A 144179-nucleotide genomic window follows, 5' to 3' on the forward strand; every position below is an offset into this window, starting at 1 on the left:
TAAAAAAAAAACTGTTATTTCAGTGCTCAACCCAGAAATTTTTTTAAGCTGGGTGGGAAGAAATTATAGGCAGGTGTCAGCCCCTGTATTGTGACCCAACTCCGCAGTAACCACCCATAGTCAGCCGGGTGATTGCTGAAAAGTGCCGGGTGGTGCACCCAGCTAAAAGGGGCTGGGGAGAACTCTGTATTTACATACTGACAGGCCCAGTATGATATGATGACAGTTCAGCTTCAAAATGGTTCTTAGAGAGACCTTGCTATCAACTTGCAGGTCTAAGCACTGGAAAATCAAGTAAGTTCAATCTTTATTTGCAGTGTTTCTGTCTTAAATAAATGTCAAATTTCTATCTGTGATGATCCAGCATCTCCACCTATCACCTCCCTACATACCCTTCTATATAGCTTACTGGGAAGAAGCGAAGGAGAATACTATAGACTGTGAATTGAGTGACTGCTCATTATCTGTTGGGACTGCTCATATCACATTCAAGATGGTGGCACCCAGAAGCAATTTATGGATTTTAGATAGATATAATATTGATATAATCATATAGAAATTTTTTTTGGTGTTGAGTTGAATAGTCTGCTGACAGGGTCTCTTTAAAGCAAACCTGTTTTACACATTATTTATATAGTGCCATCATATTACGCAGAGCTGTACAAAGTCCATAGTTGTGTCAATCACTGTCGCTGAAAGGAGCTCACAATCTAATGTCCCTACCATAGTGATATGTCAGTCTTGTCTAAGGTCAATTTTTTGGGGAGGGGGGAGAAGCATGTAACCTCATTGCATGTTTTTGGGATGTGGGAGGAAACCCACGCAGACACGGGGAGAACCTGCAAACTCCATGTGTCCTGGCCAGATAGTGTCTTGGCCGAGATTTGAACCCCGTTGCAAAGGCCAGAGTGCTAACCCCTGAGCCACCATGCTGCCCATGCTTTGTCTATGTTTATTAGTAGTAGCCCCACCAGCAGCACGGTAGTGCTCCATTTGTCTGATTGGAGGGATGAAAAATATTTCATATATTCATATATAAAATATTTCACCTTCAGCATGTAACTTACTCCTTTTGCTTTCACATGACATTGGAAGTGCACTGGTTCAACAGGAACCCATCATTGTAGCATAGGGTGCTGAAAGAATCCCCATTAATGTGTAAGTTCCATGTTGTGCATAGAATATAGAGAATTCTCAGTACTGTGCAAGCTCTATTTTGTGCATATGGAGAGTCCTCAGTACTGTGTAAGCCGCATGTTATACATATAATATAGAGAATCCTCAGTACTGTGCAAGCTCTATTCTGTGGATAGAGAGAACCCTCAGTACTGTGTAAGCTCCATTTTGTGTATAGAATATAGAGAATCCTGAGGCTCCATGTTGTGTATAGAATATACAGAATCCTGAGTAATGTGCAAGTTCCAAGTTGTCCATGGAATATAGAGAAACATCAGTACTGTGTATAGCGGTTGGGTCGCTAATAAAGGGAATCTGTTGCTTTAGATGATCTAATCTGTCTGAGTTGCTTTGTAATCAATTTAGATTATACTAACAGGTGCATTTGAGCTGCAGTTAAATTCCTGCTTTTCTGAACTGGATTTTGCGTTCCTATAGATTTTTTAGAAATACAAAACCCCTATTAAACAAAAGTCCATTGACAAAGACAGTTCACTTTACCATGACCATTGGCAAAGGTAACAGACATTTTAGGTTTGTGTTACACTTTAAAGCTGTACACACAATTACAGTTCCACCATGAAAAATTGCAAACATGCAGGATGTCTCTTCTGCAATAAAACAATATCTGCAATAACAATAAGTCTGCAGTTCAGCGTAGGATATGAGGAACGTGCCGGATATCCCAGCATTTCCTTGGGCTGCTGAAAGTGTACAAACTCACATGCCTAGCCAACCATTATGGTCAAATATCTGACACTTGGTGGACTGGATGAAGATGACAGCACCTAAGGACAGGTGAATGTAAATATAAAAATTGCAATCAGACAGGTAAGTTATTTTTATTTCAGAAGGGACATCGCCTGTTCCTTCTACAATAGAGGACCTGCCTGCTACAGTTGATTTTTCCTGCTTTTAAATAAACTCATCTACTGCATATATTATATTCAGCACTGTGTATTATGTTGGAGCTATAAAAATCTTGTTTATTATTATTAATAATACCATATATACTCGAGTATAAGCAGACTTTTTCAGAACCCAAAATGTGCTGAAAAAGACACCCTCGGCTTATACTTCAGTTATGTGAATGGGTCTCTCCAGAAAAGCAAACTCTGCCAGCTGATTCCTGCTTGTGCCCCCGCAAACCCCCGCTTACCTGATCCACTGGCGTCCTCCATCATCCTTCTCGCTGTCTTCCTTACTCCGGCCGGGAGTTCCCTGTGACGTCGGTGTGCGGAAGTTCTGTTCAGAGGAAGGGGGGGGGGGCACAAATCTATTTGTATTGCATTCAATAAAAATTGAATGCAATACAGTGGATTTATATGCGTAATTAAAAGAGGTACATTTTACTCATAACAGCTTTTTTGTATTGAATCCAATACAAAACTATTTTCCCGCCGCTATGTCCCAGCCACACTGGCATATGCACCGGAGATAAGAGGAGGCAGACATGTCCCCAGGACCTGCGGGGACCAGCCAGATGCTGAGGAACAGCGACGGAACAAGGTAAGTGGGTTTTTATTCTGCTTTTAGGTACCCCAAGTCAGACTCGAGAATACGGCTAGGGGGTTAATGGTCGATCTGGCTTAATCCTGGCCGGCAGGGGTCAGCAACCTGCAGCTCTAAAACCACATGCGGCTCTTGAGCCTCCTTTTTGTTGCCCCCTTCCCTATTTACCGCAGGCGGCGTTAACACTTCCGCCACCGGGGTAAATAGGGAACATTCCCTGTCCTCCGTATGCATTGCGGAGGAGAGGGATTTCCTTTCAGGGGCGTTCCTGGTGGGGGAAGCCATCAGCGCAGAATTCGAGAGAGACCTGTGTCCCACATGTTCCTGGGTGCTTACACATGAGACACAGGACTGGATGCAAAAGCAGTAACAGGGAGCCAGGAAAAAAAGAAGAAAAGAAAGTTTAAAAGTAAGTTATATCAACAAATGATGCATAATTTATCAGATAATTATTATATGATTAGTAACTAATCATATATTGTTGATTAGTATCTAATCATGTATTATTCATCTGATAAATTACTACACAGTATTTATATAGCGCCATCATATTACTCAGCGCTGTACAAAGGCGCTAGTCATGTCACTAACTGTCCCTCAAAGAGGCTCACAATCCCTACCATAGTCATATGTCCTTAATGCTGTCTGTGGTGAATTTTTTGGGGGAAGCCAAATTACCTAACTTAAAACTAAAACTAAACTTAAAATAAAGAAGTAAAACTTGCCAGTAGCTGCAGCATTTCCTATCCTCGGCTTATACTCAAGTCAATCAATTTTTCCTGTTTTCCAAGGTAAAAATAGGCACCTCGGCTTATACTCGGAATGACTTATACTTGAGTATATATGCTAACAATTTTCATATCTCCCACCATGTTAAAGGGTAGAAGATGTTTCTAGCCCCCCTGGCGATCTAATTCTGTCCGTATTTTCATGAAAAAAGCGGTACATTGCTTTGAATTAAAATTTATTTTACATTGTAGGCTTTATAGTCCTTAGGCATAACTCACTGAAATATGTTCAATATTCAATAATAAACTTTAAGTAAAAAACACAAAAATCTGTTAAAAAAGGGTCCATAAAAATAGTGAAACCTGTAATATAACTGTTCAGTAGCATGTATTATATATATATATATATATATATATATATATATATATATATATATATAAAGGATTTCTTTGTATTAGATTCAATACAGTTATTTTGTATTGAATCCAATACAAAATTATTTGAATTTCCCACTGACGCATACACCAATGTCACCGGGAAACGTCACTGCATTTGCTGGCTGAAGGTCGGAGGAAGAGGACGCTGCCCGAGGACCTGCACGGACGAGCAGGATGCTGATGGGACCCGGTAAGGGTTTTTTTTATTGTTTTCAGCAACTCCCGAGTGAGGCTCGGGATTACTGCTTTCGCATGTATTTTTTAACACACTTTTTTAGCCACACTCGGGAATACTGCTAGGGGGGCTAGGCAAGGTTTGGATTTTTTCAAGAAACCTTCATGGCCACCAGTTCCAACACAAGTGTCTACAAGCTGTTGCCTGCAGACTGGCCGCTGCCATAATCCCTAAAACGTTAAAGTTCCTCAGCACGTGAATGGTTAAGGCCGCAAGAGCACGAGGGGAACACACCCAGGAATATCCGATTTTTCATCTTCTATATTCCTAATTACCAAGTGTGCTGTCAGCTGTAACTGTGTTTATCTGCTGTTGCTCTGTATCCCGGATTAAGTTTAGTGATTATAGACAAAGTCTGAATAAGACTCAGATTTGATTACCTTAGCACTCCAGATAACAGGCGCAGAGTATCTTATTGCTCTGAAGGAGAACGGGCAGCTTACAGGTGCTTCCAGAGCTGACTGACTCCAGATAAAAGATAACAAGACTGACCTATACATGAGCCGCCAACACAATAATCCACTGCATCTGCTGCGTGCCTGTCATATTGTGCTGCCACGGCATGAATAAAATGGCATGTGCTTTATCGCCGTGCACATACATGGCTGCTGGTTTTCGTGCGGAATTGAATTAATGTTTCACATTAAAAAATGTGATCGGTCACAGGTCGCTGTTTAACCTCCTTGCAGTTAAGCCCGACCTTCGCTCGGGCAAAAAAAAATTGCAAGGATGGTTAAGCCCGAGATTTTTCACATCCTTACTTCAGGTCTACAATTTAAAAAAAAATTTCATGAAAAACAGTGGATCACTTTTGGTACAGAAATCTAGACCTCAGTGTAACGCTTAGGTGGTTAAGGACTTCAATGTGCAATGATCGGCATCTGCTTATAGTCATGTGAATAAATAAGTACACTCCATGTTTTCCCAACATATTTAAATGGGCAAGCATTAGATCTCCATCCAAACCGTGTCAATAAGTAAAGGTGACATAAAACTCACATGGTGTATTCATTCTCATAATCTAAATACATGAAGATGAAGCTTTGACACAATGAAAAAGTAAGTACACCCCTAGATTCCACAACCCTCATGAAATTAGAATCAGGTGTTCTAGACTGGGTGCCAATAATAAGACCTTCAAGGAGTATGTGAAATTCGACTTATATATGCCTCAGATATGGAAGATCTGATGTTTGCTTTGCTATTTTTGTGTGTGTTGTCATCATATTATTATTAATAATACTAATAAACAGGATTTATATAGTGCCAACATATTACGCAGCACTGTACATTAAATAGGGGTTGCAAATGACAGACAGTGACACAGGAGGAGGAGTAGACCCTGCCCCGAAGAGCTTACAATCTAGGATATTATGATCAAAAGAGCCTATTAAGGCTTTCGGGAAAAAAAGGTGTGGATATCTAGGGGCTCTATTTCGGAAACATTCCCTGAAACATAAAGCGTTACAGGAACAGGATGATAAGTAATACCACATACCTGTTAAAAACCGCATTGAGCCAGCCCCAAAATTGTCTGCATCCAGAGAGGGGTGGAAGACGTTGCTTAGTCAAGAGAGATGGGCGCAAAAGGTGAGTGAATATCATAGCTTGTGATCTAGAAGAAACAAGACAGCAAAGCTGCTTTATATAAAAGGCCTTTATAATACATTTACAAATCAGTATATACATTAAAATATATTGCAGACGGAAAGGCACATGACCTATTGCTTATAAAAAACATACAAATTTGTCACAAGCAAAATAAAACACATAGCCCATGCTGCAATACTTACCTTACTTCCAGGACTGGGCCTGATTTAGTAAAGCTCTCCAGGGCTGGAGAAGATATACTTTCATCAGTGAGGCTGGGTGATCCAGCAAACATGAAATGGATCTGCTCCAGCAATGAAAACATTTGTTAACAAATAGCAAATTACTTTTACGAAATCCTTTCCAGGTTTGCTGGATCACCCAGCTTCACCAATGAAAGTGTATTTTCTCCAGCCTTGGAGAGCTTTAATAAATCTTTAATAATATTCTGTGGTCCAGTACTGGTGAGATTTCAGTACCTGAAGGGTTAAGGTTAGGTAAAAATATTTGTATAAGTGAGTTTCTGGTTAATGTTAGGCACTGGGCAGGGAGGTCCAGGGTTAGGATTTGGCAACAGTATTAGATTTTTAAATTGAAGGTAGCAAAATGATGGAATCCCGATCCTCTTCCTGATTGAATAACATTAAGTGTCATTTAACCAACATCCCATGAGCCCAACCCATCGCAGACAGATTCCTAAAGAGGTGCAACATCAGGCAGAAGAATGGTCCAGACAGTGGTGAACACATCATTTATTTTTCATAGAAGAAAAAGAATCCCTCACGGGTTTTTGCTGGGCTTCATTAGTGGGATTTCCCATTACTTTCTTAGTGACAATGATTACACTACATAAAAAGCGAGGCAAACCTGCAACAATGACACTTTCTATCTGAAAAATATAAAAAAATATTGTCACCAAAACAGTACAAAAGGGAAAATCTCTCTACAGAGGACACAGACTGCAGCTAAATAAAATTCTAATTCCTGACATACCGCCTAAAACATATCAAAACATAAAAAAGTAATTTCTTGAAGCGAAATCCTTAGATAACTGAATTTTTTTACATTTTTCATGCTTTTTCCCTATTTTATTTTGTACATGTAATCCTTGTAAAGGACAGTTACACATTTCCCATCCCAGGGTAACAACATTCGTTGTACTGAATGTATTAATAATATTATTGTTATTATTAATAAACAGGATTGTTATAGCGCCAACATATTATGCAGTGCTGTACAATAAACAGGACTTGCAAACGACAGACAGATACAGACAGTGACAAAGGAAGAGGTGAGGACCCTGCCCCGAGGAGCTAACAATCTAGTAGGGGGTGGAATTAACACACAATAGGATGGGAGATATGTAGTGGTGGGAAGTAGTGACGGTTTCAAAAGACAGAAAAAAAGGGGGGGGCGTTTGAAAAAAAAATGTGTTTTGAGCGCTCTTTTAAATGACCAGAAAGTAGGAGCAAGCCGAATAGGATGAGAAAGACGATTCCAGAGAGTTGGGGCAGCTCTAGAAAAGTCTTGCAGCCGTGCGTGTGATGAGGTTATGTGTGAGGAAGTCAGTTGTAGGTCACTGTCACCATGAGCCAGCCTTTCTCAAACTTTTTAACATGAGAGAACCCTTAAAATAACTTTCAGAACTTTTTTAAAATAACTTCAGGAACCCTCTTCTATAATTACTATATCCACAGCTCACGGTATATTAGTTTGGGGGTCATTGGGATAAATTCATCTTACATTGCTGGCCAATGGGAAGAATGTCACCCTTACAGATAGCCGAAAAGATCATTGGTGTCACTTACACTGACCCAAAAAGCACAAATTGCTCAAGGAACCCCTAGCAATCCCTGGAGGAACACTGGAGTTCCATGGAACCTTAGTTAAAAACCCTTCCAGGCTGTTCTCCTAATCTAGGTTACAAACACCCCCTATTCTGCTCATCCCCATTACACGGGCAATATGAACATATGGTTTACTGAACATAGATTGGAAATTTGATTATTTGACTCACAGGAAGCAATCAGGACCCCTGATTTCTGCAAGAGCAACAGATCAATATTAATATTACACAGTATTTATATAGCGCCATCATATTACACAGCGCTGTACAAAGTCCATAGTTGTGACACTAATTGTCCCTCAAAGGGGCTCATAATCTAATGTCCCTACCTCAGTCATAGGTCATTAATTCTAACTTCATGTTTTTGAAATGTGGGAGGAGACCCACCCAGGCACATAGAAAACCTGCAAACTCCATGCAGATAGTGCCCTGGCCGAGATTCGAACCTGAAATCTAGTGCTGCAAAGGCAAGAGTGCCAACCACTGAGTCACCGTGCTGCCCAGATAGATATCTTCTGTACTTGCAGAAAATATTCTTATCCACAACAAAATAATGCAGCCACCACATCAAGTGTTCAGCAGAGGACAATTCAAAGTAAGAATCCTCAGTCTGCTTATATATGGTCTCAATATATAGTCAGACATCGCCACCTTGTGGACATCTCAATAACTGCACACCTGGCTAGCCAAAAAACATATGTAGCAATTACAAATTTTAGCAAAGCTAGCTACAAAGTTTTTAGATAAAACCAGTGATGATAAAGGTGTATTTGCTGAAATATGGCCCAGGCTATAAAATAGCAGAGCTGCTGGCTCAGTCCTGGATGCCTTACCATTAGAGTCATATGGTTAAAGAATGAGCAAACTTTTCTGCAAACATCTAAAGAAACTAATTTGTGTGTTTTCTGCCACCCTAGCAATTTTGCAGCAGAGTTCTGTAACAGCTGGACATGTAATATGTGCTGATTTAAAGCAGATATACCTGTTTACAATATTGGTCCATGCAGCTACAAATCACAAGTGTGCATTGTTATTTGTAGCAGTCTTTGATAAAGGCTGGGGATACTGAAGCTGCCAATTCAAAAGCTATAAAAGTTAAATCACTCATCAGCTGAGCTGCAGCACTGTTACCACTTCAACACAGACTTTTTATGGATTGTCAATTAGTATTTCCATCATCAGCAGCAACACAATCAATGTATGGTAATGAGTAATAAGCAAAGATCAGACTAGCAGTTAAAAAAAGAAAGCCTATTGGCAATCTCTAAGCACCTGGGAGGTGGTAATGGCTAAAACGGTTTTTAAACTTTTCTAGTGCAGGCATTTGCAAGCCCTAGGGTAACAATGAACTGAATCTATAGAGAAGCAGCATTGTCACCATGGGCCAGCCTTTCTGAAACTTTTTAACATGAGAGAATCCTTGAAATAAGTTCCAGGTCTTCAGGGAACTCCTTCTATAATGACTATATTCACATATCACAGTATTTTATCATTAGTGCCCTCCAATGGACCTGTGGCTTTGTTGCTATCCATACCTTCCTCATCATCACCTCCCTGGATGGTGATCAGTTGCAATTCCATCCACAATCAAATTTTCTGACCTATTGTTCAGTGACTCGCATATGTGGGGCAGGCAAAAAAAGTGGGGCAGGCAAGTCCTTTCTCTGTGAGGACTCATTGGATGGTGTGGGAGGTGAGATAGGTTGTAATGTACACTTACCTCACATCCGACCAACCTGCCTATGAGGCTTGTGTACATGAAAGCTACCTGCTTGCAGCCAGCCAACTGATGGGAGACAATGCTGAGCCCACCTACCACCCATCCTATATGCTGTGTACCTATGATCCCCGTGTGGCCAAGCCTTCCTTGGAGACAATGCAGCCTCCAATAGAATTTTTGCTGAAGCAGTTGGAAGTCTACGGAAGCAGTTTAGGCAGAAGACGCCCTCAGGTGCTGCAAGAAAAAACACATCGCTTCTATAAAAAAGGAATTTTAACCGTTCCCATTTATTTCAATGATAATCAGGGCGGTGACAGCAGCAAATGATTCCGCTATCAAAATTCAGACCTAAAAACATTGCCTTGGACTTTCCTATACTGTAATCTTTGGATATGTGATTCTTCACCCTGGATGAATCAGCCCCAACATTCATTCACCCTGGATGAATCATCCCCAACATTCCCCCAGTTCCCTGACATGTAAACACCAGCAGCACACATAACACGCTCACCTCCAGCAGCCACTGGCAACATTCTACACAACGCCCCGCCCAGTTGCCTTCAACCTCCCTCACAGCACACCCATTGGTTGAAAAAGTTAAACAGCTTCCATGTAATTGGCTGGAGATTGCTTTCATATCATCCTATTGGACACACAGTCTAACCCTTGGTGTAGGTCCTGGGTCGACTGTGGATGACAGTGTGGCCTGGGCGGCAAAGGAGGGTGCGTGTGATTGGCTGTAAAAGGGAATGTTATGATTGGCTGCGGAGAAAAGTATTGTGATTGGCTGGTGCTGGCTACAGTACAAGCTGAGACCTTTGTGGTGCCCTGGCAAAGCGGGGAATGTCTGGTTTCCGCTATGCGAGGGTCGGCGGCGCCCTTCCGCTAGGGAACGGGCGTTCTGTGGTGAGCGGTCGCACGGTGCTGACTTTGACGTAAAGTGGACCGGTCAGCCGGGGGCTTACGCTGTTACTACAGGTCACTCATAGGCCTGCAGTACCGGTAACATGCGCAAGGGGTCAGCATAGCGCTCCAAGGTTTTTATTACAAGGAACACGTGACTGCAGTTACCCATGACAACCGGGGAGATTCGCTTTGAGTGCGTTATTCTGGGCTGCTCCAATCTAAACTTTAAATGTCAACATTACATATATATTATTTTATCTTTGTTTTATTCTTTGGGGATTATTATTTTCCTGAAGAACCAAGGCAACAAAGGAGTGGCTCAAAAAGAAGCACATGAAGGTCCTGGAGTGGCCTAGCCAGTCTTCAGACCGGTTAATAGTGGACTGTAGGTTTTTTCTGAAGTTGAATTTGTATGTAAGTCACAACAGGTACAATTATTTTAATAAATGCAATTAGGACGATTGTCTCAACATATTATAGGGACGGTGGTGTCAGTTACTGTAACAAATTCTCACTGTGAGGTAATCGCAAACAAAAAAAAACTTTATGGAGCCTAGACATTAATTAACTTCTGGAGCAAGCTGTGCTTTGATATGCAAAAAGAAACAACTGCAGAGTGTGTCTTGGTCATTAAAGAGTTCCAGGAGGCTGGAGAAGAGCTCAGTCCTTAAGATCACCTACAACCTCAGGTGTGTTTTGCAAAAACTTTCTTCTGCAAGTCATGCAAACCTCCCCCTCCTATCAAGCCTCCATTCTGAACACAGCGAGCAGGGAAGCCCGTTCGTTCGTATCTAGGAGACATCGTATGTCAGATGTCCTTAACCCGAGCTCTACTTGTAATACAATGCACTTATCCTTTATTTTTTTCTTTTCATGGATCAGTATTGAGACTATGGTCTCAATATGTGTAGATTCTACCTATATGTCGATAATTGTTTTTTTTTTTCTTCAGCAACTCACCAAACTGGACATAACAGTGGCACTATTATACACAGTGGGATATATTACACCCCAGGGTCTGAAAGCCAGGCTGTGCATCAGAGGGGCGTCTCTTCTCTACGGCAACTGCAACAGCAAGGAAATCCTATACAAACAATGTGGGAAGGGATAGTAACACTTGGCAGAGGTGTAGTGATAAATGCAAACAGGTGAGATACTTCTAACACGACATTACTATTATTTTCATGCAGAACACCTATAAATATGAGGCTATGATGTACTCCTTATTGGTAAATCCATCCCCAGTCATTGCCCATGGTATCACTGGAGCCAGTGTTAGCTGTGAATGACTAGAAGTAAACATAACAGGTCCAGAAGCAAGGGGCTGTAGGGTAGGCAGGCTGCCAGCTGCGTCACCCCTTTCAATGTATTTCTTTTCCTTTATCAGTATTCTCCCCGGCCCCTTTTAGCCGGGTGCACCACCTGGCACTTTTCAATAACCACCCAGTTGTGTTTGGGTAGTTACTGATGAGTTGGGTCACAATTAACGCACTCCAGGACGGGAGAAGATAGACCATAATGGGAAAACCTGGGAGAACCTGCAAACCTGAAATGGATTTTTTTAATCATTTGCAAATAGCTGATAAATATTTCCAATCCTGGGCCAAATCACCCATGGTCATCAACGATAGTCTATCATCTCTTTCTATTGGCATCCGAGTGGTCAAAAAAGTGGGTGTGGCAAATCTAGTGTTGTATTATTCCTTATTGTTTGTGCTTTATGTGTCCATCAACCCCCCTCCTATTGTGTGATACTTCCCCACCTCTTAAGCTGGGTACACACATGCAATTATTGTCCTTGGAAAGAATCTTTCACGAGCCTTTCCAAAGACATAGACTGCACAAAGCATGAACGAGTTCTGTACGTACAGCACCCTTCTGCTCTATGGAGAGGGGAGGGGGAGAATGACGGAGCGTCAACCTGCTGCTCGCTCTCCCCCTTCCCTTGCATTAGGTTCATTTGACGTCCATCGTCTGTGGATCCGCCAAGACGGTCATTCGGACGATGAGCGCTGTACACGCGCCAGATTCTCGTCCGATATCGGCCCTGAGCCGATTAACGTGCGGGAACCATTGGACGTGTGTACGTAGCTTTAGATTGTAAGCTCTTCGGGGCAGGGTCCTCTCCTTCCGTATTCATCTGTCATTGGTAACCCCTATTTATTGTACAGCGCCGAGTAATATGTTGGTGCTATATAAATCCTGTTTAATAATAATAATCCAATAGAATTTTTGCTGAAGCAGTTGGAAGTCTACGGACGCAGTTTAGGCAGAAGACGCCCTCAGGTGCTGCAAGAAAAAACACATCGCTTCTATAAAAAAGGAATTTTAACCGTTCCCATTTATTTCAATGATAATCAGGGCATTGACAGCAGCAAATGATTCCGCTATCAAAATACAGGCTTATAATTATATTATTATAATATAATTATATACAGACAGTCCTGTACTTCATATACTGTAATCTCAGGATATGCGATTTATGTGTACATTCACCCTGGATGAATCAGCCCCAACATTCATTCCCCCAGTTCCCTGACATGTAAACACCAGCAGCACACATGACATGCTCACCTCCAGCAGCCACTGGCAATATTCTGCACAACGCCCCGCCCACTTACCTTCAACCTCCTTCACAGCACACCCATTGGTTGAAAAAATTACACAGCTTCCATGTAATGGGCTGGAGATTGCGTTCCTATCATCCCATTGGTCAACCAGTCTAACAATTCGTGTAGTGTCGGAATCCACGCTGGGTGGCAGTGTGGGCTGGGCATTGAGGGTGCTAGCGATTGGCTCCAAAAGGGAATGTTATGATTGGCTGCGGAGAAAAGTTTTGTGATTGGCTGGTGCTGGCTCCGATACAATCTGAGAACTGATTAGTTTTGTGGTTACCCGGTAAAGCGGGGAATGTCCGGTTTCCGCTGTGCAAGGGCTGGGGAAGCCCTTCTGCTACGGAAGGGGCGTTCTGTGCTGAGCGGCCGCAAGGTGCGGACTTTGAGGTAAAGTGTACGGGTCAGTGGGGGGCTTATACTGTTACTACAGGTCATAGGGCTGCAGTAAGAGTGACATGCGCGAGGGGGCAGCATAGCATACCATGGCTGTTGTCAAGGTTTGTATAACAAGGGACACGTGACTGAAGTAACCTATGACAAAAGGGGAGATTGGCTTTGAATGTGGTCATTCACGCTGCTTCCAATCTAAACTTAAAATGTCAACATTGCTTATATAATATTTCTCTTTTTAATTTGTTTTTTGATGGGAGGGGGATTATTATTTTCCTGAAGAGAATTCTCCCTTATAAAGGCCAAAGAGAGCAGTTAAAAATACAATACAATTCAAAATATTTCCAACTTTAACATGGGGTTCTTGTGTATTTTGTGATGCATTTGCATCATGGAACTTGTTTTTACAATCACACCACGTATCAAATGTGTCGCAGCTCCTGTGACTTTATACTTCCTTTATTCCTGTGTGTAACTTTAAGATTTGCAAGTGAAAAATGGATTTTGACCCCAATTTGTTTCTAATTAGTCATCGGGTGCAGAAGGCCGTTCCCCTAAACAACCAATCAAATCACTTCTAAGACCTTTGTCAATAATTTATATTTTGCCATTAGCAGAAGAAGGAGGAGAAAGGAAAGTCAACAATACCCGGGGACAAGAAAAAGGAAAATGTTAAATGTTAAAGAAAAAAACAAAATGGTGCCAGGATGCTTCTATTTAAGACATTTCTGACCCTGCACCCATTGGAGGAATGTTTGCCCTGGTGCAGAGCTATGCCACCCGAAGGATCTTTATATGCAGTACACATGTGGAAGTGTCCGATGCCTGCGCCCCCCACTGAGCTCAGCATCCCCCCTATATCACTACATGACCCTGCAGCACTGATAGATGGTCCAGTTTTCACAATTTATCCTAAACTAAACATAAAGGTTTGGTTTGCATAGCGGGGTGCCTATTCTATCGTCTGTCACTGAAAATAATCACAAAAGTTTCTTTCCAGTGACAACTTGAACTGTTCAAAAAGTTCTGGGCTGAAAAGAAAATAAACTGAAAAAAGTTTTTGCCAGCAGTTTTAAATGTAGTCTATGTAGATACAGTAAATCTAAATCCCATCACTGCAGCCTTATAAAAGCTGTATGATTGTAAAGGGGACCTCTTACTACAAAGTGGAAGGGTTGTTATCACTGTCTGGGCCTTTTAGGCTGCCATTTCTCTTTTTGATCTTATCACTATGATCTCTTTTTGATCAATATGAGCCATACTGATTGGCCAGGCCAAAATGGCTGTTAACATGCTGCAGGAGGTGACCAGGGACTGCGGACATGCTGCGGGAGGTGACTGCCAAAGGTTTCACTTTATGTTGTTTTTAATCTTTAGAAAGCAACTCTGTAGCCAAAAGTATCCTTTTAGCCTTTTTCTTGGTAAGAATAATATTTTCCTGCCTGTATTCCAATATTGTCATATGATTCTGTATGAACATTTATGGAATGGTGACACCTGTTTAGTAATACATTGCTTTCATTTCAGTACCTATGATGTTGTCATCGTTGGCGGTGGAATTGTGGGTCTTGCGTCAGCACGGCAGCTCATCCTTCGACACCCAACCCTGCGTTTTGCCCTCCTGGAGAAAGAGAATGAAATTGGTAAGATAGGAGGGAAATTTTTCCTGTACCAGGTGGAATGTTTTCTCTCCCATGCATGCACGCATATTCACTTGGTGTGGACATGTCTGCATTTGTTTATATATAAAGAAGGATTTAGCCCCATGTGCCAAAGCCACTAAGATAATCATTAATCTATGTTTTTTAAAAACTGGGAAAGGGGGTTTGAGGCATCAGGTAAAAAAAAGCAAGTTATTGTAGGCAGTCTACATAGGTATAGTGATAACACTTCAAGTCACAAAACAGTTGTAAGTACACATAATATGATATATCAAGGGATAATCAGTTCTACATGTCTATGCACCATGTCGGCCCAGCGCGTTTCTCAGAAAGTAGCTTTTTCAGGGGAGTGTGTTCACATACACTTACTATTGTTATCCAGAAAATAGAAAGCAGTTGGTGCTATATGCAGTACTGTTTAATATTATTATGAATATTATTAACAATAAAAATAATAATAGTGTGAGCGCTGACTTGCAAAAATGACAGGGAAAGTGATAAATCACAATCCTTCAAAGAGAACTTTGTACAGAAGTTTCAATGCTCAGTAAAGAGATTTAAGGAATGGCAGTGGTATGGAAAACGCACTTCCCTATGTGAAACGCGAGAGAACTACATGGTGCATAGACACGTGGAATTGATGATCCCATGATATATCCCTTTATATGTACTCACAACTGAATTGCTTTGTGACTTGTATGAAGTGTTAGAACTGCCTACAATAAATTTTTTCTCCTTCTTGACCTGTTGCCCCATCTGCTCCTGTTTTGAAAACGTGAATATGCATTTGTTTATATTCGCCTGCCTGTGCAGTAAAGTGCCATTGACCTCTATATGAAATGTCTTGCTCCTTGGAAAAACAGGCCATAGAAGTGTAAACCTCTGTACCGTGGGGGCAGGTGAGGCTTGCAGCAGGGAAATGTATACAAACCGATAATTGTGGCCCTTGGGATCCCTATAGGTTGGCAACTGTGGAGGTGGAGGGTGGGTTAACTTGGGTTAGTGTAAGGTGGGAGGGGAGTGCATGTTGTACAGGTAGTCACCGGGTTACATACAAGATAGGGACTGTAGGTTTGTTTTTAAGTTGAATTTGTATGTAAGTCGGAACAGGTACATTCTTTTAATAAATGCAGTTAGGACAAATGTTTGTCTCAACATAATATTAGGCAGCATGTTGTCTGTTACTATATAAAATCCTCACTGTGAGTTATTAACAAACAAAGCAAAAAAAAAAAATATTATGGAGCCTAGACATTTATTAACTTCTGGAGCAAGCTGTGCTTTGATATGCAAAAAGAAACAACTGCAGAGTTTGTCTTGGTCATTAAAGAGTTACAAGAGGCTGCAGAAGGAGCTCCCCCCCCTAAGATCTCCCACAACCTCAGCTGTGTTTAGCAAAAGTTTTCTTCTGCAAGTCATGCAAACTGCCCCCTACCCCCTTCAAGCCTCTGTTCTGCACACAGCAAGCAGAGAAGCCCCATCCTGTTCTGTTCCTATCTAGGAGGCGTCCGTATGTCAGATGTCCTTAACCCGGGGACTATGTCCTGTATTAAAATGCACTTATCCATTATTTTTTTATTTTTATGGATTACTATGGTCTCAATATATGTAGATTCTACCCATATGTAGAGTATTGTGTTTTTTTTCCCCTCAGCAACTCACCAAAGTGGACATAACAGTGGCGTTATACACAGTGGGATATACTACACCCCAGGGTCTTTGAAAGCCAGGCTGTGCGTCAGAGGGGCCTCTCTTCTCTACGACTACTGCAACAGCAAGGGAATCCCATACAAACAATGTGGGAAGGTATAGTAACACTTAGTAGGGGTATAGTGATAAATGCATGCAGGTGAGATACTTCCATTATTTTCATGCAGAACACCTATAAATATGAAGTTAAGTTGTAACTACTCATTGCTAATTCCATCCCCAGTCATTGCCCATGGTATCACTGGAGCCAGTGTTAGCTGTGAATGTCTAGAAGTAAACATAACAGGTCCAGAAGCAAGGGGCTGTAGGGTAGGCAGGCTGCCAGTTGTGTCACCATTTTCAATGTACTTCTTTTCCTTTATCAGTATTCTCCTTGGCCCCTTTTAGCCGGGCGCACCACCTGGCACTTTTCAATAACCACCCAGTTGTGTTTGGGTAGTTACTGATTAGTTGGGTCACAATACAGAGGATGCCACCTGCCTAAAATTTCTGAGCACTATATAATACAGCCACTGTAGATTAGAGATAGTACCATAATTTTCAGATGCAGAAAATGGTGATTTATCCTCCTTTAACAATAACCTTCCTAATAAATCCTTGATTTTTGGAAGTCACAGTCGATTATTAATAATGGACGGTACTTAGGCATTCAAAGCTGATATCTTGGCACACTTTCAGTGATGTGATGTAAGATCAGCTGTCTTAGATTGCTTCTGTTTATTGAAGAGACGCTTATACCAGTTTGTAAGCTGTATTCTTAAAAACCCGGTGACCTCTCTATAGTGCAGAGCTGATTTATTAAGCTCTCCAAGACTAGAGAAGACTGACTATCATGGGAGAAACTGAGTAATCCAGTAAACCTGGATTGGATATGGTCCAGCCTTGAAAACGTTTGCAAATGATTTTTTCGAAATCCATTCCAGGTTTGTTGGATCGCCTGTGATAGTCTATCTACTCTAGTCTTGGAGAGCTTTCAAAAATCAGGACTAAGGCTGGTGGATAGAAGTAAAAACCATAAAAGTTTGCACTTGCCTATTCTATAGTAAGCCTTAAAGATAACAGTGCAGCTTTCAGAGGAAATCTAGAGAAATGATAATGGGTTTTTAAGTATCTAGCGTCAACACTTGTTTACTACAAATAGGGAAATACACCTGTGGCTGCAGATAGAGCAAACTATTTTATTATGAGATGGAAGTGTACTTTAAAAAGATAAAATAAAAATATGTGCTGTTTTCTTTAGCTTATAGTGGCTGTACAACACCAGGAAATCCCAAGACTACAAGCTTTGTATGAAAGAGGACTGCAGAACAATGTGCCGGGACTGCAAATCATCAATGCAAAGCAGATCTGGGGGAAAGAACCCAACTGCCGGGTAAGTGAACCCATATACCTGCTATGTGTGTGAAGAAGCTGGAGCACATGTGGGAAATTTATTGAAAAGTAAAAAAAAACAATGATAAAAAAGCCAGGGTTATTATTAATTAAGGGACAGTTTCTGTAAGTTATCCTTTTTTTTAAATTTCCAGAGGAAGATCTATAGATCCAGGGTACAAGAATAATGTAATGAGATGGTATAACTGGTAAAATAAAAAATAATAATAAATATAAAAATATATAATAACGGGATTAAAAAAAAGGAGTTGTGCTTGCTTCCTTTTGTCGTTAAGTTGTGTACAGAATAGGGAGGAATGAGAGCCTCTCATTTTTTAATGTTCTTTTTTTCTCCATCATTACAACTTCAGATCACTTCAGGTTCCTGATACACAATAGGAAACAAGTAGCAATCGTTTCAAAGATCAAGGAGTCCCCGTTGAAGAATTTGCCCCTTTTTTCCTGTTGTGATGAGCACAATATATGTTAGATTTCCCATTAGTAATCAGCATAACAATAGCAAAAATAAAATGAAATTGAATAACTTTGTCACTCCTGCAATGATGTTTGTTTAGTAAAAACAGACTTTCCCTTTAGGAAAGTAAAGAAAGACATATGTTATTCATTGGAGCCTTCCTGGGAAGAGGAATAGAATATTTCTGCAGTGACACATCCTAATCCCAAAAATCTTCCATTGACTTTTAGGGGGTGAAGGCGCTGGACTCTCCACGTACCGGTATTGTGGATTATAGACAGGTGTGTCAGGCATACACAGATGATTTCCGTGATGCCGGAGGTAACGTGCTGACCAGTTTCGAAGTATCTGATATAAAAATGGTCACTTAAAGTTCAGCAGGTTCAGAAGAAGGTGAGCTGCAAAATGCTGTTAAAGGGGTGCCTATTTCTTGTGAGTCAATGTGTGGAAACCAAACAAATATTAAAGACGTTACTAAGAACCAATCGGAACTCACCTTTCAAATTTTTAGTGCAACTTTTAAAAAATGTTCTATTATTTTTCTATGGTGTGTGCTTTCTGCTTCTTCCCTTCAGTTCTGTGCATACGATTTATGATAACACTTTTCTTTCCTTTATTAAATGCACTGGGTTTTTTTTTTGCATTCTCCAGGTTTAGATGGAGGGAGAAGCGGCACCACTCACCTTATAATACCCCACACAGATGATTGCAGACACTCTTGTACTTTCACATAAAGTGACCCATGACTCCTACCTCTATTACATTACAACACTGCCATCTCCTTTACTCTCTATGACTTAGCAATGACTTCTTGCCATGGCTCCTTTTACAACCCCTACAACACTACCTATAGCAACAAACCAGAACACACCAGGGGACACAGACTAGATGTTGCAGCTCTGGAACTGGGATAAGATAGGAGTCGCAGGCCACTCGAGAAAGGAGTATACTCCAACTTCCAGCCATGAAACCGCCATTTTCATTCTAAAAACTTGCCATTATAAAGGCTACAGTTTTAGTATGTTTGTTCCAGGTTTTCTAGATCACCCAGCTTCACTGATGAAAGCTCCAGAGCTTTAATAAATCAGGCCTATAGTTTTCAAGATATCACTGTATTGCCTATAAAACTAAAATAAGCGTTTTTTATTACCTTTCTTCTTTAGGTATGGAGTACCCGGTTGTGCTTAGAAAGACAAAGGTAACGTAAAACGTTTGACCTTTTTTTTATCAAACTGTTGTATTTAACAGATTTATACATCTCTTTAAAACTCAACAAAGCACAATTTACATATTGACTCTCAACATAAATTAAAACAAATATAATTTTAGGAAAAACAACTTTGCTGTGAAATCTATTTGTTTTGTCCATGCATATGGCAGTCATACACATAAGGAAGAAATCAAAGTACAAGACTGTTAAAGTATGTTATTCTGACGCAGTCATTTAGCCAAGCCGTTGCCAACCTTTTCAGACCTACGGACCACTTAATTCACATACTCCGGACTGTGCATGAGCAGGGAGCTGTATGTCACTCAAACGGGAAGAAAGTTCATATTGCCAGAACCTGCCCACTCTTCCATCGCAGGTCTGAGCCTTTTCAACCATCAAAATTTTCTCACGGACCACAGTTTGGCAACTGCTGATTTAGCCTGTCCAGGCATTTTCTGATTTAATCCAAATCCTGAATTAAAATTAAACTCTTCATACAAGAAATACATACACAACTTGATATTACCAGCTATTACTTGCTATTGTTTCTTATGCTGACACACCAAATTTTAATGCAGTCTGAGTTTCAGACATGACAACAAATATCAAATGAGAAAAGTTAAAGTAAAATAAAAAAGAAATTTCTATGACAGCTTTGATGACGGTCAGAATGGCTTTTTAAGAGGAGAGGGCAACAATGGCATCCTCTATTTTTTTTCTGTAATGGAATTTCCAACGTGAGCAACCAAAAAAATGTAGGTGTCGGGTTTAGGAAAATGAGAATTTGCAAATGTACAACTCTTCCAGTTTTAGAAACACATTCATAGGACACTAAGCAGCTTTCCCATTGGAATCTACTTTAGATTAAAACAAACATGAGGATGTGTAAATACGTCTAATAAAAAAGGGGGAATAGACTTAATTACACATACGCTTATTTGTTATATCATGGAGTTGGTTCCCTAACAATTTCCCAGGTGACCCTATCGGTGATCTAATAAAATGTACTTTGGATTAAATTTCATCCTCATACGTTCTCTTGAATTGTGTCAGTATTATCAGTCACCCCTTGCATAGAGCAAGGACCCCTCAATATCACTAAGGCTTTGCCAGTCAGAAACGCGTTCAACAGCTTTTGAATCTGTATTGCCATAACAATCAGAAAGGTTTTTGTTTTTTTTACATGAGATTCTTTCTTTTATTACAGGGAGAAGAAGTTTATTGTAAATATGTGTTGACATGCGGAGGCTTGTTTTCGGACCGTCTGTCTCAGATCAGCGGGTGCAGCCCAGAACCACGCATTGTCCCCTTCCGTGGGGATTACTTGGTCCTAAAGCCAGAAAAATGCTATCTTGTGAAGGGCAACATTTACCCAGTAAGTATCCATTTTACTCTCTGCATAAATGAGGAAAAAATGCTCTCAGCATAAATGAGAAAAAAAATGCTTCTATTCCAGCAGCAGTAGTAGTAGGCGGGATCTTAGCAGGAGTTAGGCAAATATAAAAAAAAAATGCCTTAGTGGGTGAATGTCTGTCTGGTAGAGTGCCCAACGCAACTCCCACTTCACCCATTATGATTTTTTTTCATATTTGTGCAGGGGGCAGTGTGGTTGAATCCTCCATGGTCAGTAGTGAATGGAGGCTTTAAAGTAGGTGAATGTATAAAGATCACTGCAAGTTAGTGTAGTAGTACACAAAACTTTCTGCCCATTGCTCTGGTGGGGAGCTCCCAGATCAGGCAGCCCTGATATTAGCATTGCCTGCATAGAACGACTTGGAAGTGGTAAGGTAGCATCTAGGCAGCCCGCTGGAATGGATGATCTCTTTAGCAGGATCTGCCCTGCTGTTTGCATTTTCTGTCCCTGTTTTTAATTCTGATTACATTGGACAATATATACATACATTCACTTAACATACCGTATTTTTCGGACCATTAGACGCTCCGGACTATAAGACGCACCAGGTTTTCCCACAAGGGAAAACAAGAAAAAAAAATTGATTTGATTTCCCCTGAGATCCAGCGTGCGGCACTTGTGCCCGCCCATGAAGGCGGCGCCGATCGGCATTCATCAAATCAATCGGCGGCGCCTTCATGGGCGGGCACAAGTGCCACACGCTGGGACACAGGGGAACACAGAGGAGGAACACAGACACTGGCTGCTGTCAGCCTCTGTCTGTTTTCCTCCTGTGTTCCCCTGAGATCCAGCGTGCGGCACTTGTGCCCGCCCACGAAGGCGGCGCCGATCGGCATTCATCAAATCAATCGGCGCCGCCTTCGTGGGCGGGCACAAGTGCCGCACGCTGGATCACTGAACAGGCAGAGATCGGCGCAGCCGGGGACCGGCGGGGACACAGGTAAGTAAAAAAATATGCCCCTGTACCTCTGCATTCGGACCATAAGACGCACCCTGATTTTCCCCCCACTTTAGGAGGAAAAAAAGTGTGTCTTATGGTCCGAAAAATACGGTATATACATTTCTATGCCTCAGATTTAGTTTTCAACATCAAATGTACCAAGTCTTTTCTACTGTATACAGTATGTAACTCATGTAAGGTATTCATGCGTCTCTTGCTATGTACACTATATACAGCATGTAATACATATAAGGTATTCATTTGTCTCTCCCTATTGGGCTGTAGGTTCCTGATCCTCGGTTTCCCTTCCTTGGTGTTCATTTTACTCCCCGAATGGATGGAAGCGTTTGGCTTGGCCCCAATGCCGTGTTGGCTTTTAAAAGAGAAGGCTACAAGCTGTGTGACTTCAATGCTAGGGATTTCACTGAAGCGGTGACTTACAGGTAAGCAGAAGATTCATAAAGCAGGCGGAGGATCATTATCATGTTAAATTTGAGTCTGCTTTTGTCATCCTTTTTGAAATATTAAATATTAGTAAAAATCCTTCTATGTAAAACCACCCAAATAATGAGCTTATGATTGCTCATAAAGTGGAGCAATCGTGAATCTTAATAGCTGCAAAGTTTACATAGCTTTTAAAACTTATCTTGCCAACCTGTTCTAAAATCTCCAATGTTCTCAATTGTAATAAATATTAATTGTTCTCAATCTGGTTGTATTTAATGGCAAGCTGGAAATGTCTCATGCTTTTTTATATATATATATATATATTTTTTTTTTTATACATTCCAGTGGGCTTCGTAAGTTGGTGCTGAAGAATCTGGTGTATGGAATGGGAGAGATGTATCGAGCTTCCTTTTTAAGTGCACAACTAAAGGAACTTCAGAAATTCATCCCGGAGCTGTCTGTTAGTGATATTGTCAGGTAAGTATAATGACATTCTGTTACTTCAATTCAAATCTTCAATAAGGTAAACTGTACTGTAATGGAACCAGTAAATAGGCTGCCAAGGTGGATTGCCAGTGAAAGCAGACATTCATATTTTCAGACTTTTCAAATTTTATGCTTGTGCTGGGATCTTTAGGAAGGGGTGGACCTTGGAATTATTTTAGCACAGTTTTCCATTACAATTCAGTGCCTGCAACTTTTACATCACTTGACCTGTAACTATAAAGGGACCACACATCTCACAGTGGCTGGCCTGAGCAATAGAATTTAGATATCTAAGGGAAAGCAAAATCTATAGTCCCTGGTAGTAATAATCAGTAACACAAGAGGGCGCTCTGTCCCAGGCAGAGGATAAAAGTACTGTAAGAATGTTACAAGTGTAACTTTGCTGCCTTGCATAGGTACAGTTCACACAGGCTGAAAAAAGAAGCTCGTTCCCAGCCCCCTTCTAGTCTGTGAATATTTTAAAACCTTTATAAGCATGTTAGGGCAGTTGGTGATAGGTAAAGAATAACTGACAGAGTTTATATCTTTTTAAAGAATGATGTTCTCATTATTTTGTCATATATGCTTTAACATATGTAAAGTTCAACCAAAATAAGTTGCCGTGTGATGTTCAAGCCCCATAGATAGTGAAGCATTGTTACCACATCATCACAGTAGGATTCATTGGAGGGCATTCACTTACAGGATCAACAGTCATTTGTAGGTCTTTGCAAGATAAAATTGTAAGTGCAGATGTGCTTTTATTAAGAGCTGCATCACAGTAGAACCTTTTTTTTTTTTTAATAGTCTGCCATAGTTCTATAGTAAATTGTATCTAGTGTCTAGAACAAAGATGTAAATCATTGCAGCTTACCAGGAAGCAGTTTATGATTATTGCACATCTTCCTCTTTTCCTTTTGGCTTAACATTACATATACGTTACATTACTTTCTCTTTCATACACAGAGGCCCATCAGGTGTCCGAGCGCAGGCCCTAGACAGAGACGGGAACCTAGTGGACGATTTTGTGTTTGACGGCGGTTCTGGCGACATTGCAAGTCGTATTCTACACGTAAGGAACGCCCCGTCCCCAGCAGCCACCTCCTCCCTTGCTATAGCAGAGATGATCACTTTTGAAGCAGAAGAACGGTTTGGACTGTGAACGAGACCTGGGGACTGTTCATACCATGGTGGGTGGTGGTGGTGGTGACCCATGTGCTGCAACACATTTTATTGAGTGTTACTGCAGCCTTTTCATCTTTTATTTTTTTTAAATGCTCCTCTTTGTCTTCTTTTACTATTCTAGTGACCTACAGTGCTCTATTCTAAAATGAATTGTGTCTTGCAGTGTGCATTGCAGTAACATGCACATTATACCGAAATGCCATTGCAGTAAAATGTCCGAATCATCAATCCCTTACTACATGGCCATCCACGTTATGGTTCTATCAAGATTGGAAACAACCGATTTTATTCATGAATAAAAATCCAAACTCCAAAGACTTGGTATTGTTATGTTCATGTGATCAATATGTGAAAATATTAAGTGATCAAAAACAAAACTCTCCCACCGCGGACTGATGCAGTTGATTGGAAATCAAAGAGTCAAAGTATGGGTCTGCGATTCCGGTTCTATTTGATCAGTTTAGTCTCATTGTATAATCAATTGACCTATAGTATTGATACGTGTGTGTAGCTACCATGAAACTGGCACTTTATAATTCATTGTAACATCAGTCTTTATGTGAGATTCCAGCAGACAGGAATCGATTCTCGGGGATTGTTGCTACAATCTTGCACATTTTCAACTACTGTATGAAATGTACTAAATAAAGATTACTGATTGTAACTTTAACCCTGGTTTGTATTTACCTGTTGTGAGATGCTGAGATTGCTGCCCTCACCCTAATACATTAGTTTTACATGACAATTTTATGTAAAGCAACGTTACTTCCTGGTGCTCATTTTTCTAGAGACCGCAGTTTTCTGCAAAGGTTATTTGTGCATTCAACATATTTTTGGTATTTAATTCACCTGTCAAAACGCTTCCTTTGCGGTCATATTTAAAAGACTGGTTCTGGGTGGTGCCATCTTGGAATGGATGTTTGCAGGTTGTGAAAAAGTTTTGTAGGGATGGGAGGGGCAGAAGAGCTGGGCTAGCACATAAGGTAATAAGATCCCAGAATATGAAAAAGAAATTTGAGGGTGGGGGTTCGGAAATGTATCTTCCTGAAGAACTTTAAAGAGACCTTCTATTTGGCTATCTGTCAGGATGTCTAAGAGACATTCTTCCCACTGATCACAAAACTAATATATCGTGAGCTATGCATATATAGTAATTTTAGCAGAGGTTCCCTGAAGACCTAGAAATTATTTCAAGGGTTTCCTTATGGTAAAAAGATCGATAGTTCATAGTGTTAGTAAACCCAAATGACAAAAGTCGATATATTAACCATTACCTGCCCATGTCCACAAACCTATATATGATTTTTCTATATCTTTCTATTCCAAGAACAATAAATCGTTATCCTCCTGTTACTCTTCCTGTATTGGGATGGCTATGCTCCTAATCCATGATCTTCTTGTAGAAATATTGTCCTTAACACATAAAAAAAATCTGAATTGTCGGCTTGATTGATGACCCTGCCGGCTCATTGGGCCTGATTTATTAAAGCTCCCCAAAGCCGGAGAGGATACACCTTCATCAGTGAACTTGTGTGATTCAACAAGCCTGGAATGGATTCCTTCAAAGTCATTTTCTATTTGCTAGCAAATTTTTTGAATCCTGGACCAGATCAATTACAGATTTTCTGAATCGCCCAGCTTCAATGATAAAAGTATATCTTCTCCAGCTCTGGAGAGCTTTAATAAATCAGGCCCATGGTGTTGAACAGGGTGATGGTCATCTTGCAACCTGCAATTAGCAGCAGGGAAACCAACCATTCTTCCTTGCTGCCATCTAACTTTAAAAATGAGGAGTAACCCATCCATTGCCATTTAATACTGCTACCAGCCCACAACTGAAGGATGACACGGATATACTCTGGGGAGTGGGGAATCCCTTTATTACAAGCTGCAATTAAATCTAGGGGCCCCTTGATGCATGACTTAAACCTTGTACAGATCTTTTGTGATTGTTTCCAATGACAGATGGTTGAATGAGCACTGTACACACAGCAATGTTATACTCTAAAGAGAGGGGAGGCAGGAGGACAAGTGTTTCCTCTATAGCTGTGCACAGCAGTCATGCTCTATCACTTGTTCATCATTCTGCCATGGCCAATGCCACATGACCACTGCACAGGTTTTGAGCACTACTGCTCATCCATGGATAAGAATAATCTGAGGTGTATGAAGCTTAACCCTTTCCATCGCTTTGTAAGATATGTAAGTTAAAATTTGCTTAGTCCAGCCCTTGGGATTTGGGGGCAAAAATTGGCTCTGGGGTCACCGATGCCCTAAACCTTGCCCAGACCCTTCATACCTGTCAATTGGATGGTTGTCAGTGATCATTTCAGGTGATGGAAGGAACGCATGAGCAGCCACTCATCTACTCCAAAGTAGTCTTTTCTGTTCTACGGAGGGCAGAGTACAAGCCGGGGGATCTCTAGGCGCTATAATAGTCCTGGTTAGTGATTGGATATTGGCAATCCATCGAGGTGAATAAATAAAAAAAATCATAAAATATCTATTCTGACGCTACATTTTCACCCAATCGCCTTTGCAACAAAAACAATTAGGTGTTAGAATGTCAGCGTACTTGATGGAACTACAGTGTGCAGTAGGGGGCGCAGGCGTCCGACACCCCAGGAAGTGCCAAACGCTGCAGTCTTAGGCTATGTACACACGTGCAATAATTGTCATTGGAAAGGATCTTTCACAATCCTTTCCAATGAATAATGGCTGCACGATGCATGAACCAGTGCTGTACATACATCACCGTCCTGCTCTATGAAGAGAGGGGGGAGCACGACGGAGCGGCACCCTGCTGCACTCTTTCCCCTTCGCTTCCATTACGATCGTTCATTGTCCATCGTCAGCAGATGGTCGTTGCGGCGATGGTCGACAAACACTGTACACAGGCCAGATTCTCGTCCAATATCAGCCCTGAGCCGATTATCAGATGAGAACCATTGCACGTGAGTACCCAGCCATAGTCTGCAGCATTGCAGGGCTGCAAGGAACTGATCACCACTGGCGATCTATGAGATGATCTCTTCAGCTGAACCAACAAAATAATACAAAATTACTTAGTGAATAAATTATGCCGTTTTCTGATCAGCACATTTCTCAAGGCTCCTATGGGGATACAAAACCCAGAGGGTGGCCTATCAATTTGTAAAGATCCTAAGTCCACGTCCTGGGCACAGGTTTGTTTTCAATAATTGTTATTAATTTTCATTTTTTATGTATAGAAAATTACAAAACTGGAATAAACCAATACAAAACAAGAAACATTGACATTCAGCACAGCTTTAGCTTTACAGGGAAAACATACTATAAAGAATATCAATAAAGTGCATTAAGGCTACGTACACACGTGCAATAATTGTCATTAGAAAACGTACGATTAACGACTGATTAACAATTATTTACAATTATTTTGAACAATCGTATTGTGCACAATTCTGTACATGCTGAATCGATACGATCATTCAGATATAATCCACCAATTATGTACACACGCTAGATACGATTGTTTGAACGATGCAGGAAGTGACATGTACAGGAGAAAGTGTATCACAGAACAATCCACGATCACTGAACAACCATACACACAATAGATAGCAAACGATTGTCGCCCAATGAGATCGGCCAGGACAGTCATTCGTTTGCAGCAACATTCCTCGTTCATCGGCGTCCTTGTGCACTTTTTTTGTTAACGATTATCGGACGATCGGTCGTTAGTCCTTCGCTTCCAACAATAATTATTGTGTGTGTGTACGTAGCCTAAAGCTAGGTACACACGTGCAAAAATTGTCATTAGAAAACGAACGACTAACGACAGATCAACGATTACACACGATTAATTTGAACAATCATATTGTGCACAATTCTGTACATGCTGTAACGATACGATTGTTCAAATATAATCCACCAATATTGTACACACGCTAGATACAATCGTTTGAACCATGCAGGAAGTGACATGTACAGAAGAAAGTGTATCACAGAACAATCCACGATCACTGAACGACGAAACACACAATAAATTTGCGAACAATCGTCACCGAATCAGATCCGATGAGGCGGTCGTTCGTTTACAGCGACATTCCTCGTTCATCGGCGTTGTTGTGCACCTTTTTTGTTAACGATTATCTGACGAACGGTCATTAGTCGTTGGTTTCCAATGATAATATTTACATGTCTGTACACAGCTTAACATTCACATACTTTAAACAAACTGTGCCCTGAAAACAACAGCAAATATAAAATGAACAATACAATAGTGGTACATCTTGCATCAGACAAAATAATAAAGGTCTAAGAACTCTTATCTCCCCTCTTATTGTGTGTTACTTCCCCACCTCCTAGATTGTAAGCTCTTCAGGCCAGGGTCCTCTCCTCCTGTGTCACTGTCTGTCATTTGCAACCCCTATTTAATGTACAGCGCTACATAATATGTTGGAGCTTTATAAATCCTGTTTATTAATATTACCTCAGAGAACACTATCACCTATTGTTGGACATTACTAGCTGTTCAAAGACAACACAGATAAAAAATAATGTTGTGTATCCCTCCTGGGTAAAAGTTTGACAACAAATGCCCCAAAGCTGCAGCTTTAGATTGTTGTTCTGATTCTGCTGCAAGGTGACAACGTTCTGTCCCTGTCTGAAAATTGTTGTCACCTTTGCACATGGGGAGTCTGCTGTTGTTTATGGGGTAAAATAAACACCATGGAGTCATAGATGAAAGTATTTTAGTCATTTATTATAGTAAATGTCACCCAGCTGGGATTTGTAGTGCCCTGGGGCCCCATGCATGTGATGTTGGAGGGCCCTGGCTGGGTTGTCAGGGAGGGATGTTTCCAGGAAGAGCCATTTCCAGGGACAGATCTGCCAGGAGCCATCCCAGTGTGTGTCCTGTGGAAAGTTGCTGCGGCTCCTCCTCGTCCCTCCCTCTGCTGGTCCCGGGCATGCTCACTGTGCGGGGCCGGGGGCTGGGAGTGCAGGACGGGCCCAGAGGAAGCCACCGTCACGGCAACGGCAGCCTGAGGCGGGCCCGGCGTCAGGGAGACCGAGACACCCGCTGAGGCCTAAGAGGCCCCGGACTGTGCTGAGGAGAGAGGCCCGGCCTGGCCTGCACACGGCGGCGGCCTGGGGAGACAGTGAGAGGACTCGGGAGTTCTGCAACCCCCCCACCGAGTAAGCAGCACTGTGCTGGGGGGCACTGACAGGATTGCACCCCCTCTGTGTATATTGGGGGCCACTGGGAGGACTCTGTAGTTCTGCACCCCCTCTGTGTATTCTAGGGGGGCACTCAAAGCAGCACTGTGCTGGGGGGGTCTTTAGGACAATATAAAGAGACTGCACCCCCTTCTGTGTATATTGAGGGGTCACTGGGAAGACACTGAAGGAGCATTGTATGTGTGTGCTGGACACCAAGACACAGAGACTGTGCTGGATGGACACTGAGAGGGCCCAGGAAATCTGCAACCTGTGCTGGAGGCACACTGAGAGGGTTTTGTAGCACCCCCTGACTGTGCTAATTGAGGAGAATTGTGTACCCCCTCTGCTTGCTGGAAGGACACAGAGGGCCCAGCAACCCCCAAGAGGACTTTGGAGCACATTGGGAGCCTGTGCAGGAAGGACAGAGGAGAGAACACTGTGCTGGCATGACACCAAAACCAGCACCATAACCCCCTGTCTGTGATATTACAGCACTGTGCTGAAGGGACACACACAGATCCACCCACTGTCTCTGCTGACACCAATATTGTATTGGACAGCAATTTGTATCACTGGGTGCACTGAAGAGACACAAAGAGAAAATCCAGCAGCACTTTTCTATGTGTGTATTGGAGGGAGACAGCACTGTGCTAGGGAACTAAGAGTGGGCTTCCAGCAGTGCAGCACCCTGTTCCCCCTGCATAGACACAGAGCTGCCTTTCATGTCTGTGCTGGAGAGACAAGGAGAATTCTCATTGTAGCCCAGTCTGTGTTAGTCTTGTACCCCTAGATTTTGCCACAGTGTCAGTAGAGCGGCCTGTGTGTTCTGTAGAAGAGACCAGACCTTTGCTTTGAAGAAGGCAGTACATGTGCAACCTGGTGTAGCTGGACGGTTGCTTGTTCTAGAAGTGGTGGAGTTGTGGTCCCTGGTGTCGGTGCAGTTGTACCCCTGGGTGTATTAGGTTGGACAGGTTGTACCCCTGGGTGTATTAGAGAATCAGCAGGCTGTACCCCTGTGTGTGTTCTAGATAGTGCCATATACCTGTGTGTGTATTTGTGTCCCAGTTGTGTCTTAGAGAGTCAGCAAACTGCATTGCTGTGTGTACTGGGGCCTCAGCAAGCTTTATCCCTGTGTGTGCCCTAGAGAATCAACACGCTGAGCCTGAGTGTGTTGTATTCTCTGCTACAGAGTCGGTAAAGTTGTACACTTGTCTGCTAGCTTGTCGGGAGCGTTGTACACCTATCTATCCTACAGTCTGCCAGCTCATTGTGGTGCCCCTGTCACTGATATAGTGCCCACTATTCCCCCAGAGTTCAGGGCTATACCTCGGTCTCTTTTTTTGTGCTAAATAGCAACACTGGTGTCTTGGCCTGTTCAAGGAATCCGGATCACCTTTTACCTGGCTACGACAGGTGAGCAGTGCCCCCCCCCCCATTTCAGGTAGATCGAAAAGCTTCAAGTTTGGTGCAAGGTAAACAGTATAGCCCAACAGTGTCTGGGTGAATGCCAGAGAATCTGTGGGCCCTGTCAGAAGAAAAGTCAGGAGCAGCCCCTATCTGTGGAATAAAACCTTGTCTGGACTCTAGCTCTGGCCTATGGTAACAGGGTGGCTTGAGCACATCTGCAGCCCTGCTCCGGGCTAGAGCCTGACTGTGTCCCATGAGGCCGGCATCATGCAGCAATCACCGCAAAACTATGATTTCTTCAGTGAGGAGAACAATGGCAAGTGGAGGGGACTCTTTGTACCGGCATTAAAGAAGGTGAGTGCCTTGGGTGACACCTATATGCAAGCAGATAATAACCATACTTGTCATTTTATATCTACATTTCATGCAGGTAAAAATCCCATACTGTATATCTTCTGATATCTACAATACATGGACATTTTGCCATACTTATCCCTTTCAATACACTGCAAAAAAAATTAAAATACTCATGGAACCTGTCAGAAATCTGGTGAGCTTCTAGCTTGGTATTTGACCTAAAATCACTGTGCCATTGCTGCACTAAAACCCCAAGCAGGGTTATAAGCCCCAAAATCCAGGAAACTTCATTGCTTCAATATGAAAATGTTCATATCCTGACCCACTTTTGCCACCTGGTGCCTGGCAGTGGTATATATTGTTATGATGGGTTACCATGGGTTCTATATCTTCAGGTGTGTAAAATACCAACGCCTCTGCCACATTCAGTGGTTCCTCCAGCGGACTCCAAGGCTCCTTTCACATAGAAAACCATGTGGTTAGCTTCTCATAGCAAACTGCTGCTTTGCGCCAAGGAGCTGCAAATCAAGCCGCAGGTTAATGCATTTGCATACCTTGCTCTTGCAGTTGCAGTGTGGTTCTTCTTCCAGAGGAGGAATTAAACCATACGGTTAGAAGCGACTTGTTGCTTCCCGAAACCGCAATCAGTGGCAGCTGTGTGCACAGAATGGTTTCCAGTTGCACCCATTCCTAGATTGTAAGCTCTTCGGGGAAGGGTCCTCTCCTCCTGGGTCACTGTCTGTATTTGTCATTTGCAACCCCGTTTTAATTGTACAGCTCTACCTAATATGTTGGCACTATATAAATCCTGTCTAATAATAATAATTCAATTGGGTGCACACCTGAACCTGTGGTCAACTGCAAGTCTGAAAGGGCGCTGCAGGCACAAGGAGGAAGCTTGGAATCCCTGTGGCAATCAGACAGGTAAGTAAAATTAATTTTGCAGGCTGTGTTATTGACCTATGCTGGCAGTCACTTTAAAATTGACCTGGGGGGGGGGCATAGTTAAAGCATGCTATGGTAGATTTGGCTTATATATTGCCCTCCCCATCAATGATCAATCTTTGCTCGGCTTCCTTGTATAGGTATTCTTCTTCAGGGTCGCCATCTATATTTTATTTGGTGTGTAGGTGGCTTTTGGTGATACATCTGCTCTTGCTCATGAAAATTTTGTATCCATCAGTCTGATTGCTGAATGTTTTACATGTTGTAGTTGCTGCAAGTGTACATTGCATTATATGTGTGCTAAAGCAAAAATTGCAGGAAAAAACTTTTTGGTGAACTGACCTTGCCAGTCTTTCAATGCGGTGGCTGCCTTGGGTTTTATTTTTCAGGCTAATAACATTTTCAGCAAGTACAGAAAGTACTTGTTGGCCTGTCAGAATAGCAGTGCCCCTTGTCACTTCCTTTGAGATGAAAACAGAAAATAGGCGGCCACCACATCTAAGGACCAGAATTAAAGCATACCTAAACTCCGAATTTTCACATCTAGGTGATCAAGAATGAATGGAAGCGCAGAGCCTCCCTGGATATCTACGTCATGCATCCCGGGAGACTCTTGGCTGCTTCTTCTGCACATGCTCGAGCATCTTGGGGATGCGCAGAAGAAGTCCTTTCGTCAAAAGGGAAAACATTGCTGATCTCACACATGAGCAGTGAGATTGGCAAGTTTTTTTTCCAATCTACGTCACCCGATCTTGCACCTGTGTCGTGTGATGTAGGAAGAAGAAGAGGAGAAGTTGGCGGCACCTGGCGCTCCCTTTGCACCGTCCCGAAGACGGATACCGGGGTGACGCAGGACCCAATGGTAGAAGCCTCCTGATGGATCAACTGCTATGCGGGATTAAAGGTAAGTGTAATTTTTTATTTTTTAGGGTTTACTTTCTTATAAGCTGCAGTATTTTAATTCGTGACTATGGACATGCTTTAAGATCATGGTGCTATCTCCCCAACAGACCTTGGATGTGGTCCCCCTTTCTGTTTCATGTGGCATCAGGCATGAAGCTTCTTATTGGCTGAGTTATGCAGTGGACTGTAGAATAATTATTTTTGATTGGACGTTTATGATGGACTTGACCTTTCCCACAAGTCAATGCTATCAGACAGCATTTGTCCATGGTCAGTGTTGTATTTCAGATTAAGGATTTTGCAGCAACAGAAAAGCATCAGGATAATGTACCGGTATATTGTATTTCACGGACATGTATGTCATGTAGCAGCCTGGATAAGATTGGGAAATTGATTACTGGGTATGAATCCTGGATTTATTCCCCCTTTTATTGATTGTGATCGGCGGATGATGTATTGAACCATGGCAGGCTGTTTAGAATTCCTCAGTCAGTGCATAATTTATTTGTGCTCAACAAGCAAAATATACATAACCATAAATATGGTGAGCGGTCAGTAACTGCAAAAGGGCTTATTTGGTATGGCCTAGAGCAGCTTGTAAGGGGGCATTTACACAAAAAGTTGTTGTAAAAGTGAGTAAATCACAAAACGTGCTAAAGCAGAGTTTCTCAACCAGGGTTCTACTAGAGGTTACTAGGGGTTCCTTGAGCAATGAGCAATTTGTGCCTCTCAGGTCAGTGTAAGTGAAACACCAATGATCTTTTTGGCTATCTGTAAGGGTGACATTCTTCCCAATGGCCAGCAATGTAAGAAGAATTCTCTCCAATGACCACCATGTTAATATACTGTGCGTTGTGGATATAGTATAATATAGAAGAGGTAACCTGGAGAGCTGAAAGTTATTTCCATGTTAAAATGGTTGAGAATGGCTGCACTAAGGTATGGAACAAACATGGAATGCACGCCCAAACCTCCTCCTTACCAAACAATATCCTAAGTATATTTCTTTTACCCTTAACTTGTATTAGGTAATGCCAACTTCCCATCGCATTATTCCTAGGCATATACAATTCTCCTAATCTGTAATTGGCCAATTTATTTGTACCCTTATTGGCTCCAAAAGTCATTTTGCTCAAATGAAATGAAAAGTCATTATGTTGACCATATTCTCAATTCACTAAAAGTATATGGGCACAACAAGACTTTTTGCCTGCCATGGAAGGTTATGCTTATCATGTTCTCAATTCACGAAGGGTCTATGGGCACCAAAAGGCTTTTCATTCACACACCATACAAGGTCATATTCTCAATTGACTAAGGTTGTATGGGAACCGCAGGGCATTTTGTCCGCCATGGAGGGTCATTATGTTGACCGTATACCCATTTTACAATTCACTAAGGGTATATGGGCACCCAAAGGCTTTACATTCACACACGCTGCAAGGTCATTATTTTTACCATATACTCAATTCACTAAGCTTGTTTGGGCACCTAACGGCATTTTGCCCACCATGGAAGGACTATATACACAATAAACTACTTGCTAAGGGTGTATGGGTACCCGGACCGTGGAAAGCCATTATGTTGACCTCATACTCCATTCATCAAGCTTTAGCACACGTTTGCTTTATCTTCATCTTCAGGTGGTTGTCTAAAACAACGTTCATTAGGGCAAATAGTGATTCTGCCAGCTTAGTGCATTGAGTCTCATATCTGATCAAATTGCACAGCAATTGAGAAGTCTGATTTTGAGAAGTGACAGATCATAAACCAAGCTGTAGAATTCTTTTCCCTGCAGGCTCCAGCACAGGAGACGCTTCAGGTCAAGCAGCAAGATTTTCTTGTGTATTTTGGCGCATACCTGGGAAACTGTTTTCATGACAGTTATTTACGAGGATGGTCATGGACATTTATGGTAGCAAATCCTGTCTGTAGCTTTCAAGGCCTGCAATATATTTTTAGAAGCCAATAAATGTACTGATTCTTGCTTTAAATTCTCACATGGCTTGCAGCAGAAGTTTAACTGTTGTTGTTCTAATTGGGTTCAGGGACAGGTTGCAGGTGTTATAGGAAAATACTTCTTCTCCAATAATGCTGAGACATTTACAATAGGTAGACGACAGTTTGGAGACACCGAATCTTCAATCACACCTATAGGAGCTGCTTGGGCATCCCAAAAACCTTGAAATTTAATACTGAGTTGTCCCTCCCCTACCTTTGTATACATACAGCCTCCACTGTTCTGGGTAGACCTCCAACAAGATTATGGATGGTGCCTATGGGAATTTGTTTCCATTTAGCCAGAAGGGAATTTGTGAGGTTAGCAATTGGCATTCCAATTTATCCCAATGGTGTTTGATGTGGTTGAGTCTCTCAACACCAAACTCTTCCAATCTCAACTTTATGGAGCTGGCTTTGTACACACGGCCAAAACCACATTGGAACAGAAATGGGCTTTCTTCAAACTCTTACTGCAGGGTAGGTGCACAATTGTTTAAAACAGCCATTCTTAACCAGGGTTCCTCCAAAGGTTGCTGGGGGTTCTTCAGACTGTGGCTGATTGACCTCTTATATGATGCTTCCTGAATTGTTCTGGAGCCAACACCATTTTGTTGAGCCAGCTGCATGACCTTTATGATGTTTCTAGTTGTCTATAAAGGTAATATTCTATCCAGCAATGTATTAGGCTCTTTCCCATTGGCTCCCTTAAAAATTGGGTTGAGTACGGGTTCCCCGAGACTAGAAAAATTATTTCAAGTGTTCCTCAGGGGTGAAAAGGTCAAGAGCGACTGCTGGTTTAAAATTGCTTTGTATGCTGTAGCATTACCAGTATCCTTCAATGGAAATCTCTGAAAGCAATAATTTAAGATGTGTTTCTATACATCCAGCCATATAGTGTATCTCTGTCAGGCTGACATGTCAATGATTGAGTACAGGCTCATTTCAGCTGATGATTTGTCCAGTAGTGAAGTGCAGGGCCAATGACTGAAGACAATACATTCTGCAAGTGGCTTATGTTGTAATTGGATTATTTCAAAAGTCATTTAGCAAGAATGCTGACTGCACTATTTAAATCACTGAAAGCCAACAGATAATTAAGTACAAATGTGTGCATGAAATATGACCTTAAAGTGGACCCTTTAGTCATTTTTAAAGGTTGTGTTGACAGGCTTTTTTTTGCAACAAGTGGATTTTGCATACACATATAAATCTTTGGGAATGCAAATCCTGTTTTAAGCAGGTCATAGAGCGGTAAACTGTAGGTTGAATTCACCTGTTTGTGATTGTAAATTCTCAATCAGGCAGGTCATTATTGCAGATAGGAACAAGCAATGTCCCTTCTGCAATAATTTGTCATCCTTCATGATCGCTCCAGCTTCCTTTGCGTGTGCTGGGGATAAAAGAAGTTAACATCAGCATGGCCAGTCAAGATGGCCCAACATTGTCTGTGGGAGGAAGTAAAAAAGAAATATGGTGGCACCCTATGATAGATCGCGAATAGGTGAGGCCGTTTGGGTTTATTTCCAATTTAAATTGCTTTCTTGACATGCAGTGTTCTCCCTGGCCTCTTTTAGCTGGGCGCACCACCTGGCACTTTTTGGTAACCACTACCTTTTTTTGGGTAGTTACCAATGAGTTGGGTCACAATACAGGGCTGCCATTTGTCTACAATTTCTTCCAAAAAAATTTCTTGAACATTGACATGTTATTTTATGCAACTGTATTAATATTATTATTCACAGCATTTATATAGCGATGACATATTACACAGCGCAAAGTCCATAGTCATGTCACTAGCTGTCCCTCAAGAGCTCACGCTCTGGTGTCCCTACCATAGCCATATGTCATTACCACAGTGTAAGGACATTTTTTTTTTTTTTTTTTTTTTTTTTTTTAGGGGGAAGCAAATTAACCTAACTGCATTTTTTTGCAATGTGGGAGGACACCGGAGTACCCCCACACAAACACAGGAAAAACCTGCAAACTTCAATCAAAGGACAGATAGTGTCCTTTGATTGAAGTTCCTATATCTAGATATCAACCAATATTGCTGTGCATTTTATGTTTCACCTTGTTTTCTCAATTAAACTATTTGAATGACTAGCTATCATTTGTGCACAAACCTTTTTATCCACCTCCATTTATTCAATATATATGTGCATTGATAAGGTATTTATGGAATATATATGTGCATTGATTGATAAAATCTCCATATTTATGCAGATAAATATTCCTAATCAACACCTGGGCGAGATTCGAACCTAGAACCCAGTGCTGCAAAGGCCAGGGTGCTACCTCTGAGCCACCATGTTTCCCATAACGGTATATATATATATTTTTTTTTTTTTTAGTAAAAATCTCCCACTTGTACTCAAGTCCAGTAATTTTGTCTGGGATGAGATCTTAACATTAGTCTGCTACAAGCCCAAGAAAGCATTTTCTAAGTCTATGTATACATGTCAGATGATTCTTCTCTGATAATTGCCTCAGGGCTGATATCTGACAAGAATCTGACGTGTGTACAGTGCTTGTCGTCCATCGTTCATCCTGAGGCATCTACAAATGATGAATGATTGTAATGAAAATGAAGGGGAGAGAGCACAGCCGGGTGCCGCTCCATCGTTCCGCCCTCTCCATGGAGCAGAATAGAGCTGTATGTACAGCACTTGTTCATGCATCGTGCACTCTTTTGTCGTTGGTAAGGATCATGAAAGACCCTTTCCAATGACAATTATTGCAATGTGTACCCAGCCTAAGTCTCTTCTTCTCCAATGATTAAACTGCAAAATTGTAACTTTGCACCAAGTCTATTGGAAGCTCTTCGGGGCAAGGTCCTTTCTCCCTCTATCACTGTCGGAATAATCTGTCATTTGCAACCCCTATTTAATGTACAGCGCTGCAAAATATGTTGGCGCTATATAAATCCTGTTTATTAATATTAATAATAATAATAAAGTCACAAAGGGAGAGGCTGCAGCTAGGTGTGATCTGTGCCAGGTATTTGTGAACCACATCTTCTCCATCCATGGAATTGATGGTAACTCTGGATGATGCCTGAAAGTAAAGCAGATTAACATTGTCAGGGTGAAGTATTATGATCTCTGAAAATGTTATGCTAATACATTTTATAGTATGCAGTAACATAAGTAAATTAAGGCTGATAATATATGGGTTGATAATACTGCTTGATCCTGGAACCATCATTCATTAGTGAATTTGATTCACCAAAAAAAATCTATGTGCTTATCAATAGTCTTCCTTCACCGGGTTGTAACACTTGTTTTGTACAGAAAAGGCTCTGTTCAGCAGACATCATTGTGCAAAGCATTGAAGCCCTGATTGCTTTGCAGTTCTGCGTGTCATTCTTGGGGTAAAGCTGTACAGGGTTTTTCAGGTGGATGTGATAATGATTGGTTATGCTGGATTTGACACTTTCTATAAGCCGGGAGTTCAGTTTATGTAAGGCAGGGTTATGCTTTCAAAGGCCTTATTGATTCTGAATGAATGGGGTTCAGTTGATGTTGTGTGTTGGCCTTATTTGACCCAGGAGGAAGGGTGCTTGTCACTGTATATCATCTTTTGGAATCTTAATTGGGACCACATCAGTAAGATCTTCCAACGTATTGCAGGGGGTGTTATAAGAACAAATGTGTGCTTATCATAAGATTCACTTACCAATCAAGTTGTTTTTGCTGCCTGTATACAGCTGGAATAATTCACTTCCTGTGCAACTATGCCCAAACTGAATAGAGTTTCCGCCTTACAGAAGCATCCAGGGGCCCATGGTACCCTAGTGTTCCTCCAGAATTTGCTAGAACTTTGGGTGATTGACTTCACATGTGATGGAGACCTAGTTTTGTAGCCATTGCACCTTGACCAATGCATCACAGTGTCCTCCCTAGCCCTTTTTAGCTGGGTGCATCACCCAGCAATTTTCAGTAACCACCCGGCTGTTTTTGCGTGGTTACTGAAGAGTTGGGTCACAATAAAGGGGCTGTCACCCAATTACAATTTCTTCCCATCCGGCTTAAGAAAATATCAGGGTTGAACACTGCAGTAGTATGATGCCAAAGCTTTTCTGAGCTCTCTGTAATGGGGGTATTCTTTCCTTTGACCGTAAGGTGTTATTGCTTTTAGGTTTTTGGTTCTTCAAGACCTGAAAAATATTTCAAGGGTTCTTCTTCAGGGGTTAAAAGATTTAGAAGAGAAGCATTTCCTAACCTTTTTAACATGGGAGCACCCTTGAAATAACTTTTAGGTTTTCAGGGAACTCCTTCTATATTTACTATATCCCCAGATCACAGTATATTAGCATGGTGGTCAGTGGGGAAAGTTCCTTCTACATTGATGACCATTGGGAAGAATGTCACCCTTACAGATAGCCAAAAAGATCATTGGTGTCACATAAACTGATCCGAGAAGCACACATTGCTCAAGGAACACCTAGAAACCTCTGGGTGAACCCTGGTTGAGAAACATCACCTTAGAGAGGTGTCACAGAAATGAGTTTCCTCGTGGTAGGATTTCTCCTCACTTGTTGCTGTATTATGACACTTGAAAATGTTTCGATTCTCCCTCACTTTGTCTTGGTGCAGTGGTGAATCTAAATGGTGGCAATCATAAAGCAATAAAAACTTGGCATAGAGTCAAACCCTCTTAAAACAAAAAAAAAAGTTTACCTACATACTCTTTAAGGAACCACTTTGGACTTCTGGTAAACTTATCCATGCTGTGGACCCCCCCCCCCACATATACTTTATGGGTTGATTGCTCATTTGGCTGGGGTCAGGGGGTTCAGTACAAATACTTGCCCTATTTGTTGCTTCCCTGGCAGATGGTGCTCTGCTATAGTAACAATGCTGCAAGTAGTGCTTGGCCCTTGGTTCTGAAGGTGATGACCTGCAAGGGCTGCAGCTTTCAGGGTATCCAGGGGAAAAGCCATGTGGAGCTAGGAATAAGGTAACTTTTTATAATAACTTCCTCCCTTACCTAAACAAGCATTTAATTCATCTTGTGTGGGGTGACCCCCTGTGTGAATAAATCAAACAGCAATTCGTGGTTGGGCTTTAAGCAGCACAGTTTGGTCACTGCCTAGTCCTCAGCCTGTGATTGCTTTATGAAGGAGCAGCAGCAAACTAATAAGGTCAGCTTGTTACTTCTGACCTTGACCTCTATCTGACTTTTGTTGGCTCACCTAAGCGCGCAGCACTGCAGATCATTCCACCGCCATTCCATCAGATTTCTCAAATATGCACTTGCTATATAGAAAAAATACATAATAGGTTCTAAATTAAATATATGTATAAGACAATGGGTTGTTTTACATACATGTATGGGGAATATAAAGGCTGTCCAATCCTCTTTTGTTCATGGCTCCATAGTATTTAAGTGTTTGCAGCATATCCTTGTGGATTTGAGAAATGATCTGATCTGTTCACTGTCAAGCGTTCTGACTTTGGTCTATTTAAAACCTTTTCCATTGATCAATGAATGGCTCAGACCGCCAAGAGTCTCTCCAACCTTTCTTGGAGACTTGGCATGTGTGATTTAACCGTTACATAGTGGGCCGGTTGTAGAGAGCAGACCTGTATGGATTATATGAATATAGTAGCTTGGTACTTATGATTCTGGCTTTATGACTGTTTTGTTGGTTATCTGTAAGAGTGACATTCTTCCTAAAAGCCAACAATATCAGAAAAATTCTTCCTACTGCCCACCATGCTAATGTGCTGTGGAGATAGTAATTATAGAAGGGGGTCCCTAGGACCTAGAAGTTAGTTAAAGGGTATAAGGTTGGGAAAGATTGGGTTAAAGGGTATCCCAACCAAAAATGTAATCATTCCTATCTTCAGATATGGTGGCTGCAATAGTTTTCAAGCTTTTGCTTTTCTGTTTTCTCTTGGTGAACCTGCCAGTAACATTCTTCTTGTCCTGATTTAACATTGCTCGCTCACTGTACTGTAACTATGGATGAGCAGTGATATCACCCTACGACATGAAGGGTTGTTAGGACCATAGGGCACCTTGCCGTCTCCTAATTTCTATTACACCGGGGGGGAGATGTTCTGTAGTCCACATGGAGAACTTTGAATATTGCCCACAGATAACAGTCTGAGAATGGAGTTCTGTAGTCCTCAGCAGCTGCGAACATTGTAACTAATAAGAGAGCAGCGAGTAACATTGTAACTAATAGGAATGCAGCCCAGGAAGTTATCGGTGCAAAAGATTTCTGGACCAGCAGATATTATTATTTGCATGCATCGTACATATATAACAAAGCACATTCAGGGCCCTATAATATAATATCTTCAGTGGAAAACCAAGTGGTTGGCTGCTTCTGGACACATAGCACCTGGTTCTTCCTTCAGACTGGGGAAAAGCACCCCGCTCCAAAAGCGACCTGTCACTTTCTGGAAATGTGCCGTGCGCACAGAATGGTTCTGCAGCCACGCACACAGAATGGTTCTCCGCTTCTCTCATTGACTTGAATAGGAGCGGTTGGGACCACAATTGAGCCAGCGACAGAATACAGTAGTCCACCGCGGGTCTGAAATTAATATTATTAAAGAGGATTTATATAGCGCCAACATATTACGAAGCGCTGTACATTTCATAGGGGTTGCAAATGACCGATAGATACAGACAGTGACACAGGAGGAGGAGAGGACTCTGCCCTGAAGAGCTTACAATCTAGGAGATGGCCCTTAAAATTTAAAAGATCAAAAGTAGGCAAAAAATAATAATTCTTTGCCTGGGTGCATACCATATACATAGATTTTAACTGTTTATATGCTGCTGTACATGGTAATTGTGAAAAAAAACACAATCGATGCCATTTTTTAATACGCCTCATGGCGGCAGCCACACATAAATATCAGTTTTTAAACTCTATACACCCTTTTTGGAGAGTTCAACTTTCTGTTGTGTTTTTTTTTTTTTTTTGTTCCCCTCCGGCCTCTGGTACAATTTGGAATGTTCTTTTCCAAGCCCCGTGTCCTTCACTTCCAAGAAACGCAGACTTCGGAATCCTCGCTAAAACTGCAGTGAAAAAAAAAAAGTGTGAAATATTTGACTTGAGAACAAACTGGTCTCTTTCCTCTCCCGGTGGTCACGTCATCCGATGATGAACGTAAAGACAGCTTGTTCAGGAGTGGTTGTTCCAAGGAGGAAAAATCATTCATCCGAAATCAAATTTTAAAGTAATCCATTGTATCTTGGGCTATTATCTGGCTTTTTAAAATAGTATTCCAGCCGGTAGTGATCCGCGCTGGTAGTGTGGTAAATCCCCACTCCTCCTAGGTCTCCCCAGGTATTTCCCAAAGAATCCCATATATTTCTTTTTGTGCAGTATTCGAGCTAGTTAGGTGGCACCATGGGAGCTTCCTCTGCTTCGGCAACAGAGGGTAGCCATTATTCTTGAGCGCGGCCGCGCTTATATATTGGTCTTTGATTCCATCTGGGCTCACAGTACTCATCTCAGGAGTACTGTAAGCCCAGTTTATGTTATGACGTTCTCCCTATGGGTTGTAATAGCCCCAGCCTGGTCTGGGAAATAGGCAGAGGTGACTTGTTCTGCCCCAAAAGGACCGACGGCAATGGGCAAAGCTGGGGATGGCTTTGTAGCGTGCAGCAGGTAGGTAAAGCGTGGGCATTTCTTTTCCTACATTCCTAAAAAATCAAATTACACTTTAAATCCAAGGCTAGACATGGAGATCATTCAATATATGACTGGTGGGTAGTGATCGGACCCTCTGTAGTATCAGGACACATTGCTGTTTCTCATTCAACTTCCCTGATGAAACTAAAGCAATGCATAGGCAATCCCCTAATTTTGTTCAGGATGCCACGTTTTTTCTTTCGTTTTTAAAGCACAGAATTTTGCACCCAGGGTTGTCTTAATCATTGCAACTCCAGACCAACAGCCGAGTACTCATTTCAAAACCATATTTTGGGGATCTTTAACCTTTCCAGGATTAGAAGAATGTCTGTCCTGATCTTCTTTGCCATAGTAAAACAACACAATGCGGTCAGCTCCCTAAACCCTGCCTGTGATTGTACAGTGGATGAAATTAACATTATTGTTTAAATTATTGAATAGATTTATGCTCAGCTTTTAAACCCATCTCCAGGCCATCTGATCTTTAAGGAATTAAATGAATGTATGCATATGGAGTGTGGCACAGAGAGGTGGAGGTCTGGTACCCAACAAGTAGGACTGATCATAGTGATTCGGATTTGCAGCAAAGAACGGTATTTGTAGCTCAAACAGGCAGGAAGAAGCAGACTGAATTTCGGGCAGTTATTGTTTTGTACTTGCAGTGCTTTAAAGGGATACAAATGGAGGAATGTTAATGTATTGCATTTTTTTATATTATCATTTTATGTAACAATATATATTTATATTGCAGGTGGCGGTTGGGTTTCTCTTACATGATGTTGCTTTGGTTGTTTCTGTATTTTGATGCCTTTACAGAGATCATTTAACAAGAATGCTCATTGTACAATTGGCAGTGCCCTCTAGAATGCCTGGCATGTATATGAAATATTTTAAGTATGTGGCTCAAGTCCGTTCTAAAATAATTGATTTAACTTTGCATTTCAAAAAACAATCAAGGAAATATTGACAGAATAATATCAAATCAACATTATTGTCCCACTTCATAAAAATATAACACTATAAACCGTGGCTTTTATACTGCTTATCTACCAAAGCAGCAATAGGCCGGACGGTGCTGGACCGTATTCATAGTAATAGCGGTTTCTGCAAGCTGTCACTTTTACTGAGACAAGCAGGAATCCATTAATGCCCCGGAGTGCTGGGAAAATGAGCTCCAGCCATTGAGAGGGGCTCAGATTACAAGCTATTCTGGTCTCTAGGAATCATACAAAGCGCTTAGGAGCCACTGGAGGAAAGGCAATCACATTGCAGACTGCCTGCTGCTGAATTCAAAACATATGCTGCATTTTAAAGCTCTTTGTGTGTAGATAATATATATATTTATATATACTGTAACTACTTAGCTGTGTATAGTTGTATAGTTACAAAATAAAACGCCGCCTCCCTATATGACTGTGTATATGTGTGTGTGTGTATATGTATGTATGTATGTATATGTGTATATATATATATATATATATATATATATATATATATATATATATATATATAACACACACACACACACACATAGTAAGGGAAATAAATATTTGATCCTCTGCTGATTTTGTACATTTGCCCTCTGACAAAGAAATGACCAGTCTATAATTGTAATGGTAGGTTAATTGTAGCTGTGAGAGACAGAATAACAACAAAAGAACCCTCAAAAACCCAGTGCTCAAAAGTCAGGACTTGCTGTGCATTGTAATAGATCAAATACTTATTTCACTCATCAACCAGTCTGGAGACTGGCTAGGCCATTCCAGGACCTTCATGTGCTACAATAAACCTACCATTACAATTATAGACTGGTCATTTCTTTGTCAGAGGGCAAACGTACAAAATCAGCAGGGGATCAAATACTTCTTTCCCTCACTGTATATATACACATACATATGTTTTTTCCAAGCCTTTTTATGGATTGATAGCATTTCTCCACCCATTCATGTGTTTTATGCTCTCTTTACTCCTATGTCCTTCTAAAAACTGATTGCTAAATAGACGGATCTTCTTTCATTATCATCAGCTTATTCATCTGCATCCCTTGACATGAAGGCGAGCCTTAAAGCAGAACTAAACCCAGTGTATACTTACCTGGGTTCAGTTGTAGATGCCGCCATCTTTTTCCTTCTTCTCTTTCTCATTCTGATCTTAAGCTCTTCTGGGCAGGGTCCTCTCCTCCTCCTGTGTCACTGTCTGTCATTTGCAACCCCCATTTAATGTACAGCACTGTGTAATATGTTGGCGCCATATAAATTCTGTTTAATAATTATAATAGGCCATCTTGTTTGGCTGGCCTAGGATGATGTATCTTCCGTGCAAGCCTGCAGGAGTTGGTTCAGTTTGGCCACCTGCAGGGGAAGCCGGGATGTGCTGGGTATTCTGGCGTACAATGCTGTACTGTGCATGTGCCGTTTAGCAAATTTTGGGCAGTTAAGAATGCTTATTGAAAAGAGACATTGCCTGCCACTTCTGGCAATAATGCTCTGTATGATCCCACATTTTTTAACCAGAACTTTAAGGTGACCATATACTGATCAATAGGTGCATGACCAGGAAAGGGAAACAATATTTCCCCAATAACAGTTCCTGCACCCATCAACCAGCCTGATTCAAAGCATATCCCTCCACTGACGCAGCAGGGAGCGCTTCATACAGCCAGCAGCCAATGGGAGAACTTTCGGCTTTTTCCAAGAACAGGCAGAGTTGTGTCCCATCAAATTAAAAAAAAAAAATAGCTGTTTTTCCTTATTTTAGGAGCGAATAGGCTCCTAATAGGAGCCATGCCTTCAGAAATGTTGGGTTATAGAGACCAATGTTAATGTTTTACTTTAAAACATTTGCTGTCCTGATGCTCTGCAGCAAACAATATCGATGTCATGTGACCCACTCCTGCTTCTTGCATGTGACTATAATAGTGCTTGGTAATTGGCTCAGTGCTGTCACATGATGGTTGGAATGACACAATACTCAGCCCTGTGTAAGCTCAGAGCAAGCTCAAGTTCTGCTAATTGCAGCAGCAGGGGAGTGAAAGAATAGTTTTGTTGTTGGGCAAAAGGGGGGAAATGATTAAAGCTCAGGTTTGTCAATGTCATCCTTACCTGGTCTTTTTAAATTGTGAAACAGGAAGTGTTAATATAAGTCTCAGAAGAAACGGTATTATACTGACTCAGAATAAGCAATTACTGAAAAGATCCTAAAGTTTGCCTTGTGTCTTGGTTAGAGTTGGTAAGTCTTGACATTCTCACATGATGGACACACCTTGTTCTGGCGAGCTTGCACCCAGATACTGGTTTGGCTTGTTAATCAAGTCTTCTCCTTCATTGATTTGTCCCTTTAAAGTCTAATTATTAAAGCCTCGGGCCGGGTGTAATATGAGGGCTAAGTCAACAGAGTCTACTTGGCAAGATGCATTTTTATGTAACCTCCAGGCAGCAGCCCGTGGCAAGGAAAATCCCATCCACAAAGCCCTTTCAGCGACTTGGAATTTTTCACTTGTGTTCCTTTAGAACATGTGACAGAGCCACGCAGGTTGGCACACCTTTCAATGCACCGCAGCTGCAAACATGAGACATCTCTGGCTAGATACGAGGATTTTAAAAACAAGCTCTGCCTCATTTGTATATTTTTTGCTGTATAAACCACATGTTCCTGACCCATTAGCAACGCAGGAAAGACTGATAAGACAGCTTTGCATGTTTCCGAAGGCCGTTGCTGTTTCATAGATAAACTGAAATATGTGTTGCATTAGTGTGATGACGAATGTTATGCATGAGTACAGCAGATTCACTAGTTGACAGCAAGTAGGAGTATGGGAAATACGAAAGCGACGTGAAGAGGGAATTGTTCTTGTATATTGACATTGTTTTGTCACAATAAATGCTTTCAAGCTGCAGTAATCATGACTGCGTGTTTCACATCTTCAACGCACATGTACGCTTCGGGGGAAGGAAGTCATTCGAAAAATGAAAACTTGCATTACGTTTCTTTTTTTCTCTGCCGAGCTCATAAGCGTACAATTATCCCTTTTTTTATGAATCATTATATGAATAATACAGATAACCTTCTTTTTGAGTGAAAAGTTCAACTGAGCTTTAGTGCTCATTTACACCGTACCACAACACATGCTTCGAGGTCGCATTGAATTGGGCAGCTTTTTCAGATTGGATGGACTGAAAATCACCTCCGTGCAGAAAAGTTTTGTTTGTGCTCTAGTTTTATTGTGTTGTTAGGCAATGTTGTGGTTTCAAAATAAATGGCAATGTACCAATGCGTGTACGGTTTGTTACAACACTCTTGTTTTATCACACATTGCACCAACGGGAATCGGCTACTAAGGTGTCATAAAAACACATCCTTCTTTATATAGCAACGTCTCAAAAAGTCAGCTACCCACTGTCATATTTCTAGATAAATGTACTCAGTGGTTAGCACTTTGCAGCTCTGGGTCCCAGATTTGAAAGTCGTCCAGGACACTATCTGCATGGAGTTTGCAGGTTTTCCTTGTGCTTCCATGGGGGCACTCCGGTCCATGTACCAAAAACATGGAGTAAGGTTGATTGATTTCCCTCCAAAAATTTGCCTTAGACTGTAATAAAGACATATGACTAGGGACACTAGACTGTGAGCCCTTTGAGGAACCGCTAGTGTCATGGCTATGGACTTTGTACAGCGCTGTGTAATATGTCAGCGCTATATAAATACTGAATAATAAGAATATCTTGCTGTATGCCTAGATTGTAAGCTCTTCAGGGCAGGGTCCTCTCCTCTGTGTCTCCAGTGTCACTGTCTGTATTCATCTGTCATTTGCAACCCCTATTTATTTTACAGGGCTGAGTAATATGTTGGTGCTATATAAATCCTGTTTAATTATATTAATAATAATAATGCCCTGCTATACACTTATCAGAATGAATCTGATTTTAGATAACACTGACTGGCCTTCAAGTTAGTCATAATGGCCTTTGTAACGGCATTTTAATTTGATTGCAGGTCCTGCAGCAAGTTCACCCCACATTGTCTGCTAAAGAAGACTCCTTGTACTACATAGAAGAACTCATCCTACAGCTCCTCAATAAACTTAGTATTGCCCAACCCAGGACTGTTCAGGATGTGGAGGTAAGTTGATGTGGTATATCAATCACAGGTATATTAAAAACCAATATTCTGGTATAACCAGAATATTGATTTTATGGTTGCAATGAGTTGGTCCATCCATGATGCAGAAGAAGAAGATTTTTATTCTCGTCTCTGTCCTATCTCATATTCACGATGTAAAAGTATTAGATTGCAGATGCAGATAGCAAACATTGGGTTTCTGTGCAAGGTTGCTGGGTATACTAAAACAAGGATTGTGACTATTCCTCCAGAATACAAGGTGCCAATGGAGCTGGTTTAGGGAATATTTATATTATACATCATGGCAATTATGCCAGGTACATTCTGCTGGGGATAAAGATAGAACACACATGTGGGATTATAGTTCTCAGATGGCCTGGAAACACAATTACCCAGCTGCAGCTATGTATGTGGCCAGTAAATGAAAATCGGAACTGGCCTGGTCCAAAAAGACTAAACTTCATACAGTTAGTAGATCCTGAGATACAGGCACAGTATTCAACCCAGCTGGGTGGAAAGAAGTTGTAGACAGGTGGAGGACCCTGTATTGTGAGCCAACTCTTCAGTAACCACTCAAAAATAGCCAGGTGATTACGGAAAAGTGCCAGGTGGTGCGCCCAGCTAAGAGCGGCTGGGGAGAAAACTGCAGGCAGATGACCAAATCCCTGAAAATGTTGAGCTCATTTTGAATCCAGATGAGCAAAATAAAGATAGGAGAGAGATTGTTGTTATTTCTCAATAAGGAGAGCCTTCTGATTCCTCTGAACATCCCATTTATCCTTTCCCATTGGGCCTGATTTAATAAAGCTCTCCAAGGCTGGAGAGAATACACTTTCATCAGTGAAGCCGAGTGATCCAGCAAACCTGGAATGGATGTGGTCTGGGATTCAAAGCATTGACTAGCAAAAAGCAAATGACTTTGAAAAAAATCAATTTTAGGTTTGCTTGATCACTCAGCTTCACTGATAAAAGTGTATCCTCCCCAGCCTTGGAGAGCTTTAATAAATCAGGCTGAATATAGCCTCAGATTTTCAGATATTCACAGGAAAAACCTGTGAATATTTTTTGTAATGTGCCCCTGGCATTAGCAGTAGAGTGTCCTAGATAGTACATCATTGTCGTCAGGTCCATGGCAATGGTTTAGCCTTTACTTTTTCCTTTTTCTCAGACCTTATGTCTGTGGGAATCATTTATGATTTTTTTTCCTGGGGTGTGTAGAGTGTGAAGCGCAGCAATTATTCTTCATCTCTCTATAATGAAGATATAGTGCGGTCCTGGCCTTATTATAGTTGTGGGAGGAATTGGCACGACTTTGCAGTTTTGTAGCCAAGAACTGCATTTGAGTTTTGGAAGACATTTTGTCTTGCTCTTGTCAATCGTGTCTATAGATGGATTATAAATGAATCTTACCTCAGTGAGTAATTTCTAGGAATAGATTGTGGTCTATGCCTCAGTCCCTTAGAGCCTGTCTACACAGATAATAATATATAGCACAAAAGTGTTAGTGGCAGCTTGAAAGAAGAAAAGTACCAGCAAGCTGCGGTCAGTGAATGGCCTCTGACCCTGTCTGAGTTTGTCATCCTTAAAATAGGAATGATAGTACAGAGTGTATCCTAAAGTAAACCCATGACCAGGCTATGGACATTTTAGTATTTCTATACACTCAGCACTGTAACTGAGATTAAAAACATCTCTTGGTAAGTTCTGTATCTGCAGGCACTGTGGAGTAATTCATACTTATGTGAAGGCCCTGATTCCTGCATCCTCCTCCCAGCATTGACTCAGCAGCGCAGCTCACCCTGCTGCACCCTTTTTATTAATGTCTCTGCTCCTGCTCTGTGTGTACACACTGGATATTTATAATTTATCCCATCCTAACATTCACTCAGTCCTACCAGATAACATGTTGGCTAGGCTCACTGTGTTTTACCTGCCAGATGATTGGGGTTTGTCCTGTTAGACAGCACAGCCAGGTTTGTGGCCTGATGTTTTCCAGCTGTTTTTAAGCAATTCTGCTCAGTCACTTCCTTAATGACAGTCTATGATTGCACAGTAAAGAAGCAGCAACACACTGAGATCAGTGTTCTCTGCTTCTATCTGCAGGTTTTCTGTGTTAAACTAACAACACTGTTTAATGCAGTAGAGTCAGACTGGCAAACAATATTGTTAAATATTTTTTCCACATTAAATGCTGCTTTAAGAAGGGTCACGGGAGGGTACAATAAAGACAGATGGAACACTATTTCAAAAACATTTCAATTGTATCCTGAACTGTGGAAGCCAAGAAAAAAAGCAAACGGAGAACAAGAAACTTTGACAGTATTGTCTATAGGCTCCATGCAGCTAGCTGATCATGCCTTCCTCTGCTCTGTGTCTTCATTTGGAGGGAGTCATCTTGGTGGGAAGCAGGACTTTACCTTCTCACGTCCAAGCTGCCTCCCTGATAACTTTTGGGGGTGCACAGATTCACAGAAGTAGGTGGAAAACAGCAGATCCTAGCACTACAGATCCTCAGGTACAGCTTCCTCCCCAGCAAGGAAAACAGTGAAGCACAGCCCTGACATCAACAAATCTCATTTTTTCACAATCTCTCTGGTAAAATGCAGTGCAAGAGATCGCACAACGCAAATATGGGCTGGAGGTAGTACGTCTTCACCCTTAGAATTTAGGTCCACCTAAAGGGTGTTTAATGAATACATATTGGGATAGAATGTAGGTCTTTTATATCTGCTGAACTGTTGATGGTTTTTATCAATTTTATTTATTTTAACATTTTTTGGAATGTTTTTAAACTGAACTGTAAGGCTGGGTACACACATGCAATAATTATCGTTGGAAACGATCTTTCACAATCCTTTGCAATGACAAAAGACTGCATGATGCATGAACGAGCTCTGTACATACATCACCATTCTGCTCTATGGAGAGGGGAGGGGGAGAATGACTGAGTGGCACTTCTCTGTGTTCTCTCCCCTTCACTTCCATTACGGTCGTTTGTGGATCCTCCAGGATGGATCCACGAATGACAAGCGCGGTATACACGCCAGATTCTCAATCAATATCAGCCCTGAGGCGATTATTGGGTGAGAATCATCTGACGTGTATGTAGCCTTATGCATTTGTTTTTCTTGTTTGTATGAATATTTTTTTACAGACATTAAATAATGAAAGCCACTAAAATTTTAGCCTAAAACATAATTAACAGTCTTGCTTATATAAATGAATTTTGTACCAACGTGTATAAACTGTTTGCAAAACATAAAAGTAACACGTTTCAATTTTAAATGATTTCACTTTGTCCTTTTTTTTTCAGGAAAGAGTCCAAAAGACTTTTCCCCACCCAATCGATAAATGGGCCATAGCTGATGCTCAGTCAGCCATTGAAAAACGCAAGCGAAGGAACCCCTTGCTTCTGCCTGTGGATAAAATCCATCCATTGCTAAAGGTTCGTACATGTTTTGTTCACCACTCCTGTTTAAAGTGTGTATCAAAGAAAAACATTAAAATATGTAGTACAACTTTGCAATCGTTGCACATATTTCTATAAAGACTCCCTCAAGTACAGAAATATACCTGATGATCTGGCAGAAGTGCACCCAGCTCCTAATTTCCTGTTATGGGCTGACAACACTGCACCTTTCCCAAATAGAAATGCCAATAAATGGTTTCAGTCATTGAGTTTACAGGGTTTTGATTGGTTTTTATGTCAGTAATTGCAAAGTTTACTCTTTCCATTTACCCCAGAGATGGGAGTATTGAAACAAAAGGCAATGAAGATATCTAAAATATTAGTAATATCACGATAATAGGAGGTGAGAGTAGGTAGCAATCATTTCATGGGGACACTTGTTCCAGTGACAGCTGTCATGGGGAGGTTTCTAGTTACTTTGAAGATATTTACCTATAGTTCTAGTTATAAATTAGTGAAAAGGGAATATCTCCCAAAAGTAACATAACATGTTGCTGCATTGAACACCTCCTCTCCAGCACGGTCCTATGCAGACTTACCTTTTCAGATCCAGCACGGATCCAAGATTCATTTTCCTGCTTTCATAGATCAGTGATACAAAGAATTGCTCTGATGTCATCCCATAAAAAACACTCTGTACATCACCGAGCACAAAAGAAAAGGATGCTGTAGAATTCTAGTGAAAATTATTTATTGTATCCTCACCCTTTAGTGTCTGAGATTTTTTAATAAAAATATAATTATTCTGATTTTTGTCTCTTCTTAGGAGGTGCTTGGTTACAAAGTGGATTATAATGTATCCCTTTACATTGTGGCCGTGTTGGAATACATTTCAGCTGACATTCTGAAGCTAGCAGGAAACTACGTCTTCAATATCCGCCATTATGAGATCTCTCAGCAGGACATTAAAGTGTCCATGTGTGCCGATAAGGTAAGATGATTGTATGCAGTCGGTTACAGACTTGTTAGCAAAGATTTGGGTGAAGCAGCAGATGGAACTCCAGTGTTCTCCCCAGCCTCTTTTAGCTGGTTGCACCACCCAGCACTTTTTGTAACCACCCGGCTGTTTTGGGGTGGTTACTGAAAAGTTGGGAAATTTTCCGAATTCAGCTCTGGGCCTTTTGGATTTTCGAAGTATTATTTGGTGTTTTTTTTTTTTTTTTTTTTTTTGTATTTTAAAACTTAACTCCAGACACACAGCTGAAATACAAATAGGGTAACTTGTGTACCTGTCAAGGTCCTGTCCTGAAATTTACATAGTCACAGACTACAAACCACTTTCTCTGTTGTTCTAGACTATGTAGAAGGGATACAGTGGTGTACATAAGTCTGCTGCTGTCATTTCTCTGCTCTCTCTCTGCACATGTTTCTTGTTAGAATATTTGCATGCAGCACACCTAGTTAGCTCCCAACCCTGCCCATTCTTCTCCCAGTCTGGTATATAGGCGATTGCAAGATTCTGCTATCATGTCAAATTTAGCTACTTCACACTGCTTGGATTAATATATAATAATGCAATAATGAATAGATATAGAGGTGCAATATTTGTGTTTTTACAATGTGCTTGAAATTCTATTTTGGCTGGATGCTCAGACAGTCATAGGGTCAGAGGGTCATCCTAGGTCTGACAGTGGCTGCTTGTTAATTGCCTGACTTTATGTTTTTGAGCTGTCACTGAGAAGTCAAATGGCAGCATTCCTTGAGACCTCAGGTATTGTAAAAACACTGAATCAAAGAGAAATGTCATTTTGCAAGTAGTCCAATGCAGTTGTAATTTATATTTCTGCATAAAGTTGTAGAAAACAAAAACTTTTAGGCATAAAAAAGCCTTATGTGAAGGAAATGCATAACATCTCTCCTATGACAGCCATTCGCCTTAAAGCTAAGCTTGGGGGGTAAACATGTATTTTGTAAAAAAAGGTTGCTGTGCGTATTCTTAGTTGAAAATTTGCATGCTTTGTGGATTTGATTCACAACTTTGCAATAATCCAGCTTTGTATCCCCTCCCTAGTGAGATATAATGACATCTGATCAGGTCCCTGGTTTTAGGGGCTCAGTCAATGGACAGGGATGTTACAGACTTCCAGACATTACATTTCAGACTGGCTGAGTAAATGATTTTAGTAGATGTCCTTTAACAATAGTCTGGGTGAGGTGGCTGGCTGGGTGTGTGCGTAGGTATAAGGTGTTCAATGCCTCACTTTGTAAACACAGTTTGTGTTTCACTTGATAATATAACTATGGAAATAAATCTGTACACAGAAAGCGGAAAGGGGAACTCCAGACACTACGCCATGCTACAAACAGAAAGTGCAGCTAGGCTTTAAAGGGGACCTGTCACAAACCTTACCAAGCTGAGTGTACAGTGGGGAAAATTTCAGATTTTTCAAAGCCAGTCATATGATTATTTAGATTGGAAGCAAAGTAGGTAGATACAGACATTTTTCTAATCACTGAATAATGATGATGACACTAAAATAGGAGACCTCTCCTCCTGTATCACTGTCTGTATTAGTCTGTCATTTGCAACCCCTATTTAATGTACAGCGCTGCTTAAAATGTTGGCGCTATATAAATCCTGTTTAATAATAATAATAAAGGGTAGACATTTCCCCCCTTGAAACATGTATTCCATCTCCAGTGCATGCTTTCTATTTTTTACAGATGTGTTGAGCAACATTGGCTCCAATGGATCCGGTGCCCTCAGGACATTTTCAGAAGTTCTAACCCTTTCCTCACTATTCTAAAATTGCGTTTTAATGTTTGTCTTTTGCAAAATGTCCTACTTTTACAGGGAGTGAGGCAAAATCTCTCTAGCAAGGATACAGATGGCCATAAAAAAATATAGAAAACTACTCTCTTTGAAACAAAATAAAGTTTCCAGGGGTTGAGCTGCAAAGCCCAATTAACTAATAATTTAAAATTTACTATTAACGTTACGCATAAACAAAATCTTTTGGTTTGTTGTGGTCAGCCACAGCTTAAGTAGAAAAGCCTGCCCCCTGTCAGCATGCTGTAGCGTCGAACCCTTGCTCTTTGTGTAGAAACTGGTTTCTTTACAGAGGTCCAGCTTTCCTGTTTTTGCATCAGAGCCAGAGCTTTACAATCAGAATTCAAGCATTAGCATAGCTGATTGAAGAGCTCTTCATCTAACTCCGCATAAGGCATGTCAGACTGCAGCAGAGTAACCACTGCTTCCACTTAGAGAGCAAATGTCCTTCTCTGCAACACCATGGAAGGGAACAGGCTTTTTTGCTCAAACTGTGGCTGCTCGCTAAAAGAAATGAACTGTAAGTCTTTACACACCTTTTCTTTCAGTTATTTTACCTGTAATGTTTTTAGCTGATTCAACTCATACTTTAATTGGGATTTAAGATAATTTGTGGGTTTTTTTAACCCATTTTCTTTACTTCCCTCAAGGTCTTGATGGACATGTTTGACCAGGATGATGACATCGGCCTTGTTGCACTATGTGATGAGGAGCCTTCCTCCACAGGAGAACTGAGCTACTACGAGCTGGTACGGAATGAAATAGCCGGGGAAAGGCAGTACCTGCGTGAGCTGAACCTCATCATCAAGGTCTTTCGGGAAGCTTTCCTTGCAAACAAAAAGCTGTTTACAGCCAATGTAAGTTGTTAGCTGCTGCTAGAGGTGCTGCAACAAAGCATTACACACACATACAAGCCTTTAAAGCAACTAAAATTCCACTTTTAAAAATGCTCAATTCGGCAGGTCATTATTGCAGAAAAGGACTGGAGGTGAATGTCCCTCCTATAATAAGCATTCCCAGGATAATGTGCACATCCTGGCTTTCCTACGGATGCTAGCTTTTGGAAAACATTACAGTGCCCTCTTTAGTCCTTCTTTCCTTCATGGACCCCCATGATTTAAAGAATGAAAGTCCAAATAATAAAAGGGACAGGCTGGGGACAAGTCAGGAAATAATGAGGGCTCTAATGCATGTTGTGAGAAGCTCTTAATTTGCAGTGAAGTCAGAGCATGCAGTCTCAATACGGGAGAGGAGCCGGTATACCTGTACAAGACTGAAGAGAAAGTTGATGTTTAGCTTTATAGCACATCATTTTATTTTTTGCTGTCTGTCCCATTGGAAGAATTTCCCAGAGATGCAACAATACGTGACAGGAAATCCCCTTTAAGACTCTTTTCATCAGGACAGTTGTCCCCATTGGAACAGCCCCCTCCATACTGGTTTTCCTATTTTTGTATATGTAACAATAATGAGGACAGATAAGGTGAATCTCCCTAGCACAGACATCTGATAAAACTTCATCCATTATAATATAATTATTAATCTGGTGCTTATGTGTCGTATATGAAGCTCTCTGTATATCTTTTTTTTTTTTTACAGGAAATTGAGATCATCTTCAGTAATATTCTGGATATCCATGAACTTACGGTGAAGCTCCTGGGTTTGATTGAGGATACAGTGGAGATGACGGATGAGAGTAGCCCACATCCTCTCGTTGGAAGCTGTTTTGAAGACTTAGCTGAGGTACAGACAGACCATGGTAGACCTTGCTATATGGAATATTTCTGCCTTATATGGGTTATATAGGAGTCTTAATTGTACCTTTTTGTCTGGAATCCTAAAATATAGCAGTGCACATCTTGGTATCCAAGCATTCCAAGCATCATCCAAACCTGGTACCTAGCCACTGCAAATGCCAGAGTTCTAACCTCTGAGCCACCATGCTGGTTTAGCAGGATATGACAAAGTTATGGTATGGGATAACCAGTCTACTAATGCAGAGATGAAAAAACCCTTTGCCATGATATTGTTGTTAACACCATTCATTTTCTTCCTTAAACTAAGGGTACTACCAGACCAGATAGATCTAAAAAAATTAAGGGGCTTAGGTCATGCATAGGAATGCAGGCAATCCTATATATAAAATCCAACTCTTATGTTCAAAAATGTACAACTGGCATTTTAATAATTCTGTTGTTTCTTAGAGCTTTATGTATAAAACAGGAAATCTGATGTTGGGAATCTTTCATGTGTTTGATTGGCAGCAAATGATACCCTTGAGGGAATGTTAGATTCCCTGTTTTATAAAAATAAACCGTGTGAGTCTAAGCTTATCAGTTAGTTTTGCTTGATCTGAGTTTGTAAAAGTCTCTTGTGTTCAACCCTTAGGAGCAGGCCTTAGACCCATATGAAACTTTGTCACAGGACATCCTTGCCACCCAGTTTCAGGAGCACTTCAATCACCTCATGGCTAAACCAAACATTCCCCTGTATTTTCAGGTGAGAATCTTTTACGGAATTTTTTATCTACAATTGAAATGTTGAATTGGGAGTAAAGCACAATATCCATCGGCCTTTAAATGAAAGCATATCTAAACCTACAAAAATGATTGGTATCCAGATCTATTTCACAAAAAGGGACATATGAGTGAGTGAAATGAGCAACATGGACAACTTCCCCAAGCTACTTTTTAACCATTTTCTCTTAAAGAAACCCTGCCTTCTCTCCCATGCGGGACATAATGGCTGTGGCTTTGCAAAGGGCATTCCTTGACACCTTTACCATGCCATCCCTGTGCTCCCTCACAGCTCCTTGCTGCTCGACAACTAGCAAGGGTCTACGGATCACTGCTACTGCAGATCACCATCACAGCTAAATTCACCACTTGCTGCACTGAGCAAGGACCTGTAGGAAAGCACACATAAGGTGAGTATAGTGGGGTCAGGGAGCCCTTTGGAAAGATGCTGTCACTTTACCCTGCATGGGTAATCTGACAATGTCTCTTAAATTGTAGCTTTCTCAACAGTAGACTGTGCTGCATGTGTAAACATTGTATGTGGGTCCTGCCTGTTGGAGATTTAAAACCATTGTTTTTCTTTAATTTATATCTTCTTTTTGCAGTCAATATCGGAAGGATTTAAAGAAGCAGTAAGATATATCCTCCCACGTCTCATGCTGGTTCCTGTTTACCACTGTTTGCACTATTTTGAGTTATTGGAGGTAAGTCTGCTGCTGCTAATATGTCAGTTCTGAAACTCCCTTTAAAAGAATGTTTAACACAGAAAAGACTTGTTGTTTAAAAAGAAAAGACATCTTTCACATCTTCTAATTACAGTAAAAATCTGCCTTAGGGATTTGATTGTGGTTGATGATATATGAAAGCAAACCGACAATAAATTAAATATTTCAGGTGTCTGGAAGTACTTCCTACTGACTATGTTAATGTTTTCTGCAGAGAATATTAATAAACAGGTTAAAACTATACTCTGGCTGATAAATAGAGATGTATTTTGTGTGACTGTATTTCTGTCCACCCATTTCTGATAATTACACAACTTGGCCCCACAGCATGGCCTTATCACACAGAGCAGGAGACCTAATAGTTCTTTGCTACAGTTAACACACAAAGGCCTTGTCCTTCTCCAGCCTGTGACTGGACAGTGAAGGAGGAGCAGCAAAGGATTCTTTCTGCATGTCCCTCCTTCACTCCTTTATTTGTTCTATTTCAGTCGTTTTGAATGTCATACCTGAGCAAGAACCCAACAAAATTTCAGCCGCATAATTCTTTTCCTTTTTCAATTGTAGCCAGTTGGCTGCTAGAGAGCCCATGGCTTGTTTGTTGTTCCTTAATTACAAAGAAAGACCAGTGCTCAACCCAGAAATTTTTTTAAGCCGGTTGGGAAGAAATTTTAGGTGGGTGGCAGCCCCCGTATTAGGGCCAAACTCTTTGGTAACCACCCAAAAACAGCCGGGTGGGTGCTGAAAAGTGCCGGGTGGTGCGCCCAGCTAAAAGTGCCTGGGGAGAACCCTGAAGACGATATACTGCAAGTTAATTATATTGATTTTAACAACTTGTTTTAAAAAACACAGTATTTCAGGACAGGACTGTATTGTTAAATGAGCATTTTCTTACAGCTGTTACAAGAACGCAGCGAGGACCAGGAGGATAGAGAATGTTTAAAACAAGCCATCACCGCTCTGCTGAATCTCAGATGTAGCATGGAGCGCATCTACAACAAGCACTCTCCAAGACGCCGTCCAGGGTAAGGGAGGGTTTTTGCTCTTTGATCAGGTTGCATGTGTCGAGTTGTAATATTTATAGACCTGAAACTCCAGAATGATAATCTGTATGATGATGTGGTTTTGCCCTTGAAATCTAATAGACATTTCTACTATGTATCAAAATAATCTTTGTACTGATTGGTAAATGTGCCATAACTGCTTGCAGTGTGTAGTCATAATTCTGCACAAATGTCTAATAGGAAAATACATGAAAAAATAAAAAAAAACCATAAAAAAAACTTTTATTGTGCTGGTTCCATATTTACTGTCCCATGAATGCCTAGTTACAGTTCACGTGTAAACATCCCTTCCTCCTCCACGTTTATGTTTACTGACCCCTGTTAAGCTGCTATTTTCTTGATGGAGGTTATAATCTTTTGCCTTCTACAACTAACACACTTGTTTCCCTTAGCATGCTGTTCCTGCATTACAAATTCTCCTTGCTCTAGTAATACACAACATTTGGCAAGTTTCCCCAGTCTTGGCTTTGTTCTTCTCCCTTGCCAGCTATAAATATAAAATTATCTTTTAACTGATGTATACAGCAATATGATGTAGCACCAGTTATAGCTGGCAGGGGATTGTTGGAATTCAGAAATTATATTAGATGCAGAGGATGATATAGTACGAGGGCTGCAAAGTCTCAGCTGCACTAGTGAGATGAAACTGATGTGTGTGAATGTCAGACTCCTGATACTCTTGGGGCAATGTCATTGGCAGAGTAGCTGAAGGCTTTTAGCTCCATGGCACCTGAATGAGCATTGCTGCAGCTGGGGCTGTATCAATCGCATTCCCTGTTGGGGGAAGCAATCTGGCATTGGCAATGTCATACAACAAACCCGTTTGGTATAAAAATATGCATGTCAAGGTTTTGACAAAATATAATTCTTAATTGTGGTTGTTAATGCTTTTGCAAAATCAGAAACAGAAAAAAATGATCTTCTATAAACCAACACAAGCATTTTTAGCATTTTTCATTAATCAATTCTAAGGACAGAACAATATACAATTTACAAAATAAAATTCTTGGTAATCAACACAAAAATTCCTTTTTCATTGGTGTCAAAATTATTTTCACAATTCCTCTGTGACACTTGGTTTATATTGTTGGTTGTTTGTTTTTCAGAGAACCCATTTGGCGTCTCTACAACCGTCAAATGCGTAGCAAACATCTGGCCATTAAAAAGATGAACGAAATCCAGAAGAACATTGATGGCTGGGAAGGAAAAGATATTGGACAGTGTTGTAATGAGTTCATCATGGAAGGTACCTTGACAAGAGTCGGGGCCAAGCATGAAAGACACATATTTCTTTTTGACGGACTGATGATCAGCTGCAAGATGAACCATGGACAGTCTCGTATTCCCGGTTACAACACAGCAGAGTACCGCCTAAAGGAGAAGTTCATGATGAGAAAAGTGCAAGTTGTAGATCGGGAGGACACTGGAGAGTATAAACACGCCTTTGAGTTGCTCTCCAAAGATGAGAACTGCATTGTTTTTGCTGCCAAGACAGCGGAGGAGAAAAACAACTGGATGGCAGCTCTGATTTCTCTGCAATATCGCAGTACCTTGGACCGGATGTTGGATTCTGTGCTGATCCAGGAAGAGAATGAGCAACCACTGCGTCTGCCAAGTTCGGACGTCTATCGTTTTGTGGAGCAGGATTCTGAAGAGAACATTGTATTTGAGGACAATGTGCAAAGTAGAGGTGGAATCCCCATCATAAAGGGAGGGACAGTGGTTAAACTCATCGAAAGACTGACATATCACATGTACGCAGGTAAGTGAACTTCACGGTGGAAACATTTGTGGACATCAAACTATCACACCTGTATAAGACTAGTTGTGATTCCAATACGAAATCATAGGCATTATTATGGAATTGCCATCAATTCTTTTTAGCTGGATGGGTGGCTGCCATTTGGCTGTGGCTGTGACCCAACTGTGGCTGTGGCTGTGACCCAACTTTTTAGTTACCACCCAAATACAGTGGGGTGGTTACTGAAAAGTGCCGGGGAGGGCTCCCAGGTAAAAAGGTTTTTTAAATCATCCTGGGGTTGAGCTTTAAATAATGTTCTGCTTATTCTCTTATATTAGACTTTATGTGACATGTCTTTCTTTGTTCTTTCCCCCACAGATCCTAACTTTGTTCGCACTTTTCTGACAACATATCGCTCTTTTTGTAAGCCACAGGAGTTACTAAGTCTACTTATTGAAAGGCAAGTGTATACATTGTATATGTTGGCTTATTATTATTATGTTAAAAAGTTATCATGTGTTTCTACCCAGCACTTTTCAGAGTGTGTTTCAAGGCAGTTTACCATTTTGAGAAGTCCCTTCCCTCATACTAGTGTCAGCGTAGCAATGGCAGCCATAGGTAGCTAACATGGTTTTGTTGTTGTGGAACTAGAATACAGTTTACAGTTGAAAAAAAGGAAATGTTATTACCCTGTACATCTTTATTCATTACTATGGAAAGGCTGTTCACCACTGGTATGTAAAATAGACAGACAGCAATTTTTAACACAGAGGAACCCTTAAAATAACTTTAAGCTCTCAGGGAACCCCTAACAATATTCAGGGTATGCTCAGTTCATGGTACCTTAGTCTAGTGGTCAAATAAATGAATGCCTCTTGCAGTGTTGGCCAGTGGTAAGAATGTCACCCTTACAGGTGGCCAAATAGATCATTGGTGTCAGTGATCACTGACTTGACAGGCACATATTGCTTATTGATCAGGGAGCCCTAGCAACCTCTGGACCTTAGGGGTCCACGGAACCCTGGTTGAGGAACATGGCTCCAAGGAATAAATTGAGATTTTCCACCATTGCAGCGATCGCGAGATCCAGCATTATCATTGCTTTCCATTGGCTTCTTCAATGTGACCTATTTCCCTCTTGTAGTCTCCATCAGTACATCCATGACAGTGACGGCACAGAGTAACAGTGTCTAAACAAAGACTTAAGCCAGGATTGCCATTGTTTTTTCAAGAAAGCCACACATATATAAAACATTGATATTTTTTGTCATTACTTGGTAATACTTAAATGAAATTAGGACATAGGTTCATTAGCAAACGATGACCCTAAGCTGTGGAGCTATTGTAGTTAGCTTCTGTGCACACCCTGGTCAGCCACTTGGATGAGAGAATTCTGTCTTCTGTTTTTCTTGGCAACAAAATTCAAATTGTCTTTAATATAAGGCACTCTTTTTTTCTTCCCTTAGGTTTGAAATACCAGATCCTGAACCAACAGAAGCAGACAGACTGGCAATAGAGAAAGGAGAACAGCCAATCAGCACCAACCTTAAGAGGTTTCGAAAAGAATATGTTCAGCCAGTGCAACTCAGGTTGGTCTGTGTTGTATCTAGGGCAGAAGTAGGTGATCCGTGGTTGGGCTACTAAAGGCTAATGGGGGTATTTTGTGTTTTTATCCCAACCCTTACACATTCAAACCCAATGTCTTATAATTTCTGGGCACATGAGTTTGACACAGGGAGGTTTAGCACATGGGTTAGCATGTGCAAACTTCTGGTTACTGTGAAAAGTGCCATGTTTTAAGAGCAGAATTGTACTCAAGGTTCCTGCAGAAACGTTTGATTGGTTTAATGTTTAGTTTTATTTATTATTTACTTTTTATTCCCTCTTTCTTGTTCCTTTAACTACTTAAGTGTTGATTTACTATTTCTCTTTGCCCTTATTAGTGTTAATATTACCTTACTTCTTTCTTTCAGGGTTTTAAATGTATTTCGCCACTGGGTTGAACATCATTTTTACGATTTTGAAAGAGACCAAGAACTTTTAGAACGATTAGAAACTTTTATTTCCAGTGTTAAAGGTAAATATATAATTTATTAATTTAGTATAGACATGAGATGTTGTTTCATTGAACCTGTGCTCAGATATATTGGAAGTAGAGTAAATATGTAGTACTTAGTGTCCCTTAATGCCAACGCTTAAAGTATTAGGCAAGCCATTCTCCTTTCGTATTCAGCATATACTATGCAGTTTTTAGCTTGTGTCAGGTAAGGGAAATTACATTTTCCCCAATTCCTGGAGATTCTCAATGTTTGGAATAATTGAGAAGTGCTGAAAAGGTGCGATCAGGATGATCATTGTATTGTGCCTGTTATTGGGCATGAGATATATTTACTTATTCCGACACTTCAGCCTTTTGCTTCTATAAAAAGATTTGCTGGCCAAAGAATCTTAAAATTCAAGCACACCTCTGGGGTTCAAGTACATGGACACAGTGAGCTGCTGTTCTATCCTTCATTACTCCAGGACAGCGGTCCCCAATTGGTGGAGAAAATGGTTCACGCCCCTGTCCCCCATATGGACACCACTCTCCCATCGCAGGCTCAGACCTGCTTGCTTTGGTCTTATGGTTCTTTTTGTTTTGTTTTTTTTCGTTTTTTTACCTGTGTAGTTCTAAAGCACAAGTGGCAAAATGTCCAAGAGGAAGTAGAATATAGTTGGTGGTATAGATTTAGCATACACAGATAGTGACTTGCATGTTATGTTACGTTCTGTTTCTTTTTTTTTCTCTTTTTAGGTAAATCCATGAAGAAATGGGTAGAGTCCATTGCCAAGATAATTAGGAGGAAGAAGCAAGCACAGGCTAATGGAGTCAGTCACAACATCACATTCGAGAGCCAGCCACCTCCTATTGAGTGGCACATTAGCCGCGCCGGTCAGTTGGAAACCTTTGACCTGATGACTCTCCACCCCATAGAGATCGCTCGCCAGTTGACCCTAATAGAGTCTGATCTGTACAGGTAAACACTGCATTGTTCTAGTATACAATATGACCACAGTCTTTTTAAAAACAAATATATTCTTGGAGTATTAACACAGTCATAGGACTTACATTAAATCGATCTGTGTATATTTTTGTTTCTGTTCAGGGCTGTGCAGCCATCAGAGCTTGTAGGAAGCGTTTGGACAAAAGAAGACAAAGAAATAAACTCCCCGAACTTGCTTAAGATGATTCGCCATACTACAAACCTAACACTTTGGTTTGAAAAGTAAGTTTTGTAGTTTTCTGCCTTTTTTTTAAATGAAGTAGTAATTTATTCAAAATAAACTTTACTGGAAATCAGTCGTGCTGTGTAGCTTAATTATATGTATGTTTAATTAATGTAATTATATGAACTATAAATGCTTACTTACCTGGAGTCCAGCTTTCCTTGATACAGTAGGCACATCGAATAGACCTCTGTCCCCAAGGAATAACTTTTTGGTGGTTTTACTTTCTGAATTCATGTGACTGCACAGTCCCCTTCTTGACTAAAGCTCAAAGGGCTGTGAGCAAAGATTGCAATAGATGCTTCAATGTACACCTGCTCTGCAGACTGCTCCTGCCATGGCCACTGTCACTCAGACTGTAGAGGGTTAGACAGGAGCATAGCAGCTGTAATCTGATTTCGGAACTACAGGCATGGAATCAGATGCCACAGTGTCTTGTGTCTGCCGTGCCAGGAAAGGAGGTACAAGCTGACCAAGCTGGTTGGATCTTCTTTTCTGCCTAGTATATACCTTGACTTCTGGACCACAAGAATAAAGTCCTGTGTAAAAAGTGGCACAGTCTGACTATGTTATGCAGGATCTGCTTCCCTACCTAAAATGGGCAGTAACGAACACGATAGGTTTTATAGGTAGTAGGAAGAATAGGTAGTAACTGAAGTTTCAATTTAGGCTTAACATAAGCTTTAAGCCAGAAACTTTTTTCTAGTTGTGGGTAGACAGAGAAAGGGTTGGAGCCTTTGTCCCATCCTATTATTGTCTTTCTTCCCATTTAGAAGATTATTTTAGATTCTGTTCCTTGGCAGAACCTTACACTTCGTCATCCTAAGATCTTTAAGCAAGTATAGTGTAATAGCCTATCTGTGTATCTACAGCACGGAAGCAGAGAAAGATGTGCAGCAACATTTGCCAACATGCTTGCCAAATCTATAGAAATTCTTTTCTGCAACAAACCAGAATATACAGGTAGTCCCCAGGTTACAAACGAGATAGGGACTGTAGGTTTGTTCTTAAGTTGAATTTGTATGTCTGAACAGGTACATTATTTTAATAAATGCAAATAGGCCAGATCTTTGTCTCAACATATTGAGTGTCAGTTACTGTATAATAAAATCCTCACAGTGAGTTAATCACAAACAAAGCAAAATAAAAAAAAAAACTTTATGGAGCCCAGACATTCATTAACTTCTAGAGCAAGCTGTGCTTTCATATTCAAAAAGAAACAACTGCAGAGTTTGTCTTGGTCATTAAAGAGTTACAAGAGGTTGCAGCAGAGCTCAGCCCTTAAGATCACCTACAACCTCAGCTGTGTTTAGCAAAAGATTTCCTCTGCAAGTCATGCAAACCCCCGTCAAGCCTCTGTCCTGCACACAGGCAAGTAGGGAAGCCCCGTTCATATCTGTATGTCAGATGTCCTTAACCCATGGACTACCTGTATGTGAAATTCCTTATTTCATTTCATCCACCTTAACATGTGTTTAAAGACAGTGAGACCTGATTTGCACCCTTTCCTGTCACAGCTAAAAATAGAAAAGCAGCCACAAAAACTGTGTGCAAAAAATCTACTTTGGAAGTCTGATGTCCATAGCTGAATAGTGAAGTCTGCATAGTTACAATGATTTTATTGCTCCTTTTCTGTACTGCAAGGGTCACTTTGAAGCCACAGGCTGTAATGTATAGTTTCATGTTATTGTCTTGTTTTTTGTTTTTGTACAGGTGTCTCGTGGAAACTGAGAATTTTGAGGAGCGGGTAGCAGTCTTTAGTCGAATCATTGAAATCCTCCAGGTTTTCCAAGACTTAAACAATTTTAATGGTGTTCTAGAGATTGTAAGTGCAGTGAATTCTGTTCCCGTGTACCGACTGGACCACACCTTTGAGGTTTGTGTTGACGTTTTTCTGACAAAAAATAAACATGTGACATTTGATATGTTACTTATGCCAACACTAATCTTATGATTTACCTGAAAATTAACATTTGGGAAATGCATTGGTTTTGATGTCAGTAGTTTAAGTTGTAGTATCTTCTTTTATAAATGAGACTGCAGTAAGCATAACAAAATGGGACAACTGTGCTTCCTGATATTGAAAGTGATTATAAAGACAAAATAATTAAATTAATTCCTGTCTGTGGCTGAGTAAGTCATATGAGATCTGCATTTACATTCTTTGCCAGAATCTTGGCTGCTTGCTCTGGACACCAGTAAAGTTGCTGGTGCAGAGTGAGCACAGTTTCTGATTGTGAGGTTTCCATTTAACCCCCCTGGCGTTCTAATTATGTCCGTATTTTTATGTCAAAAGCGTTACATGAAAATTATATTGTGGTACAAGTAAACTCTATTACATTACAGGCATTACAAGAAAGGAAGAGGAGAATCCTTGATGAAGCAGTGGAGCTTAGCCAGGATCACTTTAAAAAATATCTGGCAAAACTTAAGTCAATCAACCCACCTTGTGTGCCTTTCTTTGGTAAGTCTTTTTTCCTTTATTGTGTGGGCTGTGTTTAAACAAAATGTAGCTTTGTTCTGCAACCTTATAGTGCATGCTGGGCTTGTATGAAAAGACAAATACTTAGATAATAATAATAATAATACTTACACGTCCTTCTGCTGATGCTTATGCTGTGCCTTAGCTTCTGACACTTCAGGTTGTGACAGATGGCTGCATCTTACTTTTTACTTCAATCGTGCAATGTGGAGGTGGGGGTGCAGGCAAATGTGAACACCATACCTTGATTTTTAGGTTTAAGCTTTGCATTAAAGATGTGGTCATTGCCCAGGTCTCCCTTTGTTGTTTTTAGCTTTTTGTTTTTTTTTTTCCTACTACCATAGCCAAATTTTTACATTTATTTTATACTTTATTTATTCCCTTTTATTTCTTATGTTCTTCTTGTTTATGTCCTATTAAAGAACACATACATTTGGTTTTCTTTACTCCAGGGATATATTTAACCAATATACTGAAAACTGAAGAAGGTAACCCAGACTTCCTGAAGAGACATGGGAAAGAACTCATCAATTTCAGCAAGAGGAGGAAAGTGGCAGAAATCACAGGGGAGATTCAACAATACCAGAACCAGCCTTACTGTTTACGTATAGAAGCCGATATCCGGGTATGGACTGAGTACATACGTTTTCTAAGCTTCCAGTCAGATTAGGAATAAATAGCATTGTAGAACAGTAAAATAATTTTATTGTATGCAAACACGAATATGTTATCCACAGTACATTTGCATTGTGGTCATTGGGGGGAAAGCCTCTTATATTGCTGGCCAGTTGGAAGAATGTCACCTTTAAAGGCTAAATGATCATTAATGTTCATGAAACCAACCTGAGAGGTACAAACTTCACTTCTCTCAAGGAACCCCCCCCCCCCCCAGCAAACTCTGGATAGAAACTGCTTAAGATGTATAGAGTTATGCTTACACTATTAACCTTTTAGCCATCCAATATATCCTCCATTGTCATTGGTTCTATGTATCTTGTTGCTACAGTTGTTTTTTTTCTGTGTCTGTTTCCTAATGTTCTGCTTTACACATTAGAAAATAATACAGATTACCTTCATCAAGAAGGAGTAACTGTCTGAATTTGATCTTTCTATAGAGATTCTTTGAAAATCTGAACCCAATGGGAAACACGCCTGAGAAAGATTTTACAGATTATTTATTCAATAAATCTCTGGAGATTGAACCCAGAGGCTGCAAACAGCCACCCAGATTTGTAAGTATTTTGTGTGCTTAAAGCGTTTGGTGTTCTCTTTATGGACATAGGGACACAGCCAGTGTGGGCGACTATTCAGTTATTAAAGCTGAATTCCAGTCAGGAAGCATAATTGCTTTCTACCTTGTCCAAAAATGTTTTTATATTACTTTCCAAAGATTTTTTTACCAGATGTGCCTTATGTATATGGCAGCTTTCATGTTGTGCAGCTGGGTGCCTCTGTGTTTTTTACCTTATGTGTTTGGAACTCAAGAGGCAGATACTACTGAAAAGCATTAGAAGGGACAGAAATGTTAGGTTGAGGGCTTAGGAGAGGGTGTAGTGTTAAGTCTAATAAGAACCTCTCCTTGATCGGTCGTAAAGGGGATAGAAGATAAAAAGCTACAATATTATTACAGTGAATTGTTATAGAGAGCCACATCTCTATATGTCCGTCAGCATAAACTAAATGAAAATCTATATGCAAACTTTTTTAAAGATTTTAGAATTTCTTTTTTCAAATAACTTTTTTATTATGTGATTATAGATAGCAGGAATAAAAAGAATATCAATGTAAAAAAAAAAATAGTAACGGATTTGTAACTTTAGGGAAATACAATGGTTAGAGTAGCAGAAGAACAATCTTAATAGATCGGAGAAAATGTATACCCTTATACCAATAAAAATAAAACCATTTGTTTTCTATATTTTTCACAAACCAGTGTGGGGGAGAAAGAGGACTAGAAGGGGGGGGTTGGGGTAAAGGAAGTAAGATTAGGTTATATAGAAGCAAACATGTCAATTTGCATCCTGGAAGGGTAAAATCAAATGTATAGCTGGACAACAGAATCTATTTGTAAAAGCACATTAGATGCAAGTGATCACCACCAGACTTTTTGTGAGAAGATAGCGTCCTGTTCTTATATTAGTACAGAGAAAATTAACTATTTATTAATTACTAATTACTAACTTCAGGCCCTGGGATGATACCATGGCAAGTTATTGAAGGCTTCAATGATATCCTATAGTTGGTTAGGGGGAAGTGTAGACTTTTAAAACGGAACAAAACCTGTGCGACTCACCTATCCTGTCTGCAATTTTGTTCCACTTTAAACCTTGGCCGGATAATAGTAAAAGACCAGAGGGATAAATTCAGTTCAAATCATAGAACCTTTATTTGTTACAGCCACGGAAAACCACGTATCCACTCAAGTCACCAGGCATACGACCGAACAGCGGGAGACACCTTTCATCCTCTGGAACGCTGCGAGGACACCCAATGCCTCTGGAGAGAGAACCCTACAAGATCAGCTTCAGCAGAATTACTGAATCGGATCACGAGTCAACGACCTCTCCACCCATTTCTCCCAACACCCCCTCTACTCCTCCTGTGTCTGCATCTTCATCTTCTGAACTCAGCGTCTTCTTAGATATTGATCTAAACAGCTCCTTTGGTAGGAATTTGGTTTTCTTTTTTTGCACAGTTACTTCATATAGCTAACTTAGAGTCTTCAGCTATTCCTTAATATTCGATTGTAAACAGGAATATTTGGTTTCTTTTGTACTAAAAGAAAGCCTTTTAGAGAAAGGGAAATAAGGACATTCTGGTGCACTGGCAGTATGTGCTGGAGACCTGGAACTGTGTCTTTCACATTTTAGGCTATTGACTTTTTTGTCTCTTGGTTTTCTTCATGATTGCATGGAGATCTCAGACCAATGAAAGGTGCCAGTATTAAAAGATTTGAACCATCCATCTGGGAACACTGAGATGTTTTAGTAGTAACACTGTATTTGTACTAAAATTGTGTTTGTTTATCTTTAATAGGCAGCAACAGCATTTTTGCTCCAGTTCTCCTGCCAAATTCCAGTAAGTATATGTCATCATTATAAAATTTTGTAAACCTGCAACCATCACACATTTTACAGCCATAGGTTTGTTGACCCTTCCCCCTCCCCTTGTACCAGAAAGGACTGCTACAGCATACAAAGACAATTGTTGCTTTTCTACCCGTGGTAACATTTTGGAGAAGGTCCTTTCCTGTTCAACACCTTTGGGATAAATTGAAACAATGGACGGTGAGCCATGTCTTCTCATACAACATCAATACCTGATCTTTTGAATGCTGATTTGACTAAATGAGCACAAATTTCTACTGACACACTCCAGAAACATGTGGGAGGCTTTTTGAGCCACACAGGGGGATGGAGAAACTCCATAATAATGGCCATAGTTTTGAAATGTCCAACAAGCTTATAAAGGTGTCCACAAACAGTTGGCAATATAATGTATTTGATGTGTAGTTACATATTCCATGAATTGCTTAACCTTGCCTTGACTAAGATACAAAGATTATTAGATTATAGTGAACGAATCAAACAAGTAATAAATATTTTACTCCGTTTTCCTCATCCTGTTTAGGGTCCTTCTTCAGTTCTTGCAATAGCCTGCACAGGTTAAGTGAAGAACCTTTGCTTCCTCCTCCATTGCCTCCAAGAAAGAAGTTTGATCCGGACACTATTAGCCTGGTAAGTAGAATATGAAGCTACAGGGGAAGACAATTGTTATGACAGATAACAGATATGTATAATGTAAGGTTTTTAATAAAGTTTTGGCCACCTACAAGAGACTCCTTTTTATATCTATGTCTCCGGTTTGCACTCTCACTGCTAGGTAAGGCTAGGGAATTAAATTTGCAGGAGAATGGATACTCATTGCTATATCTGCATGTGTACAGTTCAATCTGCCAGATTTATAACCATGGACAACCATTTTAGAGATAAATACACCTCTGTTAGTTCATCTAGGAAGGTGACACTACTCTATGTTGGAATTAGAAAATATTTGTTTGCAGCCCATTAGCACATGTGCATGCATGAGTGATTGGCTTTCTAATGCTGCTCCTCGCTCTCCCATTCTGACTGCATTTCTTTGCAATGAGAGAGGCTCATGTCAGAAAGATTCAGTCACCTATGCTAACTGAATATCTAAATATATGGAATTCTTTTGTCTTATTTTTTTCTAATATTTGTGTTAAATCTTTTCAAGGGATTCTTTCTCATAACTGACATTTAAATGTGTTATATTTTCTGTTCATCCTCAGGCAAGCTCTAGAGCAGATGAGGACCCACCTGCTATTCCACCAGGATTGCCTCCACCTCCAAAGATTCAGCCCCGGGTTCCTGCTTACACTGGGCCCTTTGATGGACCTTTACATAGCCCGCCACCTCCTCCGCCTAGAGATCCTCTTCCTGACACTCCACCACCAGTCCCCCTTCGACCCCCAGAACACTTTATAAACTGCCCCTTAAACCTTCAGCCTCCACCACTGGGACGCCTCCATAGAGAACAGGATTGGTTTCGAGAAGCCAGCACTGTCCCGAACTCCCCAAACACCCCTCCCAGCACTCCATCCCCTAGAGCACTTCGTCGCTGCTGTGGCCTGAGCACCAGTCACAGCAACCTCTTACAGACAACGGCACCCCCAGTCCCGCCAAGGCAAAACTCCACTCCTCAGCTACCTAAACTGCCACCAAAGACTTACAAAAGGGAATTCTCCCACCCTCCTTTGCACAGACTAACCTTATTGGAAAATACAGAAACCCCACAATGACTACAGCCATAACAGTCCTCGACACTGGATAGGGAACAGAAACGGACTAGCTTATTTTTTTTTGGTTTTGTAATTTATTTTGATAAGGCACTGTACTTTCTCCCTATAATCAGGGCATGGCCAAAAGTGCTGCCAGCAGTGTGACCAGGGAGGGGTTAACTCCGTTGTTACTTAAAGTGCTACTGAACAAAAAAACAGCATGTGCAGGAATGAACTCCTCGGGGGAGGGACTGTTCTACACACACTACGGCCTTTAAACACTAATACAACGTGTAACTGCCTCAGGAGAAACCTGTCTCTGCTTTGTCCTGGACACTCAGTGCTGTCCATTTCATTTTCTTTTTTGTACATACAAACTTTATAGTTCAGACTTGTTTTGCACTGTACAGACCAATTCAATAGGACATCCGGTTCCATATACCAAGCCAAATACCTGTATTTGGATAAAACGAGTGCATTTCCTGGAGGGTATTTTGTTTATTTGTAGCACTAGCGGCCTTTTTATTTTTTTTTTATTATTTTCCAAACCGTAGACAGGACATACGGTGTCATTGTGGCCTCTTACGGATCTTGACAGGTTACATCATTCCATTTTGCTGGCTCAGTAAACCATTCTCAGGAGTGGCATTGTGACCTCTTGCACCACAACACGGGTTTAAAGTGCAACTGTTAACCTACACACCAAGTGGAGGAAGCCATTTTTTTCACCTGAAATGTTACAGAAGATTTTCGGAACACTTGAGTCTCTTAGGCCCGGCGACACCGACATCATTGGGGAGAAGCGCTGTAGCGGTGTTGCCTATTCTTGGCCTATTCAAAATGGCTTTGTTCACCGTGTGCTTGCTTTTACCAGGCAAGCGTTTGCTGCCTTTACGCCTAATATATATGGAGGATGTGTGTTGGGAAAAAAAAATGATCAGATTCCCCTTCTAGGTGCACTACCTGGTTATTTCTTCACAAACACTACCTAAGGAAATAAAAAAAAACACTATCATTTATCAGAAGACGAAAATGAAGCATGCAGTGTGTTCAAATGTGCCTTTTTCTTTCTTTTAGCAGGTAAAAGCCAGATTGTGCTCATAAGTTGCCTTTTTTCTGAGATCAAAGCTATCTGCCACGAATGTACAATTGAAGAACGCTGTCTTTCAGGTGTGTGTTGGGAATCCAAAGCAGATAAAATCATCTGCGTACATTTTAAGTCCGCCGGTCACGTTTTCTCCTCTGAAGGACCCCCAAGCAGCCGAAAGCAACTTTTCTTTTTTTTTCAGGCTGTCACCTTTGTAATATTTTACTGTACAGAACAAATAAAAGTTGGCAAAATGATTTGTGATGGTAATCTGTAACCACACTTGTATATGTGATACCCTTCAGAGCCCCAAATCTGTTGGGTTGTAGTGGGATTGTAACTCATCAAGCAAATCGGTATTCCAGAGGCCCAGCTTTCTTGTAGAACCCCAAGTCTTTAGAACGCCTATACCATGTTCTTTATAATGGCATGAAATTATCGATAAAAAGGTATGCAAGTATTTATTTTATAAAATATTCTGTTCTTGCAGTTTGTATACTTTGTATATAGCTGGTTGTTGTCAAGCCCTGAAATGGAGAAGTGTTCTGGTCTCTATGATCAGGTTGTCAGTGCTATACATGCAGGTAACATGTTTTCTTTGGACTGTTATGACTGGAGTCTCCATGAACTTTTTAACAAACCAGATCCATAGACTGTGAGCTGCCATAAGCCCACAAGTAGGAAATAGTCCAGGAATTATTTATGAAGCCAAGAGGATTATTCCCTATTTCTACCTTTGCTGTTAAAAAAAAATCTTACACCGGATGTATTAAAGCTTTGCAAGACTGAAGATAGACCATCATGGGAGAACCTGGGAATCCCGGAATGGATCTGGCCCAGGAATGAAATTGCAAACTAATAGCAAAGAATCTGCATCACCCAGGTTTTCCAGTCTTTCAGAGCTTTAATGAATCAGACTCATTACATGGGGGGACAGAGGCCGTATTTCAAGGTTTTCTTATTTTGGTACACAGAATATTTTGGTATAATGGTGCAAAGATGTTGCAAGATTATTTTTCTCTCCTTTTCATCTATTTCCTAAATGTTTCAAAGTGATTTGTAGGTACTACATGGCAAAAATGTATAGCATTGTCACCCCAGAAATGATCCCCGTTATACATTTTTGGTGTATTACACCATTGCTCTGCCATATTACACAATACGGCATGGAAAGGACCGGGGGTTGTTGTCCTAGCCTTGTAACCAATGTATGGCGGATGCCACCTTTTATAAATAATGAAAAGCAATCACTGATTGGTTGCTGCTGTTTATTGCACTTTGCATTTTGCTTTTATTAGATAAGCTCACATTTGTGTTTTCTCTCCACAATCTAAGGGGGTTTAATAATCATGTTGATTGAATCCGGTAGCTTTGACATAATTTCACTGATGCTTATGGTTATGTTCAATATTTCCACCGCCTCACTCATGACATTTTTATTTCCTATATTATATATTTATATCTCAGCCCCTAATGACGGACGGCATGGGGTAACACATGACTTTTCAGGTTTAAGCAGTGTTTGTACAGATGTCTAGGAGCCACCTCAATTTCCTGTCCTGTGGCCTTTTACTGTGCTTTGTATCTGTGTTCTTAACAGATGTAATAAATTAGAGTAGTCGTCATCTGATGTAACGTTCATTTGTGCTGTGTGAGATAAAGTGTTATATTTATATGTCGTGTGGTCAGTGACAACTCAACAACCGTTAACAGTCCAACTCTAGCCAGCATTTTTTTATTTTATATCAGTGTTTCTAATCAGGTTTCCTCCAGAGGTTGCTAGGGGTTCCAGTTTGTAAACCTTGTGTCCAATTAACTGACACCAATGATCTTTTTGGCTATCTGTAAGGATCACATTCTTCCCAATGGCCAGCATTGTAAGAGGCATTCTTCCCATTACCCACCACACTAATGTACTGTGTGATGTGAATAAAATAATGTATCTTCAGATCTTCAGGGTTCCCTGAAGATCTGAAGATTATTTTAAGGGTTCCCCTATGTTAAAAAGGTTGAATAGACTAGTTTAGATAATGTGTTAATGGTTAGAACCTCTGCTACCCTTCTCCTAAAGTTGAAGTATGTCTTTCCATGTATTCGGGGCTGCCATCAGAAATTTCTGGGCCCCATACTAGGTCAATTTCCTGGGTCCCCACCACCATGTCTAAGTGTTCCAGCATTTCAGAAGTCAAGCTTTTTTTTTTTTTTATGGGCCCAGTACAGAAGTCCCCTCAGATAGTGTCACTGCCTGTATATACCAAATCACAAGTGTAATTATAAGTCTGACCTCATCCAATGTCCCACACGTACCTGTTGGTCCTACCAATGCAGCTTGCTTTGATCTTTCCTCCTTGCATTACATAGGGTTAAAAAGTTCTTACAGGGGGCGTGGCTATGTGCAGTGACAAGCTGTCAGTCAGCACCTGGACACACCCAGTCCCACCCACTGCTTACTGGATTGACAGCGCTTATGTCACTGGTTACATGAAATGTTAGGAGAGAGGAGCCGGCTTATGTCACGGGTTACATGAAATGTTAGGAGAGAGGAGCCGGCCTATGTCACTGGTTACATAAAATGTTAGGAGAGAGGAGCCGGCTTATGTCATTGGTTACATGAAATGTTAGGGGAGAGGAGCCCGCTTATATCATTGGTTACATGAAATGACAGGAGAGAGAATTTGAAGGTGACAACCCTAAACACACTTCTCATTTTGGTACTAGGAAACCAGAGCCTTCCTCACCCCCCCAAGCAGCCGCCATGATGCTGATAATACCGGCGTCCAGCAGCAGCACAAATTGATCCAACAGTGATCAGGAAAGGCCATTCTTTTCTCAGGGTGATAATGGGTGCACAGTTTTGTTCTGTGGAATGGACTACTAACCCCAAGGCCATTGAAAGAGCATTTTACCTGCACCTCACCTGCTGTGACCACCTACATACCACTTCTCACCTGGGCCCACTCCTGCACATACAGGTACCTAATACAGTGCTCTCCATTGCAATATCTTGATGCTTTGAAAACTACAATTTGTGTTAAATATTAATAATAATGAAAATGATTTATATAGCTGCAACATAATATGCAGCGCTGTACATTTAATAGGACTTGCAAATGACAGTGACACAGGGAGAGAAGAGGGCTCTACCCTGAGGAGCTTACAATCTAGGAGGTGGGGGAAGTAACACAATAGGAGGGAGAAATTAATAAAATCAGTTGTGCAGAAGTTTGCTAAATTCTATCAATTCTCCCTGCACACCTAGAAGTCACGTGCACGTTCCCTTACGTCAGCTCCTGGGAGTGTGTACGTAAGGATGTCAGGCACGTTCTCGAGCGTCTGTACAGAAGTATGGGTGCGCGCACGCCGCCTTTGACAGTGCGCATGTGCAGTACACACGCTAATGCCATGGCGGAAGCAGAAGGAATCTTCATCAGAGAGCTAGAGCTCAGTGATGGGAGGGTGCTAGAGATTAGACAGCTGAGCTCCGGAGATGTGGGCTGTGTGGTGTGGGACGCCGCCATCGTCCTGTCTAAGTATCTGGAGCGGAGGGAACGTACGGAGCCCGGACTGCTGCGGGGCAGAACGGTTCTGGAGCTGGGCTCTGGTACCGGCATTGTCGGCATCATGGCAGCTGCTCTCGGGTGAGAAAGACTCCGGTAACTCCCAGCATCCACTGCTATGAAATGTTGCGATTACACTCCGGGAATCATTCAGTTGCTAAGACAACCTGTAAAACGACCAATCAGAATCAGTGTTTTAGGTGTGTGGTCAATAAAGTGGAATCTGATTGGTGGCTCTGGGTTTGTGTAAAATTGCTGATTCCCTGGCTGTCATGCAGGTCCTGTAACCTCAATGCTCCATCACTTCGCCCTGGAACATGTATAACAGTCAATGGTTGTGACTTCACAGGGTGCATGCTTGTGTGGAGCTAGTCACCAAGGATAACATTGAAGCCATAGGATCAGCATGACCCCCCAATAATATTATTATTATTTTAAGTTTCATTAATAATATTATACAGGATTTATTGCGCCAACATATCAAGCAGCGCTGCACATTATATAGGGGTTGCAAATGACAGATGAATACAGTGACACAGGAGGGGGAGAGGACCCTGCCCAGAAGAGCTTACACTCTAGTAGCATTGTAATCTCCGGTTCTTCCCTCTTGCAATGCCTATTACATAAACCTGATATCTATAGATGTGAGATGAGCCCATGGCATTTGGAGCATCGTTATCATTTCCCCATTATTGGACAGCATCTTATACCTTGCTCCTGGACTGGGCAGGGGGGAGAAATCCGGTGATCAGCCAGGATACGGTGATGTTTGGATTGTAAACCCATTATCAGTCACATTACAAGACCCTGAGATTGTCCGGTCTGTGACTCCTCATCGTCCCTGTAATGGCGAAGAGCAAATGGGCCTGTTAACACTTTGATCTTCAGAATAGAACGCATCTTATCCTTCCATGGTTTTTTATTAATTTAAATAAACAGTATATTGCATGAACATATTACACAGCGCTGTACATTAAATAGGGGATGCAAACGACAGACAGATACAGACACTGACACAGGAGGAGGAGAGGACCCTGCCCAGAAGAGCTTACAATCTAGGAGGTGGGGGAAGTAACACACAATAGGAGGGGGATATGGAGTAGTGGGAAGTAGTGAGGGTTTAGGAGACAGAAGAAGATGGGTAGGCAAGTATGAAATGATAGGTTTTGAGTTCTCTTTTAAATGAGCAGAAATTAGGAGCAAGCGGAATTGGACGAGGAAGACCATTCCAGAGAGTCGGGGCAGCTCTAGAAAAGTCTTGAAACCGTGCATGTGATGAGGTTGTGAGTGAGGTCATTAGTAGGTCATTGGAGGAGCGGAGAGAGCGGCTAGGGGGGTATTTTTCTATTAGGTCAGAAAGGTAAGTGGGACAACTAGGAACTGTGGAGGGATTTGAAGGCAAAGCACAGGAGATGAATTTGATTCTAAGGTGAAATGGAAGCCAATGAAGAGAACTACAAAGAGATGCAGCAGAAGAGGAGTGGTGGAAAGGATGGAGGAGTCTGGCTGCACCATTCATAATAGATTATAGAGGAGAGAGTCGGGTTAGTGGAATGCCAGAGAGGAGGTATAATCGTGTGAATGAGCCCTAAAGGTATGTACACACATCAGATGTTCATTGCTTGACACAATCATGCTAACGTGTACAGTGGACTCCCCTCATCATTCATCTATGTACCATGGCAGATTGATGCAGTGCCTTTCAATAAAGAGTAGGGTGTCGCTTCAGTATTCTCCCCAGAATTTTTTAAGCTGGGTGGGAATAGGCTGTAGGCAGCTGGCAGCCCCTGTAATTTTGCAGAAGTTATTAGTAACCACCCATAAATAGCCGAGTGATTTCTGAAAAATGCCGGGTGCTGTACCCAGCTAAAAAGAGCTAGGGAGAACTCTGCGCTTGCTTGTCCTCTCCAAAGAATAGGAAAGCATGGTGCTGTTTGTACGTTGCTCATTCAGCTGTTGCTGAAAACAATGACAAAAGATTGTTTCCAGGGACAATTATCTGATGTCTATTGAATGTCTGTATGGGGCTTAATATAGGACTGCTACCCTCACCTATTCACTCGAAAAACTTAGGCACTAGCATAAAAGGGGGTTAATTAAATATGAATGCAACCACAGCCTAGAACTGATAAGCTGCAATATCTTAAATGTGTGTTTTAGTATTAATAGTAATTCTTATTCGTAGCACTTTTGCCAATAAACTCTTTTTACAAATAAGTGACCAATGATTCAGAATTTTATTTTTGCAGAGCCCAGGTTACAGTAACTGACCTCGAAGATCTGCAAGATTTGATGAGTGCAAACATTGACCATAATGCCCATGTGATCAGTGGTTCTTGCCAAGCGAAGGTATTAAAATGGTTTGTATTTTTGTGGATATGAAAACTGAAGAATGTTCTGTATGTACCTGAACTGTATTGATTACAGCTAAATATTTTCTGTTTTCCAGGGGTGAGGAAGTTGCAGACTCCTTTCTGTCTCCTAACTATATCCTGATGGCTGACTGCATCTACTATGAGGAGGTCTGCATACTAGTTGTTACTTTTAAAGCTTTAAAGTAAAGATAACAGAGACTGTTGATCCAGGGAACATCCCATTGCCTCATGGAATTGTGAAGGATTTTTTCCCCCTGTTGAAACATGTATCAGGGTTTTTTTGCTTTCCTCTGAATCTACCATGTCCAAAGGGTTTTATGTCTGGGATATCTTTATTTCCTAATGGTTAGACTTGATAGACTCATGTCTTTTTTCAACCTGACTTACTATGTAACTTTAGTTGAAATTATTATTAATAATTTTAAATACATATTTATATTTGGGTTTGTATTGGGTAGAATTGCTCAAAATCAGAACAATATGAATAAATATTATTTTACATTTTGCAGTCACTGAAACCTTTGCTGAAGACTGTTAAGGATCTCGCAGGGAGTGACACTTGTGTTCTATGTTGCTATGAAGAAAGAACAACTGGCAAGAACCCTGAAATTGAGAAAAAGTTCTTTGAGGTCAGTGGCTTGTTCTTAAAAAAAAAAAAAAAAGCTTAAGGTAACGGGAATGTTTATAAAGACATTGGAGCTTTTCCTTTGTGTTAGTGTACACGCAATGTTTGCATATTTTCAACATTATAAAATAGGGTTATTTCACCCAAAAGTGGTAATACAGTGGAACTAAAGATCTACTTTAATAATTTGGCATCAGCCAGGTTTATATTGCAAAATGGAACTGGCAACATTTTTTTTCAATAAGAAACGGCTCTGCTATTTTCTAGAGAAATTGCAGACAAAAAGTTTAATTTTTAAGGTGCCGCAGAGGCATAATTAATTATGTAAACTTTCCCTGTATCTTGGCAAATCTTTTAGAGTTTGGTTCCACTTTTATGTAATAGTTGTCTTTAGATTTAGAAGAAAGACTTGGCGTGAGGTAAACATAAAAGCTGTCATTGCTGACTTCCCGTTTTTGAATGGCTTGCTGTGCTTATCAAATGGCTTCAATACATTGAGATTCATATACAGGTAGTCCCCGGGTTAAGGACACCCGACATAGGGATGCCTCCAACTATATGAATGTTCTGTGCAGAACTGAGGCTTGTCTTATAACTCTTTAATGACCAAGACAAACTCTGCAGTTGTTTCTTTTTGCATATCAAAGCACAGCTTGCTCCAGAAGTTAATGAACGTCTAGGCTCTATAAAGATTTTTTTTGCTTTGTTTGTGATTAACTCACAGTGAGGAATTTATACAGTAACTGACACCACACTGCCTAATAATATGTTAAGACAAACATCTGTCCTAGATGCATTTATTAAAATATTGTACCTGTTCCCACTTACATACAAATTCAACTTAAGAACAAACCTACAGTCCCTATCTTGTATGTAACCTGGGGACTACCTGTACTAAAAAAAGTCTGCTCACCTAGCAAAGTGTATGTAAGTTGTGTTCACTTTGAATATCCAGTCATGTGTGACCAAATAATAATATTTAAAAAAAATTCTTGTGATTATTTAGTATGTAAACAGAGATTTACCCAGTTCTTAGACCTTCCCTTGCTATGTGAACAACCTCTGTTGCTTTTATACGTAAACTCCCATGAGTATCTGATGAAAAGTTGATTCAATATGGAACCCGGCCCCTTCCTTCTAAACAATGCAATTGCTCTGCGCTGACAAAAAATCTTTAGGTTAACATGCACATGTGTTAAGTCGATGTTCTCCCCAGCCCATTTTAGCTGGGTGCAGCACCCGGCACTTTTCTGTAACTCCCCGCCTGTTTTTGGGTGATTACTAAAAAGTTGGGTCGCAATACTGGGTCTGCCACCTGCCTACAGATTCTTCCCACCCAGCTTAAAACATTTCTAAGTACTGTTCAGAGCTTCCCACGGGGGCCTCCCTGATGTGACCAGGCCCAGAGAGCAAAACCCACTCAGACATTTCAGCCTCAGGAGAGAAGAACAGGACTAATTTTTAAGTGTAATCTAAACCTTGATATGGAACTGACATAATGTTGATAAATACAATGAATGAATACAAATATTTAATGGTCCTATACATCCATTTGTATGCGTGCGTAAGTCAGCAGTGTGCTCACCTGTGTTACAGCTTCTCAAGGCTGACTTTGAATATGAGGAAGTCCCCATAGAAAAGCATGATGAGGAATACCGCAGTGAAGATATCCATATTCTACAGATTTATGGGAAGAAATAGGTAAGCGTGTAGATATGCTTTGTGCAACTGTATTTGTTATATTTACATCATTGGTTTTGGTGCTGATGTAAATAAGTGGCTATTTTCACATTTGTGCTCACAAAAGTGCAGTGCAAAAGTGTATTTATATAGAGCTGACACATTACACAGAGTTTTACTAGTTCCATATTCATGCCACTCGCTGTCCCTCAAAGGGCCTCACAAAATAAATGTCCCTACCATGGTCATATGTCATTACCACATTCTAAGGTCAATTTGGGGGGGAAACTAATAGCATGTTTTCGAAATGTGGGAAGAAACCGCCATAACCAGAGGAATCCTACGCAAACACGTGGGAGAACCTGCAAACTCCATGCAGATAGTGTCCTGGCCAAGATTCAAACCTGGGACCCAGTGCTGCAAAGGCCAGAGTGCTAACCACTGAGCAACCTCTCTTATCCAAGAGAAAAGGATTCATGTTTCGAAGTGGAGACACTTTACTTCTTAAAATCCCAATAGGAAGCACAGTGAAGGCTCTTCCTAATAATTGCACATTGCATTGTGGGATATAGTGGAGGCATGGCTGTGCAGACTTTGTGTAAGTTAATCTTGGCAAATGTGTAGGATACAGGGATTGCAGAGTTTTACAAACCAGCGCTACCAATCCGGGGTTATTATTAAACATTATTATTAAATGTACGTGTTTTTAGTTAGCCATCATGACAAATGTACAATTAGGGAGACCAGGAAACAAATTGTGTATAAAAATTTCAATCTCACTTAATTACTTACATGTTTTTCCAGCAGCACTTTTCAGCAGCAAAGTCGACAAGTCATGTCAGCCAGCAGGGAGATGCTCAGAATATGCTTCTTCATCCTCCTGCAGTCCTGGAAGGAAGCCGTCACCACTGAGTAGAGTCAAAGGAGAAAAGCCGTATGAGAAGCAAAACATAAAACAAAATGGCCATATAGTTCTGTTAATTCAGTATAAGTTTCTGTTGTCATAAATATAAATCCTCTAATGTTACTATAACATTAATTTGGAACCTCAAGCTGTTTTAATTGGTATTATGCAGTACAACAGGCTCTTTCCAAATGATTGTAATGCATGTCTTATAATCCAGGGTGGCTGCAGCTTTCTGAAACCCTGCTGTCTGCCTCTACCTACAGCCTACACAAAGTGATCACTCTCTGGGTCTTTCCAGATGCTTTGGGGAATTTAACTACCAGCACTTTTGGGAAGAAAGAGAAATCTCACATCATTTTCTGCCTTGTTAGAACTTTTAGTCCAGTGTTCCAGCCACAGTGTATTGGGTGAGAACCTATTGCAATCACAAACCTTCATGTGCACTATTTCCACTGCAAATTAAACGGGGACCTCAGCATTGCAAGACTGTAGTACTAAGCAGCAAGCCATTGTTCCCCTCTTATGGTATGGGGTGCTGATGCTGAACCAATGTCAATGCTGTAATGGTTCATACAAGTCTGATGCCTTGGCCAAACTTGTCATATATAGAGAATAACCAGAGGATCCCAACTATGTGCGGAATCGACAAACACATATGCAGTCTATAAATGGGTTGCACATGCTGGTAGCACATGCTGTTTACCATTTGTGCTGCTGATGTAGGAAAATACCTAATATTTGAATTTAGTGAAAGGTGCTCTAACACTAATGTGGCACAATCATGTTTGGGTACATTTACAAATCATTTTTGTTTTTGCTGTGGCTGGCTTTGTATTTGAAGTATGATGCCAGTTTGCCTCTGGCTTGGTACGTAGGGGGCTGTAACTTTGAGTCTGAATAATGCCATGTGCCTAGGAACTGTATGTAACTTCTCTGCATGTATCCATGTGCCCAGGAACTGTATGTAACTTTTCTCCATGTATCCTGGTATTGTACTTGAGAAATAAATCACTTTTTATACTTGATAGGCTAACAGTTATTTGTGTACATTATTTGCATTTTTGAGATTTTTCACAAAAAGTGTATGAACTGCCCCCACACGGAGAACTCCTTGCAAAAGATGACTTAGTACTTGGTGGCAAAGCCCTTGCTCGCAATCACAGAGGTCAGACGTTTTTTGTGGTTGGCCACCAGGTTTGCACACATCTCAGTAGAGATTTTTGGCTAGGCCATTCCAGGCCCTTCATGTGCTTTTTCTAGAGCCACTCCTTTGTTGCCTTGGCCGTGTGTTTTGGGTCATTGTCATGCTGGACTACCCATCCACGACCCATTTTCAATTCCCTGGCTGAGGGAAGGAGGTGCTCACCCAAGATTTGACGGTACTAGGGCCCTGTCCATTGTCCCTTCGATGCGGTGAAGGTGTCCTGTCCCATTAGCAGAAAAACATCCTCAAGGCATTATGTGTCCACCTCCATGTTTAACCGTGGCGATGCTGTTCTTGGGCTCATAGGCAGCATTCCTCCTCCTCCAAACACGGCGCCTTGAGTTGATGCTAAAGTGTACAATTTTGGTCTCATCTGACCAGAACACTTTCACCCAGTTCTCCTCTGGATCATTCAGATTTTCATTGGCAACCTGCAGACGGGCCTGTACATGTGCTGTCCGGAGCCAGGGGGACCTTGCGCGCTCTGCAAGATTTCAGGCCTTCATGGCGCAGTGTGTTACCAATTTTTTTCTTGGTGACTATGGTCCCAGCTGCCCTGAGTTCATTGACAAGCTGCCCTCATGTAGTTCTGGGCCACTTTGTCACTGTTCTCATGATCTTTGGAACTCCACGAGGGGAAATCTTGCATGGAGCCCCAGACTGAAGGAGATTGACATTTATTTTGTGTTTCTTACATTTGCCAATTATCGCGTCAACTGTCGTCACCTTCTCACCAAGCTGTTTGGCGATAGTCTTGTAGCCCAGTCCAGCTTTGTGTAGGTCTACAATCTTGTCCTCGACATCCTTAGACAGCTCTTTGGTCTTGGCCATGGTGGCTACTTTGGAATCTGATTGATTGCTTCTGTGGACATGTGTCTGTTATACAAGTACTGTAACAAGCTTGGATTAGGAGCACTCCCTTACAGAGGGTCTTCCTAATCTCAGCTCGTTACCTGCATACAATAAAGACACCTGGGAGCCTGAAATCTTGCTGATTGATAGGGGATCAAATACTTATTTCACTCATTACAATGCACGTCAAGCTCTGACTTTTGAGCACTGGGTTTTTGAGGGTTCTTTTGTTGTTATTCTGTCTCTCACACCTACAATAAACCTAACATTACAATTATAGACTGGTCATTTCTTTGTCAGAGGACAAACGTACAAAATCAGCAGGGGATCAAATACTTCTTTCCCTCATTGTATAAATACTGTGTAATAATAATACTATAATCAGGTTCTTGTAGTGTGGAGGGCAGGCAACCTTGGAGAGGTGAAGATTTGACTGAACAAGCAAGAGATATTCAAAGTGCAGCTTTATTTATTTATTTGAGAACCTTGCAAGAACCTAGTTAAAAATTAGGGTTGATCGAGTAAGTGGATCTTATTTGAATGTCAGTGACTAAAAATGCCCTGCAGGTGGCGCTGCAGTCAGGTGACACTGACCTCTGAGTTATTTTATTGGTTGTCATCAGTATTTTACCAATTTTCTCATCCACACATGTAGGTCACATACTCAGACATCTCATTGATGCATTTTATGAGTAATTCTACAAAAGCAGGAAAGTGTTCAGCAGAGTTCTGTTTCATGCTGCAAAGAGATTGGAGGAAAAGCTGGTCACATGACTTGTGAGATTTTGTGAGCTCTCTCAGGCTTTTTTTTCTTGAATGTTTTTTACTTTAGTGTGTAATGCACATTTTTGAGTAAGTGGTTCCTTCTCTAAGCAAATGTAATGAAAGCTTTCAGGGCAGGGTCGTCCTCTTGTGTCACTGTCTGTATCTGTCTGTTATTTTGCAACCCTTATTTAATTGTACAGCGCTGCGTAATAAGTTGGCGCTATATAAATACCGTTTAATAATAATATCACACACACTTAAATTGTAGCTTTCAAAGCATCTATTGTGATATTGCAATGGAGAGCACTGGCACTATATAAATACTGTTTATTAATAATAGAAAAGCCATAAATCACTGGGGGGGACCTGGGGTCCCTTTCAATTTTCATTCCTACTTTTGCTGATTCCAGCACCGAAAATACCAATGCCCCTGATACCATTTTATTTGAGCAAAGCTTGGCTTTATTTAATTTAATTAATATTCCTTATATATAGAGTTGGCCACAACAACCAATGGGTGGGTGTTCCATGATGGATCTGCCCCATTCTACTGAATTGTGGAACATAAATTTCCTCCTTGTACCATGTAATAATCCTGTTAGTGGAATGATTTATTGCTTACAAATAACCTGCAGTGTAATATATAAGTGCTTTGTTTAAATGCTGCTTTGTTAGCAATGACAGTATTCACTTACAGTATTATCAGTGAGCTGACAATGGAATGCAATAAATTCTATAAAGTCACAGCCCGTGTAAAACAAAAAAGAATAATAATTAGTGAGAGCAGTGGATGCCTTTTGTATTTGTTTGCTAGATTTAATGTTAAAGTGCAAGTAAAGCTTTTTTTTTTCAGTGCAGAAAAGGAAAACATCCAACTGGACTGTTGTTCCTGATTTTTGGTGCTGTATGTGGTTCCAGGCACTAATCTGTGCTTTTATATTTATCTTCTCTTCCTCTGCCTCCAATTCAATATAATGGCTTGCCAGGGCTATCATAGTGCCAATGTCTAAATGGCAGCAAAGATGACCATACTGCAGTCATTTTTCACAGAAGAAAGAGTCATGTCCTCTGTAAAGGAATCCAATGCAATAGTTCTATGTCTAGGAACAGCAGATGTTTACAAAATTATATCAGGGGCAATGGCACAGCCCAGAATAACTGGCATGGTCACGCTACGTCATATGATGACATGATGAGGTGATTTTAAGCAGTCATCAAGCCAAAAAGATCAGATAGATGGGGAAGTTGTGTATGTTCCCCCCAGTGACATTGAATGCATTTTGCATGTTAGTAGAAGTAGAAATACAGGGCTGTCTCTTCCAACTTTCAGCACAGGTTTCCTTATGGGGCAACCCAATGCAGGTATTAAACAGCCTCCATACCTCATCAAATATGTTGTGTGCTGCGAAAAATATTATTATGAATAATGATGTGCTGCCAGCATGAAAAAAATGAAGGGGCAGCCTTCAACATGATAACTAATATTAACGTATATTTATATAGCACTAACATATTACGCAGCACTGTACAAAGTCCATAGTCGCGTCACTAGCTGTCCCTCAATGGAGCTTACAATCTAATATCCCTACCTTAGTCATATGTCATTAACACATCTTTTTTGGGAAAGCCAAATAAACTACCTGCATGTTTTTGTGTGGTGGGAGAAAACCGGCGCAGACATAGAACAGAACATACAAACTCCATGCCTGGTATTATTACATCCCCTAGTCTGAATGGGTCCATCATGGCTCCTCTGAGATACCCAAGCGGCTTGATCTATTAATAATGTAAACCTCTTGCTTTTGTTGTTCTTTAACCCAATTGTGAATTCCCTGCTCGGTACACTGTGAATAATGTTGCGTCCATGACAGTTCCTTCAAAGAACGAACACAGCTTTGTGTTAGTTATTAATCTTTCTCGTTGCGGTCCCCATACTGAGTGTAGAGAATCCGGTCAGAGTGCATGGAGTCAGTGACAAAGTGGAAGAAATATATGATGTGGAAATAATTGCTCTGTATACACCTTGATAAATGTGTCCTTTATCTATGTAATTATATCACAGGAATTGTGGAGCCTTCTACCTCACCGCCTTATCTTTTACTGCGTCAAAGCCACATGATTCTTTATTCTTACATTGGCTGCCTCTGTCCTTTTCTTTCACGTCCTGACCTAGAGACACAATGGGAAGTGAAAAGAAATCTCTGCGTTCAGGCCCTCATTTATAGAATGGCTGGGAGTGCAGGGAGCTTGAAAGAATTCTCACTTTATATTTGCACATGGTTCTATTTTATTTTTATTATTAAACAGTATTTATAGAGCACCAACATATTACGCAGCGCTGTACAATAAATAGGAATTGCAAATGACAGACAGATACAGACAGTGACACAAGAGGAGGAGAGGACCCTGCCACAGAAGAGCTTACAATCTATGAGTAAGCTTTTTGTATCAAACCATATCTAGTTCTCACCAGGTGTCCCCATTATTATTAATACACAGTATTTATATAGCACTGACATATTACGCAGCTATGTACAAAGTCCATAGTCATGTCACTAGCTGTCCCTCAAAGGAGCTCACAATCTAATGTCCCTACCTCAGTCATATGTCATTATACAGTCTAAGGTCATTTTTGTAGGGGGAAACAATTAACCTAACTGCATGTTTTTGGAATGTGGGAGGAAACCTACCTCTGGGCTAATATCGGATGAGAATGTGGCGTGAGTACAGCGCTCACCCTGGAGGATCCACAGATGATGAACGATCGTAATGAAAGTGAAGGGGAGAGAGCACAGTGGGGTGCTGCTCTGTCGTTCTCTCCCCCCTATCTATAGAGCAGAATGGAGCTGCATGTACAGCTCAGTCCTTTGTCATTGGAAAGGATTGTGTAAGATTCTTTCCAACGACAAAATGTTGGAGAAACAATAGTCACTGGGACAGACAAATAATAATAAGAAACAAAAAAAAAAGCTACTTATTAAAAACTTCCAGCAGCCAATCAGATGTCAGTTATAGCATCACTTCAGTGAAATGTGAATTCTGCTCTGCCCGGGGGTTACACTGTTGGGGTACAGCCAGGGCATCAATGCCACGAGTCAAGCAGGGATGATTCTGCTGAAGCGGCACTCCTTATTGTTGCGTGTTATCCCACTGAAATGAATCATTGTGCTCGGATAACGAGGCGTGCGCTGGTGAATGTGCTGTGCCAGGTGTTTGATTATAGAGCGCTGGTTCATTTCATTAATAATACATGCTGCACATTCACAGCAGGTGAAACCATTCCACTACAGATTCTGCACTCTGTGCCGAAGAGGCAAAGTCATGAAAAACACAAATAAATATTTATAAGGGAAATAAAGTGAACCTGCCAGTCATTTCAACTTTTAAAATAAAGAGCCTGTTGTATTCTATTCCAGGAAAAAGGGTCTTCTGTGCACCCCCCTGATCTAGAGCCGGAAGAGTCTCTTCTGTGCACCCCTCTGATCTAGAGCCGGAAGAGTCTCTTCTGTGCACTCCTCTGATCTAGAGGCGGAAGAGTCTATTTCGTGCACCTCTTTGATCTAGAGCCGGAAGAGTCTCTTCTGTGCACCCCTCTTATCTAGATCTAGAAGAGTCCCTTCTGTGCACCTCTTTGATTTAGAGCCGGAATAGCCTCTTATGTGCACCCCTCTAATCTAGAGCTGGAAGAGTCCCTTCTGTGCACCCCTCTGATCTAGAGCTGGAAGAGTCTCTTATGTGCACCCCTCTGATCTAGAGGCGGAAGAGTCTCTTCTGTGCACTCCTCTGATCTAGAGCTGGAAGAGTCCCTTCTGTGCACCCCTCTGATCTAGAGGCGGAAGAGTCTATTTCGTGCACCTTTTTGATCTAGAGCCAGAAGAGTCTCTTATGTTCACCCCTCTGGTGTAAGGTATACATTCTGTCTGAGATCCTCACTTTGGTGCTAACTTCTTCCCTTATTCAGGACCTGCACCTCAGTAAATGCACTCTCATTGGGCAAGGAATGCCAGCTTATTGCAGCCAAGTCCAGAGAAGTCAGAGGGGCACATGAGGAAATGTCTCTAGCATAAAAAGTGTAGCAGCAGCACAGGGAGCCAATCAAATCTGTTGCAGCTTTATGGGTCAGTCAATGATCATACTGATAGTAGGAGAGAGCTGTGTAACAGATGAGCTCAGGATATGTGAATGGAGCTCAATCCACAACCTGGAGTGTCAGGAGAATGGAACGCCAGCTGTTGGAGAATAATAGAAGGAAATGCTTTTTACTGGTAACCCCACTGCAAAGAGTTCAGCTTTACGTGAATGTTATTCACCATTTATCTATGATGGCATTCAAAGAGCATTTGCAGCATCTGTTAGGTCTGGATCATATTATCACTCCTCCCCCATACATCCCCCATGCAGCTGGCAGGAGCTGTGTATTGGTTGCAATGTCCTTTGCTTTGCTCTCTTACATAAAGACATTTTTTGGTTGCTGGGTGTGGTTCAGTCATTGATAATAAGAGGGAACAGAGGAAATCTCACTCCACCACACCTACCCACAGAGGAGAGAGGAAGCTGGGCGCACCAAGGGACCTGCTCAACCACACACTAGGGCTGGGCAGCATGGGGCCCCTGAAGCTTCTGGGCAACTACAAGTACCAGCATGCATTTGCAGCACAAAAACTCTCACAGGCCCTTCACCGGTGTACTAGGAGACCAACTCACCCCAAGGCCCTGTGAACACTTTGTTCTTTTTAATGTAAGATGTTCCAGGACATTTTCAGATCTTGCTGCATTTTCATTGACTATTTCTTTACATGGAAGATTGGGGGTTTCATCATCAGAAGCAAGTGCCCTCCTATACATCCTCCAAACCTTAACCTAACCCCTGGGCTAAGCCTCACCTGAACCCCAAAATTTAAGTAAATTTATATAAACACAACCACTATATCATATAAACTTTAACACATCGATATCATTTGTATTATTTTTGAATATATTTCTCAGTCTGTGACTTTTAATAAAATGATAATTGTCAATCCTTCCAAGAAATTCTTTATTCAGGTTCTTCCTGTTTTAGGGTGACAACACTCTGTCCTTGTTTCCTAATTATACCCCTGCGTTGTCACCCTGAACTTACCCTGAGAGTACAAGAAGCTGAATACACATTACGTAGGCCTGTACAGGTCTATGAGTTTCCTATAAAATCCAACATTTATCAATGTATATATTTGCTCTTATGTATATTTATTTATATGAGCCCAGTGTTCAACACAGGATATTTTTTAAGCTGGGTGGGAAGAAACTGTAGGTGGTTGGCAGCCAATGTATTGTGACCCAACTCTTCAGTAACCTCCCTAAAACAGGCGGGTGGTTACTGAAAAGTGCAGGGTGGTGCGCCCAGCTAAAAGGGGCCGGGGAGAACACTGGAGCCCGGAAAGCCCCTTTATAAGGGAATATGACAGCAACAGGCAACTATAGAGATGAATGGGAATCGTATGTAAACTGGATTTTCCATGTAATATACATACAACATAAGACAGTGGCCCGTGGGGTAATAGCATCTGATTACAATGGCCCCTGACTAGGGGGATACATTGGGCAGCCAGTGAGCAGAAAGAAAAATGGGCCTGTGGAAAGATCTAAGGGTCAGGGGCCACACTGCAATGGCTTGATGGTGGGTTGGAGCAATTTGTGGGGTGTTCCTAATATGCAGTGGTTGGCACTTATCTAAATTGATCCAAGGAAGGAAAACTAGTGAACCAACAATGGGTGTCCATGGCTCATTGATGCCCATTAGTTGGCCATCTGGTCCATCCCTGCAGAAGAGCTACTGTAGCACAAATTGCTTGAAAACATAATGGCAGCCAGAAGGTGTCAGAAGAAGCACGGGGTATTAAATCTTGACTCTTATGGGGCTGTATCACATCAGACCAGTCAATCTTGACCCTGGTCCTACAATGGGCACATCAGAATTGGAGCAACAGAAGAAGGTGGTCAGGTCTGATTAATCAAATTTCTTTAAACATTATGTAGATAGCCCAGTGCATGGTTTACCTGGGGAAGAGATGGCAGCAGGAGGCTCTATTGGAAGAAGGCTGCTAGGCAGAGGCACTAGGGCTGCCAATATGTTGGTGCCAGTTGTCACAGGGAATCTTTAGAGGTTTTATTGGAGTCCATGCCCTGATAAGGCAGAGCTGATTTGCTGGCACAAGGTGGACCTACCTAATGTTATGGGTAATCAGTAAGTTTTATCTATGTGTGAGTGTGGAAAGAGCCCTATTCTTAATGGATGCAGGGACACACACTGGCCTCTAGGTGGCAGTACGGCTTTGTCCTCATCAGTATATCATTCTATGAGCCATGTGGTTTAACATGGGAAAGATTGAGGCTTCATAGGGGCTGATCAATGGAAATGGAAGTAAATAAGAACTTCAGTGAATGTTGCCAATATTACCCAATCAGGTTTTATCTTACAGGACAAATAAGAATGAATTTTGACTGGTTGCCAATGGGCCTTAGCACTGCTTCTGTGGTCTTTAATAAATATGCCTTTCAAAATATGCGGTAAGGGTTTTAATATTAAATTAGAAAGTCATCATTGCATGCACAAATGGCTCGTCATCATGTCTAACATCGGATAAAGTTTTTCAAGTTGAGATCTGCTTTTTGTTCTCCAGAAGGGCCGAGGCATTTTTTTTTAGACATCATCTAGGGTCACCATCTATTTCTGGTGCAGAGGTGACACAAATATGTAAATTCTGGCCTGGTTGCATAGTACCCATTTTGTGTGCTACAATTCTTCCTGAACCCCTCATAATGGGCACAGTGGGTCTGCAGACCCAGAAACTCAGCACAGAGATCTAACCAAGGTATAAAAGAGACAATCAGGGGGTTCAACCCTCCAGCAAATGTCTTGGCTGTACTTAATATCACCCAGTCCTTTCCTCCCTAGGCTGTCCCTGGCCCACCATTTTCTTTCATTGGAATCCACTTCTTTCATCATGGAGGCTCAGCCTCACACATGGGCAATGGGCATGCCAGGAATAGAGAATGCCAATGTACAGAGAGGCCCAGTGATATAATAAAGGTAAGTAATCAAGTAGGAATTTTCATTTGCATGTTGATGAGGTGAACAGTGAAGGAACCAGAGAGGACCAATCATAAGCAGACATCTAAACATAAAATTGTTCGGTTATTTAATGCATATGGAAATTCTAAAAAAGCCCGACGCTTAGCTGACCCATATTATTTTCTCCCAACCATTCCTCCATCAGTCTTTATTTAAAAAGAAATGATCTCATATTCTTTCCATGACTTGTCTCTTCAGCTTTCACACATCCCCTTGCTTACCTGTTAAATTAATTTAACGCGGATGGGAGATAACAATAGTGATTCATTGCTGTCTCGGAGTTCCGCAGCCGCCAATTAAATGAGCAAAACATCTGGTAAGGAGCTTACTAGATTTAAAGTGCACTATGTGTGAGTTACCTGTAGGGAGGACTTGATTACAAGGTCATTCATACTTTAGCTGCAGGGAAGGCTTGATTACAGGGTTAGTCCACCCAAAAATTCATAGTTAAAGTTGGGGCTTGGTCGGTTGCCCTGTACTCTCAGGTATTGAATTGCTTCACCATTGACACCTCCCTGTTGTAAATTCCAACTCTGTCCCTACCCACCTGGAAATTTTTGGTACCCAGGCCACCTATATGGCCAGCTTCTTCAGCTCTATATGCACCTGACCTGACCCATGTTCCTGAATCGCTTGTGGCAACTCTGATTGACCCTGACCTTATGGAACGCCCTCCTGTTACAGTGTATAGACCCTGGCTTGTTCCTGGACCTGCTTTGCCTATGGCATCTTTTGGAGCATTATATTCAACAGGCCTCTGATCTTGACCTCTCTACCTTGTGTACTGACACTTGTGCCCTCCGGGTGCCCAGGTCCCCTTCACCTACATTAGGCCCACCGTAGCCTGATTTGAAGGAGAAACTACCTTAGCCAACCATTAAACACATGATACACATTCTTCCAGAGATGAAGGAGCATGCGTACAAAGGGTGGCTACAATGCAAGTCGAGAATCACCAATTTCTGCTGATTAGAAGGATCATAAATTATTTATAATTCAATGGAAATAATAAACTTTAAAATAGTTTTAATGAATTTTTGTATTACACATCTTTGTTTTACCGGCACTTCAATATATACTAATAGTATAAAAGTAATAACCCATCCCACAGGGAGAGCGAGGACTCCACATAACCACCACAGCAACCAACAATATTGATTTTGGACCTCTGGAAAATACCACAGGGTCTGATATGGAGGAGAGCATTGGGCCAGGAAGGTGGGGGTAGGGGATTTGTATGATGGGGTTGATTGCTGATCATTGTTCAGCCCTGCAAGAATAAAACAGTAAAAATAAATGTAACCTTTATACTTCCTGTACACAATCCCAGATATCTGTAAGAACCTGAATCTCTGCCAACTCAGAAACTTTAATGTCGCCACTAAAAAAAAAAATACAGTTAGCTGCTTTCATTTCCAAGCCCCAACTTGTTTTTTGTTTTTTTTTTGGACAGAGACGGAAAGGGTTAAACCTGTGATTTTATTTCTGTTCTTGTTGTAGGAAGAATTTATATTTACTTCCTGTGTGGTCATATAGTGAGTGAGCAGAATCTTTCCAATGGAGTACAGACAACAATCAACCCTTTGTAGAAAAGGTAGCATTATCAAGTTTTCATTTTGTCACTTCCTATGTGGTCACCAGAACAGGAAGTGCAGTAAAATCTTCCCTGCAATGACAAATATTGTAAGAAACAGTCCCTGCGATTGATTCCCTGCATGGTGTTAGGCGCTGCTGACAGTTCTGCTTTTAAACAGTTGCAAAAAGTGCTCCGTTTTCTCTTATTATTCAGTATTTACATAGCACTGACATATTAAGCAGCGCTGTACAAAGTCACTAGTCATGCCACTAGCTGTCCCTCAAAGGAGCTCACAATCTAATGTCCCTACCAATGACTATGTTATTACCACAGTGTAAGGTTAATTTGGGGGCAAGCCAATTGACCTAACTTCATGTTTTTGGAATGTAGGAGGAAACCGAAGTACCCGGAGAAAACTCACACAGACATGAGAGAACCAGCAAACTCCATGCAGACAATGTCCTGGACGAGATTTGAATTTGGGACCCAGTGTTGCAAAGTCCAGAGTGCTAACCACTGAGCCACCGTGCCGCTCTTAGGGAGCACGTATACCTTTGCATTGTCATGATTGTTAAATCACATGAGCATTCATCTAATTATTATTATTAATATTATTATTTTTTAATATATCATATATAATATATATAAAAAGGATTTATATAGCATTAACATAATATGCAGCGGTGTACATTAAATTGGGCATATTCATGCTCTGGGGACCATTCGTTCTGCTGATGATCTCCCCCAATCTAGGGCTCCCTGGGTAATATCAAGCCTATTGCCCATTCAGATATGTGAGCCATTGCTGGGGCAGGTTTTAGAAGAGGGCAAACTGGACAACTACCTAGTGCCCCCACCTTATCCAGGGCCCCAACTGTCAGAATAGAACCGGGGTGCAGGGAAGTAAAATTCAGTGCACCAGGGGCCCCTATTGTTAGGCCGTTGTAAATGCATTTGCATTCACTGCTAGGGTAGGAACCCCAGAATTAGATTGGCCCCGATGTTGTCTCTGGGATCTTATCACCTTATGGATGGGAATATGGAAACATAATCTGTATATAGGGGATTTTGCCTTCATTCACTGGCTTCACATTAAGACGGGTTTCTTTCATTTCTATACATGCCATTGTTTAGTGGTATTTTATTAATATTATTATTATTATTATTATTATTATTATTAATAAACAGGATTTATGTAGCGCCAACATATTATGCAGAACTGTACATTATAAAGGGGTTGCAAATGACAGACAAATACAGACAGTGACACAGTATAGCAGCGGGAAAGTGCATTTTTATGATGCCCTGTTGCAACGCATGTAAATGCATGAAGCAAAATGAGCTGCATTGCAAACCTACACAGTTCACTTCACTGAACTGCAGCACAATTCACGAATTCATATGAATTCTGCATTTAAAAAAATGCATATTCTATTTTAGGGGGTTTGTGGTGCTTTGGCAACCCATTTAATTTTGACCGCACACATGCATACCGCATATTACATGCATACCGCATATTACATGCATCTGCACTTCTGTGTGTAGGTGTGGAATGAACACAGGGAAGTCATAAGTGTGGAAAGCACAATGGACATGATGGTATAATCTGCAGATGTCACGCTTTCCCCCAGTGGGCCAGTGTGGGAAAAGTTTTGAGGCTCTTGACAAATAACCAAAAACTTTTAGTGATTTTTGGAAAGCGTAGGAGGGGGATTCTGGTGGTCACACTGATACACGGTAAGATATTTCATGGATCCCAGCACAGATCCGCCGCTGTGGAGGTCTGAGCGCAGGGAACGCAAGTCGCCTGTGTGCAGGTTAAACTTAGAATTTCTATTTCTGTTCCCTTATCATTAAAAACGTGAGACTAAAAATTAACACATCTCACCAGTGCTCGGCCTGATCGCTTCACTTAACTGTTTCATTTCCTTTTACTGTGTCAGTAAGAATGAAATGCTAATCAGGCAACAGGTAAAGTCCCAATACTAAAATAATCTGTACTTCTCGCTATAATTGTCATAATGAATGTGATAACAATGGTGGCCTAGTATATATATTTGTATTCTAGTCCGAGCTGGAGTCCAGCAACATGCACAGAATTCACTGATTGAAGAGTTTAAGGACGGACTAAACAGTGGGTATCTACAGAGATACCACTGCTTCCCCATGAGAGCAAGGTCCCTACTCTGGCCATAGACAGGCCTGCTTTTTGGTAAGGCAGGGTATAGGGCATGGCCCATTTGTAGTGAATTCCATCAGCCTGACCACCATTTAATATGAGGTGGATAAAACCTAATTACAATGTATAAACAGTGACAACAGAATGTCTGTATTCAGGAAGAGGCTTCTGCAGTGTGAATGTATAGCAGGAAGTGGTTCAATGTGTGAACCTGTAATGCGGCACTGCTGGAGCACACAGATCTTATAAACAGAGGAGGGTGAAATCCTTCTATAGCAATGCACAGGGGCCAACACATCAGAAGGGTCTAAAAAAGAAGAATTATATGTTTAGAGTTATTGTTTATCGTTGTGAGTGTGATCAGCTTACAGCGCTCCTTTACAAGTCTGCAGAAATAGATTTATATTGTGTCAATGGTGGAATTTCTCAATTGCTTTTTACAGGGCATCCTTAAGTCTCAATTCAAAGACTTCATCTAGATTAAGATGATGTCATCTGTCTGCTGCAGACAGAACAAAGCACTTTCTCAGTCTCCTCTCCAGTGATCAGTCTGTGCCTTGTTAACTTGTAGCAGTTACATGTGCAGGCTCTTCTTCCTCCATAATATAGCTATATGGTGAGTGTGGTTCACTGCTCCTTCCTCCCAGGGCAAGCAAATGGATCAGGTCTGACCAGACTGTAAACAATTGATGTTCTGTAAGGCTATTTATAAATGACCCCTCTCCTCCAATTTTGTTATCAGCATGGAATCAAAAGGAAAGCTTTGCTTTAACTGTTATCACTTTGCATTGTGGACTACAGAAACTCTCCCGCTATTTTACAAAGAACAGTGAGTTGTTCTGTTAGTCCTATCATGCTTCCTGAGCTAAGGTGACAACAACCCTTCTACATACAGTACACTAAGTGTGTGTTGTCACTTAGGACAGGAAGTGTCACTATCATCATGTAAAAAGCCTGAAAGTCCATCTTTATGTGAAAAAGACTTTATGTGAAAGCAGTTATCCCATCTGATGCTGGGAGATAGAATTCCCTCTCCAATCCGAGATGTAAACACCAAGCTTATAATTGAATCCGACTCCCTAAAGTCCCACCCCAGGAGGAAGCGAAGCCCCTGATAATTCTGCCATTCCTCATTAATGAAGATAATGGAGGATAAGTGCATTGAGTGAATTCTCTGCTCAGGGAATAATTTTAGCTATTCATTAGGAAGCTTTTAGCAGCTGTGTATAAATGTCAGCAATTCATTGTGGCTGGAGCATTGTATGTGTCCTACGTGTCCTACCTGTCCAGGAGATGGTGCATGTGAGCAAAAAGTTCTGCATGTAATTTATATTATTATTAATAATTAACAGGATTTACTTAGCGCCAACATATTACGCAGTGCTGTACAAAAAATAGGGGATTACTTTTAGGTGCAAGTTTACCCCCCAACTTGTCTCATTAGTTCTAAACTGTGCCCCTATCCTGCAAAGATCCATACTAACAAATGGCTTCCTATAGCCCTGCTGGTAAAATGATAGGGCCAGATTGCCCACTAATGTCCCATAGATTTGAGTGGGTGCAAGAGCAACTTTTCATTCAAGTCTATGCACAGCCTGGCACTAAAATTTTAGTGGTTGTGCTACAAACAGTGCAGAAGGTTTAGGTCAAACTTAGGTATGGGCACAAAGACAGTGAACTTGTCTATGAATTTTTTTATATTAATAAAATTATTATTGTTAATAAACAGGAGTTATATAGCATCAACATATTACGCAGCGCTGTACATTAAACAGGGGTTGTAAATGACAGACAGATACAGACAGTGACACAGGAGGAGGAGAGGACCCTGTCCCGAAGAGCTTACAATCTAGGAGGTGGGGGATTAGAGCTTTGATGCTGAAGGTTACTCAGGCCTGATTAGATAAATGGTCCCCTGTCCCTTCCAAAACCTCCAAGGTCCTGACACCCACAAGAAGTTTCTTATAATGGTGCTGCTTCCAAGCTTAGCTTAAGGAAGCGATGATGAGGAAAAGTTAATTCAGTTTTCTCCCCAGCCCCTTTTAGCAGGGTGCACCACCCGACATTTTTCATTAACGACCCAGCTATTTTTGGGTATATACTAAAACGTTGTTTCACAATACAGGGGCCACCACCCACCTACAATTTCTTCCCACCCAGTTTAAAAATATTCTGGGTTGAACACTGTAGTTTTTTTTTTTTTATTGCAACAAAGTCACCTTAGCACATTGAAGCTTCAGGGAGGTTTTAGTTGTTGGGTTCAAACCAACTTTGATAGAAGAAAAACAGAAGAGTAGAAATATTCTAAAACTTTAAGAATGAAAGAAACTTTATTTAAATAACAGTGCCTGGGATGGCCGATGTTTTCATTTGTACTCTCAGCATCCTTGAAAATGGCTGCTGAACCTTCATCTGCATATAGGACACTGCAGCCATATACAGGGAGTGGGTAACTACAGTCATATAAAGGTCACGACAGCCAGGCTGAAATAACCAACAGTGGGTCCCTGTGCAAAACGTATTTAGGGCCCCTGTGGGGTCCTTGTTGGCTGAGGAGGGCCCAGGGTCCTTGTGCTGTGGCACACTTTGTCCACCATATACAGTAGGCCGGTCACTACAGTTGTATACAGGACACTACAACACAAGAATCCAAAAAATCCATTACAACCATATAAAGGGAAGGGACCACTACAGTCATATAAATGGGAACTAGGTGAGTACAGCTTTATTCTACAAGCAGGCCATCAGAACCATTAGAGCTGTATATAAAGAGAAGAGCACTACAGCCGTATACAGACCGCAGCTGACTACTTTTTTAAGCTGGGTGGGAAGAAGCTGTAGGCAGGTGATGGCCCTGTATTGTGAACCAGCTATTCAGTAATTACCCACAAACAGCCGAGGGGTTACTGAAAAGTGCAGGGTGGTGTGCCCAGCTAAAAGGGCCTGGAGAAAACACTGGCGGGGGTCACTACAGTCACATACAAGCCCGAGATAAGTACATCTATATACTAGGATCAGACCACCCCAGCCACTAGAGCTGTATACAAGGAGCGGGGCTCCACAGCCCTATACAGGGGAGGAACTAGAAATAAACAACTTTTGCTTAGAAAATGTAAAGGAAGATCCCCTTGTGAAGGGGACACAGCTGAGTTTCTGCTAGGCTGGGCTTAACCACACAGGAAACGAGATGAGTAATGAGCCGGTCACCTGACTACATCTGCGCTAATTACAGACGAGGGCACATGGCGAGATTTAAAGGGATAAACCAGGGCGTGTGAAGCTTTGCCTTAGGATTGTCTCTGTTTTAGAGGCATCTATAAAAGCCCAGGGGATTGACTTGTTTCAACTCAAATAGTTTAGATTTTTTAAATGTTAGTAAAAAAGTTTCAACTGAAACAACACTGATGCTTTGAGTGTCTCTATATCCCTTTGTTTTTCGGATTTAATGATTTCAGTCCCAAAAAGTGATTTTATAACCCTGCTCCATGCCAAAATCACCCCAAACTTATGATGACTGATTATTTCTCTGGTCGCTGATCCGGCATGGTCAGGAATTTTTTTTTTATTTACAGATATTCTATTTTTACAGTAAAGCATTACTAGAAGAAATAAAACCAATAACATAACAGAAAGCAGAATGCAGCAAATGTAGCATGAAATGTAAAACAGCTGCACAACAATAGTAACAAACAATAACAAGACAAATACAAGGTATCTCCTGGTAAATTTCAGCATGGGAAAGGCTGATTCATGAGCACCCAAGGCTTTTTGATATGCACAAACATATAGCCCTTCAAGTCCAATTCCATAGAGGAGTTACTGTAACACATATTGCTGACTATAAAGGGAAATATATCAGAATGCACAGTGCATTGCATGTTCAGGGCTGCTTAGCTAAAGACTACTCAGTGCCCATGCTGTCCTGTATGTCTACCATGCAAGTGCCCTCAATGGGCAGAAGAAGGCAAATAATCACTATTTCTTTAACATTATGTAACATTTATTTACCATTTTTCAACATTATGTTAGCCAGGTGAATTATTTACCTAGAGAAGAAATGGTAGCCGGTGCACTACAAGAAGAAGAAAGACTGGGGAAGGCAGTAGGACTGCATCTGCTGCTAACATCTTGCTACCAGATACCACAGGGCACCTTCATAACTGGCGTCCATATCTAGATGGATCGTAGCTGTTGTGGTGGCACATGGGAACCTACATAATTTAAGGGAGATGTAGTGGCTGATCAGTGTGTATATATATTCACTGCATGGAGTTTGCAGGTTCTCCCCGTGTGTGCGGGGTTTCCTTCAGGTACTCCGGTTTCCTCTCACATCCCAAAAACATGCAGTAAGGTTACTTGGCTTCCCCTCAAAACTGACCTTAGACTGTATTAATGACATATGACTATGGTAGGGACATTAGATTGTGAGCTCCTTTGAGGGACAGCTAGTGACATAACTATCGACTTTGTACAGCGCTGCATAATATGATGGCGTTATATAAATACTGTGTAATATTAATATTATTAAAATATTGCATATGTATATTTGGTAGTTTTAAATCCAGCCATTAGATAGAGTTTGTTTCCTTTCACATTCTTCTCTTTAACACTGATTCCAAAGTGCCCATTGTTTATTGAGCTTAAATAGCTTAATTTAAAATTAAAAAAAAAAAAAAAAACTTTTTTTGGGTATATGGCGGAGGAAGCAAATGAAAGTCTGTTAATAAACTTGTCAAGTGTATGGCCAGGCTGTACCTAATACCCACATTTTTAGGACTGGAAAAAGGGAAAGTGATCACATGATGTCAATTAGTGATCTGCCATGTCTTATCCTTAAATGACAGACCACCAACAACCACCTTTTTTTTACTATAGGGAGGAAGCAGTGGGTTGCCAAACTTCCATCCTCCATAGAACAGAATGGCGCTGTCTATGCAGCACTGGTACATTTCTATTTTCCCACTGTTAAATGTTTTCAGTATCAATTATTAAGCACAGTATGTATTGAAGTCAGAGGCCACCTTGGCAAACAGAAATAATTCAAGAAGTCTCACTTAATTAACCTAAGGTTAAGGAGGCCATTTGACATGTTTGTGTTTTATCACAGCAGGTGAAGGTCAGATGTGAGGGAGGCACTTGTAAACTTGTGTAAATATAGGTTTAATGAAGTTTGCACAGAATCTTTCAATCTGCAGACAATCATGTCAGGGATGATCCCAGCAAAGCCGGTGACCCTTCCGAATGATGCTGGTTTATTCCCCTGTCCTGCATCTATAACACACAAATTCAATCCACATATAAAGAGAGTTTATGAGGTTGTTGAACTAAAACCACATATACCTAATTACATATACTCCATGATGTAAATAGCTGAATGTGTTGGACTCAGCACCCTTGCTGGGATTAATACAACTGCATACCAGGCCACAAAAAAAGAAAGTATGCAGTGAATGATTATGTCTCTAAAGTATAGGTTTATAAAATGAGTCTGGCCACAAATCTTGATTTAGGCTTTCACAAGTGGCAAAAGGGGCCAACAAGAGCCATTGAGGATTAAAATCTTTATTTGCAGTGGCAATAAATGAGGATGGAGGGTCCCTCACTGGAATCAGGGGCAGATATTTGATACATTCAGTCATTTGCAATTTTAAGGGGAAGTGTTAAACTTTAGTCTCACATAAGCGCTTATGGTGCTGGCAACTCCCATTCACACTGTGGGTTTATTCCTGACTGCTGCCAGTTAAGTGTCAGTGATTCACCCAGCCGCACCACGTCAGATCCATGAGACGGGGCAGCAGCTGCAGTAACAACTGTGCATAATTCAACTTAGATTTTGAATAATGCCGAAAGATCGTTTTAATGTTTCCATGTGGAGAAGGCTGGTTCAACAGGACAAAGTATAGAGCAGTGGCTATGTACAAAGTGCGCCAACCAATTGTAATTGGTCAGATTTTTAGTGTCCATTAGGTACACCCGTTCAATGGCCTGGTAATGTAAATATCAAAACAGCCAATCACAGAGCAGCAAAAAATTTAGGAGTGTAGACATTATAAAGATAACCTGGTGAAGTTCAAACCAAACATCAGAAAGGTGAGTTCACCTGATTTCAGTGACTTTCAGGGTGGCATGGTTGTTGGTGCCATGGTGTATTTTAGAAACTACTGATCTGTTGGGATTCTTATTCACAACCATTCCCAGCGTTTTCAGAGAATGGTCAAAAAGGAAAAATATCCAGTGAGTGGCAGTTTACTGGAGGTCAGAGGAGAATGGCCAGACTGGTCCAAGCTGATAGGAAGGCTGCAGTTACTCAAATAACCACTTATTGCACCTGGGGTATGCAGAAGAGCCTCTCTGAATATGCAGCATGTTTAACCTTGAAGCTGATGGACTACAGAGATCACACCGGGTGCCACTCCAGTTGGATAAGAATAGGCATCCAAGGCTATGATTTAAATGTTCTCACCAAAAGTGGATAGGGAAAAATTGGAAAAACATTGCCTGGTCTGATGAGTCTCGATTTCTGCTGCAACATTCGGATGGTAGGGTCAGAATTGGACATCAACATCACAAAAGCGTGAATCCATCCTGTCTTGTGTCAAGAGTTCAGGCTGGCCATGGTTTATTGGTGTGGAACATATTTTCTTGGCAAACTTAGTATCACCTGAGTATTGTTTAAATACCACAGCCGACCTCAGTATGGTTGCTGACTGTGTCCAATACTTTACGACCCCGTGGTCCCCATTTTCTACTTCCAGCAAGATAACAAACCATGCCACACAGCTTAAATCATCCCACAACTGGTTTCTTGCACATCACAATGAGTTCACTGTACTCAAATGACCTCTTCAGTCACCAGATCCCAATTCAATACAGCACCCATGGGATGTCGTGGAACAGAATATTGTGTAGCCCACGACTGTGTGATGCTTTCTTGTCAATATGGAGCTAAATCCCTGAAGATTGTTTCCAGCACCTTCCTGAATCTATGACATGAAGAATTACAGCAGTCTTTTTATATGTTGCTTATGTAGTAAGCTGTTTGCCTAAATTTTTGTTTTGTGTAAAAAGAATGCTTTTTAGGAATGTGTTTAGGGGAAGTTTCTTTTTGCATGCAAAGCTCAGCAAAATGCTTATTGCATAGGGGGCAACGCCTGTCCCTTTTCTACAATAAAGCCCTGCCTGATCCTGAAATTTTATGAGAAGAGGGCCTATTTGCAACTTCCCTATACATACTGGGTAATATGTCTATGAAGTTTTACCCCATCCTCAGTGTTGTCCTAGTGGCACACATATAATAAAATACATCATGTTGTTATTCAGGAACTGAGCAATACATGATCTACGTAAACCTCACCGTTCAGGGCTGACATCTTGTATATGGCAATCAAAGTGGATAAACACTCGAAATCCCTTGACTGTGATTTCAGCCAGATGCTTCACTATGCAGATCCTTTTGTTAGACGACAGTTCTGGTCAGTAATATGGGATTAGAGAGCCTTAGTTGTCACAATCTCTACGGGGTGCCATTGTTAAAATATAACTGGATCACAAGGTCATCACTTAAAGGGAATGTTGGTCTACTTTAAAGTTGATGATTTTAGAATAAAGATAAAAAATAAATCAGTCTGATATAAGTACTCTTATCAAATGTAATATTTTAAAACCTTGTTTCTTTGTATAATTTTGTAAGTTTATATCTACCTGAGAGCAGCCATATTTGCTAATTACATACTCAAGCTTTGCAGTGCTTTACTACTCTTTATGGGAATCATACATTCAGGGCATGTTCAGACAAGGGGTATCTGTGGCATTTACTGCTCTTCAGCCCCGTCTGGCAAAGTCTAGTTGCCTGAGAATGTTAACAGGCACCTGGCCCTAACCCAATTCAGTGCAATGTTAACCTTTTTTTTGCAAGCAGTTGCAAATACCACTGGTCTGAAATTGTCAACACAGTGTATGTAGAGGAGTAGATCAGAGTATGCCATCTAAAGCACATGGTACAGAGTTGGGCAGTATGAAGTATGTTGTCAGACCAGTGTGTATCACCTGCTGTACAGTGAACAGAGTTGGGCATTATGGGCAGGTAAAAAGAAGGTGTGTGGGCCATTATACAACATTCTACTCACATGTATGTGTGTATATTATTATTTATTTTTAACAATCGTAGATCACATTGGTGTCTCAGAATGCGGCAATTACATGACATATTTGTTTGCCGGCTGATTACTTTTTTCTAAACGCGCCCTCAACCTCGTCACTTTCCACCGAGCGGGGAAATACCCTTGTAGACCACATGCCTTCTCTCCCAGGGCGGTTTTCATGAATGTCACTTACGTCGTAAAATGTTGGCCGTTGTCAAGTACCCTGTGACCCATGTCCCTTTTTAATTTTGAAACTAAACCGACTTGCAAAATTTTAAAAAAATACAATATAAATTAAATTATTAAATAAATAAATGTTCAAATTATCATAAGAATGATAGGCCACCTTGTGCTTCATAAGCCCCGGAGCGATGTACTAGTTGCAAACCCTTCTCCTTGGGCCTGATTATGGGTTTGCCCTTTCTAGTACAAGTGAGATAGACTGGTGTCACCTACAGCACAGTGAACAGAGCTGGTCATTATGGAGTTAGCCACATAGTACAGTGCATGAACAGATGAAGACCAGTTTGTGTCACCTACAGCACTGTATACAAAGTTGGGCAGTAGGAAGTATGGCCCTTATAGTTCAATGAACAAAGTAGGGCAGCCCAGTGTGTCACCCATAGCACAGTGAACAGAAATAGTTAGTAAGGACTATACCACTTATAGTAAAGTGTACAAAGTAGAGCAGACCATTGTCTGTTACCTACAGCACAGTGTACAGAGTGTAGCAGTAGGGAGTTTGTTACTTATAGTACAATGTATGAAGTAGATCAGACCAGTGTGTCACCTACAGCACAATGAACAGCATTGGGCATTATGGAGTTTGTTACTTATAGCACAATATATGATGTAGGGAAGACCAGGGTGTGTCACCTGCAGCACAGTTTACAAAGTTTGACAGTATGGAGTATGCAGCTTAAAGTACAGTGTATACAATGGGGCAAACCAGAATATGTCATTTAAAGCACAATGTACAGAGTTGGGAAGTCTGGTGTATACTTGCTACAGTACAGTTCATATACGTATATTCTGGTGTGTCAGTACATTGTCACACATAGCACAATGTATAGAGTGGGCCAGTTTAGAGCATGTCACTTACAGACCAGTATATAAAGTGCAACACATCACCCATAGCACAAGTGTACAGTATGAAGTAAAGTGGAGAATGTCACCTGTAGCACAGTAACCAGAGCGGGTCAATCTGAAGCATGTCACCCCAGGTGACTGGATCCCACAAACATTACTCAGATCCGTCACAGATCCGTCGCGTATAGCAGCCCGGCATGTGGCTTTCTTTGAAGTTCCCTTGTATTTTCATAAATGCAATTAACTTATTGACCTATTTTTTTAATGAAAGAAACACAGACTCATCAAAGCAACACAGAACAAAGGCTATGAGGCTCATGGAGTGATTTATAATATCTCTGCAGTCTAGTGTATTGTTTTATTTTACACCATAAACATGATATGCTTCTTCTTCAAAGTTCTGCTTATCTCTATAAAGATGTGATGGCAAAAAAATATGGTTCTAGCTGGTTCAACATATTGGGTGCATTTAAAGCAGGAAAAAAGTGAAGGGGTACAGCAGAAAGGGGGTACAGGGAAGAAAGTGAGGTGGTACAGCAGAAAGGGGGTACAGGGAAAAAAGTGAAGGGGTACAGCAAAAAACAAATACAGGGATGAAAGTGAGGGGTACAGCAAAAAAATGGGTAAAGGTAAGAAACTGAGGAGATAGAGCAGACAGAGAGTACAATGAAGAAAGAGCAGCATCATTTTAGCCCTCCAATCGGCCCCTTGATTGGACAACCCTGGTATACCATAAACAGCACAGCAGTGCCATCATTCCCGGTCTTACCCCAGGCTGCACTACAATGAAGCTCACCATCTAATTATTTCTATTGTACACAAATGACCAGATCTGGGTTTATTTAGATATCTGGTTTGTACAAGATGGAGTCTGACAGCCCTGGAAAAACCCCCTCCGGCCTTCGCTAAGTAAACCTCCTGGATGATTGTGTACCACAATATTTTCACAAAACAAAGGGAAGTAACACTTTGTTTTATAAATAGCATGATTCATACTCTGCCTAACACTAACGGTAATGTCTACATCAGTGTTCTGAAATTTGGCGACGCATCCAGATCCCCTTACTGGGGAACCCCCGTCTAGAGGAATGTGATAGGAGGTTGATGGCTCGGAGGGGAAATTGGAGAATTAGGAAGCTGTGTTGAGGACTGGTATGTTGTTGCACAGAGGAAGCCTAAAAGAGAATGAGGACATCTGATTGCCTTACAAAATATGTAAATCCAATCACTAGAATCTGATAAAAGTTGTAACATGTTAATATCATTTCAAAAGTAGACAACTTTTAAATCTTCATCTTTCCTTAAAATTATACATTTTAATCCATGATGGTTCTTGAACTGATATTCATTGACAACACTTTATCCAGTCTTCTCATTGTCCTCCTGCAATGTCAAAATGTTGTGCACGCTCCTAATGGGGATTTTGTCAATGGTGCCTCAACACATGTTGATGTCTGATATTGGGGAAACCCACCCCAAGATATGTCAGGAAGCCATTGCTGGAGTGAATGTGCACAGAAAGTGACTGCAAACAAGGCTGCAGGAGTTCCATGTAATTACCTGACTTTGACCCGGTCATTCCCATTACAGCAGAGATGAAGTGTGAAAGGAAGAAGTAGCAAAGGGAGCCAAGCAGTTCATGTGCTTGATAGAAGAGGAGGGGGAGTGACAGACAGATCAACTCACCATTACTGTACTGCTTTTCACAAACTTTTAGTGTAATGATGCTGGCCATTAGAATTAGGTTATTTAGTGGCAGAAAAAAAGTACTGCAGTAGAGATCTCTGGATTGAACGTGAACAATGCTGCAAAAGCTGGTTTTGAAATAGTGTCTATTAATGGCTATTCATTTTTTGACTAGCATTCATCAATCTGACATCGATATGCACTCTCAATCTAGAGATCGCCCCCGCAATACCATATGTATATCTGTATTTATATAAAGGCTGCTCAATAGAGCAATCTGCTCCTTCTTTTTGCACCCCATTTGACAGGGCACATGTGCATGCAGCACCCCGATAAGGCTAAATTGGATAGTTAATATTATGAGTTCATTCCTGCTGCGGAAGTTGGTATCCGCCGCTGATTGGTAGTTGAACTTTGCAGCACTGGGCAGCCCATAGACCACCATCAGCTGGGGAACTGAGTTCTTTTTTTCTTTTTCTTTAACAAATACTCTACAAATTCCTCATACATATCCCAGAAGTCTATCTACCTCCGTTACTGCTGTAGTTAAAGAAGAATTCACAAAGGTCAGACTCATTACCAGCTCCAAATTGCACTATGGAGGTTGGGCTGCTTGTTTTATGTATATAATGGTTATACCAAAGAGTCACCAGGATGCTCTATAGGGCTAAAACTTAAAAGTTTAAAGCCAAACACCTAAATACACCGATGCTCATATGCAGTCTGTGTTTTCTACTAAAGGATTTGTACTTCTGTCTACTTACAGTTCAGAAATACAGAAGTGTCTGATTCTATTCAACCCCAGCCTGATTATAGCACAGTGAAAGAGCAGCAGTAGATTAATAAGGTCATTTTTTTTTTTACTTGCTCCGTTCTTTCCTCCTGTCTGCACAGCTTATTGTCTCTCAGTCCTATCCTTTCTTCTCCAAGTCTAAATGCTGAAGTATAGGAGACTGGACTAGGCTAACGGCAGGTCAAGTTCTGTACTACTTACATTTAATGATGTTTTAGGGATTCAAAGCTAAATAATTTTTCTGTATAACGTTCATTTTTAAATTTTATAAGTATCATGCCTTAGGACTTTATGTGGAACTAAACCCTTGGAATTCACCTGTTCCATTGAAGACGCCACCATCTTTGTCCTTTCTGTCTTCCTAAAAATGATCTTTGCCCATCTTGATGGGTCAGGCTGGGATGACATAACCATTCATTATTCCTGGCATGGGCAAGAAAAAGGCAGGGTTGCACATGGGGCACATACGCAGCTCAGCCAAATTTGACAGCAAACAGGCAGGTAAGAACAAAAGGAAAATCGCCGGTCCATTTCTGAAATACCTTCCTGCCTGATTGTCAATTATTTAAAGTGGGACTTTAGTTACACTTTTACCTCTGCAGGGGTTTTTCTCTCTAAGAGCTTTAAAAATGTGCAATGCTCTTCTACAGAAACTTATTGCAGCAAATTTTAAAGAAAAGGACTAGATGCTTTCTAAAAGCTCAAATTACTTTCCTAACTGTGAACAAGGGCTGTCAATCACAGCTCGCATGTCCAAGCCCCCTATTTAATGTACAGTGCTGCGTAATTTGTTGGCGCTATAAATCCTTCTTATATAATAATAATAACACTTCTCCTGATATCCTGATATTAGAGCATCCATCCTCTCAGCACTGGGGTGTGTTGATAAAGATACAAAAGAAGGCTTAGCTGATGACTTTTGAACAAAAAGTCAAGATTTGCATATAAGTAGCTGCATCATTTACACGGGCAGCATGTTTTTTGGAAAGGTCTGCCACTAAAATAGCTGATGAGCGGGATTACACATATATTTCTGTGTTTACATGCTTAGAGAAATAAAAGTTTCACTTTAAAAAGAGTCCAGAAAACCTGCAGTATTCACTAACAAAACACGAGGATAAAAAGATGAATGTTGTAACATGAGACTGAGAATGTGTTGTGCGATCTGTTAAATTTTAATCCAGATGTTCCCCTCATGTATGATTCACTCTTTGTACAGAGATTACTATATATAAACTGAACTGAATCACTGGGACATTGGCATGGCATCCATTAGACCCTGTCATTGGCTTCTGCTTCTCCGAGGAGAGAGAGGAAATATTAAATCCTGTCCTGTTAAATGTCCTAAGAAAAACCAAGATATGTGGAAATAGCACAAAATCAGCGATGGAGCACAATTATTTGGAAAAGATAATGAGGCTGATTTACTAAATAAATAAATAAGAGCTGGGATAAACCACATGGGTAGGAATGAATTGTATGATATATGGGTGAATGTTCATAATGCCGTTCCATAAATCTATTTAGACCTTTCAGGTGCTATAATTAATAAATCAGGGGTGCCCAACATGTGGATCGCAATCTACCGGTAGTTCGCAAAGGCAATGCAAGTAGAGCGGAGCCCTGCCTTTCAAAATAAACGCTACTGCTCACAGGAGGTATTAGGTCCAAATACCATTCCACCATGACTGATGATCATTTGAAAGTCTGTTTGAGGCTGGCTACCAGCAACTACTGTCCGGACTATGCAACTTTGGCTGATTCCATTCAGCCAAGACGTCATCGGAGTAAAGTAATGGCCAAAAATGTACAGAATTGTATTGTGCCATACATGTTCATGCTGTTATGCAAGGTAAACAATATATATTTTAAATATAAAGTAGACTCTGTATACATAATATATATATATATATATATATATATTTATTTAGCATTTTTATTGTTGGTAGATCATTTTGACTTGGTCATTTGAAAAAGTTTGCAAAGCAAAAAAGTATGGGTACCTTCGTACTAAATCCACAGTTCACAGTGTATTAGCCTGGTGGTCAGTGGGAAGAATGCCTCCTACATTGCTAGCCATTGGGACAAATGTCACCCTTACAGATAGCTAAAAAGATCATTGGTGTCACATAAACTGATCTGAGAGGTACAAATTGCTCATTGCTCAAGGAACCCCTGTAGCATTTCTAGTGTGCTACGGAACCCTGGTTAGGAATCACAGCTCTAGATGTTTGCTTACAGTTTGCAAAGTGCAGGCCTAGTATGCTGTGCTCATCGAACATCCAAGGGTTCTTCCTATGTCTATTGTTTCCTTATCTGCAACAGAATTTGGAAAATAAAAATAAAATAAAAAAGTAACTTGCCTCTATTGAAGGTCCATGTGACAGGGTGACAATGTAAGAGAAAAGTTGGTGCAGAGCATTATCCCCCTATGACAAGGGCCCGGAGAAGGACCTCCATGGCTGGTTCTCCTGGTAGTATCTGTTACACCTATATGAAGGCACCTTCTCCACCAGTAGAGACTTATGGTCACGTAGTGCAGTCCAGGTCCACCCATGACTACCCTTAATGCCACCTCTCATTATGCTGCTGCTTGGGTCTTTAGGATTTGTAAGGTCCCAAATAATGGACAATCAATGGGAAGTGTCAAAGCCTCCAGGAAGCAATGTGAACACCTCAAAAAGAACCCTCAAGAAATCCTCTCAGAACCCATTGTATTGGGTGGCCATAGACTGTGGGAAATATTTGGGGCATTTAGATTAGATTGTCTTTTATTTTTTATTTGCAACAGCCATTTAATTCAGAACTAGGATGCCAAAAATTTAGAAAGCTGCAAATGTAAAAATATTAAAAACAAGATATGACATCAACACTTCCAAATTATATGAGAGTGTAGTGATATGTGTAAGGACGCAGCCATTTTCGGGTGCTTGGAAAGTGATATAAGAGAACCTGAAAGCATAAGAACAGATGTCACTCCCTCCCCCGCCATTACCGAATGATGGATGGGATATCCCATCTGTATTGAGTTACCAGCAAGAATACAGTCACCTCATGACTCATGGTGACCAGTGAGACGTTCTGCACGTTTTTATAATACATTGACTTTGACTTTGACGCCCCCCCACTGTTTTCAATTAATGCAATCATATCCATGTACTGAAATTACTTTTTGAACAGTGATTGCCAGAATGTTTACTCATATTGAAAACCCCCTTTGTTCACACTATATCACAACCTTTGTAAGAGTGTGAAGTAATATAAAAAAATTATAGATCTTTTTCATTGCCTTGACTTGTTCTGTGTACTTGTGCAAGCTCTGAAGTGTCAACGAAGGCCAAGGAGAAATGCTCAAATTTCCTTCTCAAAAAAGGACCCTAGGTGGATGTTATGTTGGGATTCTTTGAGCATCCTATAGAGAACTCTTTCTTGACCTTTTTAACATGGGGGAATCCTGGAAATTATGTAACTAAATGTTAGGTCTTAGAAAAAACCTTGACAATAATTACTATATCCACATATAACAGTATAGTCAGTGGAAAGAATGTCACCTGCATAGCTGCCCATTGGGAAGAATGTCACCATTAGAGATAGCCCCAGGTGTCAGGTAAAGTGAGCTGAGAGTTACAAATTACTCATTGCTCATGGAACCCCTAGTGACCTCTGAAGGAACCCTGGTTGAGAAACACTGTCCTATAGACAAAGGTAGAGACTTGTAGATAGCTATAGTCATGGTTCCACCCTATAATAAGTAGGAACATCTAAAACATTGAAGACTTGCAAAACTGGATGAAATCAAATGGAGCAACAGCCATCAGATCTTGGTAAGTGTGCATTTGTGGCAAAGAAAGGTGGGTTAGGTTATGAGAAGAGGGGAAATAAAAAATGCCCCTATCCTTTGAGGAAAAAAAATAATAAACTGGATAGGCTACAGTTTTGCCCTAATGGTTGCCAGTATGCATTCTGGCCAACAAACAAAGCTATTCCTGGGTGACTAATCAGGGCTACTGATCCCAAGGTTTATAGCCTATGTGTGTTTTATAATTGTACTTTTAAAGCCTCTGTGAGGGTAAGTGGGAGCAAAGTGCTGCCAGATAAGATAGTCAAGTCACAGATCACACAGCGAGACCTCATCCACTCCTGGACATCATCGTCTGCACTAAGAACAGACAATAGCAGCTGGATCTGCAAACAGTTTCCTGGGTAGACTACCCTTCTAAGATTTGGTACACATAGGCTCATTTTTTACTTTACTTTCAATCAATTTGATATGAAATAATTGGATTTAAAAACTATTTGAAAAATGTGTATTTAAAAAAAAAAAAAAAAGGCAGCTCCTGGTGCAAAATTAACCTCCCTGGCACTGTCCGCTGCAGACCCATAGCTCCATCCTCCTTCTCATGCTCTTCTAGGTTTAATTAAAACAAATGTTGATTAACTCATTTGCTAGAGTACCATGGACCTGCTCTCTGGAACAAGTCGACATATCAGCATGGGCTCACAGTACACTGGGATAGAATGGTAGACATACGTTATCACTTAAGCACACATTAGTCATCACTGATGGCACACAGGACATTGATATGGTGCAAGACACAGCTTGGTTGCATCTCCCTTAATGTAAATGTGACTGTGTCAAAATTCAATTGAGCTTTGAATATCTGTTAAAAAAAATCTGAGCACCAGATGTTAATTTAATTCTGGAATGAGGTAATATTGGATGACAAGAGTGTGCAGTGTGGTGCAAGCAGCATGCATGTTCCTCTGTGGTCTGGTTGATTATTGCATGCTATGTAACGTTGGGTAATTCTCTGCTAATCAGTGCAAAATAATAATGATCTAACCAAAAATGCAAGGTAATGAATTACCATGCTTTATGGTGCATTGCAACATACTTTGTGTTGGAGCTACATTGCCTTAGCGTGGCCTATCTAAACCTTTTTACCAATGAGGTATCCCTGAAATCTTTTGCATGTCTTGGGGAAAACCATCTAACACCAATTATGTGTGGGTTAATAGAAAACAGTCTCTTAAATTGGTGGCCAGTGGGAAGACTTCCCCTTCACAGAGGTGGCTGTCATGCAGCTGGCTCTACCAAGTGGTGCTGGCCCAAAACTTTGCAGGTATCATCAATGGGAAATCAATTAGCTACAGTTCAATGAATCTCTAGAAACCTCTGGAGCAATCTTGGGGTTCCTAGCCAATAGAGTACCTCTGTCCATATAATTTAATCTTTTGACTATAGCAAAGACTGGGGGAACAAAGGTACTGTAGGTTACCATCACCTGATCATCACACCTAACTACCTATACATTGAGTATGTGCACACTAATCCAAAGTAGCAAGTTAAGGAGTTTCCAATTAAAGTAGTGACAATGCTACAGCATCCAATGACATTTTAGACAATTGTGTACCCCTAGCCTAATGATAACAGTGTGAGAAAGGTCATTACCTATTGCAGCATGTGTACCCTGTGCATAAATCCAGCTCCATCAAGACTCTATAAAGCTCCATGAAGACATGGTATGATTAGTTTTGTGTGGAGAACTTGAATGTCCCACTGAGCCCTGACCCTACTGAACACAACTGGGATGAATGATAAGAAAATAGGGAAAAAAACAAAACAGACAATATGGCTCAAGATGGAACATGAATGGACAATGTCTTATCCAGAACAAATTGCAAAGTATAGATACAAGGACAGGCAGGGCAGAGATAAAAAGAAAACAAAAAAATATATGGTAGTCATAGAAAAACCAAAGAAAAGGGTACTAAAGCAGAAAGCAGTACGTAGTCTCAGTCCTAGACCTAAGGCATATCCGTATAGGATGTAGTCTTTAAATATGTAGTCATGCAAAAAATTAGTCCATATACACACGCGAGTTACCCAGAGTTGCCATTTAGATGGGAAGATGAAGACACATTAAAGCTGGATTGCTCTCATTGCCTCAACAGCATACCATATTGTATATCAAAAGGGATTGCGCAAGGTTCTTCCCTCCTGAGTGCCAGGAATTGAGGATGAAAACACACCAAACCAAAGTGGTCTGTTTGCAAAAGTAGTCAGAAGCAGGTTTTTTCAAATACATCAGGTGAGTTGAATTGTTGGATACCTCTTTCAATGTGGGGGGTTTGACCTCTTTCCAGATTCTATAACACTGATTTCAAGCTAGATCTTCTCTTTTACCATCATTACCTGGCCCTACAAATGTTGCTATAAATGGGCACAGATTCTTACAGATACCTTTTAGGGTCCTGAAGAAAACTGTACCACAGTAGTAGAGGCCGTTATAGCCACAATGGAGACCAACTTCATAATAATGCCCATAGTTTAGGAACGGAATGCCTCATAAAAAAAAAACTCATAAACAGGTAGTCCCGACATATGGACACCTCCTAACTAAGAACGGGACTTCCCTATAATGTACCTGTTCCAACTTACATACAAATTCAACTTAGGAACAAACCTGCAGTCCCTATCTCGTATATAACCCGGGGACTACTTGTAGATGTGATTGTCAGGTGTCTGCAATATATTGTGTTTTATCTCCCTCCTTTCTTTGCAGTATATAATTCTTTAAATTACATGTACATGACGCTTGTCGTATGTCTTGTGACAACTGTTCATGTAGGTACGTAATCTTCATGTTCCACCAGATTACTGAAAAAATGATCTCCCTTATTCCAGGCTGTGTGTCCTTATTCTGGGTTCTTACCCATAATCCTATAATGAATAGAAATGATAGATTCACGTGATGATGATAACGAGGACAAGAAGGATGTGAAATGACTGTTTCCTTATTTATGTCTCAGAAATAAAGTCTGTGAACTGCTTATGACGTACGCTGTAAGGTTCTAAAATAGCAGCCTTATAATTAGCTCCCCTGGGAGAATACTATCCCTCCATGCAGACATCCAGTTTATCACATGAACAGAAGGTAACATACCGGAGCCGAGACTGGAAATAAAACATATTCACAACAAAGGAGTTAATATACCAAATACAGATATACAGATAAACACAAAGCAGGCAGCTGCAGAGGATTCTGGGATATTTTATGGATCATTACTCTAGGGCCATGCAACCAAAAGTTAACTGGAATTTTCAGGAGGTTAACAACAGTAACATCTGTATTTTTCTTAGGAACCATTCCATTAAATCACATTTGTTCACCGCCTTCTTGCTTTTCTGTCTGTCGAAAGCCCCATACAGACATCAACTCTCATGGTTGTTTCCAGTGACAAATGAATGAATGAGCGCTGTACACATAGCACCATTCTATTCTATGAAGAGGGGAGGGAGAAGGACAAGCAATCGGCACCCGACTGTGCTCTACTCTATAGCAATCCACACCAGTCACAATGAATTAGTTTATTATTTGCCACAGTGGATTGATGAACAGTGTTGGGGGACCATTGTACATGTCAGATTTTCTACTGACTCTACAGACTTTCTTTCCGACTATTCATCTCAGGCAACAATCATCTGATGTGCATATGTAGTTAAGATTTGGTGTCATAGTCAGTGGAAAATATCAAGGAGCTCCCTACTACATGACCGTGTTAGGGCCTGGTGATTGCCCATTTGTGACTAAGACCTATTCCACAGGGAGGTCAAGTACTCATACGACCCAACTCTCCAAGAAAGAAGAGACATCTCATAGAGCTGAATTTTGGCAAAGGACACACACTTCATCCACACATCCAGTTGCATGAGCCATTGTTTGTGCACCGATGGAGAAATTATCTTTACTCCCCAAACCAAGTGAGAGGATCTACCTTTGGAAAAAAAATCATCACACCTTTTGTTCTGGGGACAAATCTTAGATTACCCTTCATTTTAGGTTTAGATGACAATAGGCAAATAGAGGAGCAATTTTCACCAAGGGGAGAACTGCAATAAAATCCAGAGCCTCCCCAGTACAGCCCTATAGACTTTTAGGGCACTTTTACACCTGCAGCTTCAAACTCTGTAGTAAGCTCCCAAACATACACTTAAATGTTACTATGCATGCAAAAGCAGCAATCCGCAGTGCAGGGTAAGGTGCTTGCATGTATTGCATTTGCAGCTGCGGTGAGTGTGAAAGGCAACCACACGGCCAGAAGTGACATGTTGCTTCTAGAATCTGCACCACAACCACAACACAATCTAAATGGCATGAAAATGTGAGCACAAAATGGTTCCCAACTGATCCCATTCAGCTGATTGGGAGCACAACTGAGCCTGCAGTGCAATGCTGTGGACAACTGCAAGTCTTATAACGCTTGTCTGTATCCTCATGGAAAGAGTCCATAGAAGGGAATACGACCCTTTGGATCTCAGTAAGGATAGATGGGGTGGGTTAGGTCACTGTGTTGGGGTGAGGGTAAAGGAATGTTTCATTAAAGTGCACTTATCCTTTAAAGTCCTCTGTGTCCTACATTTTGCCTGTGTAAAATATTCTCATGTAACTTTCCCCTGCATTGCTATCACTACATTACCTACAATATTCCCTCCAACAAGAAAGATTACAGGAAATATTTTATAGATAACACAAGTGGAGGTTAGGTACAGATTTCACTTAGGCGTGGCCATATTTAAACAGCTGAATCTAAACCTAGAGATAAAACGGTGCAGGGATCAGTACAGTTGGCACACATATGTCGGCCTACTGATTGCAGAAAGACATTCAGTATAAACTAAAGTTATACACATAAAATATGAAATTAGTGCTTGTTATGTAACATTAACTTCTTGTTTTTGGCTAGGCTTTGATTTTTTATGCATTGTTTAGCAGTGGATTTAATGAGATAATTTCTGTACTTTTGAGTATATGGAACCACATTACAGCGACCAAGTCTGAATGCAGTCACATAGAGAGTTTGCCATGCTGTGCAAGTTACCCCTCTCTTCTCATCCTCATAACATAAGGGGCTGGTGTTCTGTAGTTCACAATGGTGAACCTTGCAGGGCTGATAACACCGAGTGAGATAACAGTGCTCATAGAATAACAGAGTTCATAGGAGCCTACAAGCTATAAAAACACCTTACAGCCCTTTGCAGCTATAAAAACCTGCAATGTTCCATAAGGCTTTCTGCAAGATTTAATTTCAAGAAAAATCTATCTATAAAAGATTAAATGTGCATGTAATATATTTTAGGTATGTTATTTACTTGTAAAAGCCACTCTATGTAGACATACCCTGGGACTGCTGCTGAGCGCAACTGCTGCTGTGATATAGATAAAGAGTGAAGTTTTGCTTTAATACTATGCATGACTTTCTGAAGGTTATTGGAGTGCCCGTTAATCTGTACGCACAGCAGCATTACTGGTAGGAGGCATTTCTCTCTGCTGAGCTTAAATAGCAAGCTCAGCAGAATTTTACACCTGGCCTGCGTCTCACTTCTCCCCCCGGTAAGAGATGGATCCATGCACCGTGGTACTTAGTCCAAATGATGTGTGATATAACCACAAGCTAACAAAGCACTTTTTTCTCTTTGTAATACAGAATTCTATATGTTTTTTGTTTCCGCACTGATGTGCAGTCAATATATGCCATCAGTCTAAACACATTACTGTTTTATGGCATGCCTCATATACAGGCCTTATTGCTCATGTTGGCTGATGGGATTTTTTTGCATTAAGATATTTAGATGTGTAATATGTACTCTAAGAAAAGCAGCTCCAGCTTCCACCCCCAAGCATGCTTGTAAATTGAATAGGACTTCAACAAATTAATTCTAAAGTGTGCATGTTTGTACTGATAGGACTGAGAGGTGTTAAGTGAACCTCTCAGTACATGACACGACATTGGACAGGACAGTAATACCATTTTCAGAAAATAACTCTTTATGTCCTTAAAGCTAACAAACTTTGTAAAAAATTGTAAGCAGGCACCTTTATTGCAGATGATAAACAAAACTTACCCGGCAGTTTTTTTAGTTATACTCACCTGTCCTCGCTCTATTGCAGGTGCCGATATCTTCACGCAGTATTTTTCCAGGTTCCAGACATTCCGCCATCCTAAATGGCTAGACCTAAATGACATAACTTCCATCCATGTGCTTAGCAGTTCATTCCTTCATGTGGGGTAGGCTGGGATACCTAGTATCATAACCAGCATTGTACATTGAAGAAAAGATTGCCAACAGGCAGGTAAGTTTATTTTATTGCAAAAAGAGCATCAGCTGGGTGGTTACTGAAAAATGCTGAGTGGTGCACCCAGCTAATAGGGGCTGGGGAGAGCAATTATCTATACTGATACTTACCCCATACATAAGCATTTTGCCAATTTAAACCAATTGAAAGATGTGGGGAGGCTTTGTGGATACATACAAAAACATTTGTTTATAAAATACATTACAACATTTTCATTGTGTTTGAGAACTACAAGGGAGCTTTTTTTTTATAAAGGCGGAGATCTACTGATCACTAGAATCAACATATTTAGAAAAGTAGTGATCAGCTGGAAAGAATGCCACTTTTCAGGATCCCCCTCCCAATTTAATTGTTAGCAATCACCATAATTATATAAATAATCATCGCTTTATAGACTCCCAATAAGTGTAACCAATTTTGAGTGATAGATTAAAGTCAATAAAAATCTGATTGCCCATTTAGAAAATTAACGTTATGAAAGTGGAGATTAGATTTTTAAAATTGGATAGCAAAGAGCAGTTCTTGGTCCTTCAGGGACACTGAAATGTACGATGGCTCTTTGTGTGTCATCATTGGTCTTAAATTTGTTTAAAAACCTTCTAGTTTATATGCATAGTACATAATAAAACTAGAGGCATGCAAAGTAAGTGTCAATGTCCAGTACTGCAGTGCAAACATGCAATAACAGTTTAATGTATGTACATGGGCTAAATATATAACCTTGAGAAGCTGGTAGGATTTTACTGGCCTTCGCTAGTTTAGAGAGGACAATTCCGGCTCCAAAGACAATCTCTGTCTGTCAGCCCTGACTTATGATTGAAATTTTCCACATGATCCTCACAGGATCTAATTAGAATTCCTGTTTTCTGGGGGTTTTCAGACTAAACAGTCACTCAGTGTCTGACTGACAGAGTTTTAATCACTAGAACCCCCCCTTCTCCTTTAGATATCAGGCCAACTGTGGACACCCAGCGTACAGAGACGGGGCATTCTGGGAAGAGAGTAAAAATAAAAATTGGCCCATGAACAGGTTTCCAAACCATACATTCTTTCAGCTGTTGGAAACCCGTCTTCATGACCAAAGTCAGCATGAAAGACAGGGTATCTATGCTCTGTAAAAACAGTTTTGGTCTGGCCACTGAATGCAGATTTTCCACACAAGTATTGCAGAACCAGGCGGCACCAACACCAGACGAGTCACAGGGATGAAAGTAGTGACACCCTAATGCAAAAGGAAAGAGGTTTGGTTTACAGAGTTATCAGTTTTAATCTGCCACAGTGGTCATTCATTTTAGCAATGAGAGATGTAAATAGTCATATATTAATAAATGTGGGAAATATCACATGACTTTAATAATAGGGTAGTGAGCGGTCATCCCATTGATGGTCAATAACTGATATAGGGAGCCCTGGACATCATCAAAGGGACATAATATTCAGTGTATACAATACTACTGAAAGCTTTCAGAGATGGTGACTATACTAAGTGTTAAAGTATATCTCTAGTTTTTAGTATGGAGTTTGCAGGTTCCCCCTGTGTTTGCGTGTGTTTCTCCTGGGTACTCTGGTTTCCTTCCATATTCCAAAAACATGCAGTTAGATTTATTGGCTTCTCCCCAAATTGACCTTAGACTGTGTAAAGACGTATGACTATGGTAGGGACATTAGATTGTGAGCTCCTCTGAGGGACAGTCAGTGACATGACTATGGACTTTGTAAAGTGCTGCGTAATATGTTGGTGCTATATAAATACTGTATAATAATATTAATAATAGTATTTGGTAGTGGGAAGGGTTTTACTGTACTTTAGCCATTTTGAAGACAGAGGCCATACCACAGGTTAGGATTGGAGACTGAGGACATGCTGCAAGATATTGTTGGAGATTTGGGACCTGTTACATGAAATCACTGCCATTAAAGTCACCTTAAATATAGGCTGTTCTCCAGTGCCTTCTCTACAGCCCCTTATAAATATTAAAAGCCAAAAGTAGGCAAAGTAAGGGGAATTTTTCCATAACCAGGAAGATTTCTATTTGAGAAATGAGATTTCCAAATCTGATTTCCTCACCTCCTGTTTAGGTAACTTAGCACTCTCTGTCCCAGTGACCAGCATGACAAATCCGGTTGGTGATCTCCCCGGCAAAAGGACACAAATGCCACAGATGAACTAACTCTATTCTGCTCCACTTTTTTTGTTTAAATTTGGCTATAGATCTACTAAAAATTAAAAGTGTTGAATTTGCTATTGAAAGATTTATAATGAAAAAAAACAGACATCAAAAAAAGAAGAACATGAAAACTAGCTAAAAAAATATATATGATTACATCTGAATCATTAGTCAGACACTGAATCATGTGCAGAACCACAGAAACCACAGTATGTGTAGGTACATGTTTTATCAGACGTTTCAACATTTTAATATTCCCAAAAACAGGTTACTGTTACCACAACAGTGTTTGCATTGCAAAGTGAACTCAGGGAAGGGGTAAGGTGGGTAATCTTGGGACTGGATACCAAACCAAAGATATGGACTAAACTATGCAGGAGATTTACAGTGACCTTGTAGCATAGGTTTAACCACTGATAGGCAACAGTCCTTAAAATCAATGAAAGAAAATGAGTGCAGTGCAAAAATCTGAGTGCAGTGGATTTTTGTTCATTAAAGGCTAGTTCATATAGACTGTTGTAAATGGTGCTGTTACCGCTTTTTAATCACGGGTGACAGCAGGCTCTGGGCAAGTGCTTGAAGTCATGCTGTCAATAGTGAATGAATGGGGCAATCTACAACCATCTATCAGAATCATACCAACACTCAAGCATGGAGGTGGAAGGTGCTCAGTGACTGCCAGTTGCTTGAGAACATCTGCCAAACCAAAACATTCATGTGGATTAAGCCTTAAAGCGGAACCAAACCTGTAAAACAAAAAACTGCAAGATGTCACTTCTGCAATAAAACAAACCCACCTGTTTGTGATGTTTTGCTAATTGCACATTGAGCTGTGCATGCGATCCCGGCATGCCTGGGTACTGGGGATGAAGTTAATCCCCCATGCATATGCGTGGAAGTTACTTCATTGCGGCCTGGACCATCAACCATGAGTTTAGATCCACTACTTTAACAACCATGTTCTTAAAGTATCCTTTGTTATATCTCACTTCTGCAGACTCTTTGCAGTCCATAGAGACACTTTGCTCTCTCCAGTGATGGTTCCATAGCATTTCTCAGGAGTACAGAAACCGATTCGAACTGTAGCAAAGGACCTTGCTGATACAGACCTCAATATATATAGGAAGTCAAAAGACCCTTTTTCTGAACTTTTCTGCAATACCTGTTATTAAACTATTTTGGATGGACTGGCGCTTTGATATGAATGCAATATAAAAAAGATTTCATGAAATACTTGTAATGAAGGAAGTGGTGGGGGTGGTGGATGAGAACCTAAGGCAACGAACTTGCTGGAGTCTCTAACACAAATAAGCCTGTGGCTGATTGAACCAGCAAATATCATCTCATAACTGAAATGTCGGTCATCTTACTGACTCATTTTCCTCTTCTGCGTTCTATTGGGAGCTGTGCATAGACAAAAATCTTTGCAGGTTTGCACCATCTGTAAGTGTGCAGCAAGGCTCCAAGAATATCTCAGATTAAGATAAATTCCTGGATTATCATTTCCAGAGGTAGGACTAATAAATTCAAGGAAAAATTGTTGATGCACAGCGGCCTCATATCAAAGTACCTCTCTGTACATGGGCCAGAAGGAAGGCCCGTACTCTACAAATATGGACAGAAAAGGTTAGAAGGTTTAATGATTGCAGATTGCCAAGTTTAAAGATACTGCTTCAAAAGGCAAACCTATAAAAATATAATACAGCCGTAGCTCCTGATTTATCCTCAACATTTATGAGGAATGAAAGAATTACATTGCAACATAACAAGGGCATTTTCTTTACTGTTCGCTATGAAGGTATGTTAAATCTTCAAAATGAATTCCAGCTTAGCTCAGGTGCCTGGCGCTTGATTAAAAAAAGAATTGCCAACAAAACATGGTAATCGAAAAAAGTAACCGATTTTTTTCCTGTGTCAGCTTTTCTGCACTGTTTGGAAAAGAAAGTACTAATCCACACAGATTTAATGTTGATCCGCACTGTAACTCGTTGAGTGTGTCAGTGAATGTACCCCTTCGAGGGTGAACTTTTTTAATCCTGGGAACTGATAATACCAATGACAAGAAGATATTATCAACAAGAAGTTAACAATGGCATTCAGATAATACCAATGATGGGCAGATATTACCAATGACATTGAGATATCGGTGAACGGCAGATAATATTAATACACGAGGATATGGGTAGATAATATGACAACAAGGCCACCTGCTGCTGGGGTGTACTCAGGATGAAGACAGTGAGTTAGGATGTAAGTGTAAGCTAGGATGGTGGGCAGCCAAGATGTAGAAGGTTACCCAGGATAGAGAGGTCAGTCAGAACAGAGGTGGGCAGTCAGAATGTAGGAGGGCAATAAGGATGGAGGGGTCACAGCCAGGATTGGGGTGGACAGTCAGCAATGAGGGGTCAGTCAGAATTGAGGTGGGTGGTCAGGACAGGGGGGGTCATCAAAGGGAATTCCTCAGCTACTAGCAGCGGCCCTGCTTGTTTTCCTTGTCAACACAATGAGTTGACTGACACCTCATATAGTGATGTAGTGGACCGGGGCAAGGCTGCATGCCTTTGAATCTGGCTCCAGTGTCAGTTGCAGGTTATTGCCCTGGACCCTTTTTTAATGGCGATAACGATGGGCTATGCCCGTGCCAGCACGGTCCTTTGTATTAACCATCAGGGGTATTTGATCCATGTATTTAACTTAAATGTGCACATTTCAAGCAAAGTAACAGGGTTACTATACAGCATGTAGCATGTACACATACTTACCTTATGCTAGTTGTACTTTATGCCCTGTCTACTTGCCCGGGAATTGCTCTATACTATAGGAACATGGGGGAAGGTAGGGCCAATGTGACCACATCATGGTTCTGATTAATAAAAGTCCTCCAAGGCTGGAGAGGATACACTTTCATCAGTGAAGCTGGGTTATCCAGCAAACTTATAATTGATCTGGTCCAGGATGCAAAACATTTGCTAGCAAATAACAAATGACTTTTAGGAAATCTATTCCAGGTTTGCTGGATCACCCAGCTTCACTGATGAAAGTTTATCCTTTCCAGCTCTGGAAAGTTTTAATAAATCGGGTCCTATTAGTTGGGAAGTTACGCTTCCCAAATGCTGTCATGTGGGCTCCGGGGACTGTGCTCAGCTCGTGTCAAAGTTTCGACTTTGACCAGCAAGTCAAAAATGTTTGTTCTTTCCTTAGATTGTTCAGTACTCCAATGGTGAACCCTGCCAGGATAAATAAATCAGTAGAAGGTCTCACAACTTTTGCTGCAATCTCTGTAAATGTTACCAGCTTACAGTGCATTTACACGGCCTGAACTCTCAAGTCTTATAAAAGAAAAATCTCAAATTCTGCTTGTAGCCTGGTAGGAAGCAGAGATCTGTAAAGCATGCAAGGGCCCGGTCTCCTCTGCAGAAATGCCTGACATTGCTCGAGGTTATTTTGTTGTCATGGCGAGATTATTAAGTAAATCACACAGTACAATCATTTTCAGTCTCTAGCATGCGGACATAACATAGCGTTCCGAGCCAAATACGCAGAGCTCCCGGGTGTATGGCTTAAAGGGGAACTCCAATTTAAAAAAAAAGAATGAAAACCGACTTGTGACACCTGGGTAACATAGGACTCTCTCCTTTTACTGCATTTGGCATTAAATCATGGTGAGGACGTTAGATAGCTAAGTAGATACTACCAAGTAGGCCTAAGCATGCATGGCCACAAACCCATGCTGTCTTAGCTTCCCTCTTCTTTCCAGTGCTGCACGGAACGACACGTGCGGCGATCTTCTTACTTCTTCTTCAGGTCACCCAAACTCACACTATGCAGGAGACTTGTGACTTGCTTCCTCCTGCAAATTTTTTTTTTAAAGTGCTGATCCTACTGCACATGCATGACATTTTTACATTATAGTAAAGAAATTCTCATGTTGAGGATGCACAAAAAAAGCAGGCCACAGCCTACTGGGCTTTGTCATGCAAACATCCCAGTAGGCTGCAAGCGGCAGTAAAAATAGGACCTCCCCAAAAAAATAATAAAAAACTTTAAAAAAAAAAGATAGCTACCACTATATAGTGTTAATGTGGTGATCTGCTTTAAGCTGTCAGAAAAATATTATTCCACTCATAAATAAGAGAATGCAGCTGCAATTATGGTTCCTTTGCTCCAGGGATTTGGTCAATTCTGAATTATTTCCAATCTCTGCTGATCACAGTCCCTGGGGTCCCAGATTTTGTCCTATAAATCTGATTAATAAGAATTGTGGTCTGTAATACAGTGCACTCCATGACACTCGCCTTCACCCAAAAGACCTATAAGCATTAATAATATTTTGACAGTGGCTTCCATCTTGGGATTAGGATGCCCAGGTCACCTCAGGCTGGCCATTTATCAACATGTTGTCATGGTGGCATAGTGCATGGACTGTTTTATGTGCTCAGTAAACCTGTCGCTTCTCAGTGTCACCGCTGATTAACCGCCATACCAGCAGAGCCAGCTGTCTATCCTGCACCTCTGGGGACAATGCTAGACTTCTATCCCTGCAGCTGTCAATCAGACAGAGACATGACCCCGTGACATGACAACCGACATCAACACCTGACTCCCTCGCTCATACCTAAGGTTGTCTAAGCAATTATTCCAGAAATAATTCAGTTCTATGATAAATAATGCAATAATAGAAACAAGTCAGTGACTTTGTCTGTGAATGCCTAGATTGTAAGCTCTTCAGGGCAGGGTCCTCTCCTCCTCCTGTGTCACTGTCTGTATCTGTCTGTCATTTGCAACCCCTATTTAATGTACAGCACTGCATAATATGTTGGCGCTATAAAAATCCTGTTTATTATTATTAATAATAATAATAATAATAATAATAATAAAGCAAAATCCAGAAACTGAACAAACAAGGTAAAGTTCTAAAATGTAAATGCCAACAATTAACTTTTTTCTAATTTGCTCCTTTATAACCTTTTCAATTCAATATACCAATAAAAGCATGTTGTCGTATGCAAAAAATCCCTGCTGATCTGGATGTTATTATTTTTAAGTGTGATAGGACTACAGAATTTCACCCCCAACCTATGGTATGAATAAGAAGAAAGGGGACCGTGTTCTAAAGTCTAACTCAAATATTCACTTCAGTCCTGCGGAGTCTTGCTAAAACTGCTTACTCTGATCTCTCTGCACACTGTGAGCTCCTCAGAATGTGCATTTGAAACTGCAGCAAGTCAGAGAGAGCTGCCTGAATAGAGGTTATCCAGAATAATCTGGCCCTTTCCTCTCCAGCCTTACTGTCCCTGGCTCATTTCTGTTGACATGTACATACCACCAAGGACTACATCTTCCAAAAGCTCAATCTCGGAGAAGGCTCTCCTGAGAGTCAAGCTTGCAGCATTGTTTTGCTTGGGAAAAAAATGTATGAATGAGAAGAGAGACATAGAGGGGTATGGGGTGGATAGGTGAAGTTTTTTTTCCAGCAGGGAAAAACTGGGGAGGGCAGACAACACTGCTAGGATTTTAATGCAGCAAAGGCACAGTGTTGTCACACCAACTAGAAAGTTACAAACACATATGGGGAAATGTACATGTAGATGTGTACTGATTGTGTTATTAGTTATTTTGCCTTGACATTATTATTACACTTTGAAGAAGAAGCCTTGTATTAGAATTGGCAGTAGATATCGTTTTTGGGCACCATAAACCCCTTTTTTGCTGCTGGGTGCTTTTACAGTGATAGCAAGCCATTCTGTCATGCAATACTAAAAAAACTTCATTCTTGAAAGGAGGTAAAAGTATTTACAGAGATTCTAACTAAAGTTTTTAGAGGTTAAAATAAATGGAACTTTTGTTTTTTAAAAGAATGTTCTACTGTATACCTAACTGCACTTTTGTTTCATTCTTGCTGTTTCCAAATACACACATTATAAATATATATATATATATATATATATATATATAATGTGTGTGTGTGTTTGGACAGTCGCTGTGCACAGCGTTGGTCAGCTGTCCTTCTTCCCAGCTGTGCTCTGTGCAACAAGGAGAATCTACTAGTGAAAGGAAAATCAATATACAACCCTGTCACTGCAGCCAAGGGTCAGATATAGCCCTGTCGTCTGCAAAACGTAAATCAATATTAACTCTGGGGTTAATGGGTAACCGGTAACATTCCTGTAGATTTGCTGAAGGATGGAGTAACAGTTACAGTTGCTACTCCTGCGATCACGCCCTTTGTACGCTGGAGTTTAACAAAGGTGTGCTGATATGTTCCACTGAGTCATGGCCTTGTCCTATAATCTGTGCCGGTATGGCCTGGATAAGCCTCTCTCTCCCTCTGCTTGTTCCCAGAGAGGGCTGTTGGATGAGACACCACAGGGCATGTCAAGGTGTGTTGCTTTCAATAGTGTGATTATATTCAAAGGAGGATTGTTCAGTTTGGCTGCTTCTATCGTTCACACCCATCGTAACTCATCAGTGCACTTCAAACAATGCTGCAGCCAGGCAGGTGGAACCGGGCCTATTCGCATCTTTCACAATCGTTTCGTCCTTAATAAAACACGAAAAAAGTTTGCTAGTATAATTTGTCTTCTGTGAATAATTGCTAGCCTGTCAAACCCAAGCTCTTGACCCTCATCTTTAAAAGAAAAAATTGTACAGTGAGAAATATGGAGGTTGCCTGGCAGACATTCTGATTTAATACTTTGTGTGTGTTTTTGGAGCAAACACTGGTAATATTGTGTAAACTCCAAATTGGAAATTGGAGCTTTATAATGGGGAAAGAGGAAAGGGGGGGGGGGGGGGGTGAGGACTTTATTTCAACCCCATCTCACTGCATGGCCAATGAGCTACCAACAACAGTGCCTTTTGCTTTAGGGGATCCGCTTATGAATTTCACATAGCTTCTACGCCAGATTTACAAATGGTCCAATACGTAAAAAATGTGGGATTATAGGGTTAAAAAATATATGCATAGACCTCTTTAGTCATTGAATAGCTACTATACACTGGACTGAGACAAGGTAAAAATTAAAACAGGCTTTAAATTCACTTCCTTCCCTTAACATTTGCATTATAAATATAGCTTATGGAAATATGCTGTGCATTCCAGATACAATAAACCCTAACAACATGTAATAAAAAAATATATCATTCACATCCCCTTTTCTGTTTGCTTGGTGCTGTAGGTCTCTTAAGCTACTCATCTTCCTCCCTATGAAAGGCAATGTTTACATACCGCTCTGTGAGACAGAATGCTGGTATTTCATTATAGGAAGTCCCAGATACTTCTCAGGGGCCTAGCTAAATGATTTTGTGCATTCTTGGAATACACACTAGATGTTAGTTACAAGTGTTTAACAGAGGCACCAAAAGAGGTTAGGAGAAGCATAGAATTGTTAGTGTGGCTGGGGGGTGCCTATGCAAAATATGGCCGGACTCCTCTGTAAGGCTTATTTCAAACTTGCAGTTGACCGCAGGCTGAACCCTGCTCCAATTCAACCAAATGGGAACAGTTTTGTGCATGCACTTGCAGTTACAGTATGGTTGTGGTGCAATTCCTAAAAGTGTTATATTTCTTCTGTCTGTGTGGTTGCTTTTCCTCTTCTAGAGAAGAACCTCAAACGCATCACATGCAAATGAGTTAAGCTGCAGTATGGTTTACAGCTAGATTCATAGGAGTAGTTTGTTAAGCACCTGAAAAGAGAAGTTTGCAGCAATGTGAAATCATTATAAATGCAACCTTTTCCTCTTGTTGCCCTCAAGTAAAACACAGGGAGATGAACGCAACACTGACCATTACAAGGCTTTTGGCATAAAAAAACCCAACACCAAAACAAAGGTAAATAGAACACACGTGTGTTTATTACTTTTAAACAGCGCCTAAAGCGTCTCCACTGCAACTTGCAATCCGCTTAACTAAATAAAAGTTCAGCAAGCACCAAGTTTTTATATGAAGTGCATTAAAGTCCAATTAAAATAAAAGCATAGCTGCTTCAGAATAGAAGCAAGTAAAGAGCCCTTAAAAATGGCTGCCAAAACAACTCCAGGAAGTGTCTGTTCAGATTTTGGAGAGGTAAGTACCATGCAAGTTACACTTAGGCCCCCTTCACTGACCCTGGCTGTTATGTTGCATTGACATAAACATACAGATTTCTAGGTATTAACACAACACGTTAAGGCAGCCTACTCACTTAGAATGGGCTGCCAATTAACAGTCAAACAAAAATCACACCTTCACTTTGTTAATGTAGCACATGACAACACAGAGTATGTGTGTTACAGTGCAGTGTAGGCTGTTCATTATTCGGTGTGTCGTTATGACATTCTAAATATATATCACTGCAACACATTGCACATGCCATTATATTACGTATATTGTGCTCTTTAACCTACGTCAATGCAATGGATAAGCATTACATAACCCCCAACTTATTATTAAGGAAACACTACTGGTAATATGGAGGCCAGCAAGTCAGGTGTCACCTAGCACAGATTAAGCAAGGTCCTTGAGATAACTATCAACATCTGAGTTACGCCTGAGTGGCCCCTGCCTGCAGCCAATCTGAATCTTTTATTTTCATTACCACCCGGATCCAAGACTCACCTTCACATACCATTCAGGTATGTGACTCCAGCTGCAACTAACAATATGCTTCTAAACCTCCCATGTTGTCTGACTTTTCTAAATGTTTTATTTTGTGCGACTTTGATTTTCACTTTGTCTAAATTATTCTGAATGTTATTTGCATTCTTCTTGGCCTAATACTGAGTAAATTCTCACCTGCAGCTTTCTTGATTTTATTTCATCTACCCAATATTAACTCCTCTACCTTACTGGACTTCAGGTCTCCCACAGCTGGGTCATTAAGGTTTTATATTTAGAGCAGGGGGGGCAGATAGCAAACTAGGTGTTCTCTGGTAAGCAAAAATAAAATCCAGAGAGGAGGTGGCCCTGGCCTGCTCCCCAGCTGAACCTTCTATCATCTCTCCTACACTGACCCAGGATTGACCTTCCTCTCATCCCATCTCTTTACAGATAGATATGCACCCCACCCAAATCTTCCAACTGATTTGCATTTAGCTTGCTTAAGCAAGATGTTTAAAAGTCACGTGCATTTTTTTTTTTATTTCCGCAAGATAGTCAGTGAGAGGGATAGGTTTGGGTATTCTAGAAGCACCCAGGTCTATGCATGGCTCCACCATACCGTACCCTTGGGACCAAATCCCTTCTTACCTCCTTAGTTGTCACTTCTTAGGGTCCTAACCCAGATCTATGGACCACCATTTCAATTTCAAAAGGTTTATACCTACATTTACCCTTTTAACCAAACATCTAAAGGACTGCATTTATGTAAAGAAAAAAGTAGAGGTGAAAAAAGCACCTCTGGGTTTATCCAATCTTTTACATCTTCTTCCTGTACTAAAAAACAGGGGAGGGTGTGTGTCAGGGTTATGTCCTCTTCCTACACACCTTGTGATAAAATGTGCCCATTGTCTAGTTCTCATCTCACAAAGTTGTGAGGTATGCAGGCGTAAGATTCCATCTACCAGCATTTGTTTTCCAAACACAACGGTTTCCTCAGGACATGCAGTGATTCCCCACTACTTAACATCTGAGCTGCTTTTTCTGATTTAGAAATTTTAAAGTAGAATTAAACAGTCTAAGAAAAAAGTTGCAAACAGGAAGTTTGATACCAAAGAACATGGTATGTCCCATCTGCAAACAATCTAATTTACCAGATTGTTCAGTCTTCTGTTGAATGTGCACTGCGCTTTGCACGCACAGCTCAATGTACAATGGCCCTGATTTAATAAAGCTCTCTAAGGCTGGTGAGGATACCCTTTCAGGAGTAAAGATGGCTGATCTAGCAAATCTGTAATGGATCTGGTGCAGAATTGAAAACATTTGCGAACAAAGAGCTAATGACTTAAAAAATCAATTCCAGGTTTGCTGGATCACCCAGTTTCACTGATGAAAGTGTAGCCTAGCCAGCCTTGGAGAGCTTTATTAAATCAGGGCCAATATCAGCATGCTCCAGTGCTGGCAATGAATGAAGTCCTGCTGCCATGTGCAGACATGGGTTGTTTTGGCCCGGTCAATCAAGATAGCCAAGGCCCTGAACCTAGAAGGATGACAGGAGAGAATGTCCGCTCTGGTGCTGGAGTGACAGGAGGTAAGTTTAGTTCAGAGACCCAGGCAAGCTGTATTTTTTCCATAACCAGATCAGAACTGGCAGTTTACAAAATCTCTCCAACTAGGAGAAAAAAAAAAAAAAAAAATGTTGGATAACCCGTCCAAAGGCATATTTTAGTCTCAAATAATTTCTGTGGTGAACTCACCCACCTGCACCATGAATACAGCCCAAATAGACTCCATTTATGTTGTTGACTTGAAGTCAACATGCACATCCAAAGTAATAAAGGACAATAAAAGTCAATGCATGCAAATAAAAACATGTACAGGTGCACAACAATGTGCATTGGAATGCACAATTAAAATGCACTACAATAAGAACACAAAAGGTGTGAGCCCTGCCTAATACAAACGACTTTAATAATATACTTCCTGAGTTCATTCATCTGCTATGCTATTACACTGCACACCGGCATTTCACAACGACCGTCTTCATGAGTCATTTATTGCATCCAAGCTGAGACGTGTGCCTGACAAGACTCGTTTTACAGGAAGAGTTACAATTTGTTTGCTAATGGCAACAATGAGCAAAGACAACATTGGTTCTATGAATTTATTTGTGTGAGGACGGGATGGAAAAATACTGGATCCATTGTACTCTGTGGGAAGAGTTATCAAAACACGGGCATCTGAACAAAACCATGTTGCAATTTACAGCCAAAAAGAAGGAGTTTGCTTTAGCCACAGCAGAAAAAATGGGGCTGTGTTGGGCACAGAGGAGCCCTGAATACCATTGTAATAATTTTATTGAACCGGCCCTTTTCCATTGGTTGGTATAAATTAAAAGTAATAAAAGACAATATCAAAGATCACTTAAGGGGGTTATTGATTTACACAAGTCAATACTGCAGTTTACTTTTGAGTTTTACATAACCCATTGCAGTAGTTTATATAGCAAGCTTTCTACATAGCTTCTGGCTGAACTGCAAATGTTTGCCATTTGACTGTATGGTGAGCAGCCTTCCATTCCGGTGTTCACATTTTTCCAGGCTTGGATCCAAGGCCACTCAGAAAATAAATATTGGCAAGACGAGGAAATTAAGGTGAACTTTTGTTCACTATAAATTTCTTATAAATGGCAAAGAAATACCTGCAGGTAGTTTTAAATAGTAACTGTTTTGGCTGGCTACTTTTTTCTTATTGGCCATAAAGGTTGTCAACCAAAGAACAGTGAGCAGGAAGGGGGCATGATCAAACAATGCCATTTGCTACCATTGACACCATTACCAATATTGGCGGGTCAGGAGTTTTTGTGCTCTACAAGCTATGTAAACATACACATAGGCTCTTTTTTAGAAACAGGCACCAGTTCTGGGGATGTAAAGCAGTAATTTCTTTTAAAAAGTACAACCTTTATATTCTGGTAGGCCCCAAGTTAAAACTTCACTCTCTTGAAGAGTTATAAAGACACTTCTATTAGACTCTCTTGGGTGTGTTGGAGAGCTATTCCTTCCCTGGACTTTGTGGTTTCTTCCCCAACCAAAGCATTACTAATGTGTCTTGTAATGACAGAGGTCACTAGGAGAAGCCACGGTGCCTAAAATGAGTGGTACATTATCCAACACCCACATAGCTTTTCAAGACAGCATGGTTTAGGTGCAACACCTGTCCATCAGGGAAATTTCAGGGTCTGCACCATAAAGAAGATTCTACCTGCCTTTTATATAGGGTGAATACTATAAATATTTACATATGTATTGTTTTTCTCTTTACAAAATGGCGGCCAATCTGATGCAGAGGACTGTTACAAGGTTAAATGTATACATTCTCCATCCACATAGGAAATGAGCAAATTGTTCTACACAAACTTCATTCACCCAGTTAACACTTTCATGCAATATCCTGTTCCTCTTTTTGTAACCACACACACAAATATATATTTTGGAAGGTTAGACTGTTAGTTGCTAACGTCTGCTTGCATTCACAGTGTTTCACAAAACATAAAAAAGCTGCAGAACTACCAATGGTCACGTGCTTGCCCTGGGAGACAACCACGGAAAGCTGCAGCAGTCATTTTAACCTTCTACAAGGTAGGAAGAAGGCTGCTAAAGAGAACTAAATAGCCAACAGGATGAGAAAAATTGTAAGGCAATTGTAATCAGACCACTGATACTATACAAAAAATCCCATATTTATATTTGAATGAACAGATCTGCAGAATCTTCTTCTTCTTGCAGAATCTCACTTCTTGCAAACACACTACTGTCATAAAACTCCCCAGACAGGTCCTTTCACTAGGCCAGACTTACAATCACCCCTTACCAGAAGAACACTTACCTCCAACAGTTGCGGCTTCCTTTGTCCTCCACAGCCCAGCCAGGTAAAACCTATTGCCTGCTGGGCTGCAGCTACACATTACCAGGCTGTAGATGTATAACGGATGTACTGAAGGAGACACATCTCATTCAAACATTACATTATGATTGGGCAGACTGCAGACAATGCGAGAGGTCCTGCATTAATAAAAGCAAGTTACCCCAATATATATTTTCACACTCATGCAAAAATGTTATTATGTCTGGCTTATTGGCTATTAACATAAAAATCTTTGTCACTTTTTGATTTATTGCTACAATGTTACTGGGGCCTGACCTTTCCAGCAAGTGCCATTCAGCTATCCATTGGGTGTGTCCTCAGTTGCCACTAACAGAGTTACTGTAGAGAAGAATAGCAGATGGTAGAGCTTAAATTGCACCTGAAAATGTGCAATGAGTATGACCATAACAGCAAATGAGCATTAAAACAAGCCCTCAGTGACCTTTACAGCTTGGGGTACTGCAGAAAAAAGTATCTACAGAATTTAAAATGGAGGCTTTGAAATCATAGACTCTCATACCTCAATTTTTTTAGGCATGCAGGTCAGCACGAACATTTTATGTAGACATAAACCCTGACACAATGCCATTTGGTTTGCTGAAAAACCAAAGTGACTTATCAATTCTGTGACACAGCCAGGCACTGCTAAACAGAAGGTGAGATTTATACAAAGTTACAACTTCAATACAATTCTTCCTCAGCTGCTATAAAATATCAGTATGACAGAATGATACCAGCCCCCGACCAACTTAACTGTGTGTCTGTTTAGAGCGAAAACCTGTCTGAACTTTAGGGCTTATGCTGGGCACACACGTCTTGAGGATTCTCACCCAACAATAAACAGTTGTACTTGTATTGGGCAAAAATCTTGCATGTGAACAATGACCGCTGTGCATTGCAGTGGAGGAAAGCAAATCAGGGGTACTGCTTACTCATCCAAAAAAACACACGGGTGTTGTGTGTACAGCACTCTCTTGTTTACCCGTCGATCATGAAAGATTGTTTCCAGCTACAATCATGTAACCTCTATTGGATGTCTGTATGCAGCTTAAATCTCTGGAAATCAGGGGCCACAAACCCACATACCAATCATATAGACATGTCAGGATTTGCTTACAATTGTGTTGTTAATGTGCTTTGTAGAAGGCAGTCAAGCAACACTTGCGGTCTGCAAGCATGGACAGAACACTTGAGTCTCAAACATGGCTAGGGAAGTTCAAGTATCCAAATTTCCTTTACTCCAGTGGTTGACAGATCATGATTAGGAATAAAAAGCTAAAATAGGCAACAAGACACAGGAAAGCGAAATGAAATTGGGGCAGCTATCTGGCCTACTGGTAGGCTAATAGGCTCTTCCTCAGGACCTGGCCTTTCTTGACCTTTTTAATATGAGGGAACTCATCTATATCCATAGCTCACAGAACATTAGTGTGGCAGTCAGTGGGAAGAATGTTCTACATTGCTGACAGGTTTAAAGAACAAAGAGATCATTGGTGTCCCTTTAACCTGAGAGGCACACATTGCTCAAGGAACCCCTACCAACCTCTGGAGGAACCCTGGCTGAGAAACAGAGTATGTTGAGGACAATCCCCGAGACAATTAGTACCACGTTAATAGACTTAAGTGCTGCCTAGTATGTCAAGAGATATAAGCATAATAATGGAAAAGGTGAACACAGAGCAAATAAGAGTAGAAAGTGTTTAAAACAAAGTTAGCAAATGCCCAAATGTTCTTAATAGTCCTATGTAGTTTATGGACTGATAAGCTGAAATGAATGATATATTTGCTTCTTACACAAAATTTTTTCCCGCAATAATATAGTATGCTATATATTCAGTATGACAGCTTCTACTTCACATCCAAGAATATAAAAGTTATTGCAAAACTAATTTCGAAGGCTGCTAAGCAAGTTAGGTAGAGATTGTCTTATTAGTCATCTAGATCAGCAGGAAGTTAGCAAGTCTTTTCTGAAACTGACATTAGGAGGGTGCGACATCTCAGCTCTACCAACTGCCTTAAACATCAGAGATGGAAAAAATTAGATTTGCAACATATGACACGGAGTCTATAAGGATAGAAATACACCACCACCCTCATTCGACATTTACATTTCACTTCAAACAGCCTGGAATCATCTACTCTACAAGTGCATTTTGCAATTTCTGCAGTTAAGAGAATGATTGATGAATCACACATCTGCATAAAGAGGATTGCCAACTGTGACTCATTCTGAACATGCAACACAGTTCTTAACTTTAAGAGCTACAACAGAAACAGCCACTTGTAAAGAAGCAAACCCTGAAACCTGCCAACACATAGCAACTGCTAATATGAATAAAAAAAATGTGTCTTTTATGTAAATCAGTGCAAACTTGGATGCAATACAAGTGGGACTTCTAAGGCATAACAACACCGCTGCTATGATTTTGTGTAAGTTCTGTGACATGTTGTTACACCTTATAAGTCTCACTTGTGCAAGTTTACTGGGGATGCATTTACTTCATTCCAGTGCAGTCTTTGCAGATTAAACTAGTACAAGGCAAAACAACAAGTTTCCTTTTTATTTCTACCATTCCCAAGTAAAGCGTACTTGCCTTTTGTTTTGCTTCAATTCCAAAAACACCTTAATTTTGGATATTTTAGTGCATTAGGCGTACTCACCTTCCGCTCACATCCAGTGGCTGTAAATGAGCCATCAGGTCTCTAGGCCTGTAAAAACTGATTCAGTTCTTTATTTCTGATGGATAAATTGAGTGGGTGAACAAAAGGCATGTATTACATATAAAAGGGACATAAACACAAGCCTGTTGCTTTGGCAGACAGGATGGGATTGCTATATCTACTTATAGGCTAAACTAGTGCAAAACTCAAGGGCACTGTATTATGGAAATTGTAGGTTGTTGCTAACAGAAGCCAGTTTACCAGATCTCTTGCACAAGAATTAGACAAGCAACTACTTTTATCCAGTTTTCCTGTACCAACTCGAATTCCGTGAAGTATAAGCGAATAAAAATGAAGCATTAACATTTGGCACAAAACCAAAGTCACCAAAGGACTCTTTAAAATTTCTCTTCAAATTCCATTAGAGAGATCTCACTATGATTCAACACACCTTGCAGCGTTGTTGCGTCTCCATCCACCTTGGGTGTTTCCCACTCCTACAGAATTCTATATAATAATGAAAATAAAAACAATTCGAGATAATGATGATCCTTTATAATGCCCACATTAGTTGTAGCATGACCATGGAAATCCCGCAGCTGGATTCACAGATACATTAGGTGGTTTTCTTTTAGCAATCAAAAACTAATTTTTAGGACAAGTCAAGGAGCAGAAATATTAAGAGAAATTGACAGACCTTTGCACATAAATGTTTTCAACTCGCTTGCCTTTGGCTATTTCAAAAGAGAATCTGAGCAATGGAGCAGAAACATACAAATTCAAAAAAGGTTGCAAATTGGACATTTCTTGTGAAAAGGTGACAAGGAGCAACAAATGAATAGGATACAGTGAAACCCAAAAGTAGTAAAAAGGACTGGACCTGATATCAATTGGATTGTACCAAGGCAAATTTTTTTTTCTTCATTTTGGCTCAGCAAAGTTCATTTCACATCTGTTTTGCTTAAAAGTATATTCTAAAGAATACTTTTAAGCGAAACAGAAGTGAAATGAACTTTGCTGAGCCAAAATGAAGAAAAAACATTGCCTTGGTACAATCCAATATCAGGGTTTCCCTATGGGGTCCTTCTGATCTGCCACATGGGAGGCTTTTCAATATTACTGCTTCCGCTATAGCAAAAAAAAAAAAAAAAAAAAAAAAAAAAGTACCAATTATCAGGAAACACCAACACCTCTAACAATGGCGATGGATGGGTGGAGCTGCAATGCAGGTGCAGAGATGATTATAGGTCATTGAGATGCCAGTATGTGGTGAGTTTTCACTAGCGGCATATAGTTTAGTTATATTTGGACTGAATCATTAAGATCTGGTCTATTAGGCAATGCACAGCATGGTACCTAAATAGTGAAACACTGAATGAAGTCACACAAGATAGAATGTCATACAAAGTCTTCAGATTAGAAGATAGGCCATAATACAACAGACTTTACACATTCCCAACCTGTTTGCAATAGGATAGAACTTCACATTTATATTTGAAAACTCAAACTGCATTTTTTCCTCCCCCACTGTACTGTTCATATCATAAACTAACCTTAGAAATAAGTGTACTTTACAATACTTTTTACAGAAATAATGTAGGTATTTTATTAATAAATGCATATAGTTTAAGACGCTTTGGAGCAAATGTACCTTTTTCACACAGATATCAGACAGGCCAATTACCAAAGCTCCTAATAAAGCCTTGAAATTTGCACTGAATTACAAAGTTGTGCTTTACATCATTCTGGTTTTCAAGGTGAACTTTTGCATAAATTTTAAGTATTGCTACATGTCAAGGGAACCCTCCTCTATATACAAAAGTGAAAAGTAATTTTTTTTCCCCCTGAAACAGAATAGATATTTATGAAATGTGACAGCGTCTGCTCTCCGTGCTTCCACGTTGTCACGGACTGCTTTCTTGTCATCTCTGGCTAAAAATTGATTAGAAGGATCATTTTGCATTCTGCCTACTCATGCATACATTAAAGTGAGATTCAGGATAGTCCACATCTGTTTCCAATCATGGCAGATGTAAGGCTAAATATTTATTTTTGCACAAATTGTTAACAACCAATTGAAAAGGTCTAGTAATCATGTAAGCTTTAAATATAGATGTATATATTTATCTTTAAAAAAAAAGAAAATCCAAGTCATTTGTTATAGGCTAGCTAGCAGAACTCTTATTAAAAACAGCCTAGGTATAAAAGACAAACTGCAGTGTGATTGTTAAAGAATAAATTGTAAAGTTTACTAGCTGGAAGAGACCTAGCAACATACCCTGTATGAATGCAGAAATTACAAGGAAAGAAAGCAGAACAAGGAAAAAAAATAAGCTTTTAGCCCCCTCAAACCAAACCATTACTTTAGAGCTTCTAAAGAAGGAAGTTCCTACTTCTTCAAGCTTGGTTTTGAAGTTTGTATGGGAAAGTGTGAGGTAAGAATCCTAACGCAGAACAAGAGAAAAAATAATAATAAAATATGTATATATATATTTATATAACATATTCCAGCCCATACTTCTTTGTAATTTAACAGGGTGATCGGTGAGATCAGCATAATCCTCCGACGTTACTTTTCTTCTTCGGAGAAGCAACATCGTAAAACTGTTTTATATCTTCTAATAGTCATTAGGATTTGTAGTTGGAGGTTAGCCACGTGAGTCCTTCGTAGAGCCCATCCCCGCTGGTCGCACAGGAAGGCTGAACATACCAATTCCTATCCCGGATTCGGGTTAGGCCCAGTTTTTCCTGAATTTCATGGGGTTTCATGGCATCAGGAAGGTCTTGTTTATTAGCAAATATTAGGATGATGGCGTCCCTCATTTCCCTGTCGTTGATAATACGGTGAAGTTCCTGCCTAGCTTCGTCGATGCGGTCCCGGTCAGCGCAATCCACGACGAAGATGAGCCCCTGCGTGCCCGTGTAATAGTGCCGCCATAGAGGCCGGATCTTGTCCTGGCCCCCCACATCCCACACGTTGAATTTGACATTTTTGTAAGTCACAGTCTCTACGTTGAAACCGACCGTGGGGATTGTGGTGACCGACTGACCCAACTTCAGCTTGTACAGGATGGTGGTCTTACCGGCCGCGTCCAAGCCAAGCATCAGAATCCGCATCTCCTTGTTGCCAAAAATCTTGGATAGCACCTTGCCCATGGTGGAGCATTAAACACGGCTTGGAGAGGGAAGGAAATTTGGGTTTTGTATAAGGGCTGGGAAGGGTTCTGATGGGGGTGGACGGCTGCTCCGTTGTATCACCTGGTGCTGGTTAGGCTTGTAACCCCCAATGTTCCTTAGCAAGTGCCCAGCGGGTGGAAGGGCCTAGACGTCCCCTAGTTTGCTGGATACCCGGTGACCTACAGCTTTGCCCAGGCTTGTGCCGTGTCCAGGGGTCGGTGATGCCCTGTATGGGTGTTGTAGGTTACACATTCACCCACACATTCACCTACAAGATGTATGAAGTCTCCGGATTTGGTGGTTCTGGGGATGTAAAAGTCCGGTGACTTTGGATTTGAGGTTCTGGACAGTCCAATAAGATGAGAAGAACCAGGACTGGCCTGTGCAGGGATCAGGGTGTCCCGAATCCAAGAAGTTCTGGAAAGCTCAGGTTGCAGGCCAGGTGGGGGCCCTATAAGGTCCAGGGCAGCTCCAATGCTGGGGTGAGGCGGTGCTCAGCTGTCCCAGGACCAGAGTCTCAGACTGGGCGTATGGTATACCGACTCCCGCCTGAATGTATAGAGCTCAGTCAGTGTCCCGGGTCAGCACCCACATGAGACGCTTCTTCCCCCCCAAGGGCTGCGTGCAGGCCACCTCCTCCGCTCCCCTGTGCTCTCAATCCCGCCGGATATCCCCAGTCAATGGCTTCCGGTGCTTGGACTGAGGTGGAGGACTCGGGGGTAGGAGGAGCTTAGATCCCGGCGCCCGCCACAGCCAGGGAGGGGCCCGCTTCCGAGTCACTCTAATGAGCCGGTGCCGGCCCCGCCCAGCCGCGCCTGCGCACCCGAGCCATTGGTCACATCGCGCCCCGCCCAGCTGTCACGTGCGACTTGTGGGGCTGGAAGATGTGGCGGGGAGGGGAGGCGTGCGCTAGAATGACGTCACCCGAGAGCTGGGCGGGAGAAAGTTACCTCAGTGTCACAGCTTTGGGTTCTTTCCTGTGTTCTGAGGTGATGGCGGCTTATTTACTTCTCACAATCTCCCTAAAAGTGGTTAACAATACCAACAAAAGTGTAATATTTTAAAACGTCTAATATCACCAAGTGTGCTTATACCCAGTATAATAAATTAATAATAATAAATTAAGTATAAAAAAAGAAAAAAGTATAAATAAAGCTCGGTCAAGAATGTTCATTGACTCCATTGCTAAATTAATAATATAAAATCAATAATATAATAGACACTAATGGTACTGACGGCTGCCATTATGGTTGTTGCAATAATATTCCCTAGGAAGTCAGGCGGTTCTTTGGCACCATTTCTATGGTTACGGGAGTAAGGTGATAGATGCCCGTCTGGCCTTCCTGTATAATAAAGTCATGGCTCCCCTTCCTCTGTCCACCATATGCAAAGTGCAGTCAATAACGTAATGGAGCCACAGCGCTATGTGCCTTATGCCTCAAAGCCTGTCCTGGGATAACATCCTTTAACATCCATGGCAAGCAGGCCAAAGTGTGCCCACTTACCCAATGTGCTGCAAATTACCTCAGTATCTGTCCTTTTCGTGAACCACCATGCTTGCTTATCAGTGTCTGTGTGACAGAAAGTGAAGGGAAATCTCTTCAATATTATATAAAGCAAACTAAAAAATGTGATGAATTCTTCAACATTTTAACACGACCCAAAACCCGAAAAATATTGACATACCCCGAAAAAAAGGGGCTGTTCTCCTTGCAGCAAAATATGGCTGGTTCAGTGCAAGACGTAACCAACAGTGAAGCATTGACTTGGGGCCCTCTGTTGGCTAAAGAAAGTCTGGGGCCCTCATTCAGCAGCACAGTTTGCTCCCTTTATGTCCACCCATTGGCTGAGGAGGATCTGGGGCCCTCATAAAGCAGCATGCTTTGCACTGCTTTTGTCCACCTATTAGCTAAGGAGGATCCGGGGCCCTCATTCAGTAGCACAGTTTGCTCCCCTTATGTCCTACCATTGGCTGAGGAGGATCTGGGGCTCTCATTTAGCAGCACACTTTGCACTTCTTTATGTCCATCCCTTAGCTGAGGAGGATCCTGGGCCCTCGTTCAGCAGCATGTTTTGCACCCCTTATGTCCACCTGTTGGCTGAGGATGATCTGGGGCCCTTGTCCAGTAGCATACTTTGCACTTCCTTATGTCCACCCATTGGCTGAGGATGTTCGGGGGCCCTCACCTGGCAGCATGCTTTGCACCCCCTATATCCACCTGTTGGCTGTGGAAGATCTGGGGCCCTCGTCCAGCAGCACACTTTGCACCTCCCTATGGCCGCCCCTGAGCTGAATCCATACCTTTGTATTTTTTTGATGTACTCCAGCCTAACTCAGTGCTAAAACAACTGAAGACCCCTTCCATGGAGAATATATTATTTATGGTTCTAGATATTCTCTGTATCACAGAAGTATACTTACCTTCATCCACATACCTGCAGTCTTTTGTTTAGTTTCAGGTTAGGGAAAACTTGGCACTTAGCCTGGGCCTTCACCTTCCAGAATGTTAGGGGTACATGTACCTTGAATACTGTGCATTTAGGAGCCCCCACTTCATATTTTCCCAGGACCCCATTTTGTCTAAAACTATCTTTGTTTTTGTAGTGATCTATCAAAGTTCTTGTTTGACCGGTCTTTTCACTGTCCCTTTGGCCACTGCTGGACCTGCGTTGTAGTGCCCACGTATAACCCATTTCTGGAGAGAGGAGCACCGGCCTGCCAGCTGACATGGCATATAATGTTCTCTTAATAGACCCCCTAGATCAGCCTTTTGCAACCTTTTCATCCCAAGCTACTATTAAAATGGGTTTTTGGTGTCAGGGAACCCCTACTATAATCAATCAATGAGAAATATGCTATTTGCATTGGTTGCCAGTAGGGAGGATGTCCCTGTTGTGGTCAAAATGGTACCACTCCAGATCAGCCATTAGCCAAGGTGGTTTCATGCAGCTGTTTCTGCCAAGGGACCATAGGGAACTATTCAGGGACCGTTTTATGGGAAGTCAACTTACAGCAGAACTAAACCCGTGTTACTCCCTATTCTCTTGCAGGGTGCCGCCATGTTCCTTGTTCTTCACTTTCTGAAGACAAACTTTGGCCATCTTTATTGGCGGTGCTGGGGTGACATAACACTCACATGGGCACGCAGCACTTCATCCATTACCAGCATGTGCAGGGGAAGCTGGCATTGCTGGGTATTCTGGCAACCAAAGCCGCCACTGCACATGCGCAGCCTGGCAACCAAAACTACTGCTGCGCATGCTCAGCTTTTTGGCAACTACCTGGAGGAAGGATTTATGGAGAAAGTAGATTACCTGTCTCTTTCTCCAAAATAAACCCACCTGATCATGGATTCCTAAAAGTGTAACTTTTGTTTTGTTTTAACAAAGCCTAGGCAACTTCTGAATGGCTGATCGAGCTAGCGTTCTTCTTTAACTATTAACCTCTTCGGAATTAGGATTGATGTGATAGTTTGTAAATTCTAATGACATACGCAAAATGTTGTATAAAAAACATAATCACTAATATAGCTTTTCATAAGTGCAACATGCAAATGACGAGCCACCACCTACAATCTGAGCCATGCAAGGACAGCCCCACATTTTAAAATCAGCAGAGAAATCCTACTGGCTCATTCAGAAATACACACACTTTAAATGATGAAGGGTGGAGTTTTTCTACAATATTCAGATTTTAAAATTCACTTCCATATCATCTAATATTTCTAATGGGAGAGCGCCATCTATAAGTTGAAAGGAGAAATGCAGATTGAGAAATTTGTTGCCCTTGATAATAGAAGCCCTTTTTGGGGGGGAACTATGTTGCCTGTTAATAACCTTTCTTTAAAAAAAAAAAAAAAAAAATAGCTACTTGGCTGTAATGTCAATCCAATGGCTTCGGCACTTTTTCTTTGTTGGCCTGGAATTGGAATAAAATTCTTTACGTCGCCCCTCTGCTTATTTTTAAAGCAACTTTGCTGCATAGCAATAAAAGGCTATTTTATAACCACATTGATCCTCAGGATTTACTTTCACATGCTCCCTGCTAATTACAATGCTAAAGACTTGATTAATTTAGGAGCTTGCTGGAGCTCTGCAGGGAGACCCCTGCTTCTACACAACATGCAATGGTCCTTCTCTGCAGCACGCTTTCGGGGTCAGGCTTTTCTACACAGACAGTGCCTACTCTATAAAGGAATCAAGACTTTGTTTTGAAGTATGTGGGATTGAATTTGATAACTATAATTTATTAAAAGTTCATTTGGACTTTAATATAGATTACGTATGACTGTAATAGATTTATTATAGCAGGTTGCTTTGCCAATTTTAAGGGTCTGTTGTTTAATTTTTACCATTATTAGTAAATAAACCATTTGAAGTCAACAAAGACAGCTATTTCTTTCATTTTCTTTATATGTTAGGATTTGCACCGCCCTGTTGTGTGGCCTAGTGATAAGGAGTTGGGAGTTCCCTCTCTCTATCTGTATGACAAAACTGAACAGCTTCCACCGTGACTTAATGTAGTTCAGCACAGAATGTACACAACATAGGCTGCAGATATGAGGCTTCCCCTATGGCTTGTTCTGCAATGTCACATTTTTCTACATTTTGCAACACAGACACAACACATGGAAAAGACAAAATGCTTTCTTCTGCACTGGGACCCATACTCACCAGTCAAATATCGCACATTGTATTACTGGCAGTGTTTGGGACAAGATCCTCTGGTATCCAAGGCACAGGACACCAAAGTTTTGAATTTGAAAGAAGAAAATACAAAGCCCAAAGAGAAAGGGATGAAGGAAATAATAAAATAATAGAAGTCAACAAACATTTTCCAAAATTTTGGGTTAAAAAATTAATAAAAAGTTGTCCATTTTAAAAATGTTTTAAAATTCTTGCTCAAAACATATATTTTTTTTTCACTTGCACATAAATGTAATTTATAAATGAAAGCAGAGCAGGAGCTGAGCTGTTATGTTGATATCTCAATCCTGTACTGTACAGGTTCTCCCTTTGTAATCAGCAGAGTTTGTGACAGCCGGGTGTTGTACTCCAATTACAGAAAAGGCTGCTGTCATACAGACAGTGGAGAGGAGAGCCTCTGGTTACACAGGGAAAGCTATGATTTCCCAGTGTATTCTGCAGAACTGTCAGTTTGACAGCCTACAGAGTGCAAGGCAAAGCTGATTGAATATCCCCTACCTTCCATTTTGTTACTCAATTTAACTGAATTAAGTCCTACAAAAGCAAATTTTGTTGCAAAGGAGCTGTGGCAACTCATGCAACAGATGCCTAACTACATGTTGTGTATTTTTTAATCTCAGCTGGTGTGAATGGCCCTTACAGTTCATACAGACAAGTAATGTCTTTATGTTTTTACTGAGAAATTCTTTTTATTGAGGACACAGCAGAAAATGTTTTAGTACTGTAAAGAATAGTTTGCTGGATCACCCAGGTTCTCCCCTGATTGTCTATCTTGGAGAGCTACCTGTCTCCTTTGCCGAGACCAAATTCTAAGAGATGGTTATCTGGTGGAAGGAAAATAAAAATAAATTAGAAAGAATCTCAAGGGGCACACAGCCAAAAAAACTTTGTCCTTTTTTGTATTCTGTACAATACTAAAATGTCTAGAGTTGGCTATTAAAGGCAGACACTTAGAGAGTTCAGACACATTTCATGATTACACCATCAATCAATCACTGGCGAGGTGACAAGATTTTGCTTTTCAGATATATAAGCCTTGCTTCTGAGCTGCAGGACCACAAATAGATAGATCTTATTTTGTGCCCAGTCTATTTGATTGCTAAACCCAAAAGGACTTAACCAACATCTTGATGTGGTACTTTTATTCGATATTCTGTTTCAAATAAAGGGCTTTTTTTTAATATGGCTAGAGGATCCGGTGAGTTGTTTTAGGGATTTATGTTGCATAAAGGTCAGGAGTGGGTAATGCTGTAAGGCAGAAGAGAACGTATGTTGGGTGAGCTGTCATTCTTTAGCTCAAAGGACACAATAACTAGAAATATTCCATGGAAAAAAATACTATATCTAACTTGGAGTAAGTTACCGTATGTCAGATGACTCCAATCCAAGGATATATACAGGTAGTACCTGGGTTACATATGTGATAGGGACTGTAGGTTTGTTCTTACGTTGAATTTGTATGTAAGTCGGGATATGTACATTATTTTAGTAAATGCAATTAGGACAGCTGTTTGTCTTAACATATTATTAGGCAGCGTGGTGTCAGTTACTGTATAAAATCCTCACAGTGAGTTAATGACAAAGCTTAAAAAAACTTAAAGGAGTCTAGACATTCATTAACCTCTGGAGCAAGCTGTTCTTTGATATGCAAAAAGAAACAGCTGCCGAGTTTGTCTTGGTCATTAAAGATTTACAAGAGGCTACAGATCAGCTCAGGTCTTATGATCACCTACAACCTCAGCCGAGTTTAGCAAACCACCCCCCTCCGCCCATCTAGCCTCCCCCATCAAGCCTCCGTTCTGTACAGGAGCCATCAGGGAAGCCCGGTTCATATCTAGGAGTCGTCTGTATGTCGGACGTCCTTAACTCGGGACTACCTGTAATTTAAATTACAAAAAGATACAAATACATTTTTATTAAAAAATGCTTAATGGTACGTCCCAAAAAAACTGCGCATACAAATGTATGCAACTAAAATCTTGGACAAAGGTAAAACAATATCCTTTTTTTTGGGCTGAAAAAAGGTTGTAGTGCTTGTTCTAATATGACTTCAGTTAAGCTGTTTTAAGCTCCCTATTTAATGTACAGTGCTGCGTAATATGTTGGCGCTATATAAATCCTGTACAATAATAATAATAGGCTGTTGAAAAAACAGTGACAATGACTGTAAAAGCTGCAAAACCTTCTTAAGGGAATGACTGAGCAACTCCTTGCCCTCCCCTGATATGTGTCACTCATTTCACTATCTTTATCTATGCAGCTGCAGCGTGCATGTGGTAGTGGACATTGTTTTTGGAACACGCAGGCATTAATGGTGCCTATATGGCAAACAAAGAGACTTTAGACAGAATGGATTTTTGTGGGCTCATCGCTTGGAGTTTTTCGCTTATCATTGCTGTAGCTGTCATCTGTTTTCTCTTGTACTGTGGATACATCTACTATATTCACTGCAAGTATGACCACATCCCCGGACCCCCCAGGGACAGGTAAGATTTTTTTAATATGTTTTTGGGGTATATGTACATGGGAATGATTTTGGATCTGAGTAGTTTCTTTATACAAGTCAATGTGAATGCAAAAGCAACTCACAAGCAGATAGAAACAACTTTCCCAGTCATGGTGTCCGGCTTCTCTCTGTGTCAAATGCAACCCAAACATCAGTAATTCATCCTAAAGTGAATAAAGCCGAACATTGCCAATGTCCAACAATCAGATTTG

The 144179-nt window shown here is 40.9% G+C and overlaps 6 protein-coding genes across 10 annotated transcripts in view; 4 read left to right on the top strand and 2 right to left on the bottom strand.

Annotated features, from left to right (window-relative positions):
* Window positions 1–9857, bottom strand: part of DMAC2L (distal membrane arm assembly component 2 like) — a 14563-nt gene extending 4706 nt beyond the window's left edge. The window contains exons 1-2 of one of the 2 annotated variants that reach the window (XM_072427804.1): window positions 9757–9857; window positions 5588–5704 (exon numbers count right to left, since the gene is read on the bottom strand). In XM_072427804.1, coding sequence (XP_072283905.1) covers window positions 5588–5694 — 107 coding nt within the window. In that variant the 5' untranslated portion in view covers window positions 5695–5704; window positions 9757–9857. Of the gene's footprint in view, window positions 1–5587; window positions 5860–9756 lie in introns of those variants that run through there. The other variant, XM_072427803.1, reaches the window with a different exon arrangement.
* Window positions 9858–12910: 3053 nt separating this feature from the next.
* L2HGDH (L-2-hydroxyglutarate dehydrogenase) lies at window positions 12911–24725 on the top strand. Its single transcript, XM_072427805.1, is given in 10 exon segments — window positions 12911–13153; window positions 14684–14799; window positions 16472–16623; window positions 17768–17899; window positions 18604–18766; window positions 19537–19571; window positions 20791–20958; window positions 22223–22380; window positions 22730–22861; window positions 23837–24725. Coding segments are annotated over 10 exon segments (1344 nt in total). The 5' UTR covers window positions 12911–13061; the 3' UTR covers window positions 24033–24725.
* A 4195-nt stretch (window positions 24726–28920) lies between these two features.
* Window positions 28921–72814, top strand: SOS2 (SOS Ras/Rho guanine nucleotide exchange factor 2). Its single transcript, XM_072428951.1, has 23 exons — window positions 28921–31021; window positions 47523–47648; window positions 50962–51093; window positions 51884–52048; window positions 54538–54744; window positions 55487–55630; window positions 56276–56386; window positions 57009–57107; window positions 58023–58150; window positions 59296–59951; window positions 60309–60390; window positions 61397–61519; window positions 61904–62007; window positions 62725–62947; window positions 63077–63196; window positions 64911–65073; window positions 65544–65661; window positions 66132–66304; window positions 66795–66911; window positions 68077–68344; window positions 68716–68757; window positions 69310–69416; window positions 69992–72814. Exons 1-23 carry the CDS (start codon window positions 30935–30937, stop codon window positions 70499–70501), a joined length of 4005 nt encoding a protein of 1334 aa, XP_072285052.1. The 5' UTR covers window positions 28921–30934; the 3' UTR covers window positions 70502–72814.
* Window positions 72815–74930: 2116 nt separating this feature from the next.
* On the top strand, window positions 74931–81736 carry VCPKMT (valosin containing protein lysine methyltransferase). Of its 3 annotated transcripts, none has more exons than XM_072428048.1 (6): window positions 74931–75205; window positions 77358–77484; window positions 77574–77646; window positions 78009–78128; window positions 79721–79825; window positions 80609–81736. In XM_072428048.1, exons 1-5 carry the CDS (start codon window positions 75055–75057, stop codon window positions 79823–79825), a joined length of 576 nt encoding a protein of 191 aa, XP_072284149.1. In that variant the 5' UTR covers window positions 74931–75054; the 3' UTR covers window positions 80609–81736. The 3 variants fall into 3 exon arrangements, with proteins under 3 accessions (XP_072284149.1, XP_072284148.1, XP_072284147.1); XM_072428047.1 differs by having other exon boundaries at window positions 74936–75205; window positions 77374–77484; window positions 80612–81736; XM_072428046.1 differs by having other exon boundaries at window positions 74940–75205; window positions 77374–77484.
* Window positions 81737–135157: 53421 nt separating this feature from the next.
* On the bottom strand, window positions 135158–137516 carry ARF6 (ARF GTPase 6). The gene has a single exon (XM_072427931.1). The coding sequence runs from the start codon at window positions 136731–136733 to the stop codon at window positions 136206–136208; it is 528 nt and encodes a 175-aa protein (XP_072284032.1). The 5' UTR covers window positions 136734–137516; the 3' UTR covers window positions 135158–136205.
* Window positions 137517–143370: 5854 nt separating this feature from the next.
* The window catches only part of LOC140342016 (cholesterol 24-hydroxylase-like), a 13302-nt gene continuing 12493 nt past the window's right edge, over window positions 143371–144179 (top strand). Inside the window, exon 1 of one of the 2 annotated variants that reach the window (XM_072428007.1) lies at window positions 143371–143947. In XM_072428007.1, the coding sequence (XP_072284108.1) occupies window positions 143784–143947 (164 nt within the window). In that variant the 5' untranslated portion in view covers window positions 143371–143783. The remainder of the gene's footprint in view (window positions 143948–144179) is intronic. The other variant, XM_072428006.1, reaches the window with a different exon arrangement.

Source organism: Pyxicephalus adspersus, chromosome 12, assembly GCF_032062135.1.
Source record: "Pyxicephalus adspersus chromosome 12, UCB_Pads_2.0, whole genome shotgun sequence".
Lineage (NCBI taxonomy): Eukaryota > Metazoa > Chordata > Amphibia > Anura > Pyxicephalidae > Pyxicephalus > Pyxicephalus adspersus.

What these genes read in the sequence shown, in the direction of transcription:
- SOS2 (XM_072428951.1), top strand. Translation starts at nt 30,935, where the DNA reads ATGCAGCAATCACCGCAAAACTATGATTTCTTCAGTGAGGAGAACAAT. An exon ending in GTTTTGAAGACTTAGCTGAG is followed by an intron (nt 55,631 to 56,275) that starts GTACAGACAGAC and finishes TTCAACCCTTAG; the next exon opens with GAGCAGGCCTTAGACCCATA. An exon ending in TGATCTAAACAGCTCCTTTG is followed by an intron (nt 68,345 to 68,715) that starts GTAGGAATTTGG and finishes TATCTTTAATAG; the next exon opens with GCAGCAACAGCATTTTTGCT.
- VCPKMT (XM_072428047.1), top strand. Translation starts at nt 74,946, where the DNA reads ATGTGCAGTACACACGCTAATGCCATGGCGGAAGCAGAAGGAATCTTC. An exon ending in ATCATGGCAGCTGCTCTCGG is followed by an intron (nt 75,206 to 77,373) that starts GTGAGAAAGACT and finishes TTATTTTTGCAG; the next exon opens with AGCCCAGGTTACAGTAACTG. An exon ending in CAAGCGAAGGTATTAAAATG is followed by an intron (nt 77,485 to 77,573) that starts GTTTGTATTTTT and finishes TCTGTTTTCCAG; the next exon opens with GGGTGAGGAAGTTGCAGACT.
- ARF6 (XM_072427931.1), bottom strand. Translation starts at nt 136,733, where the DNA reads ATGGGCAAGGTGCTATCCAAGATTTTTGGCAACAAGGAGATGCGGATT.